General features: G+C 32.6%; 1 protein-coding gene across 1 annotated transcript; it reads left to right on the plus strand.

Moving 5' to 3' along the window:
* The first annotated feature begins 3,165 nt into the window (after positions 1-3,165).
* LOC118074223 (titin-like) lies at positions 3,166-75,051 on the plus strand. The gene is given in 57 exon segments (XM_035095276.1): positions 3,166-3,709; positions 5,430-5,469; positions 5,554-5,828; positions 5,906-6,285; positions 6,359-7,045; positions 7,107-7,345; positions 7,425-7,654; positions 7,737-7,880; positions 7,947-8,204; positions 8,282-8,425; positions 8,516-8,788; positions 8,866-10,470; positions 10,547-11,344; positions 11,421-11,564; positions 11,706-12,107; positions 12,236-12,637; positions 12,715-13,110; positions 13,183-13,322; positions 13,403-18,942; positions 19,025-19,196; positions 19,270-19,456; positions 20,736-21,078; positions 21,166-21,889; positions 21,975-22,319; positions 22,430-22,586; positions 22,670-22,836; positions 22,922-23,051; positions 27,262-32,298; positions 32,571-33,815; positions 33,888-33,985; positions 34,066-34,163; positions 34,234-34,454; positions 34,724-34,798; positions 36,496-36,600; positions 36,672-36,860; positions 36,935-37,136; positions 37,198-38,149; positions 38,220-38,286; positions 38,775-38,828; positions 40,177-50,772; positions 51,087-61,397; positions 61,553-61,578; positions 61,670-64,108; positions 64,111-67,660; positions 67,960-68,010; positions 68,094-68,204; positions 68,298-68,450; positions 68,524-69,495; positions 69,647-70,237; positions 70,339-70,908; positions 70,997-71,266; positions 71,336-72,772; positions 72,858-72,932; positions 73,055-73,159; positions 73,239-73,436; positions 73,515-73,820; positions 73,898-75,051. Coding segments are annotated over 57 exon segments (54,753 nt in total). The 5' UTR covers positions 3,166-3,585; the 3' UTR covers positions 74,101-75,051.
* Positions 75,052-144,179: the final 69,128 nt, after the last annotated feature.

Here is a 144,179-nt window from a genome sequence, read left to right on the forward strand (position 1 = left end):
GCAAAATTCTTTGAAAATTAACAAAACATTGTACGTTCTCGTTTTCCTACATTATTATAATTGCATAAGATAACAAGATTCGTATGTATCTATGAATGAAGTAAAAAATATCACCTAAAAATAATTATAACAATGATTAAATATAAATCGATGAAAAAAAATTACAGCATACTGTTTGTAAGAGCAAAGATTTACCAGGAGAAACAGAAATTGAATAAGTTAAAAGCTTCTGTAAAATATACGTCTGGTTTTCATCTCGTTTAATTTATCTTTTGGAATATTTCATAAAATTAAGTAAAAATCCGTAGAAAGCTCGAATTTCATAATAAAAATGAATTTATATTTTTTCGCATTCCTGTTATTTTTTTTCTGTCTTTGTAAAGTGGGGCAAATAAATAAATTGATATACCTTCGGATCGAGGGTTACGGTGTGGAATGCGTGGAAAAGAAAGAACATGCAATGATTACGAATCACTCTAGGAGGTCGAGACATTGTAGGAGGCGTGAGCGAGACTAAAATAAATGTTTCATCGACAAGATATTCACAGAGCGTGCCAACTGTATAATTACACTCCTATCTATTCTAAATTTTTCACTTTTCTTATTAAATAATAATATACTTTTTTGTAAAATATTATGTATGATAAATTAATCTGACAGAGTGTAGATTTCTAGCATAATATTTTTATTGTTATATTCATATTACAACTCGTTTTGAAAAATTTTTATTATATATATATATACATATATATATATGCCTAAGTCATTCAACTTTATCAATTTACTCATATACAATTAGTTTTATGCTAAAAAAAAATGTAAATGTGCTTATAAGTGAGCCTTTTGAAGTCATAACCTAATTTTTGAAATCTGACTTAATATATTCGAAGGCCCTTCTATTCGTCGAAAAAGACAACAACTCTACCGATAAAGTATGAACTGATAACATTTATTAAAATTTCTGTTTTAAACAATATTTCAGGATTAACTTGTTTAAATGATCAGTGGAATCTAGACTCAACACAGACATCTCCTGACAGTTCTAATTATGTTGCCTTAAGTAATATCCTCATATCAATAGGAAATTCATTAAATATTCCGCAAGAAACTAAATCAAGCATCTGTAACATTGAAGAAAATTTGGATAAAAATATTAACAGGTAAAATAGCTGATTATCATTTTTCTGAGTACATTATTTCTTATTTTTTATACTCATTTTTATAGGTCATTTAGCAGTATAATTAAAAATGATGATAATTTAAATTTTTATAACCAGACACTTGAACATAGTGTACAATTATCTAAAAATTATTACGGAGAGATACCTGATCATTTCGAAACTTTCAGTCAATTGGATTATGGAGTTCCAGAGTTTTATTCAACAAATAAAATTACTTATGAAAGCTTCAGTAGTCCAGAATTCTTTAGAAATTTCAAATCCCCAGGTAATGCTTTTCTTGCTATAATATTTAAATTATAAAATATAATCTAGACGTAGGATTTATGTTTTTATAATTAATAAATCATTATCCACTTAGTTGAAAAAATAGAAAATGAAAAATATAAGAAAAATATTTTGCGTATAAATAAATAGAACTCAGTTGCAGGTGTTTTAACTTATTACAATTAGGTTAGGGGCTAATGGAATTCTCAAGAGATATTTGAAGAAAAAAAACAAGATGGTATAAAGCAAAAAATAAGTACATCCACTTATGTTGACTCATTGGATACTTATGATAAATAAGAAGAGTTGAGAAAATTTTAAAGGAAGACTCTTTCAAAATGAATATCTAAATCTATGAGTAGAGAACCCAAAAATAGTTCGTCAAAAGACAAATTTCACCTTGAGTCGCCGGATTATTTACTTAATACCTCTATAGTAAATTTGGATAAGTTGATTAAATTAAACGATCACGTTGGCTTGCTTTAATTAACCGAGGAAGATTCGCTCTCTAAATTGAAATTATTGTAAAACATTTAACTATTCCTTCTTTATAATTGTTTCATCAAACGATTTACTATGTGGGTATACTGAGATGCATGTAATATTGTGCAAGATGGTATAAGCGTAATGTGAATACTCTATGTAATGAAATGCGAAACTGTGTATTGTGTACGATTGAATTGCTTATATAAGATTACGGGGCTGAGCTTTACTTTGACCTACTGCAGCTGTGAAGATGATACGTACAATAATGTATATATATATATATATATATATATATATATATATATAATCATGATGAGGACAACAGTTTATCTAAAGCATAAAAGAAATTTTTTCTAAAATAATTCTAAAAAAAAGTGATTACGAAAAAATCAAGAATATTATTTCTCAAAAAAAAGATAAATTTAATTTGTACGAAGAATATAAGCAAACGCTTTACGATCCATAGAGTAATTCAGAAATTAATTACTTGTCTTATAGATGGAAAGCCTAACAATTTAATTTTAATATAATAAAATAATAATAATAATAATAATAATGATATGATTATAATTCAAGGGCAAGATAAAACTCTCTAAAACTTTCTCAAGAAAACTTACTGTACGTTTTTGGAGATAAAACTTTTTCTCTTTCTATTTCAGAAATGATACAACGGTATTATACTATTAGAGTGCGTATAAAGGATCGTAGATATATGTGTTTCTCGACATGAAATAAACGAGCGTGCGGTCGTACGCGTTCATGCAAGCACGCACGCTATGAATTTCCTTGTTTCTTCCTTTCCGAAGTAAAGGTAATAAACAAGAGCGTTAATAAAATCTAGAGCGAAAATAAAAAAGGAAGATGATAATACGTCCAAATAAAATAGTCAAGAGATGACAGAACTTTTGCGCGGTAAAGAAAGTCTATTGGATATGTGTACACGCGTGAGTGCTTTTAAATAAAGAGCCTTTAAAATTAAAGATCAACTACTTGGACAATAAGAAATGTTATGATATTTTTTAAAACGAAAGTGTAAATTGTGGAAGTAACAAATGGTATTCAGTGATTTAATTTATTGTTGGAGCAATGTTTTTTACAATTATTCTTTACTGCTACCCTATTACTGATATGAAGTGCGTGCTTCTTCAAGAGTTTGTTGAGGGAGCGGAAGAAATTCTCCCCACTTTAAAGCCGGCTCCTCTACAGTCGATGGGTAGGAGAGATCGTTTCTTCAGAGCTCGAATCTCGCTACCGGCTTACTCGCAATTCGCATTCGATCGACGTCTTGGTTTTAAATGTCTCGGGGAAATTTTCGATTATAATGACTTGACTACTTGCAAATATTAAAAAAAGTAATTTAATAGAATAGATTAAGTATAAGAAAGTAATTAAATAGAAAGAATAGGCGTGGCAGACAAGAAAATAAACGAAAGACGATATTTTTAAGTTAACGAAAAAAATTATTACACGAAACGAAATTAATCAAACGAGGAATAAGGAGAAGGATAACTTCAAAAAATAGTGAAATTGATAACAATTGTGATTTTTATTGTGGGTGCTTTAGATACTTATTATAGAAATAGAGGAATTCAGTGATTTTCTATAGGAAGTTTAACATTTTCATTTTACCTATTGAATCTAAAACGGCCTCAAGATGAAGCGACAGACGTCGCAAGAACAGCAACAACAACAGCAACAAATGTCCACCATGCAACAATACAGTCAACATAGATCAGAACGACAAACTACGAGACAACAAATCACCACACAACAAAGAGGTCTGTTGCTGGAGATAATTTCAAAGAAAAAAATAATCAATGACACTCATGTCATAAAATATGAAGTATTTTGTGTTCAATTTTATATTGATTTGTTTATAATTTATTCACGACAAAAAGATTATTCCTCTGCTCTCATTAACCGAGGTTCTATTTTTGTTCGAGCCCCAATGCATGCCTCTCCTTCTTCAACTAAAGATAGACCGTTCTGCGTCCGTGCCCGGTGCTTGAAAAAATTCTTTCTGGGTCCGCTGATTCTTTTTTTATTAAAGAAATAATTGAGTTTGTTTATTAAAAAATTCCTATAAATGATTTAAGCATTATTTTTATATAAATTATTAATAATAGTCTCAAAAAATCAAAACAATCATCAATTTTATCATTCGCAACTGATACTATTAGGTACCAAGTTAGTTACTGATTCATAAAATGTTAAAAAATAGCAATGCCAAAATCAGTAGATAACGTCATTAAGAATGTATTCCTCTCGTTAACTGTTTAATGCATGAATACCAATATGTATCTGTTTCCTTGCCAAAGATTGTTAATTTCACAACAAATGGAATTTTATGGTCCATTTAAATTTGCTGACGTGTTCTTAATGCATTTGTACACTATTTTATACTAAGTAAAAAAAGTGTTACGAAAAATTGGCATAGTTTTGCTGAAAGAAATTGATGATTGTTTCTTCTATGGAACCTATGTCATCACAAGAAATCGATTTATTTAACAGCATACAAACAATGTTTATTTATAAATATTACAGCTGATAAATTTAGAGTCGATAAATGTTAAAAGTGAGAAAACAAAATTCCATGGAAAAATGAGATAAACAAAATTTTTAGAAACTATATTGAAATAAAGTAATTATTTAATATTTTCTATGTGAATTTATATGTAACATTTTCTATGTAATAATTAGTTGACTTAATAAGAATTGAATACATAAGAAAGAGTTGACGATAAAGTGAAAAGAAGAAGAAACAAGATATAAAGAATCACACTGCGACTCGAGCGCGTAAAGATAGTTGCTCCTAAAATGGGTCCCGGTAATGCGATCTCGTGCCGCACAAAAATAGTTTTCTCGTCATCCCCTCGCTTTACTGCTGACATCCCCGATGTCGGAACGATATAATACACACAAAGTAGACACGATGATCCCCAAGAAAATATGCATTCATGCTTATTCATATTCAATACTTGAGATTACTCAAACTGTCAACGATTTTTTTAGCTTTGATAGTGCTAAGAAGAAACTAGAAAAAATAGTTATCTTTTACCACTAGAATATTATGAAAAATGATATTTATTGATATTTTATGTTTACTTTTGTAGCCATGAAGTTTAAGGTTTGATTTAAGGTCATCTGAATATTTTTTTCTACTCTAATATAAATAGAAATAATTAATTAAATAATTTTAAAGTCATTCCAAATTATTTATAAGAATTAACTAGATATGTAATTCAAGGTGATTCACAGGATATAGCCTCTCCCTTGCAAGTACTTTAGGCACGGCCTAATTTCTTTGTATTTTACTGTTGCGAGTTTGAAGAGTAATTTAATTTAATTACTGCAGTGAGACCAGTATAGTGATAAGTCAAAATGAAAACATGTCGCATTACGTTCATCGTGCGTAACGTGGGCGAATTAAGAAATACATTCAACGTTATTCAGAGTTCTAAATTTATTTCTTCTTTAACACTCTTATTTTTTTTTCAGTGCAAGGAGAAATAATAATGACAGCGTCACCAGCACCAGCGTAAGTATTTTTGTCACAAATTAAAATATTTCACTTCAAAAAAATTTTCAAATCTAAAATTAAATGCTTCATCATCTTCTTTAGATTTACTGGAAGACCCGGTGATCCTTCTCCACCTATTTTTGAACAGATTTTCAAAAATGCTAGGTTTGCGCAAGGTGGAAATGCTATTTTTGAAGGTAGAGTTAAAGGAAATCCTAAACCTACGGTTTCCTGGACACATAAAGGAGTTCCGCTAAGGGAATCCCAAAAAATCTTAATGTCTTATGATGAAAGAACTGGAAATGTTACTCTACAAATTAATCAAATTGGTCCTGGAGATGAAGGAGAATATACTTGCAATGCTAGAAATCAATATGGTATTTATTATTCATTTTTTTCAATTTACATTCGAATTTATTCATGACTTTTTGTATTTTCAATTTTTTTCTTGTAGGTGAAGCCATCTGTTCAGTTTACATTCAACCTGAAGGTTTCGGACCTCCACCTAAACAAGGTTATAAGGATTACCAACAACGTTATTCACAAACCATTGATAAACGCTATACAAATGGATCAACAACGACAACTACAACGACAATTGAAGATTTTAAAGTGGACACATTTGAATATAGATTGTTACGTGAAGCTGAGTTTCGTGAGTCCATTACTCGTCGATATGTTGGTGAATCTGATTCTCAAATATCTACTAATGTAGATCGTAGTCAAGGTCCTGTTGCTCCACCTCAAATTGGTCAAAAACCAAGAAGTTCAAAGCTTGTTGAAGGTTCTGACGCTATCTTCACTGCTAAGATTTCTGGAAATCCTAAACCTAGGGTAAGAATTGGAATCTTTATGTAGTCATACAATTTATTTCGATGGTTAAATTAATTGTTATTATTATTTTTAGACAACATGGTTTAAAGATGGTCAAAGACTCCGTAACTCTCAACGTATTGAAACTGTTTATTCAAATCAACAAGCAACTCTACGCATTAAAGGAGCAGCACCGAATGATAGTGGACATTACACACTCCTTGCAGAAAATCCTCAGGGTTGTACTGCATCATCAGCATACTTGGCAATTGAACAAAGTGATCAAGTTGATTATGCACAACCTCAATTTATACAAAAAGAAACGATAAAAACTGTTGAAATATCTCAAGCCCCCGATCCAGGTAAAGTCCTGCCACCTAATTTTATCCGTACCTGCGCTGATCGCGAGGTAACTGAAGAAAAGATGACGAGGTTTGATTGTCGTGTGACTGGAAGACCTTATCCTGAAGTAACTTGGTATATCAATGGATATCCAGTGGCTGATGATGTAACACATAAAATACTTGTGAATGAAAGTGGTAATAATTCATTAATGATTACAAATGTTACACGAGCTGATGCTGGCATTATTACCTGTGTTGCTAAAAACAAAGCTGGCGAAACTTCATTCCAATGTAATCTTCATGTAATTGAAAAGGAGCAAGTAGTAGCCCCGAAATTTGTAGAAAAATTTACTACAACGCATGTGAAAGAAGGAGAGCCAGTTGTTTTCTCGGCTAGAGCTGTTGGTACACCTATCCCTCGAATTACTTGGCAAAAGGTAAATTAATCGAAGTGGTTAAATAATTATAAATTAATAATTTTATTAAACTAATATTTAGGACGGAGTTCCAATAGTCGCTGGCTCTGATATTAGGATTACAACGGAGGGAAATGGATCCTCAATGTTAGAGATTCCAAATGCTAAATATTCAGATGCAGCCTGGTATCAATGCACTGCTCAAAATATAGCTGGATCTACTGCCAACCGTGCTCGACTTTTCGTCGAAATGCCTAAAGGAACAACTACTGAACCAAGACGCCTGAATTTACCTCGACCGACGAAAGTCATCGAACCAGAGTAAGTATTTAAAAACTTATTCTGAAAATGTACTTTCTAGAAAAGAATCTTTTATGATTAATTTTTTTATTCTTTTTAGACCAATATCTGGCCCTGAAGTAATCTATCTACGACACGTGGAACGTGCTAAACCTTATTTACCACCATCAGAAGAAGATAGAATATATCCACCACCGAGATTTATCGTTCCACTCCGAGATGTTCATCAAAACGAAGGTGGACGCATTCACTTCGAAGCCAGAATCGAACCGGTGGGTGATCCTACCATGAGAGTAGAGTGGTATGTTAATGGTAGAACCCTAGAAGCGAGTAAGTAATATTATATATGCATAAAATTTTTACGCTGTAGAATACTGTTGATTACAAATACACAAATTATTTTTCTCTTCAGGTTCTCGGGCAACGTATCTCTTCCGCTTTGGCTTTATCTCTCTCGACTTAATTAGCGTGGTAGTTCAAGACAGCGGCGAATACGTTTGTCGTGTTGTCAGTTCTACCGGAGTCGCAGAATCTCGTGCAATGCTTAGTGTTACTCGTAAGTAATTTATTGTTAATGAGGGTTCTATGCGATTCTATAATAAACACTCTTTTCATTATTTAGCACGTGCGACTATCGAACAAACCAGTCAACATCCAGACAGTCTTCGATATATTCAGCAGCTTGAGGATTATTCCAAGTATCAAAGACAAGAGAGTATAGAAGATCTTTCCTCCCAACGTCCAGTCTTTATTCGTCCATTACAAGATATTGGTGAGCTTCAAGAAGGCAGGAATGCCCACTTCGAAGCTCAATTAACTCCAGTCAGTGACCCAACTATGAAAGTTGAGTGGTATAAGGATGGACGACCAATCACAGCTAGTAATTATTATTGTCTTTTTTTAAAAATTTCTCTGCATGACAAAAAATTGATAACTATAATTTATATTTATTCTTAGGTTCAAGAATCTCGACTATCTTCAACTTCGGATACGTCTCACTAAATATTATGCACCTACGGGCTGAAGATACGGGTTCTTATACCGTGAGAGCTGTGAATCGTATAGGAGAAGCAATAAGTAGCTCAATTCTCCGTGTCTTAGGTATAAAAAAAAATTCTTCCGTCAATTATGTACTAAAGCTGAACATGATAGAATAATTTTATATTGATACTTTTCATTATGTTATGTTAGCACGCACCAGCGTAACTTCTGACCTTGGAATTCCAGAGCAGCAAAAGTATATTGAAGCTGCAGAAGAACTAGAAGCATATCAACAAGCTATACATCAAAAATATGTGAGAGAACAGCCAGAGCCCACGAGTCCACCGGAATTTAAATCGCCGATCAAAGATCAGATTAATGTTCGTGAAGGAGGATTTGCTCACTTCGAAGCTCGTTTAGAACCAGTGGGTGATCCTGACCTTCGAGTTGAGTGGCTTAAAGATGGTCGTCCACTAGAAGCAAGTAAGTAATAATAGTAAATTTATTAAAATAGATTGTAATCTTTCAAATATATCTATGATTTTTCATTATTTTTTTAGGCTCACGAATTACCACTTTTTTTAATTTCGGATACGTTGCCTTGACTTTAAAATATGTGACAATTTATGATGTAGGAGTTTATACTTGCCGTGCATATAATAGAGTTGGTGAAGCACATACAACCGCTCAAATGAGTGTAATAAGTAAAAATGATATTATTTATGATAGCCAACATCCACAAGGATTACAAAAAATTCAAAGTCTTGAAGATTCAAGCCGTTATCAGCGACAAATGCAAGAAGAAATTCAAGTAATACAAAAACCTCGCTTCCTTGGTCCTTTAAAAGGAACTAATAAGATTGTAGAGGGCCAAAGAGCACATTTCGAAGCTAGAGTAGAACCACAAAATGATTTGACAATGAAAATCGAATGGTATCATAACGGAAAACCCATCACTGCTGCTAATAGAATTCAAACTTATCATGATTTTGGATATGTGGCTATTGATATTCTTCAAGTTAGAGCTGAAGATACTGGAACCTATACTGTTATCGCTCGAAATGCAATAGGAGAAGCTCGTCTTCAAGCTACAATGTCTGTTGAAACTCGTTCTGGCATTGATACAAGTAGCATGCATAGAAAGGCATACGAAAAAACTCAAAAACTTGAAGGATCTCAATTTGTTGAACCTCAATACTATATTGAAGAAATTTCCAAATCCAAACCAATATTTGTGCAGCCTCTTAGTAATCCTAAACCAGTTAGTGAAGGTAAAAATATTCATTTAGAATGCAGATTAGAGCCCATGGGAGATCCAACAATGCGCGTAGAATGGTTCCAAAATGGTCGTCCAGTTACTGTTGGATCGAGGTTCAGGACTTATTATGACTTTGGCTTTATTGCTCTTGACATTGTTCATGCAACAGCTTTGGACTCTGGAGAATATACTGTTCGTGCTACTAATCATCTTGGAAGTGCGCATACTTCAGCATGTGTAAGAGTTATTGGAAGATCAGACGTTATAACTGAAACTCAGAATGAACAATCTTTAGAACTGATTCAGATGTTAGAAGATTCTTCAAAATATAGACGATATATTCAAGAAGATGTAACTGTTGTTCAAGCTCCTCAATTCACTCGTCCACTTCATAACATTGAAACCGTCGAATTAACAAATGTTCATCTTGAATGTCGCCTTCAACCAGTAGGAGATCCCACAATGAGAGTTGAGTGGTTTGTCAATGGAGTTCCTGTAACCACTGGACATCGATTTAGACCTTCATATGAGTTTGATTATGTTGCTTTAGATATTCTTGGAGTTTACCCTGAAGACTCAGGTGTTTATACATGTCAAGCACGTAATCAACTTGGTGAAGCTGTGACTTCTTGCTCTGTTCGTGTTCATGCTAAAAAAGATTTATTATTAGAATCTCAACATCCAGAAGGTCTGGAAAGAATTCAATATTTGGAAGACACTTCAAGATATAAAAGGAAAGAATTGATTGATGAAGTGGTTAATGTCAAACCAAAATTTATTACTGCACCAAAGAATCAAGAAAATCTTCGAGAGGGACAACATGCTCATTTTGAGTGTAAGCTTGAACCAGTTACAGACTCGAATTTGAAGGTGGAATGGTTCAAAAATGGACGTCCGGTTACAATAGGTAATGTATTAATTATAAATTTTTTCAGAATATTTTTTGAATTTTATAAAACTTATCAAATATTTTAAAATTTTAGGACACCGATTTCGTCCCATTCATGACTTTGGCTATGTTGCGCTAGACGTGATCGACCTAATTGCCGAAGACTCTGGCACTTATACATGTCGTGCAGTTAATCTCGTTGGTAGTGATGAAGTTCATTGTATTTTAACTTGTCGTTCAACAGCTCAAGTTCTGACTAATACTCAAAATGAAACTGGATTAGAACAGATTCATTATCTTGAAGATCGATCAAAATACCATCGTCGTGAGGTAGTTGAAGAAACAACAACCCAAGCACCAATCTTTACGACGTCATTGAAAAGTGTTGAAATAAAAGAAGGCCAACGAGCACATTTCGAATGTCGTTTAATTCCAGTTTCCGATGCAACAATGAAAGTTGAATGGTTCCATAATAATACACCAGTAAAAGCCGGTTCCCGCTTTGTTGAAACTAACAGCTTCGGATTCGTTGCTTTAGACATTATGTATGCATATCCTGAAGATTCTGGTACTTATACTTGTCGAGCTAGAAATGCAATCGGCGAAGCAATGACTTCAGCTACTGCAGTTGTTCATTCAAAGAAATCTATTTACATGGAAACACAACGTGCGGAAGTTCTTCAACGACTTCATCAGTTGGAAGACCATTCAAGATATCAACGCAAACAAACACAAGAAGAAACAATCACTCAAGCACCAGTTTTTACAATGCCTATTAAAGACCTTCGTGTTGCTGAAAACCAAGCAGCTCACTTTGAAGCTCGAGTAATCCCAGTTGGAGATTCACGACTTAAAGTTGAATGGCTTCGTAATGGAGTACCGATTGAAGCCTGTAAGTAATACATATATTATTATTTTAAGTAGAAGTGAAATAAAAAAATTTATAATTCTGTGTAATTCTTTTATAGCTAATCGAATAACGACCATGCACGATTTTGGATATGTTGCTCTCAACATGAAATATGTGAACCCTGAAGACTCAGGTACCTATACTTGTCGAGCTGTGAATGATTTAGGCGAAGCAGTAACATCAGCTACACTTTTTGTGCAATGTAAGTGAAATTTTATGGGTCTTAGTATTTCATTGAATTTTTATCTTTACTTTAAAAAAAATATTCTTGAAGCAGAAGTTTTTATTGTTTCTGTGTTTGAAATTGTTACTCTATTTGTTTTTTTTTTAATTCATCAAACAGCTAAAGCAGCTCTTCAACTTGAGTCACAACACGAAACTGCATTGACAAAAATTCAGGTATTAGAAGATACCAATAAATATCAACGTCGTGAAGAAGAAGAAATAAACGTGAAAGAGCAACCACGTTTTACGGTGAAACTTAATGGTCCAACAAAGTTAGTTGAAGGACAAAGTGCACATTATGAGTGCCGTATTGAACCCTATCCTGATGCTACCATGAAAGTAGAATGGTTCCATAACGGTCAGCCACTTTCTACTGGGCACAGATACAGAACAACGTGTGATTTTGGTTTTGCAGCTCTTGACGTATTGACCGTCTATGCCGAAGATTCTGGCACTTACACGTGCAAAGCCACCAATAAACTTGGCTCGGCTCAGAGTTCTATTGAACTTTCGGTTACATGTAAGTAATAAAGCTTTAAATGGTTTTCATATTTTCATTGCATGAAAATATCAGACGTATCTTTATTTAATCTTTTTTGTTTCGTTTATGTATTAATACAAAAACCAAGTAAAATATCTGATTCACAGCTCGAGCTTCGATTATACGTGAAACACAACATGAAAGTGCATTGAAGAAAATCCAATATCTTGAAGATGATTCTCGTTATAAGCGTATCCAACATGATGATTCATTTATCGCTGAAAAACCGAAATTCGGAAGACCTTTGAAGAATATTGAACATTTGCCAGAAGGCAAAAGTGCTCACCTAGAAGCGACTTTAACCCCTGTTAATGATCCTACAATGGTAGTTGAATGGTATCGAGATGGACAACCCATCCCTCAAGGACACAAATTTAAAACTACTTATGATTTCGGTTATGTTGCGTTGGATATTCTTTATGCCTATCCTGAAGATTCCGGAACTTATATGTGCAAAGCTAAAAATGCTGTAGGAGAAGCTGTTACTACTTGTGTTATTAGCGTTGATTGTAAGTATTATTTTTTATGATTAAAAAAGATGATATGTTTTTTCTTTGTATTTAATTTTTTAAATTTTCATTTAAAGCTAAACAAGGTTTATACTTGGATACTTTGGATGTGCAACGTCTTGAGAAAATCCGTGAATTAGAAACGGTTGTAGTTAAAGAAGTTCCAGAAAAGGAAATTACCTACCAGAAACCAGTGTTTTTGACACCTTTGAATAATTTAGATCACCTTAAAGAAGGTGAACATGCACACTTAGAAAGTCGAGTTGAACCGATAAATGATCCAAACCTTAAAATTGAGTGGTTTGTTAATGGTGTTGCTGTTAAAACTGGTCACCGTTTCCGTACAACTCACGACTTTGGTTATGTCGCTTTGGATATACTTTATGCTTATGCTGAAGATTCTGGTACTTATATGTGTAAGGCTACCAATCTTGCTGGTGAAGCAGTTAATACTTGTACTATCAGAGTTGGCTGTAAGTATCTTTTTAATTTAATATAAGTTATAAAAACAGCTTTAAATATTTATTGAACTTTATTTCCTATAGCACGTCGTAGCATTCTTTTTGATACTCAACATCCTGATGGATTAGAGAAAATCCGTGAATTGGAAGCACAAGGCCATCCAACACGCCTTGAAGTTGAAGAACCTCCTCCCACTTTTCCAAGATTCGTGACAGAGCTTAGAGTATAAATCTTTGATTTTGAATTAAATTTTTTTTCTTTTTTAAATAAAATTTTCTAATTAATTTTATGTTTTTTTTAAAGGGAACAACCGAAATATATGAAGGGCAAACAGCTCATTTCGAATGTCAAGTAGAACCTCTTCATGATGCCAATCTTCGAGTTGAATTCTACCATAATGGAAAGCCTTTAGCATCTGCTTCTCGATTCCACGTGACATTTGATTTTGGATATGTAGCTTTAGACATTACCCACGGTGTTCCTGAAGATGCTGGAGAATATTCGGTTAAAGCCATAAATGCTTTAGGCCAATGTACATCCTCTATTAATTTGAATGTAATTCCGCGTGATAACATTATCAAAGACGCTCAACGTCCTGAAGGATTAGAAAAAATTCGTGAGTTAGAATCACAACAACCATGGAAGCGGCCTGAAGTTCCAGAACCAGTAACTCGTCAACGACCAGTCTTTACTCAACCTCTTCAAAACATTGACAGCGTTCCTGAAGGACAAACTGCTCACTTTGAGTGTCGATTAATTCCTGTAGGTGATCCTACATTGAAAGTTGAATGGTTTAGGAATGAAAAGCCTCTCGGTGACAGCTCAAGAATTACCAAAGTTCATGATTTCGGTTATGTTTCTCTTGATATTGGACATGTACGAGATGAAGATCAAGGTGTTTACATGTGCCGTGCATCCAATCCTCTTGGTGAAGCTGTGACAACTGCTTCAATGAAAGTTAGAACTAAAGCAAGCATTCAATTAGAAAGTCAACATCCTGAAGCTCAGAGAAGAATTGCACAACTCGAGGCTGATAAACCCAGTCGTCCAGAAGAGCCAGAAAAAGTATTCGATAAACCAATTTTCACACAACTTCTTACTGGACCTAATGAGCTCTGGGAAGGTCAAATGGCACGTTACGAATGTCGTGTTGTACCTGTCGGAGATTCAAGCTTACGATTCGAGTGGTATGTAAATGGTGTAGAATTAAAAATGGGTTCTCGATTCCATGTAAGTCATGATTTCGGCTACGTTACTTTAGATATACTAAAAGTAATTCCTGAAGATTCTGGAGTTTACTCGTGTAAAGCTATTAACAATGCTGGAGAAGCTATTTCATCAATATCTCTCAAGGTAAAGGCACGATCAGCTATTGAAAAAGATGCATTACAACCAGATGCTTGGCAGAAAATTCAATTAAAAGAAGCAGAAATGAATAAAGTTCCTGAAATGTTTGTTGATACTACTCCTCAACAAGCTCCAGTATTTACTACACATTTAAAGAGTTATGACAAGCTTCAAGAAGGTCAACATGTATATCTGGAAGCTCAAGTAGAACCTAGAGCTGATCCTAATTTACGTACTGAATGGTTTAAGAACGGTATTCCTCTCCAAACTGGTACACGGCTTCGCTGTACATTTGATTTCGGTCTTGTGACTCTTTCTATCAATGGTTTACGAGCTGATGACTCTGCTCTTTATACTTGTAGAGCTACGAATCTTCTAGGAGAAGCTGTATCTACCTGTAGTTTAAAGATTGATGATAAACATTGGTTGTTGGGCGATACCCTTCATCCAGATGCTCTATCAAAGATCGATGCTTTAGAACAACCAGCACCAAGTGCTCCAGAATGTCCAGAGCCTACATATGAGGAACCAGTATTTATTACACATTTGAATAATGTTGAATGCACTGAAGGAGAAAATATTCACTTCGAATGCAATGTTGAACCATCAAAAGATCCGACAATGAAAATCGAGTGGCTCTTGAATGGAAAACCATTACCAACAGGAGCACGGTATAAATCTACATATGATTTTGGATATGTTGCATTAGATATTAATCATGCATATGAAGAAGATTCTGGAATGTTGACTGTGAAAGCAACTAATTCTAAAGGATCTGCTCAAACAACTGGAACATTAAAGTGTACAAGTAAACAAAATATCTATCTTCAAACTCAACATCCTCAAGGTGCTGTTGGTTTAGAAAAAGTTCAAGAAGTTGATGAAGCCTTCCAATCTAGATCTAGACGTCTAAATGAAGGTCCAGAAACTCAATATCCTAAACCAATCTGGACAGTTCCACTTCAACCAGAATTTAGACTCGGAGAAGCCGAACCTCTCCATTTAGAAGGTCAAGTAGAACCAAAGGATGATCCTAACTTGAAGATCGAATGGTATTTTAATGGAAAAGCTCTCGAACATGGATCTCGTTTCAAAATGACAAGTGATTTTGGCTTTGTTACTTTAGATCTTACTGATGTTTATGATAGAGACTCAGGAATATACACATGCAAAGCTTACAATAAAGCTGGAGAAGCCTTTACATCAACAACTGTTTACTGCACAACTAAAGAGAGTATTATTGAACACTCGCAACATCCAAAGGGTAAAGAAGGATTGGAAGCTATTCAAGATCTTGAAGAATCATTGAAGAAACCAGATGGAAAACCAACAGATGTAGAAGAAGGTCATCCTCCAGTATTTACATCACAGTTTGAAAATCTTACTAATTTATCTGAAGGAGATATTGCTCACTTTGAAGCATCATTAACTCCGACTGGTGATCAAACAATGAAGGTTGAATGGTTTTACAATGGAAAAGCTCTAGAAGCTAGTCATAGAATCAGAACAGTTTATGCTTTTGGTATGGTTGTTCTAGAAGTTCTTGGAACCAAGATAGAAGATTCAGGAAGTTATTCTTGTAGAGCAACAAATAAATGGGGCAAAGCTGAAATATCTGTTAAATTAGAATGTGTTGATAAATCTAAAGGACAAAAACCAAAATTCACCACTCATATTCAGTCTCTAGAGGGTCTAAAAGATGGTCAATCAGTTCACTTTGAATGTACTTTAATTCCTGTTGGTGATCCTCATATGAAAGTTGAGTGGTTCCACAATGGAAAACCTTTGAGGCATTCGTCTCGCTTCAAGATGGTATCTGATTTTGGATTTGTTGTTATGGATATTGCTGGAGTAATGTCCCATGATAGTGGAGAATACGTGTGCAAAGCAAGTAATAAATTTGGTGAAGACTATACAAAAGCAACGATTAAATGCTTTGGAAAAAGTGAAGTTTATCTGGATTCACTTCAACCAGATTCTTTGGCAAGAATTCGTGAACTTGAAGCTTATGGCCGAGAACAGCCTACTTCTCCGACAACTCCAGTTGGTGGACCACCGACATTTATTACTCAGATTACTGACATTACTAAATTAGTTGAAGGACAGTCAGCACACTTCGAAGCACGACTCACTCCTGTAACTGATCCAGATCTCAAAGTTGAATGGTATTATAATGGTAAAAAACTTCCTCATGGTCATCGTTACAGAACTTTCCATGATTTTGGCATTGTCATCTTAGATATTTTATATTGCTACGAAGAGAATTCCGGAGTTTATGAGTGTAGAGCTGTTAATAAATATGGAGAAGATTCAACAAAAGCAACTCTTAAATGTATTTCTAAGGCAAATCTTATTTTAGAATCGCAGTTGCCTAAAGGCATGGAGAAAGGTTTAGAAAAGATTCAGACTCTTGAAGATTCAATGATTAAAATCAAAGATGAAAAAGTTACTGAAGAGAAAGGTAAAGCTCCAGTATTTACCGTTCCTTTGAGTAATATTGATGGACTTCGTGAAGGTGAAAGCGCTCACTTTGAAGCTCGATTAACTCCAACTGATGATCCAAAACTCAAAGTTGAATGGTTCTGGAATGGAAAACCTTTGAAGACTGGATCTAGATTCCGTACATTCTGTGACTTTGGTTTTGTAATTCTAGAAATATCTCCAATTTATCCTGAAGACTCTGGAGAATATAGCTGTCGTGCAACGAATGACTATGGTGAGGCAGTGACAAGTTGCACAATGAAGTGTACTGGGAAGAGAAGTATTATTTTAGAATCACAACTACCAAAGGGTATGGAAAGTACAATCGATAAAATTGCGGAATTAGAAGGTCTTGGTGGAGAACCGGGTCAAATAATACCTGATGATGATACTGGAAGACCACCAGAATTTATCACAACACCTTCGGATTTAACGTTAAGTGAAAATTCCTTGGCTCATTTCGAATGCCGACTTGTACCTATCAATGACTCTAGTATGCGAGTCGAGTGGTTCCATAATGGAAAAGCTTTGAATGCAGGATCAAGAATTAAAACCATTCATGATTTTGGTTTCGTTATTCTTGAAGTAGCTAACTGCTATCAACGAGACTCAGGCTTATACACGTGTAAAGCTACAAATCGTCATGGTGAAGCAACTGCTTCTTGTACTCTTCAAGTTCGAGGCCGTCAAGGAATTATTTTAGAACCTCAGCTTCCTATGAATTTCAAAACTGGAACTGAAAGTATACAAAAACTTGAAGAAGCTTTGTATAAGAAAGATGAAATTCTTGCTGAAGAAGAAAAACCAAATCCACCTAGATTTGTTGTTGAACTAAAAGACATCGAAGTTGAAGAATCAGCACCTAGTCACTTTGACTGTAAGGTAGAACCCGTTGGAGATCCAACAATGCGAATTGATTGGTTCCATAATGGCAGACCATTTGCTACTGGTTCTCGAGTCCATCAAATTAATGACTTTGGTTTTATTTCTCTCGATTTATCATATACTTACGCTAGAGATAGTGGAGAATATGTTTGTCGAGCAACCAATAAATGGGGATTTACTACCACTAAAGCCACAATTACATGTAAATCTAAGAAAACCATTGATTTTGATTCTCAACTTCCTTCTGGCATGAGTGGTGAAAAATTGAAAGAACTTGAAAGAGGACCTGTCAGTGAACCACCACCTCCTGAAGATCTTCCTCGAGTGCCTCCGAAGTTTATTACACAAATTCAGTCAGCAACTGTCGAAGAATCAGAACCTTTAAGGTTCGAGTGTCGTGTTGAACCGAAAGAAGATCCAACTTTGCGTATTGAATGGTATAGAAATGGAAAATTGATTCCTGCTGGTCATCGATACAGAGCTGTATATGATATGGGCTTTGTTGCAATGGATATTCTTTATGTTTATCCTGAAGATTCTGGTGAATATGTTTGTAAAGCAATCAATAATTGGGGAGAAGATACAACACGAGCTTCAGTATCTTGCAAGACCATACCAAATATTATCCTTCAGAACCAAGTTCCAAAAGGTATGAAGAAGTCTGAAGCTTTGATGCAGATGGAAGCAACCATTAAAAAATACACATCAGAAGTTCATTTAACTGAGGACGATCTTTATGATGCTGAAAAGAGACAACCTCCACGATTTGTCACGCAAATTCAAAGTCAAACTGAATTAATGGAAATGAACAGTACTAAATTCGAATGTCAGCTTGCTCCTGTTGGTGATCCGAACATGAAAGTTGAATGGTTCTTTAATGGAAAACCATTGCCTCACAAAAACAGATTTTCACCTATTTATGATTTTGGATATGTTGCGATGAACTTTGGTTGGGTTTATCCTGAAGATAGTGGAGAATATCTTTGCAGAGCTACTAATCTTTATGGAATGGATGAAACCAAGGCTATTATTAAAACTTCTGGTAAACCTGGAATTATTTATGAGTCTCAATTACCTAAAGGAATGAAGAGTATTGAAAAGATCAGAGAAATGGAAGCAGCTTGGCAAGTGTAAGTAGTATTTATTTATTTATTTATTTTAATTCATTATTTTCCTTGGCCAAACTATAAACAAATTAATTTCACATTACAGTGTTTCTGAAGAAGAAATTGAAGAAGACAAACCTCGAACAGCTCCAGTATTTGTCAGTAAGCCAGAGCCTGTCGAAGTTGAAGAAAGTGATTGGGCTAGGTTTTGTTGTCGTGTAACTGGTCATCCACGTCCTAGAGTGATGTGGATCATTAATGGCCACACAGTTATTAATGTAAATAAATAGAATCTTCATAGTAAATTTTATGATTCGATTATTAAACTTAAAGACTTTTTTTTAATTTCAGGGTAATCGATATAAACTGACTTATGACGGAATGTACCATTTAGACATACCGAAAACTCGTCAATATGATCATGGAAAAGTTGAGGTAGTAGCGAGAAGTTCATTGGGAGAAGCAAAATGCGAAACAACTTTAACTGTGAAACCCAGAAGTGATGATTATCGTGGAGTTTTGAAGAATTCTCCAAGACGTGAGTATTTAAGCCCTTGGGGCCGCGGTCGATGGAATACAGAGAATTTGACAGATCCTCCGCAATTTTTAAAATTTTCATCACAAAATCAAAAATCAAAAGTACGAATTAAAACACTTGAAACTAAATACCCTATATATGAAAAATATTATAGCTCACTTTATCCAAATGCGGAGAATCTATCAAAGAAAAAATCTCCAATCGAACGTCAAAGTCATTTTACATGGGAACATCTCAATGAATACGCACACAATTCAAAAAACATGATTCAACATGTAACATATAAATCAGTCAAAAAATTAAGAATACAAACATTATCGATACGGCACATGCATAGTATTCGAGAACAAAACGAATCAGAGACAGAAACAACAAATCCTTTTCCTCATTATAACTCTCATCCTGACATCCAAAAACCCGTAGTAGACATCCCTGCAGCTTCTACCCCTAGCGAAGCTTCTTCTCTGATCATCGAGACTTCCGGTTGTAAACAAAAGCTTGAATGTAATGACGAACGTCGTTTCATGCATACCGCGAGGAAAAACTATGCCAGGTATGGAATACAATACAGATAGTCGGGTAGATGCTTCAAAAAAAAATTATTGTATTTTATATATATTACTATATTTAAAAATGTTTTTATTTTTTTTTTCTATCCGACAAAGAATTGACCTGTGTAAATGATAGAATTGTATGAATTAAATTATTTATTATTTTACACTCATTAAAATAATTGTAATTTAGTAACATTAAATATTATAATGACAAAATTTTATTGCAGGATTCAAGATTTGTAGGTATTTAAGTTTACCAGTTTTTAATGAAATTCATACAAAATTATCATTTTATTATTGTTCGTAATAATTTTTTTCCGTTCTTCATGCTATTTATTTGTGAGTCCTTATCCTGTGATCATTAAATCAGGAGAAAACAACAGCTTGCTTTAACTCCAATATTTGATGATTTTGATATTAACGAAAGATAAAAAAATCAATTTCTACTAAATATAAAATCAATGTATTGACTAAACCTCAAAAACCTTCGTAATTTTATCTTTCAACCGATGAAAAAATAATTAAATTTTCGATCAAATTTGTTGAAAAAAAAATAATCTGTGTTACAAATGAAGTATTGTGTCGTATTTATCCTAGTTTTTAAAATTTAGGATCGTTTCTTAGTGTCGGCATTGAGAATGTTGATGGGCATGTTCATTCATGTGATTTTATTGTAAAATTAATTTTGACGAATAGAACATACGTTTCAAGAAATTCTTTTTTAGCTTGGTACGACATTGGGTTAACTCAATATCAGACAGAACGTCAGGATACAGAACTAGAGCGAGTCTTTGATGAAAGACAACACAATGTTTCTCAGGGAGTTGGAATAGCTACAGAACATCTTGGTCATAAAGTTTTTAAAGAGCCTGATACTGAATGGCAAAAATCAGTGAGAACAAAAAAGAACGAAGAAGGATACTACAATAAATTGATGAATCTCGAAGAAGAACAAATTCTTAAAGAAGCGAGATTAAGAGAAGCAACCCACCAGTTTGCTATTCCTGGTGAAAAAGTTGTGAGCAGTTCAATGGCTAAAGGAATGGCTCAAAAATATCAGGAAAATTTGTAAGTTATCAAAATTATTATTTTTTATTGCAAAAGTTTACGTAAAAATTCTATAGTTATAAATACATTTAATAAAATTAATTTCAGGGAACAATCAACACAAGAAACTACTTTGGTAACATCACCTCCAAGAGTACTGAAAAAATTCATTACTGAGGTCGATATTGATACAGAAAGAGTTAAAGGAACCGGTAAATATCCTCTTAGTCCAGCAGAATCAGCAGTTCATGGTAAAGAGATCCATGTAGCAAAATCTAAACAAGTTCAAAAAGAAACTAAAGGTGACACAGAGATCACCAGAAAGATTACAGCAACAGAAACAACAGAAGTTGAACATAAAGCAAAGACTCAAGAACGTGTTGTCCAAGGTCCTGTAAAACCTGCAATTCCTCCAGTTTTCACTAAGAAAATTCAACCTTGTAGAGCTTTCGAACAGGAACAAGCTAGATTTGAAGTTGAATTTGATGGAGATCCATTGCCAACTATTAAATGGTACAGAGAAGACTTCCCAATCCAAAACTCTAAAGATCTCCAAATTTATACATTTAGTACGAAGTCAGTGTTGATTGTTCGTCAAGTTTTCATGGAAGATTCCGGAGTTTTTTCAGTCGTTGCTGAAAATCGTGGAGGTACAGCAAAATGTAGTGCAAATTTAGTTGTCGAAGAAAGACGCAGACAACCTGGAAGAGGAGGAAGTGTACCCCCCAGTTTTCTTACTACAATTCAAAGCACTTCAGTACCAACTGGACAATTAGCTAGATTTGATGCAAAGGTTTCTGGAACCAAACCTTTAGATGTCTATTGGCTTAAGGTTAGTAGAGTTTCATTTCTCTTATTAAAGTAAAATTAGAAATTATTATTAAACATTCATTAATGATTTGTGCTTTACTCTTAAGAATGGTAAAAAAATCACAGCGGATATCCGATACAAAACTCTTGAAGAGGACAACACTTATACTTTATTGATTCTGGAAACTGTACCAGAGGATACAGCTAAATACGAATGTGTTGCAATCAATAGTGCAGGTGAAGCACGATGTGAAGCTGAATGTAACGTTCGTGGACCGCAATCTCCATCTACGGTGAAACCATCAAAGCCATCACCACCAGGAGTAGAAAAAGCTCCTTTGATTGTTGAGCCTTTGAAAGATCAAACAATCAAAGAAGGAGCAGCTGTTGCGTTTGCTTGCAAAATTAGTGGAAAGCCAATTCCTACTGTGTTATGGAAGAAAGGAGATAAGGTAAGAATATCAATTAAATTTTGTCGTTTTTATTAAATATTTTTCGGTATATAATAAATACATAACTAATAGGAATATTCTATTTAAATCTATTAATGAATATTTCATAGGTTATTAAACCATCAAAATACTTCCAAATGCAAAAAGAGGGAGATCGATGTACTTTGAGAATTTCTGAAGCTTTCCCTGAAGATGAAGGAGTATATAAGTGCATTGCTAAAAATTCAGCTGGAGAAGTCACAACATCAGCTAATTTAAGAGTTTTAGGTAAAATAATTGAATACTTGAAATAAGTTAATTGCTCGAATCAATCATTAATATCATTGATTAAAATTATTTCGTATATTTAGCACCCGAAAGTACTGATGTACTTCCAAAACTAACACCCTTAAGGGATCAAGTTGTTCTTGAAGGTCAACCGGCTCAATTTAAAACTCAAATTAGCCCTCCGAAACTGAAACCTACAATTCAATGGTATCGGGAAGGGCTATTAATTCCTCAATCACCAGACTTTCAAGTAAGAATCACTTATAATGATAATGCTATTTAATATTTTTTTATTCTATAATCAATTAAAAATTTTACTATTCTTTTGTTATCAGATGATACATGAGGGTAACAATGCAGTACTCTTAATAGCCACAACTTATGAGGAAGATTCAGGTGTTTTTACCTGTCGTGCAACAACATCTACTGGTACTGTTGAAACATCAGCAAAACTCATCGTAAAAAGTAAGATGTGAATGAAAAATAATCTAAATTAATAGCTAACATAATTTAAAAAGTGTGATAATGATTTTTCTCTCTATTCTTCAAATTCAAAATGAAAACTAACAAAGTAAATTATATACTTGATATTTTAATCATAAATGAAGAAAGAGAAAATTAAAAATTATTCAATATTTAATGTTCTCATTATCGCTGCTTATGAGATCTTTAATGAAATATAATTTTCCCCTTTAGTTATTGTTGAGAGGCGAATTAATTAACTAGTCGTTTAATCATAATTTACATCGCGTCGGGCAGTTAATTTTATGTATTAAATAATTCATTATAGGAACCAACTAACTTTCTTAAAGATGAAAATTAATTTAATAAGAGTAGAGTGATAATAATAGGGTGGTCCAAGGTATAATAATTAAATGATGGTGGTGCTGATATAAATTTTTTATCTGAACAGTCAAGAAGCCAGGAAAAATATAAACATTATTATCATTGTTATTATTAGTAGTGGAACGTAAATACAAATGATCAATAAAATTTTGTTATGTTTGTCTTCTTTTTGACTGGTTGAATAAAAAAAAGCTTACCTAAATATAAAAAAGAACACTTGAAAGTTAAGCTCAAGGTTAATATCGACTTTTAAACATGTGAGTCTGTAGAATTTGAGCAAAAATAAGAGAGATTGTAAAAGAAAAACGTTTTTAAGTCATTAACTCATATATTCTTAACCCCATTCAAAAAAAATAATTTGAAGTATATTAATTATAGAAATATTCATTATTTATTAAATAATGTTATTAGGAAGTTCATTTGAGTAGAAAAATATCAGTCTACATATAGATTTAATGATAATTTACTAATTAAAAATATTAAATATTTATTTCTGTACAATAAAATGATTAAAATAAAAATGTGCTTTGTGTAATAACAAATAAATAAAATTTATATCAAATATTCTGCTCCTCGAAAAAATGAGAGAGAAAGAAAAAGAGAAACGTCATATAATAATATTAATAGTCACAATAAATAGAGATTGAAATTATTTTTAAATTAATATCCGTGCTTTTCTGTTGAAAGGTGTTTAAAAGTGTTAACTTTTAAATTTATTTTAAATTTCATGAGTGCAGTCGAGAATTTTCCACGAAATACCGAGTTTCCAACACATCGTAATGTAAAGATGCGCGCCTTTTTATGTGCCGTGTGCACTCGTAGCTAGACTTCACATGCTATTTCTGCCTTCGTGATGTGTATTACATTACGTATCTATATTTGGCTACACTCAAGACATAGTAAAGTATCTCATGAACTTTCCACAGTTTCACAAAAACCTCCTCAAGCCTTTGCTTCCTGAATAAAAAACTTGTATGTTTTAGCTGAGTAAGCCAGGTGTTTCTGTAACTCTAAGTTAAGAAAATATTCATCTTTGTATAACGGATGTCTTCACGCTTTTGTAGTTACCGTACCTCTTTTAGTTACGTTGTACCTGACCCACCGTTATAAACCACAATCCAAAACTAAATTAAATTCTCTAGGAATTTTTTACAGTGATACTTGTAAAGATAATGGAAATTGCGTGCCGTTTCTATTTATTCTCTTTCTCTCTGATTTTTTTCATTCCTTTATTCTTCACTATAAAAAAATTGATTCTGTAACCCTGGACATTTTTTGGCGACATCGACCTTGAATCGACCACCTGATGAGTTAAAATCATAATGTTGGAATAAGAAACTTTTGCCGATGAGTCGTCAGAATAAAAACAACTAAGTTGAATCATCGAGGACAGTGACACATCATTGCAACCGATTATACCAAGTGTTAACATCATAGTAGATAAAAGAACAAGAGCAGAGGGAGAGAATTTGATGGAGCAGACAGAGAGGAGTAGAGCTCGCGAACCAATTTCGGAAAAGCCCGGCTAAGCTTGGGTGATTCAGCAGTCCAGAAATAAGCCGACATGTCAGTGTACTCTCTGGTTTCTCTGGAGGAAATATATTCTTGGCAATACAGTCAATTTCTTCAGTCTATGGAAATTCTTGTGGTATGAAGGAGACCAAGATAAATGATGGAATGACTTGAAAGCGATAATAAATTTAATTAAATTCTTTTTTTTTAATCTAAAAATAGGTTCTTAGGTGACAAAAAATAAAGAAAAGTTGAAATATGTATACATTTTTTTTCATTTTCAACAACTGCTGTAATAAATTCAACACTTATTTATTATTTACATCAATAACAATAATAAATGTGTATAAATATTTTAATAAAAAAATATTACTTTATAAATTATATCTATTGTAAATATTTTAATCTCTAAGTATCATCTAGAACATACGATAACATTTTCCATGTTCTAATCAATGTAAATAGTTATTATTCTATTTTTGTACGATATTTTTCTTGAAGTTTAACTAAATGAAGCTCTCAGATAGAACCATTAACTGAGTAGTAATAATTGATAATTTATCATGAAGAAATCAAATCTATTTGTAAATTTTTATGACTTAATATCAGAAAATCAGCACTTTGAGTATAAAAACTACTTTGGACCACCTTCATAATTAATTTTTTCAGCTTAATTTAAGAAGTATCCAGTTTAATACTGGCCGCATTTCAATAAAACCCTGACTTAAGTTTCTTTGGGTTTTATCAAAAGCGACCAGTGAATTATATTTTTTTTTATGTACACTTTATTAACCAACTGTCAAACATATGTCACTTAAACTTTTCTCGCACTCTTATATTTATTACACTTGATTTCACTAAGGAATTTTGCCGTGACTAATATTAAAGAACGTTGAAAAATTTAAATGTAAAGGATAATAAGCAAGAATTCAAAGCGCGGCAAAATGAAGAACAAAATTAATGGATTGCTGAACAGCTCGTGAAATTAATTTTGGTGCCTCTGCTGATGACTTTCAGTAGATGACTGCAAGTCTGAGCTTATGCCGTAGCTGCAGAAGTCAGAACTCTTGCCCCTCCATAATATTTTGAGACTGTCAGAGAGTAAGGGAAGAGTATGATGATTCTCTTAAGCATATATATGCAACGGATACTCTCCTACTGAGTTTCATTTCTACTTCTTCAGGGTCTGATGAAGTAAAAAATAGTGATACGGTGGTGTAAACACGACACACACGTTTTCCAGATGTTTATAATAACATAAAAACAATCACCGACCTCTGCAAATCATTTCTTCACTCTTAATTCCTCCCCTTCTCCTGTCGTTTCGTTTTCTAACATTACGTCAATTTTGGACTCGAAAATAAACTACGGTTAAGAAACTCTAATGTAAATACAAAATCAATCAAATGTGATTGATGACCTAGCTAAATCAACTATTCTTTTTTTATTGTCGTTGTTTACCAAAACAATTTTTTATTTTTTTCTGTTAAAATATAAATGATTTCAAAAAACAACGTCATTAATTTAATTTTACTTCCAGTTTATTTTATTTAGTATAAATAATTCATTAACTTTGAAACAGTATTCACTGATTTGATGGATGCTTATTATAATTTAAGATGTATTGACTGGCATCTATGAAAGTAGTAACATTTAGAAATCAAAAGCTATATTAATAATAAATTAGTCTAAAGATAGAGGCGATCAAGTTTTTGTATTAGTAAGCAAGTGTGTCTAACTAATAGATGACAAGGATTACCTTGATAATTTTTCAATTATTCTAGACGACGAGAATGTAATTTTGCCTAAAAAACAAGTAACTATTAACATGCCAGCCAAACGAGCTCTCTTGGCAACTCTCCATACTTTACGAGCCCGTTTTACATGCATAAATTCTAAAATGCAATTATTATAGACGTACTCTGGGAGACGCATAATTTATTTCTAGTGGCTTTCTCGTCTTCTACATCATTTCTTTCATCATTATATTTTATTGAGCCAAAAACCACTTACTGAAAAATATGAAAATTAGGTCGATATTAATTATACATTCATATACAATTCATTTAACTTTTTAATTAATATTAAATTACCGGAAAAAAAATGTGCTCATAAAAGTCGATGAATAAACTTTTTTGTTAATGATGTACTCTTCATATCTTTCAGCAGACTTTACTTAACATTTTAAAATATAATCATTTTTCATTATAAATGATAATATAAAGTTAATTATAGTTTTTCTTTTTTAAATTTTTTTATAAGGTGCGAAAACTACAATACCTCTTTATAATTTTGAACTAATAAATCACTATTCCAGAAAGGACAGGAGTTCAATATGAAATAGTTGCTTCTGATGATGTATCTGGTTCGGGATCAGAAGCTCGAAAAAAGCCTTATTCTGCAACTTCAGTTGGAGGTCTACAAAAATCAGAATTCAAATATGAGCAAGTACAAAAAGGAGAAGTTACAGAATTAAGTGAGAAAGAGATAGTAATTACATCTCTCCAGCCTGGTGATGAGTCTCTACCATGGAGAAAAGGCAGAGTGATTCATAGAGTTCAACCAAGTGGAATAGCACCTTGGAAAAAGGCTCAACCAACAATAAAAGATGTTACAAAGCAGCAAGCAAAATTGGCTGAAGTTCCAGAAGTAAAACCATGGACAGAAGAAAAAATTGCTTTGAAAAGTATTCCTCCAGTAGTTCGAGAAATACCACGTAAAGTATTGGAAGGAGTGGAATTAAAGCCCTCAAAAATTGAAAAGAAAGAAATTCCAAAGTCAAGTCTAGAATCTGTGGAATTAAAGCCTGTAGTAAAAACTACTGATGAGGACAAAATAACTAAAAGACTTCTGCGGGAGACATATGTAGAAGAGGAAGACACAATTATTCAAGATGTGTCACGAAGTGAGCAAGAAGTAGAGAGGAAAGTAAGACCTTGGACTGAAGAAAAGCGTGAATTGAAACCTTCAAAGCCAATTAAAAGAGAAACTATTAAGGAAAGTATTGAAGAAGTTCAATTAAAAAGAACAAAAATAGAAAAAAAAGGAATAGATAAACCTATGCTAGAAAATGTTGAATCAAAACCAGTAACTAAAACAGTGGTCGATGAACAAAGTTTGACTTTAGAATACTATGAAGAAGATGATTCATCTTTGTTGAAAGTATCAGACATATCAAAGGACATTTCAATCAAAAAAATTAGAAGAGCTGAAAAACAAGAAATCATCCAAGAAAGGACTGATAAAACAAAACCTTGGACTGAAGAAAAAGTTGTTTTAAAGAAGTCTAAACCATTTAAGAAAGAAGTCATCAAGGAAAAAATAGAAACAGTAGATTTAAAACCCGCAAAAACAGATAAGAAAGATATACAAAAACCAAGCATTGACAAAGTCGATTTGAAACCGGTAACACAAGAAGTTGATACAACAGTAAGCAGCATTAGTGATTATTATAAAAAAGAAGATGTTGCTACATTAAAAATATCTGAGGAAGTTCTCGCGAAATTAAACAAAAAACCACAGAAACCAGCAGTTACGGTTGCAACTAAAGACGAAGTAAGACCTTGGACAGAAGAAAAAATTTCATTGAAACCTTCGAAACCAGTTGAAAAGGAAGAAGAAAAAGAAACTGTTGAAATAACAAAGGATATTATTGAAGAAGCAGAAAGAATTGAATTAGGTACAGTGGATTACAAAGTAGAAGAAGATACTATTTTTTCAGATATTTCTAAAAAAGAAAAAGTTCAAGTGGCGAAAAAACCTGAAGTGATACCTTGGATTGAACAAAAACGAGAATTAAAACCATCAAAGATTAAAAAGACTGAAATACCTAGACAAAGTATTGAAGAATTTAAATTGATACCAACTTCACGAAAAACGAAACCGGAAGAAGAAAAATCTGATAAAGTTAAATTAAAACCCGCCCAAAGGTTTAAATCCGACGAAAAGAAGCAAGAGGAAGTTAAATTAAAACCAATTCCACGAAAAGAGCAAGCAAAAGGAGACCAAAAAGAAGTTACTGAAGAGCAGGTATTAATTGAGAAATTTGTTAAAGAAGACATTTCAACACATTTAGATGTATCTAAAGCTGAACAAGTTGACATTAGCACCGACAGACTAGCTCAACCAAAACCATGGACTGAAGAAAAACTTCAATTAAAAAAATCTCGCCTGATTCAAAAAGAAATTATTAAAGAAACTTTGGATACAGTTGAGCTAAAACCAGTGAAAAAAGAAATCACTACTAAAGATAAAAAAATAGTCAAAGATACAACGTCTCAATTTATCGAACAAGAAGGTACTAAATTAATTAAAGTTACAAAAGATGAAGTTACTGTACAAGATCAAAAAATTGAACAAACTAAGTTAGATAGGAAAAAGGCAACAGAAATTTCGTATCATGAAGTCGAAGATATACAATTATTAGAGGTTGATAGAAAAGAGAACATTACTGAGAAACGAACAACTGAAGAAGTTCCAGTACCTTGGACACGAGGTAAAAAGCCAAAAGAAATTTTGAAACCTGAACAAGTTAAACCTAAAGAAAAAACAGAAGATAAGCCTGAAGAGATGTCTCAAATACCTTGGATACGAAGTAAAAAACCACAAGAAAAGAAACTTAATGAAGTTTTACCACAAGAAAAGACTGATGAAAAAGAAGAGATTGCAAAGACTAGTATTTCTTGGCGTAAACAACAAAAGAAACCTAAAGAAATAGTGCCAATTGTCGAACAAGAAGATAAGACGTTATTGCAAGTTGATCAGACTGGAGAAGAAATAATTGCTAACAAAGAAGAGGTTGCAGTTCCATGGATAAAAGGAAAAGCAACACCTCAAAAGGTAAAACTTGAGGAATTAAAGCCAGAAGAAATTGAATCTGAAGAAGATAAACCATCTCAGACATCTCAATTACCATGGATGCATAAGAAAGTTAATAAAGTTGTTAAAAAAGAAGAAGAATTAACAGAGGACATTAAATCAGTAACCTTAAAACCTACTAAAAGAGATAAAAAACCAGAGAAACTCGAAGAGAAAGAGAAAATTACTTTAAAACCTGTAAAGAAAATTCCGAAAGGAGAAAAAGACAAAATTGATATAAAATTAAAACCGATACCAGAAAAAGAATTAATACCTCAGCAGGTTCATGAAATATCCGAAGAAGAGAAACCAATAGAAATTTCTGAAGCTCCTTGGCGACATACGCAAAAAAAAAAAATAGACGAAAAAGTTGTAAAAGAAATTGAGGTTGAAGATTGTAAATGTGTAAGTTTGAAACCTACTCAACGTATTGAGAAACTAAAAAAATCTGAGGAAAAAAAGGAAATTACATTAAAATCTACTGAACGTCGGCCAAAAGATGAAACAATAATTAAAAAAGTTCAACTTGAACCGATGTCGAAAGAAACAGCTGTGTTAATGCCTCAGAAAGTTGAAGAACAAATTGATTCTGAAAAACCTGCAGAAAAATCCGAAGTATCATGGCGTCGTAAAACTCAAGTACCAAAAGAAAAAAAGATTACACGGGAAGATGGAGAATTAAAAGCTGTTGATGAAATTAAAGGAATTTCTGGAGTAGAAGTAACTCAGCTAAAACCGGAAAAAGTAGATGGAAAAATCGTCATCAAAGTAGGTGAGGTCGAAGATTGGAAGTCTATCAGTTTAAAACCAACAAAAAAAGATGATAGAGTTGAAAGAATAAATGAAAAAGAAGAGATTACTTTGAATTCTTTTAGACAAGGACAAAAGAAACAAGATATTACAGATGAAATTAAACTCAAGCCGATTTCTCATAAAGAATTGTCTGAAGAAAAAAAAATAGAGAAAGGTCTTGAACCGGTGCAAGAAGAGGTAAAGCCCGAAGAAAAACCGACAGAAAAAACTGAGCTTCCGTGGATAAAAAGTGAAAAGAAAAAAATTGTTCACAAGAAAGAAACTGTTGATAAAACATCAGATGCTCAAAAGATTCCTAAGACAGAAATAATCGAAACCATGGAAGAAACGAAAGTTTCAAAGAGAAGACCCAAAAAAGTGGAAGAAAAGGAGAAACCAGAAGAAATCAAATTGAAACCAGTTCAAAGAATTAAACCCGAAGAGGAGAAACCAGAAGAAATTAAATTGAAACCAGTTCAAAGAATTAAACCCGAAGAGGAGAAACCAGAAGAAATCAAATTGAAACCAGTTCAAAGAATTAAACCCGAAGAGGAGAAACCAGAAGAAATTAAATTGAAACCAGTTCAAAGAATTAAACCCGAAGAGGAGAAACCAGAAGAAATCAAATTGAAACCAATTCCACGAAAATTGAAGTCAGAGAAACAGAAACCTGAAAAAGTCGATTTACAACCTTTATTTGTTGTTGAAAAATTAGACAAACCTGAGCAACAAAAATTTGTGGCTCCGTGGAGACGTGAACAAAAACCAAAGGAAGTCTTAGAAATAAAGCCGGAAGAAATAAGAATAGTTGAATTACCAGAAGAGGTTGTAACAGTTGAAAGTGAAGTGATGTGTATGACAATTGATCAAAAATCAAAGAAATCGAAAAAAGCAGTAGAATTCAAAGAAGAAGTTGAAATTGTTGCTATAGACCAAGAGAAAGTTGTTCATGAAGAGAAAAAGATAGAGGAAATCTCTGAAATCATTAAACCACAAGAAATTACGGATCAAGTTGATGAGATTAAAGAAGTTACTGAAATATCTTGGAGAAAAAAGAAATCTTTACCTCAGAAATCTAAAGAGTTATCGGTAAACGTCGCGAAAATTGAAGAAAAAGAGGAAGAAAATGAGGTTATTACCTTTAATCGTGGAAAGAAAATAATAAAGTTAGACGAAGAAATACCTGAAAAAATAGTACTTAAGCCTGTCAAACATGAGAAAATTCCAGAAGAAAAACCAATTGAAGAATTACACTTGAAAGATATACCACAAAAAGAAATGCCTAAAGAAAAATGTGTACCTGTTGAAGTTAAACCTATATCAGAAAAGCCTGCAGAAATCATTAAAAAGTCTACAGAAGATATTACAATAATTAAGAAAAAGAAAACAATGACAATCGGTGAACCAATAATTAAGGAGAAAGATATAGCACCAAGATTTATTCAAAAACTTCAGCCAGTTATAGTTGAGCCTAAAAAGTCTGCTAAATTTACTTGCACTGTTGTTGGTACTCCTACACCTGCTATTACATGGTACAAAAATGAGCAAGAACTCCATGCAACTGAAAGATATGTTATGACAGTCGTTGAAACAACTGCATCATTAGAAATTGTTCAAGCAACTGAAGAAGATGCTGGAATGTATACATGTCGAGCTTCCAATCGAGCTGGCAATGCTTTCTCTACTGTAAACCTTATTATTTTCGGTAGGCTAGAGTTTGAGCGTGTTAGGAATGATAACAATTCTAATTTCATATTTGCAATAAAAAGTCCTAATAGTAATAGTAAAAGTAAAAGTTCTAATATTTAATACTTATTAAGAACTTATCGGAATAATGATTTGACTTTATCCTTATAACATTTAATAGATGCGTCTTTTTTTTTAGATGAATGTTATATTTCGCATGATTTGTGATATTTTTTATTTTTTCTATTTTTCATCGACAAAAAATAAAATGTTTTCTTTTTTTTTATTTAGAAAAAGAAGAAGAAGGCATTGCTCCGCATTTTATCACACCGATAAAGCCGTTGGTAGTTCAAGAACATCAGCCAGCAAAATTAAAGTGCATTATAACTGGTACACCAGCACCAGAGGTCAAGTGGTACAGAGGAGAGAGAGAAATAAAACCACAAAAAGGAGTAGAATTTACATTCAAACCGGAAACCGGTGAAGCAAAATTAACTATTTTAGAACCTACACCTCAAGATGAAGTAATTTATAGAGTTCAAGCGGTTAATAAATTTGGAAGAGCTGAATGTCGGGCAAATCTAATTATCAGCAATGTTCCTATTATCTCTAAACCCCAAGTTCTTCATGCTCCAAAAATCACTAAACCTGTAGCAGCTATAATAGCTTATAAAGGAAAAGAATTTAGTCTCACTTCTGAATATGAAAGTACACCTAAACCCGAAGTTAAATGGTTTAGAAATGGTGTAGAAATAACTCCAGCTGACAATAAAGTAATAAAAATCTATGAAAATACAGCAGAATTAACAGTTTCTGATATCACAAAAAAAGATTCTGGAAAATATGAAATTAGAGTTAAAAATCCTGCTGGGGAGGTAAGGAGTTCAGGTTCAGTGACTGTAAAGGAACGTGAAGAAGTTGTTGAAGAAACTGAAGAGCAAATAAAAGCCCCAAGATTTATAGAACCAATAAGACCTCAGATTGTAAACATCGGAGAGGTTGTCATTATGGAGGCTACAATAGATTCTTATCCTGCTGCTTCATTCCAGTGGTTTTTTGAAAGCAAACCTTTGGAAATTTCACCTGCATTCAGAATTGTTACAAAAGTAAATCGATCAGTATTACTAATAAAAGAAATGAAACCGGAAAATGCTGGTAGCTATACTTGTAGAGCAGAGAATGTTATGGGTTCTATTACTTGTACTGCTAGTATAAACATTTTGGAAACTACTTGGGAAGAATCTACTGAATTGGTTTCACCGACTTTTGTTAAGAAATTATCTCCATTACGAGTAATGGATGGAGAAAGTGTAGACTTAACTTGTATTTGTAAAGGTAAACCTACACCAAAGATACAGTGGTTCCATGATGAAAAACCAATCAAAGAAGGAAAAGAAATAACAATATTCCAAGACTCCGAAGGTGTTTGTAGTCTTGCTATTAACGAAGTTTTTCCTGAAGACGCTGGTGAATATACTTGTCGGGCTGTTAATCCAGTTGGAGAGGCTGTCTGTACTACATCACTTATTGTTGAAGGTATATTTTATTTTCTGCAAAAAATCTGTATCATTTACTTACTTTTAGTGAAAATAATTCAATTTATTGCAGCTTATGAATATGTTCCGGATTCGGAAATCGCTTCTTCAGCTATTGCTACTTCACTAACTGGACAGAGTGGTTCCGAAGAAGATCTTCTGTCTCCAAAAGTAATTTCATTATAATTATTATTAAAAAAAAAAATTAAATGATTTAATAAATAATTGATTTCATTATTGTGATTAATCAGGAGATACAACTTTCTGATACTGACACTGAAGAGTTCGCTCCAAAGATTGTTAAATCACTTCCTCAACTGATACCTACTAAAGACGGTGAACTAACTCGGTAAGTTTTTTATTTTCTGTGTTATAAGAAATGTAACTTCAAAATTTATTCAATTTTTATTTTATTACAGATTGGAAGTCAAAGTGAAAGGGAAACCTAAGCCACAAGGAAAGTGGTATAAACAAGGAATTGAAATCGTACCTTCACAAGAATTCCAAATAGAAGAGTTTGAAGATGGAACTTCAGTCTTAACTATATCAGAAACTTATCCGGATGATACTGGTGAAATCATTTTTGAAGCACATAATTCTTTAGGTGTTTCTACTACGACTACGTATTTGTCAGTAGAAGGTACTTATTATAATCTAGCAAACAGAAAAAATTTAACCAATATAAATATTTCTTTATTAATTAATGAAAATGTCTGTTTAATATTGAAAAAGTTATTTTCAGATTCATCAGCTTCGCTTTAAATATTTTGTCCGCAACTTAAAACCTTATCAACTTTCCTTTACACTTCAAAACATTTGAACTCATTCTGAATTTACTCATAAAACTTTTTACTCAATTTAACTCACAATACTTATGATATATTACTAATGAAAATTATAAATTAACAGGAATTCTTGGAACAAAAGAGTACAGAAAACCAGAATGGGTTACGCATATGGAAGAAATGCAAGAAGCTTTGCGAGGTAAGAGTGAACTCAATTATTCACAAAGTAGCATGCTGAGTGTGCGTGGCTACGATTTTTCTACTGATAGTTTGGATAATCAAGCTTTACGAGAAGAAGAATCGTCTCATCGAGATAGTTCAACAATTATAAGTGAGTCTTCTTCAACAAAAACCCTAATGAACATTGATGAGGATAATAAGAAAAATTTTGAAGATGTTGGAGACAGCCCTGAAAGTTTTTTCTTGACTAAGACAAGTATAAAGAATTTATCTGAAGAAGAAAGAAAATTGAAGTACGATCATAAAAAGAAATCATATATTAAAACAAAAAGATCAAGCAATTGTAAGAAAAAAGAGTCTATAAGTTATCGAGAAAAAAAACGTTTTTTGTTTTCAAAAGATGAAACAGATAACGAAGAAACTCTTTTGTCACCATCTGTAAGATCATCAAGCTCTCATAAATATCATCAAAGTCGAGCTCTTGATAGAAATTTTTCGTTGACTTCTAAATCAATGAAAAATAAAACAAAAAATGTAAAGAAAGCCTTAGAATTTGAAGTTCGTAAAACTACTTCTCCATCACCATCAAGAGAATCAAGTTCTCCACGGTTTGCTTCATTAAGGATATCACTACCAATGTCCAAAGTTAATACTAAAATTACCGTGAAAAGTAAAAATATAGAAAGAACTTGTGTTAAATCAAAAGCTCGAGCAAGTTCAGTAAAATCACCATCTCCAACACAAGCTAAAAAAGCAAAAACATTAGAATTAAGAGAAAAATCTCAATCACCATCCCCGACACGTAAAAGGCAAACTGTTGATATTGATTCAGAAATACATAAGTTGGAGTTACTGGAAAAATTGAAGTGTCAAAAAAAAATCAAAGTCGATCGGGATATTGATGAAGAGTTTCCTCCATTACAAATAGATTCTGATTTTTCAATACCATCTGAGTTTTATAGAGGAATAAGTGATAAAAAGTTACATACTGGATATGTTCAAGTGTCAGCTCCAAGTTTTTATTTATCTCCTATCGAAGAAAATAGTGAGACTTCTAGCAATAGCAGTCGGAGTAAACGCGAAGACATAAAATATAATCAATACACTACTTTAAAAGAAGAATCTATAGCAAACCGAAAAGAAAGCCAAGATGATTTTGAAGGGCATTTTTATTCTGCATGCAGAAAATATCATACTTATCCAAAATCAAGAATTCCTGTATTGAAAAAATCAAATGAAAAAAAATTTAAAATGATGGATCCACGAATGTATCCACTAGAACCTCGAGAAGTAGATTTGGATGCCTTTCAACAGCTCCATACAGCTAATAGTCAAGAAGAATTACAGGAATTTTTACTTTTAGAAAGTCAATGTAGTGGAACGATGGGATTAGCTAATAATATTTCTTCACATGAAATGTTTTATCATGAAGGGCCAAGTGAAGATGATAGGGGTACAATGTCAGGTAGTTTTATTATCAACTAAATCATTAATATTGCTTATACTTTTATTGATTTTGTTTTTACTAATTATGCATGAATTCGTGTTTGATATTAAATTAATTAATTAGATTTCTGATACCGGAATTGCCACAGTCACACACTCACCAAATATTTAAGGTATTTATTTAGTTAATACATCTTTATTTCAATAGCTATACATTTTGAATTGTAGAAAACATAATTACTAATAGACATTGTGATCACTTATTTTTAGCATCTCAACAAATTCCACGGTTTATTAAAGAACTCACTGATATATATGTTAATGCTGGTCAGAAAGTAGTATTTGAAGCGATATATTCAGGAAATCCTGCACCGAGTAAGACAATATAATTACTATTGAAAAAAAGTTTTAATAGATTGTTATTAACACTTTTTGAATTTTTACAGTTGTCGTTTGGTTTAAAAATGATAAAATGGTGGCAAGTTCCGCTAATGTTAAAATAAGCCTTGATGAAGATAAAAAGAAAACAATTTTAATAATTTTAAGAGCATCACCTCAAGATGAAGGATTTTATGTCTGTAAAGCTACAAGTGATATTGGATTAGCAGTTACAAAAGCAAAATTACGAGTCTCTGGTAAATTATATATTTTATTGTATACTATGTATTTCTACGTATATATAAACCTGTTTTTTAATGTAATTTTTTAGGTATTTTAGAGGAAGCTCTAGATGATTGGCAAGTAGAACAGCCTGAAGAAATACCGGAAGAAAAACCAAAAAAGAAAAAGAAACCAGAAACGAAAAAGGCCAAAGAAACAAAGGAAAAAATAAAAGCTCTGAAAGTGAAAGTTGAAAAGAGAAAAGAAGCTCTTAAAGAAAAGGCTATACCAAGTGAACAGTCTGAAGAAAAGTTAGTATACATATATGTACATAAATATAATTATTTATTTATTATATCTTATCTTTTACAGAAGCATTGTAGATGTTGAAGAAACACAAATATTGGAAACTACTGAAACTATTAAACCTGAACAATATGAAGAAACAAAAGCTCATCGTGTGATTCTAATTAAAGAACCAGTTATAACTGAAGCGACAGCTTTATTGAAGAAAGTAGATCAGAAGACTCAGAAGATTCAACCTAAACCCGATGATCGAGCTCGACCAATTGTTGAGGAAGCAGAGGCATTAGTTGTTTCATCGGAATTGGTTACTGAAGATACTGTTACCGATTTCAAAGTCGAGTCTACCTTTGATCGAGCTCAAGTTACATCTGAAACTTTTGAAACGGTTTCAGTATCTGAAGTACATACAGAATCTAGTATTCAAGAGCTAAAAAAAATTGATACGAAGACTAAAAGAGCTAAAAAGACCGTAGTGACGGCTGAAGAAGGTGTTATTGAAGTTAAACAAGCACAAGTTGAAGAATATCTTGAAGAAAAACCAAAGAAAAAGAAGAAGGAAAGGAGACGTGATATCGTTGAGGTGACAGTTGAAGAGTATAAGGAAACTTTACACCGAGCAGTTGAGGAAGTAATGGAACTTGTTAATGCAAAAGAATTTGGTCCTGGGGAATCCCCATTGCGAGAATTGGCAACTATTGGATTTTTAGTTCGTCAAGGAGTTCCTGTTAGTGAAATTAATGAAAGTTTGTATAGAACTGATCAATTTCCTGCTTTAAGAACTCCAGATGCGCAAAATGCTTTAGTACAATTAGTAGAAAGAAAAGGTCATGGAGCCCTAATTACTCAAGTACTCACTGAGGAAACAACAACTGATGAAGCTTTCGTTGCTGCTACTGTTGGCTTCCGAGCGTTTATGAGGATGATTGAACTTCAACATACTACAGTTGAAGAAGTGATTACACATTTTGCACCAGAAGATTTCCGACCAAGAGCTTGGGAAGTAACAGAAATTACAGAGGTATTGAAAATTTTTTATATTATGTAATATTTATTATCAATTTAACCAATTTATACAACAAATATTTTAGGCTGACGCGGAAGAACACGTTCTAGAAAGAGTATCCGTTGTCCAAACTACTGAGGTCCGCGTAATGGGTGAGTTACGAAAAATCGGTGTGACATTTGAAGTTTAAAGAAATTTGATTAATCTAAATAAAAATAATATTTTTAAAGAATGTATTCTCGATATTGAAGTTTGTGTGTGGCTGAGTATTTTGGAGTATTTTAAATAGTGTAAATAATAAAGCTTTAGTCAGACTTTGATGCATGTGAATTTGTAAATTTTTAAAATAATAAATTAATTTAATTTAATTGTATGTTAAACTGTGTTCAACACAGTCAATAGAGAGTCAAAAGAAAAAATTTATTAACATATTTACAATGTATTAATGTGTTTGAATTTTTTTCTAGCTTAAAAATTGCATATATATTTTTGTTTTTTTTTTTTCAATTTTTAATGTGTGGTATTCTGTGTATTTAATTAAAAAAATTTTAATAAACTGAAAAAACAGACTTTGAAAAATGAGTGTCAATGTAAATTTATATTCTTTAATCCCAAAAAAAAATTTTCCATTTTTTTGCAGAGAGGCGTGAGGAGAAAAAATCGATTCTGAAGCAAGATGTTCGCGAAATTAAAGGTTTGCTGTTACGAGTTACAATGATGCATGAAAGATATATTCTAGTAATGAAATTATATCAGATCAAGAAAGATTATCTCATAGAAAATCAGGGAATTACTTATATTAGAATAAATGAATATTTATTAATTTATATATATTCAGTAATTATAATCTTTCTCGAATCTTTCTTATGAACAGTTAATCGTGTAATAAAAATTTTCTATTATAGCATAGATGATCTTAGAACTTTTGATGCTTCGTGTAATTAAAAACAATTTATGAAAGATGTGTATTCTTTTCATATTCTTTCAGATGCATGAAGCTTTCTTGACAAACAGTATTAAGCCAGTGCAAATACTTACCGCTTATGCCGCTATGCTTTCTACATGCAGTATCTTCATTCAGTTCATTTTGAAATGCAATAAAATTAAAAAAATATATATATTTATAGTATATCCATGTTAGTTTCCTTTAGAAGCATCCAGCTGTATTTTCATCGTTTATATTTAAGCTAAAAATTAGCAGCTTTTACTAATATCATGCCGTAAGTAGAAATTAGATTCCTAAATAGTGATTTTTGACCCATCTTTGTTAAATGATTTTTAAACCAATCAAATATACTGTGACTAAAAGTAAAAAAAAACCCATATACATTAAATGTTTGTTTTCTGATATTGTCTTATAATTTTGAATCTATTGCATATGACGAATATTAGAATTATTTGAATTATAAATTAGTATTTATAAATAAATTTTATCGTAACAAGTGTTTGCAACTTGCTATTATATGTGTCAAGTAGTATTAAACAGAGATACGTTTTATTTTTTAAAGTTAATTTTCCAATTTAAGATGAAATTAATAAAAGTCCAATACGTTTCTCTGTATTTATATTGGTTTGACTTCTGTTAATCGATAAATAGTAAAACAAAAATATATTTAGAATAAATTATAGTAGAATAAGTAAATATATTTATATCAGAAGTGTTGACATAAAATACTTTGTAGAAGAATATTTATCTCAAAATACGGCACCTCTTCAGAAGCATGGCATATCTATTACTCTAATTATCTCTCTACACTATACAATACTATTAATTATTTCTATTTGCTAGCACTTATTTTCTTTACTCATAAATCAAAACAACCGCACTTACGCTGATTAGACATCGTCGCATGAATAGCACGGCTGCAGTTTGTCTCAAGGTATTGTCGATTCGCCAAGCTCTCAAGCAAACATTAAAAACTAAGTTATTAAGTAAAACTCGTAGTTAAATTAATTTATTTAAGGGATTATTTATTTTTTTATTTTCAATTTGACATATACACTACGTATTTACACATACCTTGTTGACATACTTTCCACAGAATACGAGGACACTCGGAAAGAACACGTTACACTGCATAAAGAAATAAAACCAGAAGAATACGGGCCTCGTGTCATTGAGGATGTTGCGGATAGGGAAAAACAGGAAATTGAGGAAGAAATAATTGTTGTTGAAAGGGATGATAAGGGTAAATTAATTCAGAAAAACATTCCGGAAGTAAAGAAAACAGATGAAAAAGTAGCGATAGTTGAAGAAGAAATAATTACAACAAAACGAACCTTTAAACCCAACAAGGAAAAAGAAATTGAGATAGAAATTGAGGAGGAGGAGGAAGAAGAAGAAATAATTAAAGAAGGTGAAGAAAAACGTAACAAGAAAATAATTAAAGCAAGAAGATCAAAGAAAGGTGTTGATGAAATCGAATTTGAAGAAGTGGAAGATTTGGAAACAATTCAAGATAAAGCAGTAATGTCAATACCAGTCAATATTTCTACTCAAAGTCATGAAGTTGTTCCGATAACAAGAACTGTTGATCAAGCACCAGGAAAACCTGAAATAGAGTCTGCTAAGTTGGCTTTGGACACTGTAAATGCGTTAATTGGAGCATATATTCCAGTGCAAGAAAGTGAAAATAACATTGATAAGTTTAAACCTGAAGAAAGAAAAGCTTCTCTGTCTATTTCCCCTGTTGAACCTTATTTAATTACTGAAACAACTGTTCAAGGTTCACACGGAGAATTAAAAGGTACTTTCAAACCTACTACATATGAAGCTAAATCTGGAGTAGTGACAAAACCACAAGAATGTCTTCAAATCACAGAAACTCATCCAAGTGATGCTAAACTTACAGAATTAATATTAAAACATGCATTAGCTACTCAAAAAGCAGAAATGAGTGTAACTGTTCAAGAAGCGCCAACTATCATCGAGACTACAATTAATCAAAGTGAACTTCCAATTGAAAATTTTATTACTCCCGCAACTGTTAAAGCTGAAAATTCTGTTTTGCCAAAAGTTAGTTTATCAATATATGAAGTCAATGAAGGATATACAGAAGATAATTTGATATCGCCAAAAACTATTTCAGCAAAACCCAAAATTAACATTAGCCCTATGGAGCCATTAACTGTTGAACAAGTACAGACAGAAGATAAACCAGGTAAATATTATCCTGAACTAATTGTGCCAACAGAAATAGCAACAACCACTGTGATAGCACAAAAACTTCTTGTTACTGAAGAGGTTTATGCAACAGAAAAAGAAGGAGAATACATTCTTGGTAAACTTCCTATAACACAAAAAGCTCAAGTAGGCGTTTCAGAAGGTGGCGAAGCTCTTATAGTTGGAGAACAACCCATTCAAGAAATGGAAAGTGTCTTTATTCCTGAGAAAAAATTAGATGGATTTGAAGCTGAAACAAATGTGAATGTTTTGGAGAGCATTACTGTTTCTACTATAGATGCTCAACATCAAGAAGTCAGTTTAATTATCGAAGAAGCTAAAAAAGCTCAAGCTGATTTCAATGTTATTGAAAAGACTTCTATATTTACTTTAGAAACAATTACTTCAGAGTCAGAATCTGAATATAAACCTGATGAAAAACCTGTAGGGAAAATTGCTGATAGTTCTATTCTTTCTCTTGAAATTGGAAGTACATCAAATACAATTGTTCAAGAATCTGAAGGTGTTTACAGTGAACAAATAAAACCTAATTCTGCAATTGCTGAAACAACCCTTAGATCTGAAGAACACGTAATGGTTTCTCAAATAGAGACAGCAGATGTACCTTCGAAATTTACTGATGACTTAAAATATGTTACAGAAAGGGGAACCGTTTCAGTTCAATTAATAGAAGCTAAAATGGTACATGAAACATTCACTCATGATCGAGAAGATAAATTCAATGAATTAACAAAACCTGAAGAAAAAATGGTTGATTTTACTTTTGATGCTATAAAAGGTATTCAAGTTTATCAAACTACCTCGATAGATAAAGAAGGTAGTTTTCAAATCTATGAAATGCCAGAAAGCCATCGAGGAAAAATTGTACCAACTCATTCAATAACTTCTGCTCAAGTCGAAGAAACCCAATCTGAAGATACTCTTGGACGTGTTAAAGATTTAATCCTGCAAACTGAAAAAGCCAGAATCGAGCATGAGAACTTAACTGAAACTATCGTGGATGTAACAGTTCTCGCAGAAGGCCTTAAGCCTGTAGAAAAAGATAACATACCAAAATCTAAGTTTGCTCAAATTGGATTAAATGAAATAGAAAGTGTAAAAACGACTGAAATTATTGCGAATGAAGCAGAAGAAGAATTTAAAGAAGTACCTAAATTTGAAACGTTTACAGCAACAACAGGACTTACAACACAATCAGCTATCGAATTTCAAGAAATCAGAACTGAATCACCGACAGGAGAATTCACTGAACAAACTCGAACTAGTGAAAGAGCTCAACCATCAACTATTCCTTTAGAATCTATTGCCATTAATGTTCAAGAATTTGTAGAAAAAGAAGGATCTTATCAGAAAGATATTAAACCTGATAGTAAAATAGCAAATATTGATTTAACTGAAACAAGACCTGGTGCAACTGTTCTTGAAATTATTATTCACGATACTGAAAATGTATATCATCCGGAACAAAAACCACAAGATTTTGTGGCAACGAGTTCAGTTGATAGTCGAACAATTGCTACAAAATCAGAAGTTTTAATTGAACAAAGTGCTGGTAAAATACTTGAAGATAAGCCAACGACTGTAAAAGCATTTGGAACTCAAGAAGCATTTAACGAATTAATTATTGTTGAAACAAACATTGATGAGACCGAAAAACCCAGACCTAAAGAAATTACACCATTGCAACAAAAAGCTCAAGTTGACGTGACAACAACAGAAAATATTTCTGTTATAGAAGTTATAGTAGTTGATAAAGAAGAAATTCTAAAAGCTCAAGAAGAAACAGAGAAAAAGAAAATTATGATGAATTTAACATCAACTCATACAGTTGCCCAAACTGAAGAAACAATTATAGCTAATAATATTGATTTATTTTCTCAAAAAAAACCTAAATCTGAAAGTGCAGTTTTACATCAAAGTGGATTAGAAATTGCACAACAAACTGAATTAACAGTCTCAGAAAAAGAAGCCATACTTTCACAAGATGTTACACCAGAATTTAAAAAAATTGATGTTAGTTTTACAGAAGGTGAAGGTGTTCAAATATATCTTATTCATCCTGAAGATAAAGAGGGTGATTTAAAAGATAAAATGAAGCCTAAATCTGTTGAAGCATCAGTAGATTTTGAAGTTCAAAGTGTAGCATCTAAATATGAAATTTTAAGTGATACAGGCATAGGAGAATTTACTCCTCAAGTTGTAGAAGATGTAAAACCACGAACAATTTTGATGCCATTTGAAACTGCAGTTGCAGAAGAAGTTCAAACACGAGAAACTGAAGTACCATTTACTGATATAAAACCAGGCAATAGAATAGCAGATATGATATTTGAAATCGGAGAAGGTGTAGTTGTATCTTCAGTAGAAACTGGAGACAAAGAAAAACCCCTTGCAGAGAATGAAAAACCAGAAAGTAAATTGGCAATTTGTTATTTTACATCTCATCCAGTTGCGGAAGCAACTGAAATGATTCTTCAAGATGGCATTGGTAATTTGAAGTCTGAAGTAGTACAACCAGCAACTGCATCAATCGATCATATTGTTCACAAAAGTATAACAACAACAGAAACTTCTACAGGTGATCGAGTAGGATTCATAGACTCATTTATAAAACCCGAAGAGAAAAAAGTTGATATAGCATTTGAAGATACTCAAGTTGGTTTGAGTATTACTGAAACTGTTACTTCGGATCGAGAGAAAGAGTACGTCACAGAAGAATATATTGAAAAACAAAAAGCTACTTTCAATTTAGATGCTCATAAAGTAGCTGAACGTACTGAAATTACAACTGCTTCAGGAATCGATGAATTTAAGAAAGTTTGTCCAACATCAGTAATAGCTAAAGAAAAACAACTTTCATTTGAAGGAGTTATCCAAACAGAAATATTAGTATCAGAGAAAGAAAATGAATTAATTGAAAAGCCAACAATTGCAGTAAATAAAGCAGAAATAACTATAGGTGACCAAGGACACGTAACGAGTATTTCTGAAGTAATGGTAGCAGATAGTGAAGATTCACTAAATTTATCTGAAAAATCAACAGAAAGAAAGGCTTTAGTAAATATTACTAGTCACACAGTTGCAGAGAAAATAGAAACTATAACAGATACAAGTACTGGAATACTAGAAGAACTAAAACCAGTTTATGCAACTGCTATGCTTTCTCAGCTTCCTTTAGAACCTATCATAAACACTGAAACTCAATTATCTGAGTTGGAAGGAATACTCAGCAAAGATAAAAAACCCACAACAGCTTTAGCTGATTTATCTGTGGTTGAAGGTTCAGGATTAGAAGTTACAATAACCACAACCGAGAATAAAGAAGGAATATTCAAACCTAAAGAACTTCCTGATACTCAAATTGCGGACCGAGCATTAACTGAAAGTCATTTAGTAGCGCAAACTACTGAACATATTGTTGATTTTAGTACTAATGATTTGATTCGAGAAAAGATAGAAACGTCTACAGCTATTATTGATCAAATGCTTGTAAATTCACTAATTAGTTCTCAAATTATTCCAGGCGAGACAGAAAATCAAATTATTTCTGATATTAAACCTGACGATCATACAGCTACAATTGATGTGGAAGTTGGAAAAAGTATTGCTACGATCTCTCAAGTAATATCTGGAGATAAAGAAATGATTCGTCTACCTGAAATTTCACCTTCTAAAAAATTAGCATCTATAGGTATAGATGCAGTCCATGAAATTGCTGAAGTTTCTATGACTAATGTTGATTTTGCTCTTGGAGATATTAAGAAAGTACAAATGAATGAAGTAAAAGCTACTCCAAGCCAAGAAATGTTTAGAAGTCTTTTGATATCTGAAGAAATTGCTCATGATAAAGAAAAAGATTTTGATAAAAACTTTCTAGCTGATATTAAGAAATTTGATATTACTATTGAAGAAGAAAAACAAGTGACTACTATAACAGAAGTTACAACTGGTGCAAAAGAAGATGTTCTTGAGCAATCTATTAAACCGGAAATGAAATCAGCAATTTCAACATTAACATCCGGTCACGAAGTTGCAGAGCAATGTGAAATCATACCCGAGTTATTTGCCGGCGAAGTAGAGGTTTTATCAACAACAACAGCTATTGCAAAAATTAGTCAAAGACCTTACGAAACAGTAGGGTTAACAGCAGAGTTTTTGGCTGAACGAGAAGCTGAAATAAATGATACAAAAATGACAAAATCCATCGCTAAAGTATCTCTTAACGAACAAAGTTCTGTTATTATTGAGACCACAATAACTCAAGATCTAGAGAGTGAATTTTCTACTCCTAAAAAACCTAAAGAAGTTATGGCGTCCTCAGCGATTGAAACTAAAGAAGTAGTAGAACAAAGCGAAATTACTCCTAGAGAAAATATTGAAGAGCTTAAAGTATTAAAACCAACATCAGCAGAAGCTAAAAAATTACAAAATATTTTGGAAAGTGTAAATGTCACTCAGGCAATACCTGAAGAACTCGGTTTTGAATTTAGTGATAAGTTTAAACCCGATCAAAAAAATGCTGCTATTTCATTTGTTGAAGGAAAGAGTTTGACTATTGATGAAGTTATAATCCAAGACAAAGAAGAAGATATTACAGTAAGTAAATATATTGAAGAAATTGCCGGGGTAAAACTAACACAAATAAGTCAAGATGTTGCACAAACAACAGAAATCATCGCTAATCAAAGTACAGGTGTAATTTTGCCATTTGAAATTGATCAGAAAACAGCCCATACTAAGCAAGACACTTTAGAACCGATGATTGTCGAGGAAACTTCAACTAGAGAAACTGAAGGTACTTTTGTGAATTACCTCAAATCTATTTTCAGTAAAGTTTTACCAACATTTGAAGAAGACCATAGTGTTTCTGTAACTGAAGTAACATCTGGGGAAAAAGAAGATATTTTAGAAGAACAAAAAGTTATTGAGTCTAGAACAGCGGAGAAAACAATCATTCCCCAGCACGGAAGCATTTTAACAACGGTTACAGACTCACGAGTTGATATTAAAACTGAAGTGGAAACAGAAAAAAAAATTCTGCAAAGTGCTGTACCAATACAAGATACATTCGAAAGTATAATAGTCGCAGAAAATATAATAGAAGAAAGTGAAAATATATTTGATAGAAAGTTTAAACCAATAATGAAAAAAGCCCAAGTAGAAATTCAAGAAATAAAACCTTTGCATATATCCGAAACGATGACTGAATGTAGAGAGGAAACGTTTATCGAAGTTCCTAAAATTCAAGGAGTTCAAGCCAGCCCTGGATTTAATGTTTATGAAGCAGCAGAAAAATCCGAAATTGAGACTATTCATAATATAAATGAGTTAAAAAATGAACGGACAGTGGAGTCGCAAGCAATTCTAACTCAAATGACAGTAGAATCATTAATAGAAACGGAGATAACGGTTGATGAAAAAGAAGATACTTTTCGAGATCGGTTGAAACCTGAAAAACAAAAAGGAAAAACAAAAATTGAAGGTCTAAGTACGGTTACAGTAACTGAAATAATTTCTGATGAAATTGAAGACAAGTTGGTTATTGCAGATAGACCAAATGATCACAAAGCATTAACAAATATTTCTGAAAGAGAGGCTGCCGAAGTAACCGAAGTTGAAACTATTCTAGGAGCTGAAGAATTCAAAGAATTTAAAAGACCGCGAGAAGTAAGAGGTAAACCACAGGTAGACACTTTGATTTCAGTTATTGTTAGTCAAACGGAATCAAATGAAACTGAAGAAATTCTCCCGAAGCTTGAAGTACCGGTACAAAAAGGAGCTGTACCTGATCTAGATGCACGAGAAATAGCTGAAATATCGGAAATTGAAATGATTTTATCAGTTGGAGATTTCGTTAAGATGAAAACACCAGAAATACAAAAAGGTAGACCTGATGTAGAGGAATTCGTGCCATTGATGATTTCTCAGATTCTGACACACGAAACAGAAGAAGAAATAACATTTGCCGTGAAACCAGGAATAAAAACAGCGCAAACAAGCCTTCAGAGTCATGAAGTTGCAGAAACATCAGAAATAGAAACGTTGTATAATGCAGAAAAATTACTTAAAGATACAATTCCTGAAGAAAAAAAGGGTACAATAAACATTAATGAGATGACTTCTGTCATTGTATCTCAAACAGTTTCTAGTGAAACTGAAAACACACTTCCAAGTCAAGAACAACCTAAAACAAAGACAGTTCAAATGGATATAACAGGACATGATATTGCAGAAACCTCACAGGTACTAGCATTATCGAGTTTTAATGAATTTTCAGCGGAAAAACCTGATAAACAAAAAGGAAAACCAGCTGTCGAAGAACAAACATCTCTCTTTGTATCACAAACTTTGTCTAATGAATCTGAAACAGAATTGCAAAAACTAGATACACCCAAACTCATGAGAGCAGAAAAAAGCTTATTAGGACGAGAAATAGCAGAGTTATCAGAAGTAGAAACTCTGCACAGTATTCAAGCATTAGTTGGTGAACAGATTCCTGACGAAAAAAAGGGTGTAATTACTATAGACGAAATGGCACCTGTGATTGTATCTTATACGGTGTCTGGAGAAAGTGAACAAACACTTCCAGATTCAGAAAAACCAAGTATAAAAAAGGCTCAGTCAGAAATCACTAGTAGAAATATTGCTGAGACAACTCAAGTACTGCCTTTAATAAGCTTCAATGAATTTATTGATTCTAAACCAGAAAGTTTTCAGGGAAAATCTTTAGTTGAAGAATTCACATCGGTTATAGTATCACAAATTGTATCTAACGAAATTGAAGAAGAATTACTAAGTTCAGAGGTACCGTGGCTGAGGAAAGCAGACCAAAGCTTATTAGGAAGAGAAATAGCTGAAAAATCAGAGACAGAAACATTATGTACCACTCTAAACTTAGATGAGCAACAATTACCTGACACAAAAAAAGGAACGATTATTTTAGATGAAAATAAATCTATTATAGTATCTCAGACAATTTCCGATGAACATGAAGAAATTTTTAAAGGTCAAGAAAAGCTGAACACAAAATTAGCCCACTCAGATATTCTTGGAAGAGACGTTGCCGAGGTTACCGAAACACTTACCTTAACAAATTTTGATGAATTTATTGATAAGAAACTTGAAAAACATACGGGGAAATATGGTGTCGAAGCCTGCACTTCAGTAGAAATATCGCAAGTCTTTTCTAATGAAATTGAAAAAGATTTACCGAGTTCTGAAGCACCTAAGAAAACGACAGCTGAACTAAGCTTGTTCGGCAGAGAAATAGCACAAAAAACGGAAATTGAAACATTTTTGTGTACTCAAACATTAGATACAGATGTTATACCAGAAGAAAAGAAGGGAATCATTACGATTGATGAAGTATCATCAGTTGCCGTATTTCAAACTATATCAGGTGAAGTCGAGGAGCGCCTATCACGTACGCAACAACCCAGCACTAGAACTCTTGAAGCCAAAATATCTGGACATAAAGTTGCTGAAACCTCGCAAATTTTAACGATGGCAAGCTATAATGAACTATTGAAAGAAACACCGATTCAACAAAAAGGACAACCCGCTATTGAAGAATTAACATCAATAGCAGTATCACAAATTATTTCTAATGAAGTTGAAGAAAAATTAGCTACTATTGAAATGCCAGAACGAAAAGTAGCTGGAACAAGCCTTCAGAGTCATGAAGTTGCAGAAACATCAGAAATAGAAACGTTGTATAATGCAGAAAAATTACTTAAAGATACAATTCCTGAAGAAAAAAAAGGTACAATAAACATTAATGAGATGACTTCTGTCATTGTATCTCAAACAGTTTCTAGTGAAACTGAAAACACACTTCCAAGTCAAGAACAACCTAAAACAAAGACAGTTCAAATGGATATAACAGGACATGATATTGCAGAAACCTCACAGGTACTAGCATTATCGAGTTTTAATGAATTTTCAGCGGAAAAACCTGATAAACAAAAAGGAAAACCAGCTGTCGAAGAACAAACATCTCTCTTTGTATCACAAACTTTGTCTAATGAATCTGAAACAGAATTGCAAAAACTAGATACACCCAAACTCATGAGAGCAGAAAAAAGCTTATTAGGACGAGAAATAGCAGAGTTATCAGAAGTAGAAACTCTGCACAGTATTCAAGCATTAGTTGGTGAACAGATTCCTGACGAAAAAAAGGGTGTAATTACTATAGACGAAATGGCACCTGTGATTGTATCTTATACGGTGTCTGGAGAAAGTGAACAAACACTTCCAGATTCAGAAAAACCAAGTATAAAAAAGGCTCAGTCAGAAATCACTAGTAGAAATATTGCTGAGACAACTCAAGTACTGCCTTTAATAAGCTTCAATGAATTTATTGATTCTAAACCGATAGAACAAACAGGAACTTTTAAAATCGATGAATTAACTTCTACAACAGTCACTCAAGTTCTTGTGAGTGAAAAAGAAATAGAAATACCACTTTTAGAAAATCCATCGACGAAAACCGCACTATTTGATATCACTAGTCATGGAATTATAGAGACAACGCAAACTATGACACTATCAACCACTGGTGAATTTATCGCGGACACATTGCCCGAAGTAAAAAAAGGAATAGAAAAACTTGACGAAATGAGTTCACTAATAGTATCACAAACAATTTCTAATGAAGATACACATCAACTTCCGTCTGCAACAGCACCAATAAGTGGAACAGCAGAAAGTGAAATTTTGGGTCACGATGTTGCAGAAACAATGCAAGTAACAGCACTCAATAATATTAAAACATTCGAGAAAGAAATCATGGAGACACAGAAAAGTACAACTACGTTTGAAGTATTGAAACCATTGGTAATATCGCATGTTCTTTCGAATGAAATGGAAAACGAAATATGGAACATTGATAGACCAGAAGAAAAAACAGCGAGACAAAAGATCACAAGTCATGAAATTGCGGAAAAATCACAAGTAATAACATTGTCCAGTACTGAAGACTTAATGGAAATTCAAGCGCCAGAAACAAGAAAAGGCAAGCGGGTAATCCAAGAAATAACACCATTAATGATTTCGCAAACTATCTCAACAGAACGCGAGACATTTCTGCCAGAGATGGAGAAACGATCTCCTAGAACTGCAAAGCCGAGTGTTCTAGGACAAGACGTCGCGGAAAAAACACAAATAATAACATTATCAGAATCACAAGAATTACAATTACCAACATATGAAGAAAAAAGAGGAAAACTTGGAATAGAAGAATTGTCGTCAGTTATTGTATGTCAGGTAACATCGAACGAAACTGAAGACAAATTACATACCCTTCAGCAACCTGAAAACAAAAGAGTGAAATCCAAAGTGATAGAGCTTGATACAGGCAGATCCGTAAACGTTACAACAGAACACAGTATTAAACACAGCACCGCTAAGGAAGACAGAACTCAACAGAAGGAACAACAACCAGCGGAACATAGTGGTAAGTATGACTGGCATGATGTTAGGATAAAAATGTATTCCTATTGATCTCTAATTATAGGACGAATACTAACTTAGAATAAAAAGCATATATCTAATATGCACAAAAAAACCCAGGTAAAAAAATGTACTACTAATAAAAAAAATGCGTTCATGATGTTAATCGAAAATATTACATTAAAAATTCCCCGAAAGAGATCCAATAAAAAAAAAATTAAAATATCCGAGAAGTCAAACCAAAATATAGCAAGCAGCAAACAATACACTTCATAGACATGAATAATCACAAATCAACTTATTCTCTAATCGTTCCAGAAACACCAAAAAAGATCACCAACGACAGTAAAATACCAATTACACATGCGACAACAAACAACAATGACATAATCACACAACAACACACAAATTCAATTAAGGAAACATCCAAACCAAGATTAGTCAAACACAAAGGAGAAGAGATAAGAGAACTTCAAGACGCTGAAGAGCAAACAGTTGAAGAAGATGGCAAAGAACCGGTCGCTACAACTGTTGAAAGACCTGAAGAAATAACAATAACTGATGAAACTACTGATGACCTTCCAGCTGTTGAAATGGTCACTCCTACCGAAAATGTCGAGGTACGAGAACTCGTATCAGTTACTCACGAAACAACTAAAACAGGCAAGCCTAGGAAAGTCACCAAGAAAAAGATTGTACGTAAGAAGGGTGACCAAGTGCAAGTAACTGAAGAGCAGACAGTTGAGGAAGATGGCAAAGAACCGGTTACCACAACTGTTGAGAGACCTGAAGAAGTGACCATAACTGATGAAACTACTGATGGCCTTCCAGCTGTTGAAATGGTCACTCTTGCCGAAAATGTCGAGGTCCAAGAACTAGTAACAGTTACTCACGAAACAACAACAACTGGCAAGCCTAGAAAAGTCACCAAGAAAAAGATTGTACGTAAGAAGGGTGACAAAGTGCAGGTAACTGAAGAGCAGACAGTTGAGGAAGATGGCAAAGAGCCGGTTACCACGACTGTTGAGAGACCTGAAGAAGTGACCATAACTGATGAAACTACTGATGACCTTCCAGCTGTTAAAATGGTCACTCCTACCGAAAATGTCGAGGTCCAAGAACTAGTAACAGTTACTCACGAAACAACTAAAACAGGCAAGCCTAGAAAAGTCACCAAGAAAAAGATTGTACGTAAGAAGGGTGACCAAGTGCAAGTAACTGAAGAGCAAACAGTTGAGGAAGATGGCAAAGAGCCAGTCACTACAACTGTTGATAGACCTGAAGAAGTGACCATAACTGATGAAACTACTGATGACCTTCCAGCTGTTAAAATGGTCACTCCTACCGAAAATGTCGAGGTCCAAGAACTAGTAACAGTTACTCACGAAACAACTAAAACAGGCAAGCCTAGGAAAGTCACCAAGAAAAAGATTGTACGTAAGAAGGGTGACCAACTGCAAGTAACTGAAGAGCAAACAGTTGAGGAAGATGGCAAAGAGCCAGTCACTACAACTGTTGAGAGACCTGAAGAAGTGACCATAACTGATGAAACTACTGATGACCTTCCAGCTGTTAAAATGGTCACTCCTACCGAGAATGTCGAGGTCCAAGAACTAGTAACAGTTACTCACGAAACAACTAAAACAGGCAAGCCTAGGAAAGTCACCAAGAAAAAGATTGTACGTAAGAAGGGTGACCAACTGCAAGTAACTGAAGAGCAAACAGTTGAGGAAGATGGCAAAGAGCCAGTCACTACAACTGTTGATAGACCTGAAGAAGTGACCATAACTGATGAAACTACTGATGACCTTCCAGCTGTTGAAATGGTCACTCCTACCGAGAATGTCGAGGTCCAAGAACTAGTAACAGTTACTCACGAAACAACTAAAACAGGCAAGCCTAGGAAAGTCACCAAGAAAAAGATTGTACGTAAGAAGGGTGACCAAGTGCAAGTAACTGAAGAGCAAACAGTTGAGGAAGATGGCAAAGAGCCAGTCACTACAACTGTTGATAGACCTGAAGAAGTGACCATAACTGATGAAACTACTGATGACCTTCCAGCTGTTAAAATGGTCACTCCTACCGAAAATGTCGAGGTTCAAGAACTAGTAACAGTTACGCACGAAACAACAAAAACAGGCAAGCCTAAAAGAGTCACTAAGAAAAAGATTGTACGCAAAAAAGGTGACAAAGTGCAGGTAACTGAAGAGCAGACAGTTGAGGAAGATGGCAAAGAACCGGTTACCACAACTGTTGTTATACCTGAAGAAGTAACAATAACTGATGAAACTACTGATGACCTTCCAGCTGTTAAAATGGTCACTCCTACCGAAAATGTCGAGGTCCAAGAACTAGTATCAGTTACTCACGAAACAACAAAAACAGGCAAGCCTAGGAAAGTCACCAAGAAAAAGATTGTACGCAAAAAAGGTGACAAAGTGCAAGTAACTGAAGAGCAAACAGTTGAGGAAGATGGCAAAGAGCCAGTCACTACAACTGTTGATAGACCTGAAGAAGTGACCATAACTGATGAAACTACTGATGACCTTCCAGCTGTTAAAATGGTCACTCCTACCGAAAATGTCGAGGTCCAAGAACTAGTAACAGTTACTCACGAAACAACTAGAACAGGCAAGCCTAGAAAAGTCACCAAGAAAAAGATTGTACGTAAGAAGGGTGACCAACTGCAAGTAACTGAAGAGCAAACAGTTGAGGAAGATAGCAAAGAGCCGGTTACCACAACTGTTGAGAGACCTGAAGAACTGACAATAACTGATGAAACTACTGATGACCTTCCAGCTGTTAAGATGGTCACTCCTACCGAAAATGTCGAGGTCCAAGAACTAGTAACAGTTACGCACGAAACAACAAAAACAGGCAAGCCTAAAAGAGTCACTAAGAAAAAGATTGTACGCAAAAAAGGTGACAAAGTGCAGGTAACTGAAGAGCAGACAGTTGAGGAAGATGGCAAAGAGCCGGTTACCACGACTGTTGATAGACCTGAAGAAGTGACCATAACTGATGAAACTACTGATGACCTTCCAGCTGTTAAAATGGTCACTCCTACCGAAAATGTCGAGGTCCAAGAACTAGTAACAGTTACTCACGAAACAACTAAAACAGGCAAGCCTAGAAAAGTCACCAAGAAAAAGATTGTACGCAAAAAAGGTGACAAAGTGCAGGTAACTGAAGAGCAGACAGTTGAGGAAGATGGCAAAGAACCGGTTACCACAACTGTTGTTATACCTGAAGAAGTAACAATAACTGATGAAACTACTGATGACCTTCCAGCTGTTAAAATGGTCACTCCTACCGAAAATGTCGAGGTCCAAGAACTAGTATCAGTTACTCACGAAACAACAAAAACAGGCAAGCCTAGGAAAGTCACCAAGAAAAAGATTGTACGCAAAAAAGGTGACAAAGTGCAAGTAACTGAAGAGCAAACAGTTGAGGAAGATGGCAAAGAGCCAGTCACTACAACTGTTGATAGACCTGAAGAAGTGACCATAACTGATGAAACTACTGATGACCTTCCAGCTGTTAAAATGGTCACTCCTACCGAAAATGTCGAGGTCCAAGAACTAGTAACAGTTACTCACGAAACAACTAGAACAGGCAAGCCTAGGAAAGTCACCAAGAAAAAGATTGTACGTAAGAAGGGTGACCAACTGCAAGTAACTGAAGAGCAAACAGTTGAGGAAGATAGCAAAGAGCCGGTTACCACAACTGTTGAGAGACCTGAAGAACTGACAATAACTGATGAAACTACTGATGACCTTCCAGCTGTTAAGATGGTCACTCCTACCGAAAATGTCGAGGTCCAAGAACTAGTAACAGTTACGCACGAAACAACAAAAACAGGCAAGCCTAAAAGAGTCACTAAGAAAAAGATTGTACGCAAAAAAGGTGACAAAGTGCAGGTAACTGAAGAGCAGACAGTTGAGGAAGATGGCAAAGAGCCGGTTACCACGACTGTTGATAGACCTGAAGAAGTGACCATAACTGATGAAACTACTGATGACCTTCCAGCTGTTAAGATGGTCACTCCTACCGAAAATGTCGAGGTCCAAGAACTAGTAACAGTTACGCACGAAACACCAAAAACAGGCAAGCCTAAAAGAGTCACTAAGAAAAAGATTGTACGCAAAAAAGGTGACAAAGTGCAGGTAACTGAAGAGCAGACAGTTGAGGAAGATGGCAAAGAGCCGGTTACCACGACTGTTGAGAGACCTGAAGAAGTGACCATAACTGATGAAACTACTGATGACCTTCCAGCTGTTGAAATGGTCACTCCTACCGAGAATGTCGAGGTCCAAGAACTAGTAACAGTTACTCACGAAACAACTAAAACAGGCAAGCCTAGGAAAGTCACCAAGAAAAAGATTGTACGTAAGAAGGGTGACCAAGTGCAAGTAACTAAAGAGCAAACAGTTGAGGAAGATAGCAAAGAGCCAGTTACTACAACTGTTGAGAGACCTGAAGAAGTAACAATAACTGATGAAACTACTGATGGCCTTCCAGCTGTTGAAATGGTCACTCCTACCGAAAATGTCGAGGTACGAGAACTCGTATCAGTTACTCACGAAACAACAAAAACAGGCAAGCCTAGAAAAGTCACCAAGAAAAAGATTGTACGTAAGAAGGGTGACCAAGTGCAAGTAACTGAAGAGCAAACAGTTGAGGAAGATAGCAAAGAGCCGGTTACCACAACTGTTGAGAGACCTGAAGAACTGACAATAACTGATGAAACTACTGATGACCTTCCAGCTGTTAAAATGGTCACTCCTACCGAGAATGTCGAGGTCCAAGAACTAGTAACAGTTACGCACGAAACAACAAAAACAGGCAAGCCTAGAAAAGTCACTAAGAAAAAGATTGTACGCAAAAAAGGTGACAAAGTGCAGGTAACTGAAGAGCAGACAGTTGAGGAAGATGGCAAAGAGCCGGTTACCACGACTGTTGAGAGACCTGAAGAAGTGACCATAACTGATGAAACTACTGATGACCTTCCAGCTGTTGAAATGGTCACTCCTACCGAGAATGTCGAGGTCCAAGAACTAGTAACAGTTACTCACGAAACAACTAAAACAGGCAAGCCTAGGAAAGTCACCAAGAAAAAGATTGTACGTAAGAAGGGTGACCAAGTGCAAGTAACTGAAGAGCAAACAGTTGAGGAAGATAGCAAAGAGCCAGTCACTACAACCGTTGAGAGACCTGAAGAAGTGACAATAACTGATGAAACTACTGATGGCCTTCCAGCTGTTGAAATGGTCACTCCTACCGAAAATGTCGAGGTACGAGAACTCGTATCAGTTACTCACGAAACAACAAAAACAGGCAAGCCTAGAAAAGTCACCAAGAAAAAGATTGTACGTAAGAAGGGTGACCAAGTGCAAGTAACTGAAGAGCAGACAGTTGAGGAAGATGGCAAAGAACCGGTTACCACAACTGTTGATATACCTGAAGAAGTAACAATAACTGATGAAACTACTGATGACCTTCCAGCTGTTGAAATGGTCACTCCTACCGAGAATGTCGAGGTCCAAGAACTAGTAACAGTTACGCACGAAACAACAAAAACAGGCAAGCCTAGAAAAGTCACTAAGAAAAAGATTGTACGCAAAAAAGGTGACAAAGTGCAGGTAACTGAAGAGCAGACAGTTGAGGAAGATGGCAAAGAGCCGGTTACCACGACTGTTGAGAGACCTGAAGAAGTGACCATAACTGATGAAACTACTGATGACCTTCCAGCTGTTGAAATGGTCACTCCTACCGAGAATGTCGAGGTCCAAGAACTAGTAACAGTTACTCACGAAACAACTGAAACAGGCAAGCCTAGGAAAGTCACCAAGAAAAAGATTGTACGTAAGAAGGGTGACCAAGTGCAAGTAACTAAAGAGCAAACAGTTGAGGAAGATAGCAAAGAGCCAGTTACTACAACTGTTGAGAGACCTGAAGAAGTAACAATAACTGATGAAACTACTGATGGCCTTCCAGCTGTTGAAATGGTCACTCCTACCGAAAATGTCGAGGTACGAGAACTCGTATCAGTTACTCACGAAACAACAAAAACAGGCAAGCCTAGAAAAGTCACCAAGAAAAAGATTGTACGTAAGAAGGGTGACCAAGTGCAAGTAACTGAAGAGCAGACAGTTGAGGAAGATGGCAAAGAACCGGTTACCACAACTGTTGATATACCTGAAGAAGTAACAATAACTGATGAAACTACTGATGACCTTCCAGCTGTTGAAATGGTCACTCCTACCGAGAATGTCGAGGTTCAAGAACTAGTAACAGTTACGCACGAAACAACAAAAACAGGCAAGCCTAAAAGAGTCACTAAGAAAAAGATTGTACGCAAAAAAGGTGACAAAGTGCAGGTAACTGAAGAGCAGACAGTTGAGGAAGATGGCAAAGAGCCGGTTACCACGACTGTTGATAGACCTGAAGAAGTGACCATAACTGATGAAACTACTGATGACCTTCCAGCTGTTGAAATGGTCACTCCTACCGAAAATGTCGAGGTCCAAGAACTAGTAACAGTTACTCACGAAACAACTAAAACAGGCAAGCCTAGGAAAGTCACCAAGAAAAAGATTGTACGTAAGAAGGGTGACCAAGTGCAAGTAACTGAAGAGCAAACAGTTGAGGAAGATAGCAAAGAGCCAGTCACTACAACTGTTGAGAGACCTGAAGAAGTGACCATAAATGATGAAACTACTGATGGCCTTCCAGCTGTTGAAATGGTCACTCCTACCGAAAATGTCGAGGTACGAGAACTCGTATCAGTTACTCACGAAACAACAAAAACAGGCAAGCCTAGAAAAGTCACCAAGAAAAAGATTGTACGTAAGAAGGGTGACCAAGTGCAAGTAACTGAAGAGCAGACAGTTGAGGAAGATGGCAAAGAACCGGTTACCACAACTGTTGATATACCTGAAGAAGTAACAATAACTGATGAAACTACTGATGACCTTCCAGCTGTTGAAATGGTCACTCCTACCGAGAATGTCGAGGTTCAAGAACTAGTAACAGTTACGCACGAAACAACAAAAACAGGCAAGCCTAAAAGAGTCACTAAGAAAAAGATTGTACGCAAAAAAGGTGACAAAGTGCAGGTAACTGAAGAGCAGACAGTTGAGGAAGATGGCAAAGAGCCGGTTACCACGACTGTTGATAGACCTGAAGAAGTGACCATAACTGATGAAACTACTGATGACCTTCCAGCTGTTGAAATGGTCACTCCTACCGAGAATGTCGAGGTCCAAGAACTAGTAACAGTTACTCACGAAACAACTAAAACAAACAAGCCTAGGAAAGTCACCAAGAAAAAGATTGTACGTAAGAAGGGTGACCAAGTGCAAGTAACTGAAGAGCAAACAGTTGAGGAAGATAGCAAAGAGCCAGTCACTACAACTGTTGAGAGACCTGAAGAAGTGACCATAACTGATGAAACTACTGATGGCCTTCCAGCTGTTGAAATGGTCACTCCTACCGAAAATGTCGAGGTACGAGAACTCGTATCAGTTACTCACGAAACAACAAAAACAGGCAAGCCTAGAAAAGTCACCAAGAAAAAGATTGTACGTAAGAAGGGTGACCAAGTGCAAGTAACTGAAGAGCAGACAGTTGAGGAAGATGGCAAAGAACCGGTTACCACAACTGTTGAGAGACCTGAAGAAGTGACCATAACTGATGAAACTACTGATGACCTTCCAGCTGTTAAAATGGTCACTCCTACCGAAAATGTCGAGGTCCAAGAACTAGTAACAGTTACTCACGAAACAACAACAACTGGCAAGCCTAGAAAAGTCACTAAGAAAAAGATTGTACGCAAAAAAGGTGACAAAGTGCAGGTAACTGAAGAGCAAACAGTTGAGGAAGATGGCAAAGAGCCGGTTACCACGACTGTTGTTATACCTGAAGAAGTAACAATAACTGATGAAACTACTGATGACCTTCCAGCTGTTAAAATGGTCACTCCTACCAAAGATGTCGAGGTCCAAGAACTAGTATCAGTTACTCACGAAACAACAAAAACAGGCAAGCCTAAAAGAGTCACTAAGAAAAAGATTGTACGCAAAAAAGGTGACAAAGTGCAGGTAACTGAAGAGCAGACAGTTGAGGAAGATGGCAAAGAGCCGGTTACCACGACTGTTGATAGACCTGAAGAAGTGACCATAACTGATGAAACTACTGATGACCTTCCAGCTGTTGAAATGGTCACTCCTACCGAGAATGTCGAGGTCCAAGAACTAGTAACAGTTACTCACGAAACAACTAAAACAGGCAAGCCTAGGAAAGTCACCAAGAAAAAGATTGTACGTAAGAAGGGTGACCAAGTGCAAGTAACTGAAGAGCAAACAGTTGAGGAAGATAGCAAAGAGCCAGTCACTACAACTGTTGAGAGACCTGAAGAAGTGACCATAAATGATGAAACTACTGATGACCTTCCAGCTGTTGAAATGGTCACTCCTACCGAAAATGTCGAGGTACGAGAACTCGTATCAGTTACTCACGAAACAACAAAAACAGGCAAGCCTAGAAAAGTCACCAAGAAAAAGATTGTACGTAAGAAGGGTGACCAAGTGCAAGTAACTGAAGAGCAGACAGTTGAGGAAGATGGCAAAGAACCGGTTACCACAACTGTTGATATACCTGAAGAAGTAACAATAACTGATGAAACTACTGATGACCTTCCAGCTGTTGAAATGGTCACTCCTACCGAGAATGTCGAGGTTCAAGAACTAGTAACAGTTACGCACGAAACAACAAAAACAGGCAAGCCTAAAAGAGTCACTAAGAAAAAGATTGTACGCAAAAAAGGTGACAAAGTGCAGGTAACTGAAGAGCAGACAGTTGAGGAAGATGGCAAAGAGCCGGTTACCACGACTGTTGATAGACCTGAAGAAGTGACCATAACTGATGAAACTACTGATGACCTTCCAGCTGTTGAAATGGTCACTCCTACCGAGAATGTCGAGGTCCAAGAACTAGTAACAGTTACTCACGAAACAACTAAAACAGGCAAGCCTAGGAAAGTCACCAAGAAAAAGATTGTACGTAAGAAGGGTGACCAAGTGCAAGTAACTGAAGAGCAAACAGTTGAGGAAGATAGCAAAGAGCCAGTCACTACAACTGTTGAGAGACCTGAAGAAGTGACCATAACTGATGAAACTACTGATGGCCTTCCAGCTGTTGAAATGGTCACTCCTACCGAAAATGTCGAGGTACGAGAACTCGTATCAGTTACTCACGAAACAACAAAAACAGGCAAGCCTAGAAAAGTCACCAAGAAAAAGATTGTACGTAAGAAGGGTGACCAAGTGCAAGTAACTGAAGAGCAGACAGTTGAGGAAGATGGCAAAGAACCGGTTACCACAACTGTTGATAGACCTGAAGAAGTGACCATAACTGATGAAACTACTGATGACCTTCCAGCTGTTAAAATGGTCACTCCTACCGAAAATGTCGAGGTCCAAGAACTAGTAACAGTTACTCACGAAACAACAACAACTGGCAAGCCTAGTAAAGTCACTAAGGAAAAGATTGTACGCAAAAAAGATGACAAAGTGCAGGTAACTGAAGAGCAAACAGTTGAGGAAGATGGCAAAGAACCGGTTACCACAACTGTTGTTATACCTGAAGAAGTAACAATAACTGATGAAACTACTGATGACCTTCCAGCTGTTAAAATGGTCACTCCTACCAAAGATGTCGAGGTCCAAGAACTAGTATCAGTTACTCACGAAACAACAAAAACAGGCAAGCCTAGGAAAGTCACCAAGAAAAAGATTGTACGTAAGAAGGGTGACCAAGTGCAAGTAACTGAAGAGCAAACAGTTGAGGAAGATGGCAAAGAACCGGTTACCACAACTGTTGATATACCTGAAGAAGTAACAATAACTGATGAAACTACTGATGACCTTCCAGCTGTTGAAATGGTCACTCCTACCGAGAATGTCGAGGTTCAAGAACTAGTATCAGTTATTCGGGAAACAACTAAAACAGGCAAGCCTAGAAAAGTCACCAAGAAAAAGATTGTACGCAAAAAAGGTGACAAAGTGCAGGTAACTGAAGAGCAAACAGTTGAAGATGATAGCAAAGAACCGGTTACCACAACTGTTGAGAGACCTGAAGAAGTGACCATAACTGATGAAACTACTGATGGCCTTCCAGCTGTTGAAATGGTCACTCTTTCCGAAAATGTCGAGGTCCAAGAACTAGTAACAGTTACTCACGAAACAACAACAACTGGCAAGCCTAGAAAAGTCACCAAGAAAAAGATTGTACGTAAGAAGGGTGACAAAGTGCAGGTAACTGAAGAGCAAACAGTTGAAGAAGATGGCAAAGAACCGGTCACTACAACTGTTGAAAGACCTGAAGAAGTGACAATAACTGATGAAACCACTGATGATCTTCCGTCCGTTGAAATGGTCACTCCTACCGAGAATGTCGAGGTCCGTAAGAAGGGCGTTCTACAGCGGGTTACCGAGATCTTGCAAGCTCATGATAAGATCGATGCTTATGCTTCTGGAGAATCTGTCTTCTTATCACACCCAATACATATTAGCACACTTACACATACACAACCAACACTTCTTATTGATGACATTGTTTTTGTCGAAGGTGAGTTGTCTTCTTTGCGAACCTTCGGTTTTATTATATTCTCTGAAACTTTATCGGTCATATTCCATTCTGGCGTATGATCATTATACTTTTTATTTCACATTGTTTTTCTTTGTTTGTTGTTTGCGACTTTAATTCTGTTTTTTTTGGTGCAGGTATCGCTGAGGTTACCGAACAAGAGGTAAGTATTTTTCTCTACGTTCGTTTTTTGTTTCTATTATTATCTTAGATGATATTATTATCTTATCATCTCATTTTCGATTTTTTTTTAGGATCTTATCAAAATTGTGGAAGACAAGAAGGACGGAATTAAATCTCGTGATCAACAAGCAGTCGCTATTCATATTTTAAATAAAGATCTTGTCCAATTCGAACATAATAACAATGTTTTCCAAGATTTCCCTGAAGAAATTGGTTTGTCAATGCCTACTATTGAAGTGGCTAATATAACAATCGAAGAACTCCTCTTTGCTGAAGTGCGTGAAGTCGAAGTTTTGAAAGTGACCGAAACCCCAAAATTAAGGGTTACAAAAAAACGGAAACCAGCAACTAAAAACCAACCTGAAGAAATCGTTGAAGAAATAGTTCATAAATCACCAGAAGAAAGTGCTCTTCTGGAAGGTCAAAAAATTGTAGAAGTTAGTGAAACCCCAACTGAAATTGTAATCCGACGTAAGTCAAATGCTTCTCAAAGTGGCGTTCCTGAAGAAATGATCGATGAAGTTATAATACCGAAGTTTCATACAGAAAAAGCGACGTCTATTATAGATTACCTTCAAACAGTGAAAATTACTGAAGTCGATGTTCTTCAAGGACCAGTTGAGGAAACTATAATTGAATCGATAGAAACTCCTTCGGCGGTTGTTTTAAAGAAGAAACGAAAGTTGACAAATAAAAACGAGCCAGAGGAAATTGTTGAAGAAGTAAGACTTAAATCGAAAGAGGAGAGAGAAATTATGGAAAATAAGAAAATTCTTGCAATTATTGATACACCAGAAAAGAAATTGATTAAGATAAAAAAAGCTCTGATCGATAATGAGGGCATTGATGACGAATGTACTGAAGAAATAGTAATTTATAAACCAAAAGAAGAATCAGCTACAAGTATTGTTGACGATCTGAAAACTGCAAAAATGATTGAAACAGAAATTTTACAAGCTCCAGCTGGAGAAAAAGTTGTTGTTATAGTTGAAACACCCACCAAGAAAATAGTTAAAACCCGGAAGCCAATTCAGGAAGACAAACCTGTGGAAATTATCGAAGAAATTATTCTTAAGCCAGTTGAAGAATCCATTGCTATGGAAGAGCAACAGATTATTGAAATCACTGAAACGCCAACTAAAAAAATCATCAAACGAAAATTACCAATCCTTCAAGAGAGGTTTGTAACGGAAGAAGGTCTTGAAGAAATCGTTTTAACAAAACCGAACCAAATGAGTGCTACTGAAACTATTGATAATTTCGATATCGCTACTATGACTGAAACAGAAGTAATTGAAGTAATCGAAACGCCGGAAAAAAGGATTGTTAAAAAGAAAAAACCATCTACGAAAAAAAAAGGTGAAGAAGTTGTTGAAGAGGTGATAGGTAAGCCTCACGATGAAACTATATCAATGGAAGAACAACAGATTGTTAAAATCGTTGAAACACCTGAAAAAACGGTTATCAAAAAGAGAATTGCTATTTGCAAAGACGACCAAGTACCTGGAGAAACTGTTGAAGAAATCGTTTTATTAAAACCAAAACCACAACAGGTTTCTCCAATTGTTGAAGAATTAGAGACAGTAAACAATTCACAAGTAGAAATTATTGAAGTTATCGAAACCCCAAAAACACGGATTACTAGGAAGAAACAAGTAGAGAAGCCTCAAGTAATTTCTGAAGAAATTACACAAAAAACTGATGAAGAAGCTGCTTTAATGGAAAATCAAAATATTATTGAAATTAAAGACACTCCTGCTGAAACAATTATTAGACGTCAGTCTATAACTATCCAAAAAGAGAAACAGCCTCAAGATACAATCGAAGAGATTATTATACAGAAGCCTCGACAAGTATATGCTCAGTCTATCGTTGATGAATTCAATATTGAGACAATTAGAGAAATTGATATTCAAGATGGTCCAGTGAATGAACAAGTGTTTGAAAAAATTGAAACGCCTGAGAAATTAATCATCAAAAAGAAAAGAAAGTCGCTCAAAGATAAAATACCCGAACAAATTATAGAAGAAGTTATTTTAAAACCTAAGGATCAGCAAAAGACCATGGAAGAACAGAAAATAGTGGAAATTATTGAAACTCCGACTGAAAAAATTATCAAAAAGACGAAAGCTGTAATAACAGATAAAAAAATTCCAGAAGATATAATTGAAGAAATTGTCATTCATAAACCACAAGATAGAATCGCTAAGACGGACATTGTTCCTATAGAAAGTGTAGAAATGAATCAAATCGTTATACAGGAATTTTCCGAGTTAAAAGAAGAAGAAAAATCTAATGAACCAACAATACTAAAGCTACCAGTAACATTGAACGTTCCGAAAGAAGTTGAAGATAAAACGATTATTAAAGAGGTCGAGGAAGTACTTCCAGGAAAACCAAAGGAAAACATGCTACCGAAAGTTAACGGCCATGCAGTTGAAAAAACAGTTCCTGATGAGAATATTAAAGAGATAAAACCTACAGATGAGAAGAAGGAGAAAAAATTAAAAAATTAAAAAAAAAGAAAAAAATTGTCAAAAAGGCAGATTGGGAAGAATGGGTTGAACCAGAATACGAAAAAGCAGTTTTAGAACCTATGCCAGAAAAAATACAATGGGAACCCTCCAAAAAGAAAAAACAAAAATTGTCAGAACCTCAACAAGCGCAGCAATTCGTTCCTCAGAAAGTTGAAAGAGTTTCTGTGAAACCTACTAAATTAAGATATATGGAGCCGAAAGATGAACCTCAATTCGGTACAATTAAGTTAAAAAAAGCTCCAATCGCGAAAAAGAAAGATATATCGACACTTAAATTACCGAAATTTATGTTAAAAAGTCGCATTACATTTTACGGTGATTATCCACCTGCATTACAATATCCAACAATAACAGAACTGGAACCTAATCCCATTCAATCTGGAACTTTATCTCGTAACATTGAAGAAGGATTAAAACTGATAAAAAAGAAAAGAAAAAAAATTAAACTCTCAGAGAAAGATACGGTGGAGTTAGAAAAATTAGATAAAGAATTTGAAGAATTGAAAAAAGTACCCCTTGAGAAGATAGAAGACAAAACTATTTATGAAAGACAACCTAAGAAACTAAAAGAAGATGAAAAAGAATCGAAATCTTTAGTAATTGGCAAAGGCATAGTTCCCGAAAAACTCAAAGAAGTTCCTGAAAATATAAAATTGAGGACAATTTCTGGAGAACAACCAGAAAAGATTGAAGAAAAACCGAGTAAACCCAAAGAAGAGAAAACTGATAAATTACCTAAAGACGAAAAAGAAGAAGAGCCAAAAATAACACTAGAACGTAAGAAATTCAAACCAACTGATTTTGACCAACCTGAATTAGAAAAATATGTGCCAAAAGAAATTGAAAAAATAGAAGAGCCTATTCCAGAAAACGTATCAGTACCATACACAAAAATGCCAAAAAAAATACCTGAACAAGAAACTGAACAAATCCCGATTATTCCGGGCAGAGCAAAACCATCAAAGCCTGAAGAAGAGTCTGAAGTTAAATTCAGAATTCCGGAAAAACCTAAACCAGAAGATCAACCTGATAGAATTGGTCTTAAACCGTGGGAAGAAGATACTGCAATTACAGGAGCAAAAATTACCCAAGAACTAAAAATCAAACCTTCTTTGGAAATTCCAAAGATAAGAGAGGAAGAGCAAAAATCTAAGAAAAAAAGTACTTCTAAGAAACCAAAGACAAAACCTGATAAAAAAGACAGAGAACCATGGGAGGAATGGGTTGAACCAGAATATGAGCGACCAGTTTTAGAGCCAATGCCAGAGAAAATAGACTGGGCCCATACGCCAAAAAAAAGAGAAGGAAAAGTCTTGGAAGTAGTTGAAAAGTCCATTATCGAAAAAATAGAAGATTCACCGGAATACACACAACAAACAGTAGGAGAAAGACCAGAGCAAACGACAGCTAGATCACTGAAAGAACCGGTTGACTTGGAAAGTAAAGCAAAGAAAATCAGTAAAATAGTTCATATTGAAAAAGTGCCTTCGGAATCAACAGAATCAGAGAAACCAAAAATGAAACCAGTTACTGAAGAAGCTGCTGATGAGGTAACTATCAAGAAGCCTGTTATCGAAAAGCCAGACGAGGTTTCTGAAGAAGTAACAGAAGAGGTTAAGATAGTGAAGAAACCCAAAAAGAAACCAGTTACTGAAGAAGCTGCTGATGAGGTAACTATCAAGAAGCCCGTTATCGAAAAGCCAGACGAGGTTTCGGAAGAAGTAACAGAAGAGGTTAAGATAGTAAAGAAACCCAAAAAGAAACCAGTTACTGAAGAAGCTGCTGATGAGGTAACTATCAAGAAGCCCGTTATCGAAAAGCCAGACGAGGTTTCTGAAGAAATAACAGAAGAGGTTAAGATAGTAAAGAAACCCAAAAAGAAGCCAGTCACGGAAGAAGCTGCTGAAGAGGTAACTATCAAAAAGCCCGTTATCGAAAAGCCAGACGAGGTTTCGGAAGAAGTAACAGAAGAGGTTAAGAAAGTAAAGAAACCCAAAAAGAAACCAGTTACTGAAGAAGCTGCTGATGAGGTAACTATCAAGAAGCCCGTTATCGAAAAGCCAGACGAGGTTTCTGAAGAAGTAACAGAAGAGGTTAAGATAGTAAAGAAACCCAAAAAGAAGCCAGTCACGGAAGAAGCTGCTGATGAGGTAACTATCAAGAAGCCCGTTATCGAAAAGCCAGACGAGGTTTCGGAAGAAGTAACAGAAGAGGTTAAGATAGTAAAGAAACCCAAAAAGAAGCCAGTTACTGAAGAAGCTGCTGATGAGGTAACTATCAAGAAGCCCGTTATCGAAAAGCCAGACGAGGTTTCTGAAGAAATAACAGAAGAGGTTAAGATAGTGAAGAAACCCAAAAAGAAACCAGTTACTGAAGAAGCTGCTGATGAGGTAACTATCAAGAAGCCCGTTATCGAAAAGCCAGACGAGGTTTCTGAAGAAATAACAGAAGAGGTTAAGATAGTAAAGAAACCCAAAAAGAAGCCAGTCACGGAAGAAGCTGCTGATGAGGTAACTATCAAGAAGCCCGTTATCGAAAAGCCAGACGAGGTTTCGGAAGAAGTAACAGAAGAGGTTAAGATAGTAAAGAAACCCAAAAAGAAGCCAGTTACGGAAGAAGCTGCTGATGAGGTAACTATCAAGAAGCCCGTTATCGAAAAGCCAGACGAGGTTTCTGAAGAAATAACAGAAGAGGTTAAGATAGTAAAGAAACCCAAAAAGAAGCCAGTTACTGAAGAAGCTGCTGATGAGGTAACTATCAAGAAGCCCGTTATCGAAAAGCCAGACGAGGTTTCTGAAGAAGTAACAGAAGAGGTTAAGATAGTGAAGAAACCCAAAAAGAAACCAGTTACTGAAGAAGCTGCTGATGAATTAGTGATTGAACAAACACTAGTAATTGAAGAACCTGATGAAGTGGTCCAAGAAATTATTGAAGAATTTACCGTTCATCGTAAGCCTCCAAAATCTACTCCTAAATTAATTGAAGAAATTTGTGAAGATGTTACTTTGCGTAAACTACGACCTCGGAAAAAGCGCCTGGATATTAAGGAAATTACAGAAACTGAAAATGTTACTTTCCGTCCTCGCAGAACAAAAACAAAGGAAGATGTAGAACAAGAGTTCAAAATTTCTTTAAATACGTATGAAGAAGAAGATATTTCAATGACAGGCAAAGTTCGATTAAGGCCTAAAAAAAAAGCTCTTACTTACCATGAAGAAGAGGGTGAAGAAACAATTAGAATTATTCAGGGTCCTAACGACGATGGTCAACCAGTGATTGAAGAAATTATTTATGATTCTGAAGAGGAGACAAAGGAGGAATACAGTATTGATGAATTAGAGCCTGATGCATTTAATCTTGTTCTACAGAAAAAGAAAAAGCCCCGTCCTTATTCAATAGAACAAATAGAAGAAGATGATGTTAGAATAAAGTTGAAGAAAGAAAGAAAATATTCTATGGAAGAAACTGATGAATTTTTAGCACTGAAATTAATGTCTAAACGTCGTCCATCCACCTATGAAGAAGGTTCGAGTTACATTCTTTTAATCTTTTTTTTTTAATTTTTTTTCTTAGAAAATAATTTAGTTCCAGCTTCTAGAAAAGTTTAGAGATTATTTGCAGTAGATAAATAACAGATAGCAGCTAATGTAATTAACTTATGTGAGATAAGAGATGTGAGTATGACTCACCCTCATCCTTACTTCTAATCTATCCTAAAATAGAAAGACATCGGCATAAGCGATTGACACTGAGGCTTTTTTTTGGTTTCAAAGTGATAAAATTCCTTTCTTCGACATTTAATATTACTTTTTTTTCATTTACAGAAGAAGCAAGTTTAAGTATTACAAGAGAAGGAGATATTTATGAAGAAGAAGGTACAATTTTTACTTTTTCATTTAAAAAAAAACGAAGATTTTAATGATGTACTAATCAATCAATATTACTCTTGTTGAAATAGAAGGTGAATATAGTGTTCATGAAGGATCTGTAATGTTCTCAATATGTTCGTACGTAGCAGAGACAGATGAAGCAATTAATCTTGTTGAAGGAGAAAAAGTCTATATTATAGGTAAAACAAATTATTTTTTAAATATAAATTTGAGTCTTAAATAAAAATTCGATAAAATAATTGAGTGATTGGATATTTTCTTATATTTTTCAGAACATATCAATTCCGATTGGTGGTTTGTGAAGAAACATTTGACACAAGAAAAGGGATGGGTTCCAGCACAGTATTTACTTGACGAAGAACACTATACTATCTATTTACAAAGAAAATTAAACGAAAAAATCGATAAACTTCCTGTTTTTGAAAGTAAGTTTAAATAAAATTTCAATGATAACAATATGAAAAAGTTTCTTATCTAATTTACTTCTGTCAAATATAGAACTAGGGCCCGGAGAACAATCATCAGCACCTCGGTTTATTCAAAAACTTCAACCAATTCATACTCCCGATGGATATACAGTCCAATTCGAATGTCAAGTTGAAGGTTTACCTAGACCACAAATCACATGGTTTCGACAGACTGCAATAATTAAGCCATCGCAAGATTTCCATATTTATTACGATGAAGACAACGTTGCAACTCTCATCATTAGAGAAGTTTTTCCTGAAGACGCTGGAACATTTACTTGCGTAGCTAAAAATGCTGCCGGTTTTGCATCGAGTACCACAGAACTCACTGTTGAAGCTCCTCTTTCAGATCATGGTTCTGACATGACTGGGCATTCAAGAAAAAGTTTATCAAGAGAATCTTCCCTTGCGGATATTCTAGAAGGAATTCCTCCCACTTTCTCTCGCAAACCAAAAGCTAAGTGCGTTGATGAAAATAGTGATGTTATCTTAGAGTGTCGATTAGTTGCTGTACCAGAACCGGAGATCACATGGTATTATGAAAACAAAAAGATAACAACTAAAGAAAATGTAGTTGTTGCAACAGAAAGTGATATGCACATGTACTGCAGTGTCATGAAAATAAAAAAAGTAACGAAAAATCAAGAAGGGAAATATAAAATTATAGCAAGTAACAGAGAAGGTGAAGCTTCAATTGAAATACCTTTGAAAGTCAAAACTGGTGCTAAAGAACCTCCTGAAATTCTGGAACCTCTAAAACCATTCATTGTTCGGGAAGGAGAAACTGTCGTATTGAATACTCAAATTATTGGTACGCCAATTCCTAAAGTCATTTGGTTGAAGGATAGTAAACCCTTAAGGAAAGATTTAATTCCAACAAAAGACGGTGATACTCACACATTAACGATGATTCAGCCAAAGCCTTTAGATGCTGGAGAATATTCGTGTATCGCAACCAACGATTTAGGAACTGCAGAAACCAAAGCAATGCTTATTGTTGAAGGTAAAATTTGTTTTGAATTCTTTATTATCGCATTTTTTTATCTACATAATTTTTTTTTATCAAATTTTCTATCGATATTTACTAATTATCAATTATTATTACATAAAATTTTCTGATAGCTCATGCTTTTTGCTTACTAATATAATTACAGCTACTTATAAAATTTGTGATGGCTCTAACTGTGGAACAATCTCTGAAATAACAATCAATAACAGCTGTTCTGGCTCAGGTTGTGGAACAATAAATAACTCCATTAGTAAATCGAATTCTAAATGCAGTGATGGATTTCATTGTGGAACAGTCACAGAGTCTGTTTGCAAAAATGATTGCTGTTCAGGATCAGGCTGTGGTACACTCAATAATTCTACTAATGAATTCCATTCAGATGTTTATTGTTCTGGATCTCATTGTAGCACAATAATTGATTTTATTGATGGTCCGAACAACAAATCTTGTGATGGTTCGAAGTGTAGTACAAACACAGATATTTTTTATAAGAATGACTGCTCTTCAGAATCCGAAACTCTTTGTAATTCAATCGATGAGTCAATTGAGTATCCCTATTATGATGGATCAACTTGTCAAACGTTATTTGAAGTTTTAAATCCTGCTTATAAATTAAATAATGAACTAGTGTGCAAATTTTGCTGCCAATTAATTTGTAAAAAAACTTGTAAATCTAATAACTATCTTTTAATTGAACAAGTAGCTACTGAAGTTTCAAAAGTTATTGAATTTGAAGGTGATTCAAAGTTTATGCTTATCCATTGCATGGTTGAAATCATTCACGATTAACTAAATACATAAAACTAATATTAATATTTATTTAAATTGTTTTTTTAGAAACACCTAGTGGTGCTCCAGAACCCCCTCTCTTTACTAAACGATTCCAAGAATTGACAGTCCCAGATAAAAGTACATTTAAGCTCGTAGCTGAAGTTATTGGTTATCCAGTTCCAGAAGTAACATGGTTAAGAAATAACAAACCCTTGGAAAAGTCACCAAACATCAAAGAAACATACGATGGGAAAAATATTATCTTGGAAATTAAAAATGTAAACTCGGAAGTTGACTCAGGAGATTATAAATGTGTTGCAAGCAATCCTGTTGGAAAAGCTTCACATGGTGCTCGGGTAACTGTGGATGTTTCTGGAGTTACATTTACGAAGAAATTAGAGACAGAAAAAATTGTAGAAGAGTACAAAACGCTTGAACTCATTTGTGAAACATCTCACACGGTATCAACAACTTGGTTCCACAATAATGAAGAAATTAGTGGTATGGATCATCGTGAGGTAATTCATGAAGGTCGTGTGCACAAATTAGTGATCAAAAAGACTGGTGCTATTGACGAAGGAATTTATAAATGCACAGTTAAAAATCAAAGTACTTCATGCAATGTAAAAGTCAAACGTAAGTTGATTACAATTTATCTATAATATTATTAAATAAAATGTAGGATATAATTGATAATAATAAAAACGATAATATAATTTTACAGCAACCAAACCTGAGTTTGTGAAAAAATTAGAAGATTTCGAAATTAAAGAGAAGGAAGTGGCAATCTTAGAAGTTGAAATAACATCTCAGACTGCTGATGTTCAATGGAAGAAAGATGGGCAAGTAATTGAACCTCGTAATAAAAAGATTGAGTTTGTAAAGGAAGGACCTCTTCGAAGATTATATATTCGAAATACTTCAGTTCATGATGAAGGAGAATACACTTGCTCACTTTTAGATGAAGAATGCTCAGCGGAAGTGACTGTAATCGGTATGTTCAAAATGAAATTTTTGAATAACCATCATGTTGATCATTACATGAACTATTTTTTTTTTTTAGAATTACCACCAGAAATTATAACAAAAATGAAAGACGTCAAAATCGCACAAGGGGATAAAGCTAAGTTTGAAATTGAATTGACCAAAGGAGATGCATTAGTTCGTTGGTTCAAAGATGGTGAAGAACTTCAATTTTCTGAACATATAAGTTTATCAATTGATGGAAAACGTCAAAAATTGAAAATTTATGACACGAGACCCGAAGATGCTGGTCTTTATTCATGTAAAGTTGGAGATCAAACTTCAGAAGCAACTTTAATTGTAGAAGAACCCGAAGTTAGTTTTATTAAAAGACTGCCACCTGTTACTGTAGTTCCTCTCGATGAAGATGCATTATTTACGATCGAATTGTCACGTTCAGATGTCTTTGTTCAGTGGTGTAGAAGAGGTATGCCAATTAATAAATCCAAGAAATACACAATAATTGATGAAGGTAAAGTTAAAAAATTAATCATTAATGAATGTAATATCGATGATGCTGTGGAATATAGTGCAGTTGTATTAAATGCTAAAACATCATCTAAACTGAAAGTAGAAGTAATTGAGGCATCTCCAAAGATCTCAGCAGAATCACCGACAGAGTACAAAGTAAAAAAAGGTGATGATGTGAACATGACTGTAAAGTTTTCTGCTTCTCCAAAACCAACTGATGAATGGGCTATCAACAAAAAGGTAATCGTTAGATCAAAACGAATAACATCATCAGTTGATGAAGAGTTCGCTACACTAACCATTAGGAAAGTTGAAGAGGAAGATGTAGGAAACTATACTTTGAAATTGATCAATATTTATGGAGAATCAACAACAGAAATCAAATTAATTGTTGGAAAAGAACCTGGCAAACCACAGGGACCTCTTGAGATTAAGAATATCAAACCAAACTCACTTACGATTCAATGGAAGCCACCGAAAGATGATGGAGGCTATGAAATCACAGATTATGTTATTGAAATGTGTGAGACATCATTAAAGACTTGGAAACGTGTGACTAAAGTTGATAAAGATACTCTTAGCTATAATATCGGAGATTTAAAACAAGATATTGAATATATTTTTAGAGTAATAGCTAAAAATGAAATAGCATCATCGAAACCACTAGATTCGAAACCAGTAACACTCAAATCTTCAGTTGATAAGCCCGAATCACCCCGAGGACCGCTCGAAGTTTCAGGAATGACCAAGACTTCATTCACAATTAAATGGATGGAACCCGAAAATGATGGTGGATCTCCTATTATCGAATATACTGTTGAAATTAAAGAAGAAACAAAGAAAACGTGGACCAAAGTCGGTACAACAAAAGCCAAAATTACATGGATCAATGTTTCTGATTTGAAAACCGATGTCGCATATGAATTCAGAATTTCAGCAACAAATATAGTTGGCACTAGCCCTCCATATTTGTCAGAAGAATCGATTATTGCAGGAAAACAAATTAGTAAGTATTCATTAGTTATATATTGTGTTTATTGTTATTCATTAATTTTTTATTTGCTATAAATCCTTTAAATGCTTACGCTTAGTGCTAACTGTAACTGAAGAATCGCTTTATGCTCTGTTTGGAATTTTTCCCGTTACCAAAGCAGTAAAGAGTAAAGGTAAATGCTTTCACATGATGATAATTATTTTGCAATAGTCTTTTGGATTGCTTTTATTATGTTTGTTATTGTTTATAAATAAGTAACATCAATAAATTGATAAATATTTTTAATCGTATTAGCTCCACCATCTTGTCCACTCAATTTCCATGTTACAAATATTACAAGCAAGAGTGTAACTCTCAAGTGGTCACCACCTGCGAGTACAGGAGGCTCAGAACTCACGGGTAAACTTTTTTCTAAAACATTAAAATGATTAAAACGGTAAATAATAAATTATTAATGAAATAATAATAATTCTTGTAGGATATATAATCGAAAAAAGACCTTTAATAGGCAGAGGATCTAAATGGATTAAAATAGTTACCTTAGATGCAACAACTCATCAATATTGCGTTGAAAATCTTAAAGAAAGTGAATTCCTCTTTAGAATATTTGCTGAGAACAGTATAGGACTGAGCACACCAGCAATTTCTGAATCTATTACTCTTCAAACTCATGCCAGTAAGATTTTTATTAATTGTATTTGATAAAGTTTTCATTATTACAATAATATGTAACTAAAAATTTTTTTATCAACAGATGTGCCATCTCCACCAACTGCTCCATTAGAAATCAGACAAATTGCTGGAAATACAGTAGTTATTGAATGGGGTAGACCAGAATTCGATGGTGGAGCACCGTTAGAAGGCTATAAAATTGCTATAAGAGATTCTAAAAAGACAATGTGGATAGAAGTCGGTCGAGTTAATGCAGACATTCAAAAATTAAATGTTAGAGATTTACAAGAAGACCATGAATACTATATTAGGATATACGCAAGGAATGAGGTAGGATTCAGTGAACCTCTTGAATCCGTTGAACCAGTTAAAATTGTTCCTGCATCAGGTAAATTTAAATTTATAAGTTTATCAATTAATTACAAGGATAAAATCACGATCAATTAGTAACTGAATTTTTTATAGCTTTAGATGTCATCGAACCTGTAGCAGAAGTTTCTGAGCATGGTGAAACAGCATCTGTTAGTTATAGTACAGAAAATACTAGTTCATGGTTACGAGATCATAACATGGATGCTGATATTAGTTCTTATGCACGCACTCAACTTCTCAGAAAGGATGAATACTTTTTCCGAATTTGGCATTATGCTAAAAAGCTTTTCAAATAAGCATTTTCACAAATATTTTTTTCAGTAATGGTCAATCATTTTCATTGGTTACCTAAACAAAAATAGAAAGTTATATAAAGATTAAAATTATATAAAAATATCATCATACACATACTATTGACTAGATTATTCATTTAAAATGTATATAAAGAATGGAAAAAATTTATTTAATAAACTGGACGAGTCTAAAATCTAGTCATACAGTAGAAAAGATTATTGACATGTCAGACAGAGACATTAAACTTCTATGGACGATACATCAAAATAAGATCCTCTGTTATTTAATAATAATAATCAATTATCAAAATATTAATTATGATTTATTTAGTTGAAATCTTCATTTATACCATTTTTGATAATTGTCTATTGTCAAAATGAGATGACCAAGATTGTGTGGCAATGTCGAAAAATGTGATACAAGTAATCATTCTTGAAAAGTCTATAGACATAAATTATTGCAAGTACTTTTCAAGAAGTTAGAGATTTATTATATTTTAAAAAAATATTCCTTGTATTTATATGAAAATATTGTTTGAGATAGCAAATTATGTGCAATGCAAGCAATGCTTCCATCATTTTCCTATGTTTGTCAAAATTATTTATAATAGAGTCAAATATTTATTGCTATTTTAATTAAATGTTATTAATTCATTAATTATTATTATTATTATTATTAATATAATTCCGTTCATAATTATATCAATAATGTTAATTATAAACATTATTATGCAATTATTATAAGACAGATATTATGTATTTATTTATAATTTGAAGTTTGAGAGACTTATACGATGAAAATAAAATCGGTAATTGATGATTATGCCACACAATGCTGATATCCTGAGACGTAAATATAGGTGCAATAATCCATCTTTGTACTTATCAATATTGTGTTGCATTCATCATGAGCCTTTATATAATGTTTTAAACAATAAATGACTATAAATAATATTCAATGAATTATTTTATTTATATTAAATTCTTTAAAATTGCGTGTTGCAGTCTATCTGCTGAATACAATACACAAATCTCCCACATTACATGTGTCATTTTTTATTTCTACATTATGTTATATCTTTTATTCTTCTGCAGTGCTTGACTAGTTATTAAAACAATTCACGAGTAAATTCTAGGTAAAAATAATGGAAATCAATTCAAATAATAATAAGATAATATATTGTAACTACTAAAATGAAAAATTAAATTAATTTAATAGTATAAAAAGAATGCTGTAGGTTACAAATGACTTTTTGTATTTTTTATAAAGCATAAAATTTTTTTGCATTGTAAAAAGGCCGTCTGAAGGAGACTGACAAGAAAGAAAAGAAAGAGCAAGAAAGCCTGAAGCACAAAAATTTTTACGAACCATTACCCGACCCCATTTGAAAGGCTCGTCGCCCTCGCCATTAGAATTACAAATACCCAGCTATTCGCGACAACGATGAAGCCGCACCCGCAAGAGAACACCAGCACGCGCCCTGGGCACAAAACACCGTAATACCAGACATTTTGTGAGAAATTTACAGCTTCAGGCTATGATTTTTCAACCGTCTGTATACTCCTTGCTCTCCTTTCTTTTCATATTTTACGTCTATTATTTTATTTCCACTTTCGCAGCAGCCCCAGGAGATTTGAAAAATACTTAAGTTTTGAAACATTCGACAGATGGCTTTTAACAGCTAACAATTTGTACAAACTTGAAGTCCAGACAAACTGGAAAATTTTTATTTTCGTCTAATTTTTTACTCACTTTTTCTTTATGGATGTACTAAAAAAATTTTTACAAGAACTTATTGAAATTAAATAATAAATACTGATGCATAGTCAAAGAATGAATTTAATAATCCATGTAATAACACCCTTACAATTTATTGAAAAAAAAAATTTTTTTACTCATGCTTATGATAAATTTAAATAAATGTGTGATTTTAATTGATCATCTAACTATATGAAAAGATTAAATTTTAAAATCAGTGTCCACCTTGTTCTCACAATATTCCATTATTGGAAAATCTAGATGGCGAAAAAAACATCGATAAGTATTATATTAATAAAATGAAGCAAATATAACTTAAAATTTTGATGTTGATAAGAGTTCAATTTAATTAACTTAACGACGAAATCTCTGTCTCTGTCTTGTAGGACTAAAATGTATGTTCAATCAATCCTGACACGAGTATTTAATTATCACGGATTGCCTCCTCTATAGTGATGCAGTTCTTTTGTAATTCTACTAGTGAACACTTGCAAGATAACTACTTGCACTATCCTTTGTATTATTTTATTTTTTCTTGTATTTGCGATCCACGCTTGAATTTATACCTTTGTATGACTTTTTTCTGTTAATAAATAATGATAATAATAATAATAAAATGCTAGTTGAATTTGTTAATCGATCAGCGGTGCAAGAATGATTAAATAATTTGAATTCTTTATAGATCTCTAGATTCAAATGTATAGTATTGCATTAACAACAATCCTGTCATGAAAAGTTTGCTTACGAAAATTTTTGATCACAAGTAAAACCATCATGTCAAACAGAAGCTGTCCATAACATTTGTTGTAATCCCCAATATACACCTAGTTCATTGTCCCATCATTTGTAGAGTTTGATTACACGAACAGAACTAGTTTATACGAGACTTACTCTTCCTCTTTATCTATCCATCTACTTGCTGCAGTATCTCGACGTGTACTGAACGTACAAGTATCTGGATTGTTCGCAAAACTAATTTACTACGTATCCAAATGTCGGCAAATGCCGTGGTTACACCGCGTCCTATCCAGAAGCAACACAGGAAATGAGATTTGTTAGAATGTTACAAGTGTCTTCACTCTTGGGAGTGACCATCAATTTCACTTCTTTAATCACTGCAGTAGTTTTCATTTTTATTCACCATCTCTCTCGCTCATCTCGTTAAAACTTTTTAATAAAATTTAAAATTTTCAGTTTCTCATTGTGGTAAAAGAGTTGGAAGAAAAAAGAGACTATGAAATTTTATTACGGTTATGTAAAAAATTAAAGCAAATAAAAAAAGTAAACAAACAATAAATGATTATATTGAAATAAAGTAAAATGATAGGAAAGAATTTATAACTGTTTAGATAAATACTTAATGAAAAAACATCGATTGAAAATTTACAATTGCTACATTTACATTGTCTTAATGTTAAATTGCTGACACAGTCATTTGGATCTTTAACGTTGCGTTTGCAAATTGGAACATAAAATCACGATAGTAACGGGCGCCGTTGATTGTTTGTTACCGCTTCAGCCTACACGCTATAAAGTCCATAAAACATTTGTCGTAGTGTAATTGAGTACACTTAACCATACATAACCACATATACATATGCTTCATATAATATCACATAAAACTAATGTACGAGAATATAACTTTTTTCTCTTCCGCTTCAATTTTGCGTCCAACGATTGCAGCAAGAGGTAGTTTAAATATTTTAACTGTCGACTATTGAAATAAATGATCGAATTATTGCGGCCTCAAAATAATACCGTAAATTTATGATTTAAATCTTATAGGAAAAATATAAAAAAAATTAATGAGCCTTAAATTAAATGGTTACAAAAAATTAAAAAAAAAAAATTAAATGAATGGATTTTAAGGAAATGACAAGATGTTTTGAAGGATAATTACGTGAAATAGATTTGATATCTTGATGACTAAAGAGTTGCTGGAGGTTCGTAAGTAGTGGAAGTTTCTGCTCTTAACAAACGTCCATTAGATCTGTCGTCGGTTCGCGTTGTACTACGCAGTGGCTGACGTGTTATCGGGGGTGGCATGAGGGCGAAGAATTCTTGTTTTTCACTTTCTCTCTCTTTTTTTCTTTATCGGTCTCTTTTAAATGTTCTGTTGTTGATCGTACTCGAGAAGACGAAGGGTCTTTTCCTTGAGGCACACAGAGACGCCCGCCTGTTTGCTAATTGCAATCACAGTTGTCCGATCTAACTGAAGAAAAAAGATCAATGGATTGTATCAATTCTTTCGTTTTTCTTTTCTCTTGCCTTCTTGACTTGTATTCTCGATTGTCCCTTCAATTATTTCATAGTCAAATAATTAATTTTTTCACTGCATTTATCATTTGAAATAACTTTTTAATTAATTAGACATTTTTTTGTGTCTTCACTTTATCATTCTGTTATACTTGAAATCTCAACAACTCGAACTGAATTGACTAAGGAGCTTCAATGACAAACATACGGATGACAGAATCGATAGGTCTGGAGACGTGATGTCTCCAGTTGGCCTAATGGGAATTCACCGTCCCTATACTAATTGGATATTTTCACATGTATGCGATATCGTTTGATATAGTATGTGTGCAAGTTATATATGTTAAAAATTTTAGATATTTTAGATATCATCTTCACAAGAAGTAATATTATATCGTTAAAACAAAGTAAACATTTGTTAACTTTCCAGTGGGAAAGTGGGTTATTCTTAATCAACACCATATTTATTATTCTATTTCAGTGCTTATTCTTGAAAGTGTATTTTTATAAGAGAACTCTCGTCGTTCAGACTTACAGAGACCAAAAGGAACCTTACCCAAGATTTAGTTGCAAGTGTGTTTTGCCATAATTTACTGGTAGAAAAAAGACAACGTCAGATTATTCTGGAGAATATGAAAAGGGGGTGTTGTGTTGAAACTGTCCTTCCTTAATACGTGTTAGGCCACAAGGTAATATTAAAGAAGATAAAGCAAGAGAAAAAGAGTAAATATGGTCTGAAGGTGATACGAATCTAGCATGAAGTATGGCGCCTGTCATAAAAATTATGTTGACTTTACGTATTTATTGTTAACCCTGGCAATAGTCAACTGTGAAAGAGATCACGTATGAATGTATCTAGATGCCAACGTATTTATTCTTATTTTATTACAAATTTATTATAAATATTTATACTCTATTATGTATCTTTTTACTTCTCGTTAGTGTTAACATTTACAAGCAAACATTTGTTTATGAACGAAACAAATTGGATATCTGACTAATGATCATAGAAGATATTTGAAGAATTTGTGATCGTCCTTGCTAGTAAGCAAATGACCTCGCAAGATCTTGCCTCCTTTCTCTCTTGTACTTCTTCTCCCTTCCTGGTTCTCTGAGTCGTACGTTACAATATGTGCCAGACACTCTTGCACGCCTAAGAATTCCTGACCCTGCCCAGTGGTAACTACAACCTACAACTCTTAGGAGTATGGCCTTTGAGTGAGTATTCATGCTTAGAAATGCCTACAACGTATACCCATCGTAGTATCTCTCCCTCGTGGGCACGGCTTTATGCTTCCCTGATATCCTTTTGTTTAGGCTCTTGTGCAATCTTCAGCATGCTTGGTGGAGGGTATTTTTATTTTTACAACTTTAAAATAATCTAATTGCAATTTTTTTATTTCAAGATTATGAGGTGAATAATGATTCATGGCTAGAATAAAATTTTTTTTTCTCCTATAAGTTAATTTCCTTTTAGCCCTTCAAGTATTTTTACATTGATGTAAATATTACAAGAGTTAATAGTATTTCAATTACCGTAAAATTATCAACGTATATTAATTTTTGTTTATGTACATCATTAAGTCTCATAAATTAAAGAGTAGTTAAAATGGATGGAAAAAAAAAAATAAGATACACATGAGAAACATCGGAAGTAAGGTCATCTTGAAAGTATTTCCGGTGTAAAATAAATCAATGCTAGTGTAATATATAACAGAAAATCAATTATCTCTTGGTTCTTATGAAGGAATTGAATTTCCTAGTGAATATAAGGTAGCCCAAGTAGTTTTTCATTTTCAAGGATAAGGTTCGCAGGTACAGTGTTTATAAATGAAAGAGAAAAAGTACGCATAAGGTAGTGTGTAAAACTTGAGTAGGAAATTTACGAGTTTTCCAACGTAGACAGAACCCGCATTTAGCGATATTCATTACTCAGTTCATTACTATCAGTGACTCCCAGTAAGTTGGATACTTTCCTACACTATCGTCATGTATATAATACTATTCCTTCCTTCTTTCTATCTCTCTACAGCTATTTAGTGCATATCGTACAAAGTATATGCGAGCACATAAGTGCAAACCAACTTACAGAATTATTTATGCGGGAGTTGTTACGGAATGGGTATAGTAGATATCTACGTAAGGACGAGGAATCAAGTTATTTTATTAATTGCCCATTTATTTTGCACATGTTACCTGTGGTAATTTGAAAGAAATTTTACTTTTTCTCCATTAGAAAAAAAATAACAAAATAATTGTAATTTATAGTATATATTGAAACATATATATTTAACGGTTTTTAAGCAGCTTCTTAAACAGTAAAAAGGATAAAGGAATAAAATGATTATAATTTAAGATAGAATAAAGACTACTGTTGGTACCAAGAGTCGTTTAAAATGAATTGTTTATTTTTTATTAAAGATTTATTGGTAGAGTAAAGAAGACTTGAAAGATATGACACCAAAGGAAGCAGTAAATTTATTGTTAGTGAAAAAAAATAATAATAATGATAAAAGAATAATCAAAAAAGCATTTAAAGAAATCATACTATGATGGTGTACAACAGTCAGACGCACCTTTCGCGCCTTGCAATTAGCGAGTTACGACGTACGAAGGTCGTTAATTAAATTAAAACCGATAGACCGGTACGGATTATTACATGGTTGCTTCCATACAACGCCCAAGCAACAAAAATATAATCTTTTACCACCTTCACTTCCTTCTCTTTTGCCAGCTTTATAAGTATTTACACGACGGAATGATATTTACGATTGCTAAAATTAAATCAAATATGAAGTAGATTTAAAAACAAAATAACAAAGCTACAGCCGATTAAACGGTCAGTTAAGGAAGAACATGGATTTTCATGCATTAGAGTTAAAGATGAAAATTTTTTGCTGTAGTTCATATTTATAGGGTGCTGGATTGTAACGCGCTATAAGGCGCACCTGCCGTGCATATGAGGATCGATCTCGCGAGATACCGATCTCAAGCCATGAGAATTGTACGGAACTTGCATCGAGTCGAGTTATTACAAGTATTCTCGTGTTCCTAAAACTTTATGATCCTATATTTTCAATATAAGTACAATATGTGTTTCGTTCTCCACCTCAAGGTCACGTGATTCTCTTCAGCATCTTTCAAGGATCGTGAAGGTGAAATAGTGAAACTCTTGACTACTTGCAAAAAAAAAAACAAAAATTCTTTTTCTACAATTATTCAATCTTATTAATGGGCTTCATACGAATATTAAATAAAAATTTAATTAAAGAAAAATTTTTAATTTATGATATCTAAAAAATCGATTATGATCAAATCAGTTATACAGGCAATAAAGTTGTGTGACAATCAATATTATGATCCATTTTTGACAACACTTCTTCTAATTTTTAAAAAGAATGATGAAGCAAACCCTTAAATTTGAATGTACAAAATTTAATCATTGTGATATCAACATCAACATTATTTATGAGATACCGTAATAAAAATAGAAACATAATGAATTCATTTTTTATTTTTAAGTTGTTGATTATGCAATATTTTTTATTAGTCAGATAATAAAATAATTGAAATGTCATGTATTTAAATAAAAGTGGAAATACGTTGTTGTATTTATTTTTTGTTGTGATTCGAGAGTAGGTTGACAATTTACACAATTTTTTCGCCAGTATAAAGATCTCCAGTATGTCATCGAATAATTTCAATTTTAAAGCAATGGTTATATTGGATGTTATTCCCAAGACTCATCCATATTTACCCAATGAGATCGAGTATCTCTTCCGTATTGGCGATCGCTTAAATCGTTGTCCGAACCGTTGCAGAATACAGCGACCTTGTTCTGGACCACCTCGCTAGCTATAGTATACGATTTAATTGCCCTCGTATCTCTTCAGCATCCAAATCGAATTTTAATATTCGAGATTAATTTATAAAAATAAAACATTATCTTGAACAATTTAAAACTAACGAACCCCATAACTCAATTGTTGTTAAATTATTCGTATTACTCTCTTTTAAGCTCACTGATCTCATAAAAATTCATTTCAAAAAATACAACTCAATAAAAAAAATCTTTTTCATTTAAATCATTATACTGATGAAATTTCTTATTGATAATTCTAAAAAACCTTTGCATCAAACAGAGTCACCAACTTCATTACTGATCATTATAACAGCCTTCATGCGCCACACCCATAGCTAACACACCTAGGTTTGTTTGGAATTTACCCAGCTAAACTGACCTAGCTCTATAACTAGAAAAATACATATGAAATGACATTTATATTAGTAATATCACCTGATTTTATTTAAAATTATCAAATCTAGAGCTACGAATACCATCTTTTTACAAATTCAGTTTCTAGTTATTGCTGCTCCAAGAATCATAATCAATTTTACCAAATTTTGAACTCAAAGTTAATGATTTTCTTAATTATAAATAACAGCTTTTGTAAAGAAAGCTTTTATTAGCAGGTTAGAGTACCAAACCATTTTATTAAACCTATTAAAGATGTGATAAAATATTATTATTGTTGTAAAAAATGCTAGAAGTAGGCAAATGAAGTATGATTTTAGCAGACAATTAGTAGTAAAAGGTGATGGGTTTACTAAAATAAGCATTGAATGGTTGTAAATACTATAAAAGTTGGCTTACACAAGAAAATTGGCAACATACACTGGTGGAAAGAGAGAGTACATGTGACTTTGTGGTATAAATGGAGAAATAGCCCGTTGAAGAATATAATAATGCTGAAAATTCTTGAGTCTGGACGACGATCATCGACACCGCAAAACCCACATCGTCTTCAGTATATTCGTATTCCTCATCCTCTTCATTCTCTTCTTCGTTAAGCAAAACCAAGGACATGGAAATGTCTAATGTTGTTTCTGGGATAATAAATAACTGAATTGAATAAAATACACAATGTAAGAGATACTGTAAAATAAAATCAAATGAAATATTTACTTTATTCACAGCTTGGATAGATTTATCAACTGCAATGAGTGCAGCAAGCAATGTTGATGCTAATTAACCCCTATTTGTTGACTCTAATTTGAATAAATAAGACCGGAACATTGTCCGGTGTATACTGAATCTCTGATGCACTATAAAGATTATAATTTGAAATTTCATGATTAAAATACATTAAGATAAATATTTTTGCTTTCTCCTTTCGCACAATCATATTGAAATCTTTCACAAATATTCTAATGATTATTTTAAGAGTAGAAAATAGTCGAAACATTCCAATTGTCAGTTATTTTGAATAATAACGACTTCTTTCAGTTTAGATTTCGTAGAATCGCACTGCAGGGAACCTCTTGAGATCTCTCCCACGCATTCTCTTTCAATAAGAATTATAGAATATCTAATTCCATGGAAAAACATGTTACACATTACATTTGTTGAAAAATAAAAATATTTGTAATGATGAAAAATAAAATAAATCATTTTTTGTTGCATTCTTACACGTCTTGCACCATTGATTACGGTCGTATAATGTATACATCTGACATGCTGGATGAGTTTAACGAACCTTAACGTCGTTACATCGTCCAAGTTGCCTCCTGGCGTTCAAATCCAGAGGCAGTTCTTTTATATCGTCTAAAATGTGTCTTATCTCGTAGTTATGTGGCAATTTTATCTTTTGATAACATTTTAGAGTACAAATTGTAAGGATTAAGTAAAGTATGTACTAATAAATTCCTTTCTTGGTACAAAGTAGAGACGTATTCGGAGCTTATTGCGCACAGTAGTGTCACGTGTGACTCGGAATACACAAATGAACGGCAGAAAGGATCCATAAATCGTTTGAGCACACAGCAGCCACACAGGTTGGCTCTAACTTGATCGTCGACATAATTGGCTGAACTCGCGGTCAGCTCCTAATTATCCGTAATTATAGAAGCTTTAAATTCATGAAAAAAATTGTCTATACAGTATTCAACATTTTCATGATATTTTATTTACCTTTGGCAAATAATGCATACTTGTCAGAAATTTATGTCAGTTTTATTTTTAAAAAAAATATTACATTGATAAAAGACTAACTGACCAATCATAACTTACATGTAATTGAAGAGATAAAATTTTTTTTATAGTTTAAAATATTTTTTTCCCTTTTTTAAGTTATAAATATTAATTAGTCAATTACATAACTCTGTATTGAATTGAACTAAACTTTCGGTTATATTAACCAAGATGATTTTAAATAAATAATTGATTTGATTCATATAAAGGTATTAATTTGCGTTAAAAACTAATTTATTAACCATTCAAAAATATGAATTTGCTCAAAAAGTACATTTAGTTACTATTAATAATTTTTATCACACGATTTAATAATTATTTTCTCACGTAGAAACCAATCATTCATTCATCTACAATTGATAAAATTTATAAAATAAATTAAAATAAAAATTAATTTTTACACTTACTTCATAAATATTGTTATATAATGAAATAAAAAAAAAATCAAACAAGAAACTCAATTTAATTATCTCTTCAATACCAGTATTCATTTCAGTTGTCTCAAATGTTTTCATACAACTTCAGTATGTTTTCGTATTTAACTTAACAAACACCCGATGTACCTTCCGTAATATACAGCTGTGAAATAAAGTAAGAAGTGAGATAGATACGCATCGACTTTCCGTCCAATCGACAGGAAATCGCGATGTCTTCTACTGGTTGTCCCAAGGCGACCGGATGAAATAAATCAGAAGAATGTTAAGTGCTTCGAGTATTAATTAAGATAGCTTGTGCGACAGTCCTCGCCCAATACGCCGCTGGATCTTTGTCCTTTTATTTCCTCTCCTCGTAAGGGTGACAGAATGAGAAGAAGAGAAAGGAAGGCTACAGAGAAAGACTAACTCACCTTCGTACCTCAGTATATAATGGCGTAATTATCCAAGAACGAGACAAATTGCATACACGCCCAAGTGCGACACGTCACACAGTTCAAGAGGAACTTAGTCTTGTGTTATGCGTGGGTGAAGCACACAGAGTCTTATTAGCTTCCTAAAAACATCAAGACTTCTCTTTGATCGAACAACCATTTTTTTTGCACTTTAATTCAATTAGCAGTGGATCAGAAATGCTTTCTTTTCTTTGCAATATTCTGATTCATATCAAAAGTTTTCAACATGTTTTGAAATTTGATCAATTAAAAAAGATTTTTACTACATACGTTAGCTATTCTATACGTCTTGCAATAGAAAAAATCTAAGTTTTCTTGACATGTATGACTGAGTGTATAATAATCAGCCACTAATTACAAGATCGTGCATAGACTATTTAATGAATCTTCCATCAGTAATCTTTGAAAAATAAATCGAAAGAAATGCAAAAATAACTAATCTTGGTAAATTTGATAAATAGTGATATTTTTGCAAAACTTATGAAACCACACTGTAAATTTAATACTAATGTATTCTTGTTACACAAAGTGACTACAATGTTAATCAAATGGGTGACATTATATTTAATAAGTTTAGATGCATAACAAGAATGCACTTGGATTTGACGTAAAACTACGAAGATGAAATATTCAGTAGTACTTGAATTTTTCTTTCAAAATATACCAAATATATTTTAACCATAAATAATTATCCCACAAAAAGCAAAATATACATAAAAATAATTTACAAACACTTTTGGTGAAACAACGCAAAGAGTTATATTCGACAGGGAAAGAATGATTTGTCAATTTCCTGATGCAGTGTACATCTAAGTGACGACACTCTAAAGTGAGTTTTGTCAGGAAGAGGGAAAAAATGTCAAAAACGTTTGTACATTTCCCATCAAGTGGTGAACCGCAAAGCAGCAGCAAAATCTTCCCGTCTAGTCTTACCAAGAGATATAGAGATAGAAAGAGAGGAACGTGGTGTTGTAAATTGTATTATATACCGTATGCAGATACCTTCTCGTCCCGCAAATGCAATTGTCCTCAGTAAGGCTCACATAAAGCTCTGTTCCATTGAATCTTCTTCGTTGTCGTCATCGTCGTCGAGTGTACATGTGGCGGTATAAACTAGTAACTGATTCTCCACAAGTATTTGCTTGAAAATTTTTTCGGTTCTTATGACTGCAAGAAGCAATTTACGAGACTATTTTTATTTTACTTTAAGTGTTACGACCTCATGTCGATCCATAGAGAAGCTCCAACACCTCCAACATCACACATGTTTTATATATTGCGGACAAAGTCATGACATCAATCCATCTTCGCTGATTCTTCCGGGTAAGGTACATTCAATAATATTTTTCAAATATTTATTAATACTTTTTCTTCTCGATAACATCTAGCTAATGTCATCTTTAAGTACACAAATTATTGTTACTATTATGAACTTATGATAACATCTGATCGGTCAAAACTTGTAAAGAAACTTAATGAATAATCTAAAAATAAAATTAATCAATAGATTAAACTAATAAATCATTCTTGTCAATTGAAATAATTTTGTTTTTTTCCGTTACAATAAATAATAAAAATATTCTTCCTTCCGGGTTGATATTCAATCTGTAAATTATTTACTTTACCTTTATTTTTTCCATGAAAAAGTCAGAGTTGTCGTGCAATCGTGCAATCATTTCACATGAATTACTGACAACGGCAACCGCCCACTGAGAGGACCAAGAGCGAGAGAAGCCGATGAAAACCAGCCAAGACTCTTGAGTCGAACGATGAATTATGACAGAATATTTTCTCTCTTCATGTTTTTCAGCCAAACAACCTTGAACACAACTGCGAAAAACAATAAGAAAATATCAATGATACAACTTAAAATCACTTGATAATGTTTCTCATATTCATCAATGTTTAAAAACAACTACTACCAAAGAGTGTATTCTTAATAAATGCCATTTGTATACACATAATCCTGTGGACAATAGTGCGATAATTCATAATAGCATTTATTGTTATACAATATCGATTGTACGTAGGGGGGTTTTATTTAGTATGAATGCCAATAAGAGATTTTGGATAATATATTCGCGTCGGTATTTCATCATTTTACGATTAACCAAAATTTTTAATTTTATCTACTGAAATTGACATTTTTTTTTCTAATTCTGCCAAGTACTCAAGTCAGAAGAGTTATTTACAAGTGAATGTAAAACGCACCTGTGGTCTCCCACGCAATGCACAAAAAAATTATTACGACGATAATGGTAAAAAGTAAACAGCACTTAATGTAGTATGTTCTGTTAAATCTATGACTTTGACTTACACTCGACACTCGGTAGAAATACAAGTACACGACTACTTCGACCAACTCAGTTATGAGTCTTTTTATTGCAAAAATATATTTTTCTGCGTGGGTTTCTAGTTTTATATCTGAATAAGAATATTTTCATAAATGTGATTCATGGAAGTAATTTCTAAGTTAATTTGATAAACGAATTCGAAGAGTATGATTTAATAAGGAAAGAAGATAGATACAATTTGTTTTAAAATTAAAAAAATAATCTAATACCAAAACACGTTTATTTTTATCTTTTTCTTTTTATTGGCTTTTAAAATGCATTGTTATTATTCTTCTGTCTACTCGAATGTTAACCACTGGTTAAACATTTCACGTTCCACGTGCGAATGTCGCTCACTCAAACGTATGAAAAAAAGATGCATACAAAATGACAAGCGAAAAAGAAAATGAGATAGAGAAATCGCATCGAAGTCTGATTCAGGAATGTTAGAGGGATGCAATACATCACTGTCTCCTCTACTTAGCCGCTGTTTGTTCTTCTGGCTCGGGTCAGAGTTTACAGAAACTGGAAGAAGAAGAGTCAATTCGTTTTTTCTTATCCAAAAAATTTTTCTTTCTTCCCTCGATCTTGAATTCTTTCTTACTTCTAAAAATAAAGTATTATCAATGATGATGCATCTAAAAATAACTTGGTGAATTCTTCAAATTCTTCCAGTAATGAAATTAGTTAGGGTAAATAATTTATTTTAAGTTGTGATCAAAAGTTATTTATTAAATATAAAAAAAGGAAATCACTTGGAAGTTATGAAAAAATTTTTTAAGAACATTTCAAGCATATACCTTAATATACAATTATCTGTGATTCCAACAAAGTTGTTTCACAACTAGAGCGATCTAGAACTGACATAAAATGCAGATTATTTTCTACAATTATGCTCAAGTAACCATTCAGAATTCTAATTCTGATTCAAACGACTGATACAACTTTTCTATACGGGTGCACTTACAAATTATTTGCTTATTAATCTAATTTATAATCATTCACAAGTATATTTTAACTATTTTATTATTCAAAAAGAACACCCTCACTCTTTTGACCATTTTCCAACAGAATTTCCACTTTATTACTTCAGATCTTATTTTATTATCTCTCGTTATGTTCTAGTTAAAATTGAAATATCAAAGAACTCAATCAAAACCTTCCTTTTTCCCGATAACAGCCAGTTTTCATTAATGGTAAATTATTTATTCCACATTGAGATAATCAGTAACATAATGAAACTTCTTGACGTTAAATTTGAAATGTTCCATTGATAATACTTGGAATTAATTGCGATATAAATGATAAAAAATGATACATAAACTTCTTAAACATTTAAACATTTATATTATCTATTCTACATGAATATATACTGACCAAGTGATTGATGCTGTGATCTACAATCGATCCGAAACGCGTTCCAAACAACTCGAGGTCTGATTTTACGATTCGCTTGTTGGGCATTGTCATCGATCATCATGCACACGAACCCTCTCTTTTTTTTCCTCTTCATTGAGATTTAAATCATAAATTTCAATTATAATTTATTTCAGTGGTATATTAAAAAAATTATTCGATCAAACTATTATTAAACGTTGATCATTCAAAAGAAATCAACTTTAGACAAATAAATTGAAAAATAAATAAATAAAATGAAAAACATTTAAATGTTATAAAAGTTTAAGTGGTTCGGATCATCAGATATTATTTCGACAGGTGTAAATTCTCAAGCATGAATCTAAACTGTGGCTTATTATTTATTCAATGGGCCAGAATCCATTAGGACCATTCCAATCGATTATTTTTTACATGAATGGATGTCAAAGAATGAAAAAAAAAAGATTAGTATCAATAACTGGCAACTGTTAGTGACGTGACGATTTTCTCCAGATATAATAGACCTACAAAGAAGACGATAAAGAAATGAGTTATCTTTTTCACTAAATCAAGAAGTGAGTTGTCTTGTACAAATGTCTTGACACCTTAATAAAAATTTGACAGCTTTCATTTTTTTTCTATTATTTATAATTTGAATTTTAACTGATATCTTCATATATATTGACTTCAAAAGCAAATTCATTATTTAGAAAAAAACACGATACTCTTTTCTTTCGTTCCAATCGATTGAACGTAACTCGTACCGTTACGGATATCTCAGCAAGTTCGCATAGTCAAAGAGTACAGGAAGAGGAAAGGAGAATCTGCTCATGAATCTGAAGTCTTAGTACTCATCTTTCTTTAAATCACGCACCCGTGCATTCTTTGTGCTCGTACGTATATAGCTTTGTTGGTTGTACGTGTTTATTCTAAGAGGTGAATTACAATTTGCGATAACTCTGGATTAAGCAGGGTTAAGAACTTGTTGCATCCACTTTACCTGGGGTTGAAAGTAGGCTGAAAATTGTATGAAGAAAGATGATAATCAGTCCATAGAATGTAACTTATCTATAACCTGATATCAAAGAACTTTAGGCTCATTATTTGATCTTTAGAATTACTCAAGAATTAATTCTGTAATACATAACTCTAATATATTATTATCAATAATAAGTAACTTTAATACGGAAATCATGAAGGGAATGCTCAAAAATCATCATTTAAATACTACATTATTATTTTTTTTTCAACATTATTATCAGAGCTGTGGATCTATAAAATGATCGTATGAAATTTTAGATAATAATAAAGAAAAGTTTCTGCGTCTTAATATTATCATTTACTACTTAGTTACGTAGTAATTTAATAAAGAAATTTATTTAATATCCTAGATAACAAAAAGAGGTATCATTTTTATGATTTTGTTGAAAGTAGGTAAGATTTTTAAAATCAAATTTATATGTGTGCTCATTCACTAGATTCATTTAAAATTATTTATTTGAAATAACAAGAACAACTCTATGTGAATTATTTTCTATATTTGTTTAATTTAAATTTTCAATTTTTTATATGAAAAATAGCAGGAAGTTGAAAGACATGATACTTTATGTGGAGATGATTTATCATAATTTATCTCACGAATTTCGTGTTAAATTTGATAGAGAAATTTCTCTGAGATGGTCGAATAATATAAATTTTTTTTTTTTATTTATTTTGAAATTGACCAGTTGATCTCAATAATATAAAATCGATTCGATAGAAAGTAAGAACTTACGTGATGATATTAAAGAACAATTTTGTTCATGTTAGCACGTAAATAATACTCGTAGATTCCCTGTGAGAAGCATCAAATATAACCAATAATCGATACTAAAGTCGATCGATACTTCTGACGGTGTTTTCATCTTTCATTTTCACTTATCTTTCTTTATCTTTTAGCTAAAATATCCTACACTATCTATTCTTCTTTCTTATTTTATTATAGTTTATGACTAAGCGTGCAGTGCAATGGTGGGCTACAGAGGGGAATGCTGAAAGGTATCGTGTACATACATGGTACAATAATCATAACTCCCGTGCTACTCGATGAGGTGGAGACATATCTTACTCGTTATCTGTAATCTTAAAAACAATATGATGGTCGAAACTAACTAATCATCCTTTAGCATTGGTTGAAACGTCTCATGGTACATCAACCATTTAGTTGTCCCATTCATGGGTATTGAATACCGAACAAGACTTTCGTTGTAATAAAATAGTTATAAATATTAAATCAGGTGTATCTACATGGTTACTTTTGTATTGTCGAAGGCCAACTCATCAGAGTAACATCTATCATTTAGCAATCGAGCACAATGAAACCTCTGGTATGATTTTATACCAGGTGACGTACCATCAGAACACTCGTCTAGTGTCAGTCTCAAACATCTTGCCGAGTCTCATCATCAGTCGAGTCTATTAACTCCTATACTACTCTCTTCTTACCAGTTTCTATACGCTCGTTCATCATCCACCTGTCTAGGAAGTTCTTTCTACTCTACCGTATACTTTTCCTACTCACATCCAAACGTTGCTTTTTATTATTATGTCTTTACAAAGTAGTTTATGGTTAAGATGTATGATAATTTTCCGATTATTTCACTGGATCCAGTGGCAGAGTAATCTCTCTGATGATCAGCATGAAGTTCTAGAGTATCAGTAGCACACAACATCCACATTAGTATAAGAGTTACAGAGCACCATCGATAACGGTCTCTAACTTATTTCAACTCAGTCAATTAATCGTCTAAACAATAGTTAACTCTGATACTTAAAAGCAAAAAAAGCTTCTTAGAGCTATTCTATTCCACTTCAAAGTCACGGATTTTACTACGGGTCATGAATTCACTTGTCCTTATTCAAAGGTGAAAGTAGATGGTCATGATTTTCTGAAAGTGAAAAACCGCTTGACAGAGTTGCTGGTAGAGTTGACTTTTAAACCTGTAGGATATTTTAAATGGTGGTAAGCAAGAAAGTTAAGTAGTAACAAGAAATAACGGGATCGTGTGCTTGCCGCTTGCAAACTGGCATTGCACATATATATTGTAAACAGTAAGACGTAATAGCCAAGACATAAGGAAGCGTTGTTGGAGTGTGCGCAGATCATTCGTCAGCAAATCTACCCATAAGTTACTCATCCCTCGAGGCTCGCGAATGAGCTTGAGCAAGTGTACAGCACCAGACTACATAACGCGTTGAATTTATCGCCTCTTAGTGGCATACAGACTCGGATTACTACAATAAGTAATGTCTTCAGTAGAATGGTGAGCCTCAAGCGTAGACTTTGAGCTGAGTACTAGTAGTCTTATTGAAGAGTATTTGTTTGAGATTTAGAAAATATATACACTAAACTAATACATCACATTATGTCTTGCTTAAGTCCAGTAATCAGTTATTTAGCCTTCAGAGTCATCTCTAGATGATTTTAAAAAATCATCATGATCGGTTTTAACACATCATCCCTCAGGCGTGACTGTTGACATCAAAATAATATTCTTGTTTTCAATGATTCCAAGAAGACCTTCTGCATTTTCAGCTCTTATATTACGACTACGTCAAAGCGATCCTGAAAATTGAGATCGTGTGCGCACCTATTATAAAGAGGGAGCTCTCTCGCTACCTCGTCGTTAACGATATTACCGCAAATTGCCACCCTCAAAAGAGAAACTGAGGCGATTGTTCGTTGCGTTGCGCACCAACATGGTTTTACAACTGGGCCCAGGGTGTAATACTGTAATCGAACAATTTCGGGGGCTCGATGTTCGAATAAATTCGTGGTTAATGCTAAAGCGAGACCAAATGGACGAAAGAGAAGTCAAAGAAAGTGAACACTACTCTTAGAACTGTGCCCTAAGGCTTGAGACTCAACCAAGAGGTGGCTCGCGTGCGGCTAAGTGGTGGCCCCGAAAGACTCACAAGATACAAGATGAGGAAAGAAAGAGAGAATACTGTAAGAGTAAGAGAGAATCAAGTGTTCAAGCACTGAAGACGGTGGAGGTGGTGTTGGAAATCTTTCTGATTCTTTTTCTTCTTCTTCTTCTTCTTCTTCTTCATCTTCTTTTTCATCTTCTTTTTCCTTCCTTTCTTTGTCTTATTCCTTTTCTAGATATTTAACGCTTTCTCTCTCTTTCCTTTCTACTACCTCTACTATTCCTCGAGCTTCACCCACCTGTCTGCCGGCAATCTTCTAGTAGCCTTAGGCTACTACTTCACTGCTACCAGGGGCTACTCTTTCGCTACCAACGTCCGGTACTTTTGCTACGTCTTTCGTACAATTTTTTTTTCATCACTTTTCAATGTAACCAACGGTCTTTGATATTTCTTGGAAACTTTAACTGATGTTTTCTGCAGCATCAAAAGGTAATTTTCAGTACCATTTAAACGTATTTCAATGTGTTTCTTGGATTTTTCAAGCAGTCGCTTTATTATCTTTTTCATTTTTTCCCTTTACAAAGTTTATTTCTTATAAAACTAATTATGCAACTCTAAGTAAGTGAGTACAAGAAAAAATGAAATACTTCAGACTGTGTTTATGGTAAATATATTTTACTACATTTTATGATAAAAGTTTTTCCACCTGACGAAAAAATTAGGAGGAATTTATGTTTCAAGATTAATGAATGGGTTTTACTGTAATTAGCATAATCAATAGTTTTATTAGCATTTTCTAGAATGCATTTATATTTTTTTAAATGTCTTACGCCACCCTCGTCGAAAAAACATGCAATGTTCTAGTAAAAACAAGAAGACTAAGTAACCTTAGCTTTATCTTTATTTCTCTTACTAACTCTTTCTCATCGACTGATTTCTTATCTTTGAGATTCATCTGCGTATCGGTGCCTTTTGTAGTCTATGCAAATTATCGCTTGTACCCACCCATAAATAACGATATTGACCATTCTAAAGCCATACACAAACAAACGTTCAGTAGTACAGCATTGACGTTCAACCTGTTGTACTATCTTTTGTTGTGGGCGATGAAATTTTGCATTATTTTTATCCACTCACGCACTACCCCTTAGAAGATTCCACGAGTTCCAGTTTCATCTTTGAAAAGAGCCTCAAGCCATTTACACGTCTTCATGACACTAGTCCATTGTGGCTTCTGTGTGGACCAATCGGACCCAGCAACACACTCCATTTGACAATAATTTACGACTTGGTCTTGCTACTAAATCAATTTGGATTAGCATACACCGCATTAACCATAACTTAGGTCCTCGAATGTTCCTGCTGGCTTACGTATTACTTCTCTGATTTTAAATGTTCAACTCTCCAGTCTGAAAACTTTTAATAAAAAAATTACATTATTTTTCGATATTTTATTCCCTCGAGAATATTCATAATATCTAGTGAAATAAAAATTCTTTAATAACTAGAAACAAAATTTTTAATTAATATTAAAATTCATTATATTTGATGTTTTTAGCTGGCCAAAAATTCCTTGTCTTAATTAATGATGATAAAGCTTTGCTTTAATGAAAAAATATCACGTGATAAACTGTTGAAATGGAAGGAAAAAATATTTATACATCACTTTTTATGCACAGCAGGAGTCGGATAAAAAATGCTACTGACGACTAATGGAAAAAAATTTTAATAATATTTTATCATTTTAAAGAATTTTTCGTTCAATCAAAATGATGATTAGAATCAGTTTAAGGTTGAATACAAAATGAAATGTAGATAAATATAGGCAATAAAGAAGAGATAAAAAAATATTTATATCTAGAATACAAGGTTGCCTCCCACACGTAGCAGGGGGAACGCAACAAATACCACCAACGCCTAATTGGACAGCGAGTAGCGCGTTCTAATTAACTGAGCGGACTAATTATTGATCCGATCAATGAGAAGACGAGTGTAGATTAATCGCCGAGATGTCCACGGGGTGTCGTTTGAGTTACATCCATATGCTAATTGTAAGTGAGTCGTAAGTATCATTTATGAGGTCTCTGGTTTTATTTAACTATCACAAACGCATACAAAGTCATAATTTATGACTCAATCTCCATTCAAAGTGCTTTTGAAAGAACACAATAAAAATTAATGAAATATTTATAATGAAAATAAATGATTAGTGAAAGAAAAGCGTGAGGGTGAAAGATTTTATTAAGTAAAGACAAGGAAAAAAGATTAAAACAAGACTGAAGGATGTAAGATGTAAAGAATATGCGTGCATGCTACTCACGTAGCGTGCTAGCATCTTGGCATCTTGCTTTTTCTTCTCTTTATTTTTCTCCTCTTCCAATCCTTCGAATCTTCTGAGTGAGGTTGAGAAGAAAAAGGTATCTTTCTCTTTATCAAACTCTACTGCATTTCATTCTAAAGCAGTGTAACCACCCACTGAACTACCACCTGTAAAACGACGCAACAGGTGAACACACCTTAAGGAAGGGGTAAAGAGAAGCATGGATTCGTCGTTGCGTGAGCAAGTGCGTGCTTGCGTGCACGCGTGCGTGAGTGAAATATCAAAAAATTTTCCTCCTCCACATCTTCGTTCTCTGGTACTCTACTTCGTCATCTTTCTTCCTCTTTATCATATTTTTTTTCTTTAACTTCCTCTTCTTCAGCTTCTTTTGCTTCAGAATACAGATACTTCTTTTTCCGTTGTACGCCGAAAGCATAAGAAATAGCAGAGTAAGAAAGAAAACTTCACCGATTAAACTTATTCTACTTGTTGAATATGTTGAATTATGTTATACTTTTTCATTGTTCGATTATTTATGCTAAATCACTATTGTATTACGCACAAAATATCATTGTTTGCTATACAGTGTCACAACTTTAATTTTATTCACTGACTATATATTTAATGTAATTATTGGTAAATAATATTATTGAAAAATATTTTTCTCAAAGGAAAAATGTATAAATAATTGATGAAATGATTTTATTGAGTTTTTATTTAAGAGAATCAAATTGAATTCAGTTTTTGTGGAAGCATTTTTTATAACTAAAAAATACAATTAAAGGAAAAAATTGAAAGAAAAAAAAATAGCCTGAAGTGTTATATAAATAAATCGTAAAGAGACCATTCACTTTGAAATGCTAAAAATATTTATCTTGTACAATCATCAGATACTATAGATTTATGGGTAACGAGTATATCGACAATAAAAATTTATCGAATTTTTAATTTTTTTATAAAAACGTTTTTATTTCTATTTCATTTGAAGCTATTGATTAAATTGGTGTAATAAGAGTTAATGAGAATAAAATAATGAGACGAGATATAAAGGAAGAATAAGAAAGAACAGATTTGACATGTATACTTTGATACACACAAGATGTATCTTTGTCGCGCTGTAAACTCTTCTTAAGGAAACTCGATCTTTTCAATTAATGTTATAGTCTCTCTTGCCAATTAATCGATACTGTTCGTATCAATTATTAGCTCGTTCTTACCTTGCATCATTTGGACGCGGGAAAATAACAAATAGTCTTGCCTCTTCCCTTTTTTAAGTGACGAACAGAAAAATGAACACAACCAAAGTATTACAGGAACAAAAAGACTTTGAAAAATGTAAAAATAATGTAATAAGATTTATTGAGATATAAAAACTACTGTTATTCCATCAGTATGAATGAAATGTTGAAACTGCACTACAGTCAATTATTTAACAATTATTTTTACTCCATCACTACTTACGTAGCTGATTAGATTCACAAGTGACTTTACCTATGTTTAAAGCACTACGATATTTATACCAACCTCAAGTTTGTTCACGTTACACGCGAGTATATAACGGTTATCCACAAATTACTTGATCATTTTCTACAATCATATATTCCTGAATCATTATTATACCTATTATGTTACAAATTATAATTTTAACTGTCAGTGTTATTCACTCAACCAACCAGTCTTAGAAAAATTATTGGTATTTACAGGATTGTCACAAAATTTTCCAATGATAATTATTTAAAGAAACTGCTGAGAGATATTTAATTCTAGATTGTCAATCGATAATATGTCTCAATATTGATGAAATAATATTGAAATTTAAATTTATCATAGTTTTTAAAATGAGCTTACAGAAATTAATCTTTATATAATTAATCCATTTCTAAACAATTAATAGCAGCTTAATATAAAAATTCGATAAATTATTATTATAATTTAAATCATAAAAATTTGCTAATTTAGACATTGTAATTGAGTAGTGATCAATTACTCATTATTGATGTGTTTTATTTCTTTACCGTGGGTTATAATTCTCAATTTGACATTTATTATCATAGATAGTATATCATCAAGAGGGGTAATTAAATAACTATTACTCATTCATTTTAGTCCTCGTCAATATGATCATCGTAAAACTATTTTAATTACTTTAGTGGGCACGAGCATGAATATTACTATCAATAAATTTCTCTTTAATTTAGATTTGTATTTAAAATTGATTCTACATTTTTGGCAGTGTTCATCTTGATTTTTTTCAATCATAAGACATCATAATTTTTATGAAAAAATATTTGAAGTAGATAGGTATATTATGTGGGTGAAAATGAGGCCAGAAAGAGATACATCCTACTTGAAATATTTCGATTTCATATCGATCGTGCGTAATTCGATCAGCCTTGATCTAAAATGAGGTCGGAAGGGTGGAGAATACGTGAGATGGTTCCCGCCTCCGCAAAGATATCAAATTCTCGATCCAAGTCAGTACATCTTTCCATCGAGGTTCAAATTACCTTAGTAATTTCAATATATAATATTAAATACTCCCGAATATTCAATGGCTTTTGCTGAAGGAAAAGACAAGATTCAAGATACCAGTTCTTATACATGTTCCCTCGAACGCTTTAATTTTTTTATAATCAATCGATTGTAAAGTGTTGCCTTACTGAGTTCTTTAATTCCTTGAAATCAAGTCTTGTTTTGGTTTTCTGTCTATCTATCGCTTTTCATCTCATTGACTTTGCTTCTTGACTTCATTCCTACCTTTTCTAAATTGAAAAAAATGTCTAGGCACAATGTGACTACTTCCCGGAAGTTTCAAGTCAAGCTAATGTCCTTAAAAGTCATGGAGCATTAGAAAAATTGTCGTACATTATTGTTAACACCAGTTCTAAATGCTACTCCATGGAATGTGTGTCTTGCAAATTGTCTTTATGTACAACATTAATGGCAATGTTTAAAATATACATGTGCATATTTATATCAACACATATTTAATGAGCAACTTTTTCGTATGCCACTAACTATTTTATCTAAAGTCAATCATGTAGCTAATTTATTGATTCATTAGTTTAAAATATTTCCATCACTTGTTGAGAAATATAATTTACTATTTGTTTTCCGAGTTTATATTTTAATATTTCATTAGATTACATTTCAATTTATCCATTATTGTAATAGAGATAATAAGGTGTATTGTCCCAGTCTCCAAGACACTGCTTTCACTAACAATCTTTAGATAAATATTGTAGTTGGTCCAAAATACGACCTTCTCTTTGAGAATTCCTTCACGCTGTGGATGTGTAGTTGCATTCAAAACACCTGAATGTAGCAAGTGTCTCCAGACTCTCGACTCATGTCGAATACGAGATAATTACTTGGCCGGGAGTCACACGATGGAGATCGGGACAACGGTATTCAAGATAGTCAATCGTATGATCTCGAGAGAGTCCTCGAGCACAAAAAGGAAGGTGAAGGAGGGCAAGAGTACACTTTTTACGATGATGAATCGGCGCCCAAAGCGAACTTGACATTCCCTTTTTTCCTCATCTTTCTCCTTTCTTCCTTGATACGTCATTTTCCTCCTTCTTCTCTTCTCCGTCGTCATCATCATCATCATCATCATCATCATCATCATCTTGTTCTTCTGTTTCTTCTTCTTCTTCGACTGCTTCATGTCCCTTTCTCTCTAGTTTGTGCACGCGTCTTCTGGGTACACATAAATTAACAGGAACCTCCATAAATCTAGGTGGGAGTTAAGAGAACGACAGCAGAGAGACACCAAGGGATATCCGTTTCAACGCTTCTCCACAATCCTGAGTCTCGACTCGTCAGTCGTCTTTTGCCTCCGGATACCTTGTACTTTGTCAGTCGCGTACACAGAATAACCTTGAAAGCATTTTCGATCTAATTACTCACGAATAGAGGTAGTTGATCAGTGCCAATCAAGATGGAGACAAATTTGTTACAGGTTAGAGACCTGGGCAGGTGGTCGTTCGACGAATGGATCGAGAACGATCAGAATAATACGACAGAAAAAAAAATTAATGAAATAATATTAATGCGAAACGCGTTCAACCTGCTTACCAAGAAAAATTCTACATCCGTCAGCCCATTACTCTTTTTAATTTTGATTCCCCAATTAGTTTTTAAATATTTTTAATTATCACAAATATGAAAAATCCTATAAAATTCTCGTTTTTGTCATTGCTTCAATTAAGCTGTTAATTTTATTAGTTTTTAAGTATCTGCTTACGAATTTGGTTGTTTTATCAATTTTTCGTTCTACCGAAAATAATAAGGTATCAAAAAAAAAAAAAATTATTTATAGAAGATAATCAGAAAAAAATAGTATTATTTTAATCTTAAATATTATTTTTAAGCATTTAAGTAATTTCGAAATAAATGACTAATTAAACAAGAATGACAAAAAAATGAATGTGTCATTTAGATATATGATAGGGTGATCTTGATAATTTGAGATAATTTTTTGGCACTTGAACTATTTGATTTATTGTAAAGAGTTGAATACTTGTGAAGAGTGTGAAAACATGATAAGAATAAAAATGCAAATGTACTTGTGAACTTAAATCACCATTGCAATATCTCATTGCATTAAACATAAACCTGAAGTCACTTAGGGGTAAAAACCAGTCGCATTTTCCACTTGGAATTGGATGTACCGTCCGTTTACGGCATCAACTCTCCCCTTTCCACTTCTTGACTTCGTCTCGATCTTGTTCTTCTTTTCTTTCTCTTCATTGGCATCGTACCTTGCGGCATGCGACGCTCGCTTTTATATCACCCGCATTATAAACAGGATGGACGTAATAAATTGAACCTCAGCTAATTCGTGAGCCGCGCCTCATCTCTTCTCTCTCTTCTGTGTAACGGTCGCCTCAAGTCGATATGTATCGTGATCCCTATGCTCGATCTCAGCCAAAAGATCACGCGATACTCGAATTGAGGACGAAGCGAATTGATGGACCATTTTTGGATGCAAGCTTCTGCGAAATTCAATGTATGTCAAAATAATGCAAACAATCATATTTTCGTTTTCGACAATGCCTCCTATTTTAATGCACTCGGGTATTATTACCTTTTTTTTTTTCTATTCTTCTTCACCAAAAGAAGATTCTTACTGTCGATAAGTTATTATACTGATCGTAATTCGTTGTCAAAATGATATTCCACAAGTCGTTAAAAGCTTCATCTTCCTTAATTTATTTGTTGCAAAGTCTAATAAAATTACGATTTTGCTTCAAGCCAAATGACTTGTTTGAATTACGCAAGTGATTATTAAAAGAATGTCTACTTGATGATATTGTCGATGCTGATTAATGTTCTTTGTCTCAAGAAATCATCATATTCTTGTTAATTAAATTAATTATTGCTTCACATTTACTTCAATGTTGTTCTAATAATAACGACATTTTAAAAATTTTTTTCTGCTCGTTTGTAATTAGAATATAATTGGCTACAGAAATTATTATTTTTACGTAATAGAAATTTATTACGATAATACCATCAGGAAAGTATCATGTTAAAATATTCAAAGATGAAATATTCTGAGACAAAATATCACAGTGCTAGATTGTATCACTAAAGAGTCATGATTTTTATTTAATCATCATGAAAAAAGTCAGTGAATTAATATGATAAAATTTTTAATAATTTAAATAATGCCATATATTTTAAAACAATTAGTTTAACGTTTGGATTAAATTGGGAATAAAATGTATAAATTCTGTCAGTGGAAAAATTCTCGATGAGTAAGATAAATGGAGTGCAATAAAGAACAGGTAAAGAATTATCGAGTAATAATCGAAGCAAAGCAAGAAATGAAGCAAATGTAAAAAGAAAAAGCACAAAAAGTATATAATCAAATGGAATATTAAGTGTACGTAAATGTAATAAAAATATGTCTTGACGCTCGAGTGCACTCGAGGCACTGAACACGCAGTAGCACCTTCTACATGGCTTCTGGCTTCGAATAATAATATGAACATTGATTAATTAACTATTTCTTACATCGGGATGACAAGTCGTGAATTAATGAAACGTAACTACTTGTATATAGTAAAGAATTGGCGTGTGTTCGCCTTCTAGTCATGTAAATTATTGAATACAATTCTGCAAATATGCAAATGTGAAAGTATAATCATAAATGTTGATAAAAAATATTGTATGCAAGCTGTTGACTTTTTTTATTATTTATTTTATTTTTCCCAATTACTATCTGTATATTTTCATTCCATAAAATTAATAAAATGATTGTTGAAAGTATAATTAATAGCTAAATGAAATGATTTCTTCTTAAAAAGCCATATTAAAAATAAGTGAATGTAAAAAGTGTGGAAGAGAGAAATGTATTTTATGATTTCAAATATTACCATGTTGGGTTATAAATTGTAGTAAAACGCGGGTGTTCAGTTAAATGTAACTATGCAAGCTCTATTATTATGTGTAATACAGGTGTAATAATCAAAGGTGCGTCAAGTGCAGACACATAAAAGGCATAATGTACGCTAAAGACTTTAGTGAGAGCTTCAGAATCATGTGATATACGGTTGGAAAATTTTTATAACTCATAGTATACTAGTTAAGAAATGTTTTTTCATGTCTATTGCAGTGGACTATAATAAGTATTATTATATTCGGAGGAATCTGTGGGAAAGTAAAATGAAATATTTCTAGAATATTTTAAAAATGTAAGAACTTAATCATTTAATATTATCAATAAAACACACTTTTTTTCTTTGAAAAATAATTAGAAAGAATTAATTGTTTGCATACCTATAGGGATTTCTTGTGCTCTTAAGGTTCATCTGTTCGTATTATCTTGTGACTGATGTAGAACCTTGCACATTGTGAGAACAACCATTACGCACATTGGCTCTTGGCGAACTTATAATGCTGCTGTTGATGCGTGCACACACATTATCTTCCGGCTAAGAGGCTGGTGATGCTCACGATAAATTTACGACTTTCTTTCAGGTATGCATTAGATTCTCAAGTACTTAAACTCTTTTTCAAGTCTATTTGTTATTAAAAATTTCTTTGGTCAATATATGAGAATTTTTTATTCGTATTTTGCATTATTATTCAACTAAAATATTGAAGATTTATTTTTATTCAATACCTTCAACATAATCGCAGTTAAAAAACTTATTTGGTATTATTTATTGGTATTAACATATGCATCAATGATAAAGAAACAAAATTTTTATTCGATTTAAACAACCGCATTACTGCCAGCATTAATTTTTATTGTAGTTGAACTTTAGAGAAATTGACACTTTAGAAATCTTGGTGTCATTAACTCGACTATAAAGTGAATGACCTGTTCCATTGTCTTCATATGCTAAATTTGCTTTATCTTTGTGTCTTAATATCTGCCATTAAAGAATTCAAGTGACACAACGACCTCTCAAACCACAAATACATATTTTCCTCGCCTTTCTCGTAATAACCCCCAGAGTATTAGATTGCGACGTGATAATCGAATGAATAATGCGGGTCGACTCATTACGCTGATAATAATTATTTGATTGCACTTGCAACAATTGGTTCACACCTACGCGTTTTTTTTTCTTCACTTCATTTATTTTAATATTTTTTCACAGCTTTATTCTTTAATCTAATACTTTCAACACTCGTCTCCATCACTGTATTTCTTTCACGACTTTCAATCAATCTAATCTCCCGGTAAAAATTACCACCGAGAAGCTAATCTAATCGCAGAATCCAATTAGTCTTAAGTGTAATTATAGTACGTAATAAAAAGACCTCAATCGAATCAAATTGCAAAAACACTGCAATTGTATTTGATTTGATGATTGATCTACTCTCTATAATTTTCATGACAAAACTTTCTGCTTTAATAACCAAATTTTTTTCATAATCTCTCAATAACTGTTTAAATATATGAATTTTTTATTTTAATAATTATAACGCGCTTATTACTGTTATAATTAATTCAATAATTATGATTTTCTTAATAATTAAAAAAATGATTAATAAAATATTTTAATAATTAACCATGTAATAAAAAATGATAAATATCTATTATCATTTCCTCAAACTTGATGTAAAATAAACAAAGTTTGTAGCAATTTCACATTTATTTGTATAATTTTCTGAAGTGTAAGATAGCATATTGTGTGACCTACCGAAAATAAAAACGATCCGACATATAAATACGGTAGTAGCGGGTAGGAACCACCCATTTCCCGTAACCCTGAAGCTATCAGCAACGGTTGCAGAAATTCTAGAGTGCGTTGAAACTGACATCAAGTCTGCGTGACTATGTTTATTATATTTAAAAAAAAATTTTGTTTTTTCACATTAACATATTTTATAAACTTTATTTTTATTTATCGTTGTGAAAATGAACAATATTTTTTTGTCAAGTTATGAACCACATATTTTAAAATTTTCAAATGTTATCACGTAGAATAAGACATTAAAGGGGTGTGGATTTTTTTAAACTCATATTTTAATTTACCCTAAAGCAAGTAAAGGATATAAATATCAAAAAAGACTAGAGAATATCAAGAAGAAAATCTGAAAGATCCACAAGCGATAAAACATCGTTAATAATCGTGCGATGGAATACATTATCGCTTTAACAACTTGGAATTTAGTACGCCGGAGGTAATAAAAGTAGAAATCTACAACGGATATTTTTTTCTATTGACTCAATGATTTTATACTTTAAATAGAAATTTTTTTATATCAAAAATAAATTATTACACTAAAAATGATGGGCTAAGTATCATATTAATATCACCGATAATGAGAAAACAACAAAATTTTTATTTTGTTTTAACTCATTTTAAATTTATAACTCAAAATACGGAGTTAAAAAAAAATCTTTATATTTAAAAAATAATGATTAGTTATTTTTAGTGTACATAAATACAATACAAGAAGTATCCCACAGTTCTTAAAACAAAAATTATTCTCCTAAACTCAAATGTATTACTTGGTGCAATAAGAAAATTTAAAGTTACAGAATTCATAAAAACCATGCAATTGATGCGGATGAATTGCAGTGAAGCATACGAATAACTCATATTTTCAAGTACGTAAATAACTCTTTTTTAGCTACTCGATAAAGAACAAGTATTTTCGTGGTTCAGAAATTCAGTACCCACCTGGGCAAAGAGTTACGCAACTGATAATTATGATCCGTATTCGGAAAGCTTATGAATACACCAGCTGTAATCAGTCGATAGGCTTTCGTGTGATGCCGATGATGAGAGTTTTTCATTGGGGGCGTTAAGTGCACGAAAGAATACTGAATAAGAAACGAAGCACCTGTTAATATGAACCATCTCACGATTGAATTCTCTCAATGCAACATTAAACAAATATAATACTTTCCCCCCTACGAAAATAAGTTTTTTCATGTCTTCTACAATACAGTGACATTTCAAATAAAGTAAGTACATAATTAAAAAATACTCTCCTCGATACATCGGCTTTCATTTATAAATATTAGACTCGTGTATCATTAACTGAATTGGTAGAAATTCCGAGTAGTCGAGATCCCTCTTACGTAAACTCTTGGCAGGAAAGAAGGATAGATTGATACAAAGATACACACCACACGTCATTAAATGCAGGAAGACTTAAAAAGAAAGATGATAAAAATAAAGAATAAGAATTAAGAAGACAGGCTAGTGACTTGCCTCCAAGGCTTACTGATCCTCTTGGCCCCCAAGCAATCATATTCCCACGCCTGCTCATATTAGATTTTTCATATTTATTTTAACCCTTTTTTAAACATAATTTTTTAATACTCAACTTTAAATATATTCAAATACTCATGAACATTATTAACAATATTTGTTTTTAATAAAATTATTAATCTATCACCAAAACCTTTTGCATTTTAGCTAACTACTTTTTACTTTAGATAAAAAAGACTGTATAATTAGTTACTAAAGAGGATAATACTTATAAAAACTGATTAACGATTTTGTAACAATATGATGGAAGTTCAATAATATAAATTAATGCACATTATACATAATATTTGGATTGTTGAGGAAGATGTTTCGCCTTTTTATCTCCATATGAGAATACGCTTGTTTACAAATAATACAGTATTCTATGATTCCTTCATCAAGTTTTTTAAGATATAAAAAATTGTTTTTTTTTTTTATTTTACAATGATTGCTAAAATTTAATTTCGAAATTACTATTGAATTAATTACTAGAATACATTTTGAGATAACTAGATTTTTTGTTTCGATTATTAATTTCATTGACATTAATTAAGAAAATCTGATGGTTTTCGATTTAGAAAAATAAGTTTTTTTTTCAATTAACTTGAAAATGACTCAACAGATCTAATAGATTTGATTAAACAAATGTAACGGATTCTATTTAAAATTCAATTTGTTCAAACTATTCAAGAAGGAGCTAACATAATATTAAAAATATTCTCTATTCATTTATAATTTTTAAAAAACAAAGCATTCTAAGATTATATGATGAATAGGTTTGTTCATTGACAAAATTTTATCATAAAAATACTTTTAAAGAGAAGTGAAGAAATATTTAAGATTGGAATAAACAGAGATGCAATCTTCCACGAATAGTTTGGACGAAGCGTGATATCATAAATGAATAAAGATAAAGAATAAGTGAAAAAGTACGTACGTGCGTATTCCTGTTGCAATTCAGTGCATGTCGCGGATGCCGAACACGCCCTAGCCATGAAGGAAAAAAATAAATGAAAGATAAAAAAAATCGAAAGAAGAGAAGAGAGAAATGATGCTGTGTAGCCTTTCCCACACTTACTCTCTCTCAAACTTCTTCAGTGAGAGCTCGTTTTAAATGCATTCATATCTCTTTCTCTTTCTTTCATTTTTCTTTCCCTCATTCCCTCCATGTGAAACCGAAATCACCGCAGGTGGCAACGTTTAGCCTTTAATTGCCCCCGAACGGATATTAAGATTCGAATCGTGCAGTCTCTTCTCTTGTGCGTGACTCACCCTCTCAATTCTCTTTAGCCACACTCAAGTAGAAAATAATCACATATTTATTTATGTAACGGATAATAGCAAAAATGAGATCTCTAGTAAGAAATCTCCATAATTACTTTTGTAAACTTCAAGCTTCAGATATTTTCAAAGGAAGTTCCAAGTTAAAAAAAAAATCACGTAATGTCATAGTCCAACGAATGATACAAATTATAAATTTTATATTTTTAAATAAAAACTTGAATAGACTGATTGAAGAAATCTTTCATTTTCCTCTTAAATTCGTTCTTTTGTTTTAATCAAAAGCAGTGAATATTTTTTTTTATAATGGGAATAAAAAATTTACCAAGCCGAAAGAAAAAGCATCAGAAGTAAAAGAAGGAGGAGGCTTGGTATATGTGCGTGCTTGGTATTTGAGTGTTCCTGTGAATCATGTGTGCACGCGCACCTGCGTTCGTGTCGTTGGTGGATTGATGATCCTGTCTCGGACCACTTCGTGTCCTGGAGTCAATGCCGGCGGCAAACGCGGACGGAAAGCCGCCGAGAAGACGAGGGATGGTGGAAGGAGAGGAGAAACTACCAAGAGAAATGGCTTGTGAAGAGAGGGAAAAACATCTACAGCTTCTGCACCTCCTCCCTCAATTTGAGATCTTGCCCAGGATGCGACAACGGTACTGACATCCTTCGCTTTTAATTTGCGCCGACGTATGTTCGTACACGGGAAATGCATGACCTACTTCTTCTCATCTTCTTTCTCTGATAACTTTGAAATACAATTAAGAGTAACTTTTTTTTAATCATTCAATATTTCACGACACATATTTACCCTTATTTCTCAACATTTATTTCTTAATATTAAATAGCAAAAATCAAATAGATTACACTGCAAAAGACTGATATAAAATTGAAAGTCGCGTGGGCGTGGGTAATACATTCACGTGTGTAATAAATTAGTGATTAAATGTATGAGAGACATATAATACCATCATGCCTAGAATGGTACAGAAAAATAAAAATAGAGAAATATAGCCATATTTATACACAAGTAGATTAAATGAAAACTTGCAAAACAGCTTCTGTGCTATTGAATCTACGAATAATTGCAAGTACTCTAGGGCATATTTATCTGATTGCCTGCCGGAGGATCTAATTATACACACTTATTGATAATATAATGTATAACAATTAAATTATTTTATCTCTTGTATAAATGACAACAACAAATTCAAGCATATTATACGTTTAATTGAAAATTATTCAATAACAAACTTAATTATTAAAATCCCACATAATTATTATAAATAATTAGCTTTTGACTGATTGAAGTAATTACATCCTAAATCAATCTTTATAATATTGAATTTAGAATAAAATTAAGATTAGATAACAGATAGTAGCCAATGCATTCAAAAGATATCCCATCCTGGCTATATTGGATTGATGATATATCTGAAATTTGTACTACAGCAAATATTGAGATTCAATAAAGAGTATCCAACTTTTGGCAGGATTATTTATACAAAGATTCTACTACATTGAGAAATTCAAGTAAATCAACTCATAATATTTTTTTCTATTTTTAAGTATTTATTGGAACAAAAAAACTTGCTAAAATAAACTAAATAATTTTAATTATATTAATTGAAAGTATGCATTTAAATATCGCAATGATAATTTTCAAAAAATAAATGTTAAAATTTACCTTTTACCACAGTGAGATTTTGCCGCCCACTAGAATGGCTTTTTTTTACTTTTCTTATTCTTTTTACACTCATTTGTATTCGCACGTAAATGTAGAGAGAATCATGTTATTACTCTTGTATATAGATATACTTGCTCCATGGATACTTGGAACTCATGCAAACATTCCAGAATTGAGGATTCCTATATCGGAAGAATATCATTGCAATAATTATTCAGACTATCTAGAATTCATGGGAATTTTACTTGCAAATTTATTGCACAACTATCAAAGTATCGAATGTCTTAATATATAAATGCTATTTTCAATACTCAAGTAAGAACTAACTGTTTAAAGGATATCATCTGATTTCTGATACCATTCCATGCCACATAAAATAAGGAAATAAATGTTTATTTAATTATCTTCATATGGGGAGTTTGACTTGATATTTTTTTGCGTTTTAATGTTTTATTAATGTTTTTTAATCAGCTTTTCAATCTCTATAATGATTCGGAAAAAAGAGAGGAGAATGTCCATCGATAACCCCGAACAAAACATTGTCTTAATCTTTTGAGTAGTGTCTCTGTCGATTGCATTTTAAAGGTATAGAATGTATGTACATGCAGAGACGATAACAAGAGAAATTATTAAATAGTTCATGTATGAGAATCATTTTTAAAGTCTCTCAGAAACGAATAATACTATAATTGATTGAGTTGTTTCAGCTTTTCATCGTGATTTAGCAACTCATTACTTTTTTAATTTTTTATCAAACAAAATTTGATTTCAAGGCATCTATATAATAGAAATTTAATTCTAAAAATATTGAATGTACATTCCATGTATAGTCTAGTGGTGATAATTACAATTGTATCAATAAAATAAATTAAAATATACTCTAGTAAATCTTGATGTTACTTTCCGTCTTTATTTTTTTTATGTTTTTCAATAAAGAAAATCAAATATATAAATTAATACTCTGCAGCCTGTTAGTAATTGTAACGCGTGAGCAAGGGGGTAACGACTCTTAATATAATGCTGCCAAGAGCGTTAAATGATTTCCATCCATGAATCACTATGATGCAAGCATACAGCCATGACTTTTCGCCAATCTCCAACACTGTATGTGTGAAATAAAAAAGTAAGGATCAAAAATTATTGTCACTAACAGTTAATAAACATTTTTTATACCTAAATTAATTTTGGTACGAAGGGAATGTTGAAGTCAAACTTATCTTTATTAACTGTTTGAAAAAATATTTAAGTACTTAATAGGCGAACTAAAATTTTTTTAATGCTCGAATGATTTTACCGCAGACCTTAAAGAATGCAATTGGTGTATATGTATAACCAAGTCATCGTCTAGAACACAGCTGATTTACGGCTCATAGTCAGGCGTCTCGTTCGTCATATTTATTTGCTTGCTGCTACATTGCAACGCTTAAGGCGTTCGTAAGACTCGTGCAGTCGTTCGATAACTTGTTCAAAGTGATGCTTATCCTTCACGACATGACTTCCGGTAATCTACAGTACACTCCAATGATGATTTAATAAAAAATTATTTCCTGATTCTGAATTATTTTTCCAACTGCATCTTCATTTTTAATTCACATTAAATTAATTTCTAACATCATAATATTTTTTTTGTTTTTATTTTAAAAATACAAAAAGAATTATTCCAATTAGACTAATATTTTCGTATAATTGTTGAAGAAAGTTATTAGTTAGAATTGACATGTAAACTTGTTTCACCCCTTCTGCGAATACACAAGTCTTGCGATCGTGTCGAAGATGGTGAGCAAACGGATCTCCAACAACTAGCCGGTTGGCTTGTGGCCATTCATGTATCGTTTAATTACCGCTACCGCTAATTATCGTTTTTGTGACAACTTACCATTCGCGATGGTGAACACAGGTCTTCTCTCATCTTTGTTCTTTCCTTATTTCTTTGAGGAAGTTGACGTTGAGAGTCTAAGAGTATAGTGGACAGTGTGTTTCGCTCGTCATCTGGTGGCGCAAAAAATCCAAGCTGCGGTGAGCCCACTCATCACGAATCCATCAGAGTAATTAACCTATGAAAAAAATAAATAAATAAAATAGAATTGAAAACTTGTTATCAAAGCAATGGTAATTAACTGAAACTAAACGAGCTCAAGGAAGGTTCGTCTTCATAGCAAAGACATTAAGCTTCTATAAGATATTATCTCTAGGCACTTTATCGAATTTTATGGTAGAATATTAGGAGTTATTCATTATTTTTTGTCGTGTTATGACAGTATTTAGAATGGTATATTTAGCGACATCTTAAGTGTTTAATTACTATATATTTAATTGCATCTGAAACACGAATAAAAATCATAACACTTTTTTTCAATAAAATAGAATAAAGGATGAAGAAGAAGATGATTGAGAACAGAGTGTACAGCATCTTTGAAAGAGTGTCAGACACCATCTGGTCTGGTGCATATCTACAACACAACAACGATTATCTTAATAGCGCGAGCGACTCTAATGAATAGCGGGCTTTTTGTTGAGGGTGCGAGTCGAAGATAGAATATCGTGAATCTTCGCTATGTTCAAGAAAGACAGAAGGTGGAAGATATGAACAAAAAGACTAGAGAAAACGGTAGATTGTAACCCAGCTGACTTGTTTATTTTTTTCACTTCTTCGTGATGTGTTTTATACCTTACTCTTCAGTCTGAAATATTTTTTTAGCGGATTCAATTAGATATATATATAGAGCAGTAGACTTTATTGAAAATAATAATAAATATCTGTCTCAGAAAGTGAAATTTAGATAATCGAGTAATGACTAAAGTGGTAAGAAATAGAGTTTAATTGCCCCGATGAAACTTCTTTATGTAGTTATTATAAGATCATGTTTTCAATTAAATGAATAAAAATATTATCAGTAATATATTTTCTCAATGCTTGATGCTATCGTACAATCATTTTCAAGGTAAATGTCAAGATATCTTGGTAATTGGAGTCTGTTTAATGGAATAAGTTGATGGGATTTCGAAATATCAAAATTATTGATGATTACAACATAACAAATATTACGCGATGACTCTTTTTTTGAGAATAAAAATTATTTTCATGTCTTTTATTTGATACTTAAGATATAAAAAGAAATTATTTTAAAGTTATTAGTACTAGGGAAAACACTTTTCACTTTTTATTTGAGGTCTTTAGAAGCTTAACATCTTTTTTAATTTTATTTTATCATTCAACCGTTACAAAAAGTCATGTATCATTAAAACATGAAAGAGAAAAGATAATTAAGAGCCTGTTTAAATGACAAAAGAATCATCAAGATTCAAATCATAATAGTACAAGAAATGTGTCAACATGATGTGTCTCAATTTCACTTTACAAACATTCACCATAATCAAATCAATCTACAACCTATCTAATTTTAAATTTTTATTTTATTATAGAAATATGGGAGAATCATGTCCGGCAAATCAATATGTCACTATTAAGTGTGTACATGAATTGGACAAGAGATAACGGATAATTGAATTTCTGAATTACTATTCCTGAAGTATTATAGGACAATAACTCGATTGATTGAAATAAATGATATTGAAGTGAAAAAAAAAATTTTTTTATAACGCATGCAAAAAATTTGTGATGTTACTATAATTTATCCATTACTCAAACTACGGTAAGATTCAAAGTTTGTAGCCCATGAGTATGGAATTGATAGATTGATTGGTAAATCGATTGATCGATCAATTTAACGATCATCCAGTAATAGTAGACTTAAGACGGATGATTATAGATGAAGTAACATAAGTTTCAAAATTATTACACACATGCATTGATAATAAACTCATGTTAAAAATTAAAAAAAAAAAACCAAGTTCTTTAGTAAGTTAAAAGGTTGAATCAAAAAATTTAAATGAAAGTATAATTATTTTTTAAATAAATTTTTGACATTTTTTTGGATATGGAAAATGAAAATAGAACTATAGTATAAAATAATAAGAACTTGAAAAGAATCTCGAAGTATTTTTTTGAAAAATAATTGACAATTGTGATAAATTGGAGTAGGTAATTATGAGAATCTGATTGCGAAATGATCAGAATTTAGTTTTTAAAAATGGTAAACAATTAAGAAGAATTTAGTTAGATTGTGGTGAACAATTTTAAATAAGTTTATACTTTAAGTAAATATAGTCAATAGATTAAACAGGAAATGATCGATGTTACTACTGATAATTCATCTCCTAGGATCTTTTAATGTTCATAAACTAATCTAAGATGAGTTGTAGGGTGTGATTAGGACATAAGAATACGTTAAAGAGAAGAAGAATAATAACGAAGGGGTTGGAACAAAGCTTAACAAAAGGTGTGCCGGAATTCTTATAGCTACCTGCTCGCAAATTCTTACACATCTTTAAAAATGTCCGCGTATATATACCGACACATCCGCCTACGCTTTAATTTCAAATTAAAATTCACACAGGGTTACGCCCACACTAAATTCCAATCCTTTCCCAAGAGATAAGTGAAACTAAGAGATAAAAGAAATTAAGTAAAAAAAGGTTTTTTTGAAATTCACAAAATATCCTAACAAATTATTTAAAGTATTATGTATCAACTTTTATATTTTATTGCGGTAATCGGTAAACCGGATAGTGATTGTAATATCACACGGATTTTATTATTATAAATATCGTTAAGTAATGGTAAAGTGCAAGTTATGTTGACCTAAAATTTGTTGAAATTAAAAGGTAAAGAGGATAAAAAAATCGATAAAAAGAAAAAAAAATAAAATAAAAGTTGGAGCGTGTGAATCGTGCCTGATATAAATCGAGATACGTCGATCGTTCGTTATACGTCGTATAGCATCCACGTTCTTCTCGATCCCGCGTCTTGGACGCACGTCGTTAATTAGAGACGCGCGCTTCTCATGCGAGAAAGCCAAGAGAGAAAAGACTCAACATATAAAAGGATTCATTTGGTTCTGGATAATGAAACTCGAACGACACGCAAACTCTTCTTAGCATGTGGTATGTCCTCTTTTACTTTTCAACAAATTGAAATTTTTTCAATGCCCAAAATACGTGATCTCTTATGTTAATGTATTAAATCTATATATAAAGTACAGTAAGATTCTAGGGTAAGTATGAAATAACCACGTAATTCGATCTTAAGGGGCACGGTAGTGTTTCGAGATAATAAGCTACTCAGTTGCCTCAGGTTGAGTAGGTGGAGTCGATAGATGATCTACAGCTTCCACTCGCTTGTCCGACACCGGTTCTACTACCTTCTATGTTTTACTATTTTTAAATCCTCATAGAGCCAACGTATTAAAAATCTATAAAATGTATCCCGTCTACACTCTGTGAGAAACTCATTAAAATAATAAATTATTTTTAATCATTTTATTTTTTTTCCTTTTTGATTTTACATCGACATTTTTAAAAATTCATTTTTGCACTTCTTCAAAAGCTAAAGATAAATGTTTTGGAAATGAAATTCATTGAAAAATATGTATTTATGTCAACTTACTCTCTCAGTCTGTTTTAAATAAAAACATATTATTGTGTAATTTTGTACACAGTTCAATTGTTAATTAAAAATAAAAAATCTTTTATTCGTTTTGAATGGCGATTAATTAAAAAAATTCATCAATTTTAATTAAATAAAAAAGAAGGAACCGAAAAAAAAATAATAACAACCCTGATTTGATATCTTATATATAATTCACTATCGTATTCTAGTCTTAATTTATTCACTTGTATCTTGTGTTTCGATCAAATCGATACAAGTCCCAAGGGCTGATGATCAAGAAACTTACAATGAGAATAACATTACAGAAAGAGAGGAGCTGCTTGTTGAAACTTTAGTTAATCACGGGCCAGACATTGGTCACAGATTGTTGTTTCTTAATTTCCATGTGACGTCAGCTAAGCTTTCGCTTTCTTTCTAACCCCTTGAAAAAATCTCTATGCTTATCTTCTTCCACTTACTTTGAATCATCTTGTAGACTCTCTACATCCATGGTATTGATCTCACGCGTGTGTATCTCATTGCCTGTATCGGTGGAGCTGAAAACTCAATTACAGCTTAATGAATTGGCCAATGCAAGAGACTTGGATGTTCGACCTCTGAAGTAACGAGCCAGACACTCTACTGTTATATACCTCTGACTTTACTATGAGTAAGATAAAAGATATCATTATTAATATCAAAAAATATTTTATTCGATTACATTCATGGAAAATGCAAGACACTTGCAGAAAATTTATCTTTTTTTTATTCTATTTTACTTCTTTTATTAATATTATTTTTTTGTTTCTTAACATCATATACTGTAAAATATTTATTAATGAACCATTTGATCATTAAGATAAACTCATGTTTTCAAAATACTTCTTAATTGATTGGAAAAAGACATAGTGATTGTTAAGAAAAAATTTTTATTTATAAAGAAAATTATTTTTTTTGATTAAGTTTTAATTTAAATTATAAGTTAATTTCTACAAAAATATATTTATAAAAAAGTGGCCATAAAATTGCAATTATTAAATTATCTCGTAATTTTTCTTCAAAATCTTACCAAAGGTATCATAATTTTATTATGAGTTCATGCGATTTAATTTTTGTGTACTCACAATACTTAAAGAAAATTAAATAATGGTAATTATTACTTTGAGAGGATTACATTATTTGATTATTTATCAAGGCATAATAACTGAAAATTTTTTTAATGCGAAGGAATATGAGAATGTGAACGAAGAATGAATGAAGAAGAGAAGTGAGTTCAGAGGTGATTCTGCGGGATTTAAGAGCAAAAATTGAAGGATACTTTTGACCATTTTAACAATTTGGTAAAGGGATTTAACTGCGGGCAAAGACGAGATGCAGCGTATCAAAGAACATCAACGAGTGGTCGAGAAAGATCTCTCTTGAGACGAATTAAATTCAAAAACGTGAGAAAAAAAATTAAAGGAAGCAGCATTTGTACATTCGGGAATTAACTTGAGTCCAAAATTGAAAAAGTAGAAAACAAAACGAAAGGATAAAATTAAATTTTATGAGCTCTTGTAACGATCATTTGAAAGGCGTATAATTCCAAAAACAAGTGGTGTTCTGGGAGAATAAAAAGTAAACACACCGATAAGTAACTCAAACTATAACTGCAGAATTGCAAGAAAAAGAGAATTAAATAGATATTATACGAATCGTTGACGCTTTTATACACTGATTTTTGTCCATTTGCAGTGAGTTTTTATGATTCTCTTCTCACGATGGTGAACGAAAAGAAATCTCAAATATTTTATTTAATTGGCAATTTCTCATGGCTGAATTTAATTTTATTGCTCATTTTATTGTATCATTATTTAAAAAAGTACTTATCATTAGTAAAATACTGCAGTAATAGTCTCTGAATCATTTCCGAAAGTAAAAAAATAATTACTAATAAAACACTTATTATTTCTCACCATACACTGAATGAATTGTTTTCAATTAAAAAATCTGAGAGTGAACGAAGATTATTATAATTGTTTAGAAAATACTTATCAACGAAATTTTTTTTTTTTTCATCGAACTTTAAATTAAAAAAATAGCAAAGATGCGTATCTGATGTGTGACACGATGCAACAGGGAATGACTATTGTTCGCCTCTCCCTTCCGTTGGTGTGGGCGATTCGATAGAGTCTAACATGTTCTTCGGCATGCGTGAACGTAGACTTGGACACTCGACTGCTCGAGTTCTCAAAAACGTCATGAACTTGCCGCCATACGTAGGAGGCGTGGGAGGATAACGATCGATCGTCTCTTGACGTGTCGAGTCGAGGTTACCCGTCGCGATGCTCTGAGAAATCTCTTCATGTTCATTTCTCTTCTTTCTTACCATTGATTCACAGTTTGATTCATACTTCATGCTGTTCCCATTTCTCTCTAATACTCTTTTAATCTAATTTAATCATCAAACAAAGAAATGATGAATTTCATTTTACACCTTGACACTTGATGCTACAAAAAATGATACACCAATGCTTGGTGTCTTTAACGTGATGTAGAAAGGTCAAAGCACCTTGGAAATTATGCATGCTTGTCCTCCTACAACAAAACAAACAAGGCAAATGGAGCATCGTTGTGTTTATGAATATGCAGCATTGCAGAATAGAAACTGGAAGAGGAAAATGCATTCCAGATGAAATATAATCCAACAAGAAATCTCACTATCTACGAATGTCGGATTGTTAAAGTATTTTTATGGAGAATCTAAAACTCTCAAGTAGTACATGTAGACATACATAATAAGGTACATAAAAGATTATTTTCGAACGAGAAAATAAAATGAATCATCTAGTTTTTTTTGGAGTAAATATTTTTTTATCCTCAAGTATTGCTTTGAAAAATTAAGAATGAATAAAAAAAAAAAAATTTCTAAATACTTGTCGAGACAATTTGATATATACTTACTATAAACGAGGATATAACTTTGTTCAACAAGCCATTAGAACTAATGTAACTTTTATTTATTTGACTAAATCAATAATCATACATTATCAACAATGTATAGTACGAGTTTAGATTAGTATATAATACTTAATTAGATGAACGTGATAAGCATTTAGTTTTGCTTGACAATATGTGAAATTAAAATTTTTTGCCAAGTCAAATTTATCAACTATAAATAAATTAATATTTCAATATTAAATAAATGGTTTGGAATAATTTAAATATTAATCAAACTATTTAATCTCTGTAAAAACAAATTTTCTGCTTCAACTAATTCCAACATCATAATTGAAGATATCCATTACTTCATACTAATGATAAATTTCAATGTAAAATTGTCCACTGGGAATTAAATGCAATTCCAATGTACATGGAATTTAATAAAGTATGATTTTTCATTGAAAATTATTTATTGAATGCTACGTAGCTGGTCACATATTATTTATTACTTATACGAGATGAAAATCTGAGCCTTTAAATTGACATAAAAATATAAAACATGAAATCTCACTATATTATCAATATAATAAAGCAAGACACAATTTAAAAAAAATAGCAAAGTTGCATAGAAAGTAGACAAAATTCCATGTTAACGAATAAGTAGGAATGTATTTTCAACTCTCGCAGGAAGGGTAAACCCACGAGAATTTATGCGTGCTCGCATATCTACATAAATGTTATGTATAAAGTAGTTGTGCTTCACACGTGCGCCTATAACGGGTGGGGCACGTGGGTGAAACTCCGGGTTACACCTACTTTACATTGTTAGACGTCCTCCCCAATGATTTTGACAACAAAAAACCGTGTTTTTGAGACTAATTCGAAAATAATATTCAACATGGCAAATTGTGCTTCAATAAAAAAAAAATAATTCCAACATAAGTGTTGCGGTAGATATCAAATATACGACAAGAATGCCCGTGATCTTTTTCGCGCGTTGGCGTCTCTCTGATCTCATAAAGTATTGCACAGATATAAGCCTCGATGCTCGACTTTCTGAATTAAAATTATCGATTAGACATACTCTTACAATTTTATCTGTCTTTTTTATTGCGTAGGTGAAAAAAAAAATTGCTTCGATCAAATAAATCTTTGATAAACAATCATTTACAAGTTAAATATTACTGAAAAAGTTTATAGTATACTTTTTTTATTTATTTCTGTTTGCTTGAAAAATTTTAAAGAATTAGAAAATAAATCTATCTAAAAATAAATAACCGCATTCATTAATGTTGAGTATATTTTAAAACGTTGATGATTTAATCAATTGAATTTTTTTTTACCTTATTTATGAAACTGAAATTTTTTTATTGTCATTATTTGTTTATAATTTTAATAAGTAGACCATCATTGCATTGTAATAAATGTTTTTAATACTATCAAGCAATTAATTATAGACAAATACAGTTTTTCTTAAACCTATGGGGGATGTGAAAATTGACGTGATGAAGTGAAAGGTTGTTAAAAGGAACTCTGTGAAACAATAGCATCATCCTACACACATCCAAAGTCATCGTACGTCTTTTGTCAAACATTTCATCATCTTATTAGCACACATATTCCAATTTGAGAATAAACATATTTGTTTAGAAAGTTTTACCAACATTCATTCTCATGAAGTAAATAAGATTTAAAAACATTTGATTATTGATTTTTAATGTATTATATGTATAAAAATATTAAATTAACTGAGAAATAAAGTCTCTCCAGTAAAATAATGGTTCATTGAGGTCACTAGGTGGTCTTTTGAATTAGAAAGAGTCCCCTCAAGCAAAAATATTTTCAGGCCCACCTGGACTTACTTTTTCTATTCAAAAATTATTCAACTATAAAGTTTATTTAATTATATTCTTAGATAAATTGTATTCAATTTTTTTTTAGTAAATTTCATTCACGACACTTTAAAGTCGCTTAAAAATACCGTTAGCGATACACAAAGAAACACCAATGTCTAAAAGAAAACTCAGTGAAATCTAAAAAATAACACAAATTTTTTTAATAAAAAACTTTTTTTATTCAATATAATTATTATATTATAATTTATTAGAGTAAATATAATGATTTTCTTACATTATTAACATCAGCTCTTTAATCAATTAAAAAATTCTTAAATTAGATTTCTAAATCCAATGTAATAAATTTCATTTATATTTGACTAACTTGTTTTTATCAATACTCATAAATTGAAATTTTTCTTTAGATAAATAATAAATGTACAATAATTAAAATTAATTAAGCTCAAAATTACTAAATAATTTCTAATATACTATACATTGCGTAATAATTTTTTATCACAAGTATATTAATCTTGTCGTCAGTTCTAGTTGTAGTGCTGCAATGAATGTAATTAAGGATTAAAAGAAAATGACGTTAAAAAAAAATTTAAAAAAAAAAAAAAGGAAAAATTGCAAGATGTGTGAGAGACGAAGAGGAACGAATGATCACTAGCACAAGGATGATCATTTTGATCTCATGATCCGGTTGAGAAATAGGCGTGTCAAGTGTTTCAAGTTAGTTATATAGAATATATATATTGGTATATGTTGCTATATATTCATGCTCAGCAACATCAAAAGTACATACCGTCGGCTGTCATACGTCTGTCTGGTATGTCTGTATCTAGACACTACAGCATCATAAATCAAACATATAATTCGTTGTTTTGCTTGTTAGATTGTTATTATGAGCTTCTAGATCTATATTCCGACCTTATAGAAATTAATACCGCTACTGGAGATTGATAAATCTCAATACTTAATAAATAAAAAAAGTTTTTTAATTATATTTTTGTTTATTTTCATCAATTAAGAAGGTAACATTCGTCACAAATACATGCTGAACTTGACATAAATTTTTTTTTGTATAGCAGAATTACTGATTGTCAATTATAGTTAAAGTGAATTTCTAACAAGGGAGTTTTCTTCACCCTAATATGAAATTCTTTTGCCCTTCGGTATGCATTTTATCACCAACTCAGCTGTCCTAAATTCCCACAGTTGCTTCCGTTAGTAAGTAGTTCCGGAGTAAGGAAAGCTTCGATTTCTCTTTTTCACCCTCTTTAAACTAAAACTCATCTTTCCCACATATTGTTCAATCTCGATTTATCGTCGATCACCTCTTGCGAAACTTTAAGTTGTCATGTGACCAATAGTTTATTCACGACTGTTCGTCACAGATTCAACAGCTGAATGAGGATCATCAGCTTTTTTCGATTAAATACGTCTAATCTATTGACATTTAATGTATAATAAAATTCAATCAAGGTTTTTTTGAAAAAAAAATTTGTGTTTTATTTTCAAATGATTTCATGAACATTTTAATTTAGCCAGATGGATGTAAAATATGCTACAGAAATAAGGTATATTACTTTTGAAATATTAAAACACTCTATATAGTGAACCTGAAGAGATTTTTTCATGACGTAACCTGACGCAAGTTTAACGGGGTTTGGATGCACTGACGTCATAGAAGAGGCCAGGTGGACTTTTAGCTTGTCTTTTTTTATTTTCTCTCGTTCTTTCATTCTCGGGCATTCCTTTTATAACTGTTTTTGCGATTTTGGTTAGCCTTTCAACTTGAATTATATTTATAAACAAACCCTCCAGGACATCCAACCCCATTTGGATCTTATTACTTTTCTTCTGTGTGCTTTAATTCTTTCTTTTAAATACTAACAATCACTCACGGAATAAAAATTAGTTGCAAAAAATTTATCAAGATCAGTTGGCGACAATTAAGAGTCTAATTAGAAGGGCCAATGAGTAGAAGCTAGTATAAAACAATACTGATATCTCAGAAATGAATCAAGTGATTGGGAGAAATGGAGAAATTATTCGATACTGTCTAGAGTAAAGTAGAGACTAATTAGATTCTAAACAATCTATTGAGATGTTTTTGAAGGATTAAAAAAACTAAGATTTTATTTAGATAAAATATTTACAATGTTTAAAAACATTTAAATTGAATACGTAATCATTAAATGAATAAAAATAAATGTTGACAAGAATGACTTTGTCTTAACTAGAAAATGATTTCAAATTAATTGGATGGTATTTAAGATTCAGTAAACGTTTTCCAAAAGAGACTTTATGTAAGATAAAATGATATACTCTCGAAATATTCTCATCCTGATCTGTTATTTGTTTAAGGTCGAGATAAATTTTTATTCTAATTAGAAATATTTTATTTCAAGTGTGGCAGAATGTAATTTAAATTCACATGATGCCTTCACAGATACATTTTGCGTGGGATAAATTTTTATTTTGATTTTTATATATTTTTCCTTTATTTCTAACTCTTCTTCCCTCTCGTCATTCTTTCTTCTCGGGCACGTCTCCTCCAGTGATTTTATTGCTTCCGCGGGGGGTAGCCGCGGGGCATTGAAAACGTGCCGGTCGTCGCCGCCTCGTTAAGTTTCTTCGCGCTGCGGAAGAACGAAAGAAAGTTTCCCGTGCCGACACGTACGCATGCCAAGACGATAAAGAGACCGCATTTAAACTCGCGTCCAATCTTGATGGTAAGGAAAAGAATTTAAAGACTAAAAACAAGAAACAATATCGATTTATAAAGATATATATGATTATCATAATACTTACGCGTAAATCATTTTTTTTTTTTTTTTATGAAAAAAATTATTTCATCCTAGTATATCATGCATGATATTTTGCTACGATGATCAGTATTTTAATTTATCAATAATTAAAGAGCATACCGGACTCTTAACTTCCTCCCCATGCAACAACTTACTCAGATACAACCTAAATGCATTGGATGTGACCATAGTTGTTGAATTTTTTTTTCTAATTTTTATAGTATTAGCAAAAAAAAATGGTGAAATGAATAAAAAGACGATACGGTGGGCGGATGTATGAGAAAAGACGATTGTACTTTCGGTACATTTAAACCCAGAGGCTCGTTAATGTGCGCAAGCATGAGTAACATAATGTCCCATCAGGGGGTCTACTAATAGTTGTTTCATACTGACGACAACTTCACCATGTTAAAGATTATTAAAGAAATATCTCTCTGTACCCATACCACCCACATGATCCTTCAGATGATTCATTCTTACCATAATGTTATTGAGGATTAATACATCTTTTTTATTTTCATTTTACGTATTAGTTTTCAAAATTATCGTAATATTTTTATTAAAATTTTCAAAATAGTTTTCCATTGATTAAGTTATTATATTGAATATGTACGCATAGAATAAATTTATTGTAATTTTATTCGATTCACAGCACAATCTTTCGAAAGATTAATTCACTATATACTTTCTTTTTCATTTCTAACTGTGTTATATTGTAAGAAATATTTCAACTGTTTGATATTTCACACCATTCTCAAAATAAATTTGAGGAATATTTTAATTTATGACGATCCTACTTTTTAAAATCTTAATTTAAAATTTTTTGTGTGCTTAAATACAGATTTAATAATTATGTTCCTTTGAATTCAAATAAAATACAAATTATTGTAGGAAATAATTTTTTTTCGTAAAATTGAAATATATTTGTAATTGAATAAAGTTGTAATATTTGATTCTGACGACAAGAAGTTAATGAATTACTCAAGTGTTGACTAGAAATATGCACTTCATAAATCATCAGTTTACGCCACACTCAAGTAATGAATTACTTAAGCTGATTTGAACAATCATATTGTCCCATAATTCTCTACATAACAAGACACGCATTATTATCTTATAATCGCGATAATAACAAGTTATTACTTAAAACAATAGTATGGATATTAATATATGAGACTGTAAGTATAGATACAAGCGTACAAATTCTTCCAGGATGTCTTTCATATTCCGTCCTTTTTCTCGTCACGTGGGTTCAATATTTTTCCTACAGATATTTATCGTGGGAGTTCAACTATTGTGTCTGGTCTTTAACCACCCACATTATCTATATACACTTCACTCATCCTGGAGGGATATTATCCATTCGTCCCGTAAATTTTCTGATGATTTCTATTACGTCAATCAGACTAATGAAGGCTAATGAAATCACTGTTGAGCACATTCTTAAAAATTTTAATTTATCAGCTTTGTTATTCAATTTTTCAAATATTTTATTCATCAGAATATTTTCTCACAGTGGGAAATGTGTTTTATTGTTAAAATATTAAATGAAAAATTACAACATAAAAATAGCATAAAAGACAGTCAGTCATAGACGATTTATGACAACATACACATCAATTTTTCAAACTGATGCAGATGTTTATTTAGATATTGACTAAAAACAATTTTTCCCCATCGATATTATTCTCACCTAATTCCACCTGAAGGAAAATAGTATCATCTCCATTCCCCTCTCGCAAGAATAACAATAGACTCATTCTAGATAGAAAATCATGATTTTAAGCATCGAACAATTGTTTACGATTCACATATCACCCTACCGGTTTAGATGGCGGGAAAATATTTCCACATGAGCACTGAAGACTTGTCGACATTCCCACAGACTCCAGTACACCCTATTGACATATCCCCGACTAGCAAAGTGGGGAATTGACATAAACTCCAATGAGGGAGGTTTCATCTTTTTTTTTCTTTTGGCGGGAATGCCTTCGAGGCGCTTGCGTAGCAAAACAGCTTGCGCAAATTCCCACACGAGTCTTTACAAAGTGAGCATATTACCTCCTTCTAATTTCATCCCTTGGTCTTTCATTTTCTCCTCATTCTTTTTTGTATTTTACGTCCCTTTATCTTAATAGTTCTTTCTTTTTCTCTTTTTGTCGCTCATAAGCAACAGGCTATTTTACGTTTAGAGTTTAAACAGCTAGGGTTGATATTTGAAGCAGGAGAAATTGCATATATACTGGGAAGCAAATCTTTAGAAAATTGTGAGAGGTTGGAAAAAAACTACGACAGGTTTATCAACAAAAAAATTAAAATATAAATTATTATGTTATCGATAGGTCAGCTGATTTAAATATTATAATAATGCTCGAAAATGTATTCGTCTGATCATTTTGGAAGGAAAAAGTGCACTTTCTCGAGAGGTCACTGATTCTTTTGAATTAAAGTCGGAGCAGAAGCTAAAATGGTGTATGTTACAGCAAAAATCTTCACATATGTTTCAAGTCTAAGTAAGTTTCAGTACTCTTGTTATCGAACCAAGACGATCAGCCGATTATCTACAATTCAAACAGCTTGGCAAAGTCTCACACCTCTTTTTATTGAATAAAAGTCTGAATCACAATGAATTCTCTTGAGACTTTCATAGTTGAATAAAAAATTATATTAAATTATTATAATAAATTTTTTTGCTCAACTCCGTTGATTGATGGATTAATCAATAAAATTTAAATAAATATTTTTCAGAATGATAAATGCCGTGAGAATGAGAAATAATTTTAAAATAATTTAAATTGTATTCAACCCTTCTTGATGTAATTAAAACACACACCATGAATATTAGCATGCCCTTCTTACTCTCTTGACCATGTAGATGTTTTCTCTAAAGACGCGTGTATATTTCTTCCGAAATAAAGTACGTTTAGGTGCGCACGTATGGGTAAATCTATGACGTCAGAGGGGTAACTAAAAAGGAAGGCAGTGATGTGGTAATATAACAGCTGCGCTTGCAGATTCTCACGGGTCCAAAAGCTAGTCTGAGACAATCAAACGTGATTCTTGGGGTAGTTTAAAGGAGAGGGAATCGAAAGAAGTGGGAATAAAAATTTTATCCCCTCAATCATTGAGATTTTAACTTGAGATGTTTGTGATAAAATAAATAATAATCATACTTTGTTTAGTTTTACTATGGAACATATTTAATTTATCGTAAAATAATTTCTCCCAGTTGTAAATCTATCGACGTGACATGTATAATAAATGCACTTGAATGTTGATCGATTGATTTAAAGGACATGACGGAATCTTGATCGAAAATTTGACCAACTCTCTACTACCTATCAGCGCGTGACGATCTGGAGACGGCCAAAGGTAACGGTGAGATCCTTGTTTAATCCTTAGATCAACACAATAATCCGCAAGTTGGAGAAACAGCGAACTAGATACATCCTTTGGTTGAAATATGCATTCCATGGAAAAAGATATGAATTATGCAGACTTGACAGTGATCGTTCTTTATGCAACTAGGAGCCTCTTACGGGATATTTTTTTCCTGCTGACCCAAAACTTTAAAAAAGTTTTCTATAGATAAAATGGTTTTTAAATCACTTTGTTTACAGTTAGAATATATTTTGTCGCTGAGACATTTTACTACTTTTGTATCAACTCAATTTACTAGTTAACTAGATTATACGAATAATAAAGTCAATAAAATATAATCAACAGTTTCACTCTCATTTACGTAATATTTAATATTTTACAATTTGTATAAGGTTTTATGAATAATCATTTAATATTTTTTCTTAGATAAAAGTTTTACTTTGAAAAAATATAATTTTATTCAGAGAAAAAAATGATTACCTCTCTTTTGGTTTCAACGAAAGAAGGGTTAAATATTGATTCTAAAATTCTAGTACATTAGTAAAGAATGTTCTAACAAGTGAATGAATTAACATTGCGTGATTTTTGTCAAGGTGAATATTTTTTTCGGGATATTAGTAATAATGCCAAATAGAGAAAAATGTAAAATTGTCGCTGATCTTTTGGTAAAAGAGATTATTTTGTTTCGTGGATAATTATCGGTTGACCACAAAACCAAGTCACTGATGGGTCAAAAAATTCTATAGTATTTCCGTTGATTATATACATTTATATTTCTTCAAGTTAAATGTTTCAAGAAATATTCCTTAAAATTTACCACATATTTCACGAATTATTGAGTGCCACTTTCAATTGTCAGCTAAAGAGGTATTTTTACTCCTATAATTTTCAATTATTTCGATTTAATTCAATAAATGATTTTTAATAATATATGGAAATAAATGAATATTTGATTATTGTGTATCACGCCCACGCTTGATAAGCTAGAATATTACATATCTCTTGACCCTGTGCTCATTTTTTATCCATTTATAGTTTGTAAGAAATCCATCGTTGATTCCCCGAAAACGTCAATCTTATAAAAAAGAGTACTGAGGTCTTGGCATCGGGCCAATGAAACTTTAATCCAAATACTTCATCACTATCAACTATAGTATATTTACTCCACATTCATTATACCACATATTTTTATTTAATTTTTGTTTCAAGATTGACTTGAAATAATTATGTTTTACGAAAATTATTTTTATTTTATTTTTCTATCTTTGATGAACAAAATGTTTTTTTTTTTTGTTTTTTTCAGTAATGTACAATGTTGTGATTTACTCTCCGATTATATAAATATTTTGATAGACTTGTATGTCGGTCATGACGATCAATTGCGATCAATTTGGTGAATGTTTCAATTTATATTATTGTTGATATTAAAAAAAAATGTGTAGGCGGGTATAAAAACTATTGTATTATCAACAAAAATAACATTATTAAAAATTACGTTTTATAAACTTTGCATTTTACAGATTAATCAATTTTTTTTGTTACTTATTTGATTGTTGATTGAAAGAATGTTTATTTAACAAAATGAATTTAGTTATATTCAATGTTGACAAAAGAGTGTTGATTTTTTGAGGGATATCTTATTTAAATAAAAAGCATAATAGTTGTACTACGTGATTGCTTACAATAGCATAGAGACTCATCAGTACTCTCCCTAGAGAGAAGTGCTAACGTGTTGATACGAATCGGCTGCATGCAAGTGACACTCAAGAAATCTGAACTGCTGTGTGGTGTTACGTAATATGACATTACCATAACGTTACATGACATATACGCATGTACGAGTTCATATATTCTCAGTTGTATATACAACTCATGCGTTCCTATAGATATCTGTATGCAAAGTACGTGCTGCAATTGGTAATACACATGTTTAAATCGTAATATCAAACCACTGGCATATTTTATGGGGCTCAATTTGACGAATAAAAATTTCATCACTAGTAGAAGTGGAGGAATTTGATCTCCATAAGGGAATGTGCAGGTTTTAATCGAGGGGGTTGTAATAAAGAAAAGAAGAGGGTGTGTTCTATACTCCCTATGGTGGCGTGGGAATATACTGGAGGGAGGTTTACACCCTTCGAAATAATATCTTTGTTTGAGATTCATTCCTATGGAAGTTACGCAATTGGCAATTACATTCTCGCATTCTATTCAATATTAACAAAGGAAAATTTCTCATAAACTATTTATTATTCTTTTTATTTTTTTGTTATTAAATTATACAATAATTTATACAACAACCTTTTATTGATTTAAATATTCAATTTTATTTCAACCAGAAAGTATCATTTTTTAAGGTAAAATCAATACACGAATTTTACGCTGTATTTTCTTCAGAACAAAATATGTCAAACAAATTTCGTAGAAGGTTTTAAAACGTGGGAGAAATTTTTCAAAAAGTCAAAGATGACTCAATGTTGGATGAAAAGTAGAAAAAATGGCACGAGACATGAAGAATAAAAATAAAATAGTTAAGTAAAAATAAATAGAAAAAAGGACAAAAGTTTATACGAGAGGGCGGTCACGAAGCTAAGGAACAAGGGGAAACAACCCCACTACGTATCTGAGAATATCCCCACTATATATAAATGTCGCGTGTCTCACATCCCACTCCACCTACTTTTGCACCACAAGCACATATGAATCCCGTGCATCTGACCCTACAAACTCCCCACACTCGCGAAAGGGAGACGAGTCTTCAGTCTCCTCCCTGTTGTCGAGGGGGTGAGATTTCTGAGGTGGGGAAGCAGGAGGTTGGGGAGTAAGTGCGTTTCGTGTAGGTGTACGTACCACCAGTTGCGCACACTTGAAGACAGTGTGCGATAGTAAGCACGAGTTGTGAAGTCTTCCTAGGCCACGGTTGTGTGGACAAGAGAGGAGACAGAGGAGAGAGTCAACTCTCCCGGCTTAGTCGACAACTGTCCGTTACTACGCACGGGTTCATGCAACTTGTATTTTATATCAGAAAACATCTGAAGGAGTTAGTCATAACATTGACTTATATTTTATTGCATTATTACACAAATTTGTTTGCTAATTTTTTTTTTATTTTTCTTCAAGTCGATTATTCCTTTTATACCTTTTCGTGATCCTTTATTCATGTTATGGAAGAAATTTGTGTTGAGTGGTTGATAATGGTGAATTTCTGAGTGCTAAAAGTGGACCATAATAATATAATACTCGCTTCAAGTTTTGTGAAGTGCTAAAGGAAGAGAAGAAAAGGAGCTGGCTAATACTACAATTCAACAGCCGTCGTCAACCAGAATCACGCTGCCTTCAATACCTAAGGTATAAATTATCTTCTTTTAAAATATCCCTAAATTTCGTATTATTTTTTTCTTAATTTTCCATACCAAAATAGAGACTTCCCAACCAATCTATAACTCTTTCTTCAATTTTCTACAAATAAAATATTTATTTCAAACATTTTTCTTAAATCTATAAATTGCTGAAAAATTATTGAATAAAAATTTTCAACATCATTTGGAATTTAATGAATTCATTATAAACGTTTTTGTAGCAACGATATAAATGTGTGAATATAAGCCAGATAAAAGTTTGAATGGCAAGAACTTTAGTAAATGAGAGGCCTATAAAGGAAAAATAATCGGAAAAAAATAAAAATAAAGTGCGAAACGTTGCGTGCCAAAACTCGTTCGTTGAGAACGCACGAATGAGACATATGTATAATCGTGCGTGAGCAAGGATATATGCAGGCCCAAAGTCATGCATCCCAAACACGCGTGTTGCACTTGAACTCGCGCATTGAAACCGCAAGCATACTCGGTTCCTTTTTTTCCTCCCTTTCTTCCGTACATTGCAGATGCTTTACCATAATTTGAAAGTGAACTCTTTTTATCGAGGTCGTTCACCTATAAATAAATAGTCACTAAATTCTCCCATCTTTATTTTCATCATTAAATCACCAAATCACTTTACGTAAAATTTTTCAATCATTTTCATACTCCATTTTTCATTTATTTTTAGAGTTTAACAATCAGTAGAAAAGATGAGTTGAATGTTTATAAATATTTATTCGATTAAGTTGAGAATCATATTATCTTGATACAGACATGAGTTATTTAATCAAAATATTATGAGATGATTAAAACTATTTTAGCTAAACTCTGCTAATCTCGTAATATATCCAATAAATCAATCAGTAATTATTATTATTATTATTATTATTATCAGATGTTATTACACATGAATGTGCAATTATATTTCATCAATTTTTAATTTTCAAAATTACTGATACTCCTGGAAGAAAGAAAAAGATAATAATTTTTTTTTTCTAAATGAAATATTCAATAAGTATAAAAGCTCTTTTTAATTATTTAATAATAATAATAGTCAATGTTAGATAAAAAAAAAAAATTATTCCATAATAAATTAATCATAACTACACTATTGAATGAGATTTGTGTCAGGCTGAAAAGATGACTTGCAAATAATTCAGTGTAAGCAGCTGTGCGGGGGCTCATGTCACGAATTTGACGTTGCATTTGCCGTTGTGAGGCTATAGAATCAATGATCTATCCGTCGGCTAGTGTACTAAAGTAGATCACTGTGATGCTTTTTATATGACAACATCTTACATACTCAAGTAAAGGAATAAAAATTAAATAGGCTTGAGAGTGACGGAGAAAGAAAAGACGGAAGTAAGAGCCTGACAAGAAGAAGCACCGGGTGCCCTAAAAGATTACAGCAGAAGCAGCAGCACGTGCTCCATTGAAAAAGAAAAGAGCTATGAGTCCTCTGGGTACATCGCACCCTTGTAACCTAAACCTGGTCTATCTAAATTTCTAGCCGAGATCCGTGACTGAATGCTCGGGTCTTTTGTATAAGATTGCTAGATCTTCAACCGGCTGGCCGGATTTTTTCTTTTTTATTCGTCATTCACTCTTCTTCTCACTCTTGCACTCTTTATCGTGTCTTATTATATTGTACGTGGAGACTGTGCTACTATTATATAGTGTCTATAATGTACCTTTTTATCAAAGAAACGTACTTCAGTTAAAAGTCGAGAATATCAATGATTCGCACGTGCAAAATTTCAAAATCCTTTTAAACATATTAATAAATGTTCTTTTCTTTATGAATGTATTTTCTATCATGCTGATATATTTTAATAAATATCATTTTATAAATTCTTAAAAACTTAACAAGTTTATCAATCACTAATTGTTCACAAATGCTGAGAAAAAAAAATTAATTCAAATGAAATAAAAATGATTCAAATTAATGATGAAAAATACCATGAAAATATTTTTCGAAGAATAATTAATCTTCTGTACATCTTTCAAAGTTTGTTTTGTATTGAATACAGTTTATTCTCTTTTTATCAATAAAATATGAGATTCTGATTTCGTCAAGCCTTGTAGTCTCCAGGTTCCCTTGTCGAACAAGCTAATAACATTTAATTTGTCAGCTGAACAATTGTAGAACATAAATCTAGAACTGCGAGGGCGAGAACCCCAACGTAACACGCCTTTTCCGATGTATACAAAAGCTCTTAAAAGTATACAAGATGTAGCGGGTGGTGTTTCGACTTTTTCTTTACGTTAGTTCCTTTTACTACTAGAATCGTTACATGCTTTTCTCATAACAACTGAATGATCACCCGCCACTGATGTTTGGTCTATTTAGCAATAGATCAAAGACGCGGCCTTTTACTTTTCATCATCAGATAATAAATATTGGCTGCGAGATCTATTTACATTTTTTTTAAGTATTTAATCATTCAATACTATGAATTTTCTATCTATAAGCCTTTAAAAATATTGCGTATAAGAAAAACGACTTGTATTAAATGAACTAAAATATTGTCAATTGAAAAGAAAGTTGTTAAAAAATATTTTATGCTACTAAAATTAATTAGATGCTTTATAAAGCTGCAGGAGGTATGGATCTATATGTGAACATAATTTTTACAATGATTCCGGTTACTTCAATGACTCTAGCTCCCTATGATATCTCTGCGTGACTTTAATTCATTCGGAACTCTCATTCGCGTATACAAGATTAAGATGTTTGTGATTAAAAATCATAAAATAGTTTTGATCAGTAAAAAAAAAAAGTAACGTTCATCGTTAATATAAGGGAGGGGGGGGGGATAGAACTTTTTCCTTTTCTCTCTTACGTTACTTTTTGAATTTATTCTCTTTTCTATCATAACGGTCGTAGTGTCATCCATGACACAGAGGGCGAAGGTATACGGCCGTTATATGTAATATTGAACATTGTACAAGGGACGAGAATCTTTATGTAAGATCTACCTGGACTTTTCTCTCTTTTTAATCTTGTTCATTTTTTTCCTTTGAATACACCTTTTAACACACGCCTCTAACACAGAGGGTGGCTGTGGTTTTCGCACAATGTTTCCCTCTTTTTTTGGCTCGATACCCATAAAGTCTATGAGGTGTCGAAGAATTTAGAGGGAGGTTTTATCCACGTTTTAGATAATTATTCTGTGATAACTAATTTAGAAAGAAGTAGAAAGTAGGGTTCGGTGGTGTTATTTAAATTAATTTTCAAAATAAAGAGATTTTATTTGAATAAAAAATCAGTTATTTGAGGTCAACAGAGAATTTTTTCTATGATTTTTTGCTAAAATTTCTGCGAATGTTTAAACCTAACTACATACACATAACGGTCTTGTATATCCTCTTCTTCTCCATCGCTCTCTCTCTCTCTCTCTCTTAAACTTGAGAGTGTCTCGAACGGTTTAAAAGCAGTTTTGTGCACGTGATTCCTCTGGAGACAGAGAGCTAATGGCTGACACAGAGAGGTAAAACGTTCTTTCTTCATTCAACATTGACTTGAATGTAGTTTTTCCAGCAAAAGGTGGAGTAGTAGAGCCTTTTTCTCTCCCAACATTGCGATCTGCAGATCAATTGGTCTCGAATGTAACCAATGATTCGCTGTAGTCTGCTCGACTTGACTATTCGAGCGATAAGTAGCATTACTGGTCTTATTACAGGCTCCTACAAAGTTCACGTGGGTGTTGATGGAGATAAGAAACAGTAAGATACATTTCACGTTTCATCATTAGAGTGCAGCTGAGTATATAAGTTTTATTTTATTTTTCAATCAATTTTTTTCGGATCACGAGGAGCTGATCAGTGTGTGAAGTAGACAGAGAGCCGGCGCCGGCGTCTCGAGGTCATAGAGACGTTTTTGAAGCGGTAGGGGAAAATCTTAATGAGCTCGCTCTCCCTTCCATCAGTATAGGAATATTATACACGTCGAGTAAACGAGCAGGTGCCTCTGGTATGCGCCCCGCCTACGCTTTCCACTTGCTTATAGCTTATATACTTGCTGCTGCTGCTGCTGCTGCTGTTGCTTCTTCTTCCCGACAACCGTAAATTTACTGGAGACCTCCATTCGATGCGCCGGCACAATCAAACGAACACCTTATCACCGGATTTTAATCTCAAAAAGATATTTTTTCCAAAAAAACAACAACAAAAAATTCTTGCTTTAAAAAAAAATTGCATTTAATTAATTTATACCAGTATACTAACAGTAGTTTAATCCTAAGAATTTAGAGAGAACATCACCTTGTATTCTTAGAATATGGTATAATTTTCTTTGAGAAAGATAAACACAACATTAATCCTTTAATTTAATTACTCGAATATTCTTTTTTTCACTTATTTCCGTTTCTTTTTTTATGTAATTGGCTATGGAAAGGTCGGTTGGTGGATCACGTGGCGTAAATAAATAAGAAAAGAATGAAAGACTCACTGAGAGAAAAAAAAATTGGCACACGCGCTCTTACGGTGAGATTTTGAATAAACACGGCAGCACGTAGGCGGTTTTCTATATACGCGTGTCTAGTATATAGCTAAGTCGTAAATTGAAATGCTCACGTGCATTTGCTTTGGCTCAATAACCTCTTCTATCATGACTCTTTACATGAATTTAAGGACTTTAAGAAGCTAAACTGTTCGAAGAAAAAGATAAATATAAGTTAACTCTAGACGAGAACAGAGACATGGATATCCTTGCGAAGGTCTTAGAAGGTCGTTGCACATATCAAGGTCAGTGTACTAAGAACTTTTACATTAAATTATGTTGCATAAGAAGTTTGATTGATTGATGAAACTAAACAAATAGTGTGGCAGATGCCGTTAAAGTCCCCCAAGATGCATGAAAGAGAGCACGTGGGCAAGATCAAACAGCTGGATCATCTCGGGCGTGCGCGCCTTCAGGCGCATAAGGATCTCTTTCTTGCAACCAAAGGTGCTCCTACCCAGGTGCTCAGCTCCTTCGGGTGACGATATGTGCTATTGTAGAAGGACGCAACTCGACCGAATATGTGCAGGATGTCCGGCCCGCATATGTCGTTTTATATTATATTGATTCATGTCGATTGAAACAGCGGAAAATGCAATTGCTGTTGGCCACCAATGCCAATTGGTGATGCAGGTGTTAATGAAATTTCACTAATGATAAGTAAAAGTTTTAAAATAAATTTTTAAAAATATTTTTTTATATAAAAAAAAAAAGAATTGTGGAATACTAATTTTTTTCCTTTAATTATTATTTAATATTAAGGAGTTGAAATGCTCATTAATAAATTCCAAAATTAAGTATTGTATAAATGTACAGTTTTTTATAGATTTCGATTGTCAGGCCTACGTATCAATTTATAATAATTATACGATAGAAGCTCTATTGTCCCAGCTAAATTATAAGTTACATGATAGTCTTCTCTAACACATTGTCCTCACTCGTATAATCTTTGTAGCCATTAAACTCGTAGGATTGATAGAGAATAATCGATGATAATTATGAAAAGTCAAACTACATTTTAATGAATAAATAAATTATTTTATAATGAACTATTAATAAAATATATAAACTCTATTAAATAATTTTTTTAAAATTAATTTCTCAGAAAATTTATACTATAAAAGTAAAATTATTTTGCATATATAATGTTTAGTAACTTAATCTACAGTATTTATGTAAGAAATAAAGATTGGTCCATCTGTAAAGGAGTAAATAAATTAGATGAAAACTCATCAAGATAAAGCTTTTTTCATTGGAGTAGTAGAACCTTGATTGGACCGGTGAACAAATCTTCATTAGATTTCCGATTCAGTTAAGATAAACTTAAAAATTATATAAATCCAAAGCTATTTCATGGTTTATAACGACAAAATGTTTCCTTGTGTCATAAAAATCCAGTTCCAATTAAAGTCCTTATATCAAATAATAATAATCATAAACATGGTAATTGCAAACTTTTCTTAACTCATTACACTTGAGAAAATTTAGTTGAACTATTCATCAAGACAATCAGTACCATGTTAGTTACTATCGATTAGACTTGTTCATTAAAAGTTTCATGGAAATGATTGTGAATAGATAACAGTAAGATTTTAATTTTTTTTTCAAACAGCTAATTTGAGTTCAATTGAGGAAAAATAAAAAAGTTTTTTTTATGCGCTTGACAGTTTAATATTTTAAATGTTCCTCTATCAATAATAATTACTAATGCAAATTTAAAATATCATAAAAGTGCTTGAGTATGAACAAATTTATTCCACAGGTATATAAATTTAACCATCGTGTAATCTTGTATTCATAACTAACTTTCAATATGTTTATGTAGTGTTATATTGAAAAAAGTTAGTCCTAAAGATTATTTGCATTGCTAGAATTTAAATAGCGTAAATGCTCATGTATATAGCCTGAAATATACACGTGTTACTCGAGTGCCTCTCATCAAAGTTTTGAGATAACAAACTTCAGGGTGAGAATTTAATGCAAATTGAGATTATACACGTCCACATCCGGATAAAATAATATTGCAATTCTTATCTTAAAAAATTTTCTTACTTTTCTATCACGTAATAATCAATTAATAATAGTAATTGGCATGAAAATATTTATCTAACATTTCGTTGAATATCGAAGAAAAAAAAATAATTACTGTCTTTATATATGAACGATTGATTATAAATTATCAAAAAAATGCATTGGAATTTAACTTCAATTAGGATAAAACTTTTTTGGAGCTTAATATAATGGATATATTGATAAAGATAAGTATAAATATATTTAAGTAAATTAATTCATGTCTATTAATGATGACAGATGAACGATGACAGTTATATCACCCACAGATAATGTATATTTTGGAATGCTAAGTCTAAAATTAAATAATTAACATCTCTACATTCACAAAACTATTTATGAAGAGTTCTTATCAATACATTATTAACGAAAATGACTCTCCATGAGAAAATATAACTTGTTTCCACTCAACTTTGTTATATTTGAAGAATATGAGATTTTATAGACTTCAAGTAGTTTAAGTGGTCGACTTTGGAGCAGTCACTCTACTACTACAGCATATTTACATTGGAGTGAGTGTGTATTAGAGTTTAGTTTAGTACTAATTATCAGATTAATGATGAGTAAGGTAGAAGGATGTAAATGGATGATGAATGGTAGGAGAGCTTTTTGTTGATAAGCAGATATTTGAAATGAAAAATTCCAATGCAAGATTTATGAAAGACTTTTTTTTAGTAAATATAAGAGTAAAGAAAGCGGGAAAGTGTATATTCGCGAATGCAAATTGAATGAGAAACGGGAAAAATGAATGAGGGTGGGAGAGACGTAGAGGCGTGGCCGTGAATACGTCGGTAGAACGAACCGGGTCAGTGTTCGTTCGCCCACCTCGTGCTTACTGATCTCCGTAAGGCTACTCAACTTCCCCTTTAACGTCTCGTGCATCACAGCAAGGGGGTGGAGGTGGCGGCGATGGTTGAGAAGTGGGGAAAGGACGTGTAACAATCACGCAAACACGGCACAGATCCCTCGTGTCTTCCCCTCCGTATCTTTTGTGAATTGTAAAAGTGGGGGGTTCCGGCCTTGTGTGGGATGCCGCCGCTGTGTTCCTACACTGTAGACTTGGCGCTTGGACACGTGGTGGGGTCGAAGAAGGGAGCATTGAGGTAGAGGGACGTCGACGGCGCCCGAAGGTGAAACTCGCGAACCACCCGCCGACTATTCCGAGCCATACCAAGCAGTCAGCGCGAAGCTGCGCTACTGGAAAGACTGAATTGTAACGTGTTTTAAGAAACTCTCTTCTCTTACTACTCCAAAACGTGTGCTTAGAAACTCAATTTTTAGATAAGCAGTTTCTTATTTTATTCACTTATTAACACAGTGAATTCATTTAATATAAATTTTCTAAATCATTTAAATAATTATTAAATGGTGGAGGAGTGAGTAAGAAATATATGTCAAGTAAAATACGCAAATAATAAGTATTTGCCAAATTTGCTCAATCAATTTGTAAGTTTGGAGTTAATGAAAGTACGGGTTGATGTTGGAATTTATTTATCAACATGTCATTCATTTGGAGATTCAATTCATCAGCATTTTTATGACTATTTTATTGGATCAAATTTGAATGAATTTTTAATCAGTATATCTGGTACTGAATTATTAGTCAATTGAGTTTGAAAAGTGCAAGGAGTGCAATTTAACTACAAGTGACAGGGAGAATCATTTTTAAGGATACCGGCGTCTTCAAACAACTTTAAATACATATGTGAAATTAAACATAAGTGGAGAACATTGTAACTATTAATTCTTATCATTTTGTCTTCATCATCAATCTCATCGAAGCTTTTTTCTTGCTGTGATAATCGAGGGATATTTTTTAAAAGTGTCGTGATAACGTGACTTTTCAATTGACAAATTTTTATTAAATATAATAAAAAACCATTAAAATAGTCAGGTATATAAAGTTGATTTCAATATAAATTGAAAGAAAAAAAAAGTGAAGGGAACAGTTGTAATATTAGGAGTGTAAGGATCAATTAATCACGCGAGTTGGATGCTACACACGAGCACGAGTCACTAACAAATTCCACCGGGTAAGGAATTTATGAAAATTCAATATATATGTATATACATATACATTAATATCTAATAAATGTACGACAGTCTATTACCACAAATATTTAGGTCGAAACGATAACAAATTTCTGTTTCCACTTGAATATTTATTTGTCCTTAAAGCAGAAATGTTCAAAATTTATTGAGATTAAAGTAGCAAAAAATTATATCTCTTCTTTAATGAATATAAGATGCACGAATGCTTTTTGCAAATATAAATAATTTGAGAAGCTTTGAATTTTTTATTCGAAGCCGAGGTAATTTTTATTCTGGTCACCGATAGTCGTTCGATAATTGCTGGGGATTACGGGCATGATCACGTGTGTGAGGGCGTCATGATTCCGACCATCCCCTCTTATAACTTTTATGAAAGAAAATGAAGCGAAGCGTCGCGATGTTCAGCGACGGAAATGGAGCGCATAAAATCTTTATGTTGAATTAGACAAGTGGACGACGGAGCGTGACAGTGATTAGATAGTTAAGAGAATAGAAAATAAGATCTAAAAATTTTCTGTTGCACATTATTTGCTTTACATACACAAATTTAAAGATACCTTTTACGCTTTACAAGCACGACGCGTGCTGAGCGTGACGATCGAGTTCGCCTTTTAACCCTTTGACACTAGTATATATCTCTCTTTCTCTTTTAACACGTCACGCAACTAAGTTATTTTTCAAATTAATCATTCGATGAAGAAACAACTAAAATGGTGATAAAAAATTTAACTGCAATTGTTTTGCAATTAATTTATTAAATTGCCAAAAGAAATTTCAACAAATATATTGATTAATGTAAATGACAGTGTATATAATGAGAATATGAATGACAAAAAAGCATTAATTTTTTCATCAAGAGAATTACGACGTTTGACAATGCAACTTTTCTCGCGTGTGTATTATATACAACACACATGTGTGTTTCGGCATATTCCGCTACGTAGACTAAAGTTTATTGACGTTGTCCGGCGGATTGAAGACATCGTCAGAGTCGTGTGAATTTATACTACATTCTCTATTGTCTCAATCGTCTTTATAAAGCGTATAGTACACATGACGCGCGCGCATTATCGTATTGTGATTATATTATGTATACACACATCATTGCTTGTGTAGTGTCAGGTGTCATGGCTGTCTGGTTTTGTTTGCTTACACCGCCTGATGACCTCAAAGAGTAAATAAGAATATACAGAGAGAGAGAGAGAGAGAGAGAGAGAGACAAGAGAAGTAAAGTCAGAAGAACATTAACAAAAAAGTTTTCTCTAATTGTAAGAAGCAGGAAATTAAGACAATTTATTTTATAAATACTCATCAAAATAAAATTCTTGAAATTGTATTATTTTTGTCAAGAATTTTATTTGAAGCTTACTCCAAAATGTTTAGATAAATTTAATAATTTTCGAAATGCACCTTATAATTATCTAACATAATAAATTACCTAAACAATCTAGATCAATTACATTTTTTAACATAACCTGTTTTTCAATTTTTTCAATCATTCATGTAGCTATATAATAACAAAATGCTAAATAACATTGCTTGAAATGAAAAATTTTCTAAATAAAATCAATAATTACATTCTCATCCGATTTCAAGTATAATTGTGTTGAGTTTTTTTTTTATTATTTAATAGACTTTTTGAGATGGATTTTTTTTTTATTAATCATGCGTTCCCATGATCCAGGGAGGTATTACCTTAATTTAGCCGCAAGCTCCCGCAGGTGGATAATAGTAGGTGGAGACCGCGCCTCCTTTGAATCCTTGGAGGAGCTCGATTTTTATCGATACTACTACCATGTACTATACTGCCGGCGGGCAGAAAAAAGAGATAAAGTAAAATGCACAACAGCAGTAACTCTCGGTAAGGCTGCGTCGTCGTCATCGTCGTCAGGAGCAGCGGCGGCTCGATGATCGAACGTGAGCAATCACGATCCACGACGCGGCAATTAGGAAATCCATTCGGTGTAATTGCGCGAATGAGAAGGTCCAAGCAATAAGTAGCTACCGCGCTTAATCAAACCAAGATATATACACTCTCCATTTTTCAATCAACTTTGTATTTACATTTTTCTCCGATTCTCGAATAAGTATTAATAAAAGAGTAAAGGTAAAATATATTTATCAAGAAGCTATATATCATAATGATTGTCGTAATGATTAATTAATAATATTCAGAACTAGTGATACAACTTGTGAGAATAGGAAAAGAATCGAAAAAATGATTATAAAAAAAAATGAAATCAGGGTCATACTTAATGGGCAATAATTTCAAGCTATGAGCGTGTGAATCTAGTATGTCTAATAGTGCCAACGAATTCTTTCAAGTCGACCGTAGTAATAATGAGCTGTGCTTTTATAAACTCGCGTAGGTGGCCGAGGGCGAGTATTTCCACACGAGCGACAGGTACGCAATATATACGAATACGAATAAAGTACTTACGAGACGTATGGACGTCGCAACGGCCACAAGTGTTCCACGTAATAATATAATGGACATCGATAGAACCCAGCGATGTTTTATTCGTTCCCCTTACTGATTCTTTTAAACCAACAGAACCGCATAGAAAGTCCGTACGTGCTTGCGTAAAACCTTATCCACTACTCTCGCTTTCTCTCTCTCTCTATTTCTTTTTTTCTTGAATATTATCAAATGGTCTCGCTTCAGTCTATATGTTTGTTACTAAATGTTTTTCTTTCCATCAACCATGTTTTAAATATTTTTAAATCATCTCTTCATAAATTATTGCTTTATAATTGTGCGTAAACAGTATATCAAGTTTTACAAAAATATAAATATTGTCAAAAAATTATGTATTTTGTCATTAATTTTAATTTTTCTTTATGCTAACATTATTTGATTTTATGTTACAAACTGATTGAATTTTTAAAATAATTGTGTAAGAAAAAAAAAAGTATGATAGTAATACGTAGATAATAAAATTTTTAAAGCATTATTATTATCAACCTTGAACGTGAATCTACCCTCTGATCAGTTATGATGATATTGCGCAGATTATTTAACCCCATCACAGAATATAGACCTTTTCTATACCCCTTCTATCGTCTTAGATTGTCATTGACACGAAAGAAAATCAATAATAAAATATCAATAGTTGTCGTCTCATAATCATTTTTCCGCTTCGGTGATTTAAAAAGATTCTGCAAAAAAAAATAATCATAAAAATAATGAAAGATAATAAAAAAAAATAATTATAATATGCTGTGGTTATGATCATTATATTTTGAAATCATCCAGGGATGATAAATGTGAATGTTTGAAAGAGAATTTTGTTTTGATGTAAATACCCGGGAGAAATTCTTATACAAAATCCTTAGAATGCTTATGGATGAACTACTCGTTTATTCCCCAGTATTTTACAGTAAATAGGTCATGGGACGCGCGTGGCAGATTATCGATTTCTCACCCTCGCGTTCAAGTTCGAGGTCGAGTGTTAGCGTTTCTCTTTCGCTGGGGTCTGACGTAACTCGGCAAAAGCAGTGCTTTAAAGCTGAGCGTTTTATTTGATTGTGCGAATAGTAAAACATCATTTGAAAGAAAAAAAAATTTTTTAACTTTTTTATATGTCATTACAATTGATTAAACTTAACTTTATTAACCAATTCGAAGATATAAAAAAAAAGAATGTATGCTAAATAATTTTTTAACATAAATTAAAGTCAATCAATGCAATAAATCTTTTTTACAATAAAATTGGTTGAAGACTTAATTCTATAATTTTTGCGGTAGATATATGTATAGTGAAAATGGAAAGTAGATAATTCTTTTTGATGCCTTGACAAATTTTAGTTGACAGGTGTGAGATTTAAGTATAGATTATAACGGTATAAAGTCTAATAAAATTCTAGCATAATACACTCATACGTTTTATGTTGTATATTTTTTTCCTGGAACAATCTCTGCATGATGTCAGGTTTAACAGAGTTTGCACGATTATATCTACACAGATCACCAATTTCATGCTCCAAAAAATAGAATAAATAGTAGCATAATCATGTTGATCTTTTATTAATCTGTACTAAAAGTCAGGAGAAAAATTTATTTAAAAAATAATAAATACTATTATGCGTGTTAAAATTATATTTAAATGCTATTAAATGTCTAATAAATATATTTGTACATCAAAAGATAATTCTTTATTTTCTGAGTTGTTACAAATATCGTAAGAGTCATGCAAAAAATAGGTAAAGTCAATAACAAACAAAAAATAGACTACGATTATGAACAATTTGAACTTATAAAAAAATCTAACATGAAATAAACAATTGTCAGTTGTTTGAAAGATGTCTCAAGGTCTTATAACACACCTGTTACTTGAAAGAGAAAAATAAAAAACTTGAAGAGACAAGACGAGAAAGATCAAGAGACTCTGGTCCACCCACGGTTTTTTATTTCATTTCATTTTTTTTTTGTGGCTTCTCTTCTCAAGTCGTTTGTATTACAAACTTTGTTGGCACTTGAAGCTTCTCTTTCTCTTCTCTTTCAACAATATACATGGCAATAAATTTTTTTTTTCTTTAATTTTACTTATCTGTGATTTTATGTGTGTTTGGTTTATGGTAGATTATAATACTATCCTAGATTTCTGTCTCCAGAAGTCGCTTCATCGATTATCTCTGTACAGAATAAAATATATATGAGATAGGAATATCATATGGCAGTCAGCGTGGCGACATCTTCTCTATTCTTCCTTCTTTACTTGTAAATATCTCACTCACTCCTTCATCCTCACGACTTTCCATAACTAAACGTTGTTCTCATCTCGCCTTTGACATTTACGAGTTGGTACCATCTTTTCCATTACATTCAACCGATCGGACAATCATTGACGCATTGAATCTTTTATATTCGGAATCAATTAATCCACGTGTAAATTGTTATGATGAAAAAGTAGAAAAATGTTTTTTTAGCAATAAATCATTAAAACTTTCAATAAATCATAAAATTTATTACTCGACAAATGAATATTCTTTTTTTATTCATGAAAAATGTATGATTTATGAATATGTTAAACTCAACATTAATTAAATGATCATTATTTTAGTTTTTAATTATTAAAAATTTTTTCTCACGGTTATTCAAACCTTTCAACAATTTCATCATCTCCATTTTAAAGAGAAATTTTTTTTAACTTGAATGAAATATTCTATCTTTATAAATTGATTTAAAATTAACTGAAACATGTTTCACAGAGTATTTAACCCTTATTCCGTTTCTATCTCTCCATTACGTCACATCTTAAGCATGATAAATATTCCAACCAATTCTGTCGTCACTTTAAAACATGGAAATAGACGGCGAATTAAATAAAAAAACCAAAAATCAATGAAAAAAGGAATGATAAAAAATAAAATACATAATACGATTTACAAAACAAAACAAAAAGGACATGACAGAAGCGAGGCGAAAGACATCAAGGAAGAAACGAATCTTTTTTTCGAATCCTTACTGCCCACTCATGTGCTCCTATCGTAACAAGTGGTTCTCAATAATGTTATCTTCTATTTCACTAATTTTTCAAAGAAATTCTCAGTTGTTATTTTACAAATATTTTTTATTATAATTTATATATTTATAATAATTTTTAAGGACGTTGTGTCACGTCCTCTCATGATAAATGATAAAATAACGAGTTTCATTTATGGGAAAGCCACAAAGGAAGTGGCAGACCTCTACGATTCCGGAAGTTTGTTGAATCTAAATCAAAATAATTCATTTTTTCGAGTTTTGAATAATTATTATTTTATTAATGATCATTTAATGATCTTTTAATGGTTGCATTTATTTAAAAAAAAATTTGAAAATATTTTAACTTTCATTAGTAAAAAAAATAAAGTTGAGAATCCCGGAGGATTCACCTGCCTGTTTGAAACAGTGGCCTGTTAATTACGATCGTCAGTAACTCGTACAACGTCTTAGGCTCGCACTCGAGTGTTGGTTCGTCCCACCAATCCCTATTATCATCATCCAGTGGTTTAGAATATATATATTTTTCACTTCATATTTTTTTTACTTTTATGAATTCTTATTTTGATAAATTTACCAACTTTTTTTTTAGTCACCGATCTTGTATAATTATCAATAAAAAGAAATCAAATAGAGAAACATCTCATAATTTAGTAGAGAATAAATAGTCGTGTCGACTGACACAAATGGTTATCAATGTGATTATGAGATGAAGAGTCTTATGCGGTTCCTTGTGATGTTGGAGTTTAAAAAGGAGCCGAGGCGGACATTGTCCCTTACAACAAGTCTTGGAAATTTTCTCGACTTTTTAAAACCATGTTCACACTTAATACTTCCAACTTATTGAATACAAAATCTGAAAGATTTTTTCTTTTTATAAAAACAAAAATCCAAAAGTACTTTTCCATTTGAAGGTATTTAAAAATACAAAAAGAAAAAAAAAAGAAAAACAAATGTAAGGAGTTAGTAGAAAATTAGAATTGATGCTGAAATAATCGGTAGTAAATTGGGAAACGTAACGAGAAAAATGGTTAAATGTTATGAAAAATTCATGAGAATCTTTGGCCAGTAATTAAATTGTAATTTGCAGCACTTAAACGGTCCCTAAGGCTCTATATCCTTTCTTAATTCGATGTTTTCATGGGCAGTGTTAGTGAATATATCTTATACGTTTAGTTTAACTTCGCGTGAGGCCGCTATAATACTTACATATACCGACGAAACGTCGTAATTTTCCCGAGTATGCTGAGGAAAGTCATAACGCAATAATGTACTGACTTTATGCGACATTTATCGCAAAAGGGCCGGTGAAAAGATGCCGATGTTCTATCCCATTTGAACAAGCACGGTGGGCGCGCAGCGTGTGGCACCTGTCTGCAGGTTGCTCCGTTTATTTATCAATTTCTTTATCCTTTTAATTATTTTTTAATTTTAATGAAACGAATTCCTTTTATTTTTCATCTCTTTTTTTCTTCTTGTCGGATTATTTCATCCATTAATTTAAATAAGAAAACAATTAATGCAATGTTAATAAAAAATAAAATTCAAGACAATTAAGGAGAATTACAATATCATCAAGCCTTAAAGTTGATAGTATTTGAACACGCCCACACTTGATTATTTTTTGCTTAGTCATTCTTTGAAATCGAGTCCACAGATTTCATTTATAAACAAATATGATTTTTTTCCATTAAGAATGAGTTAAAATTAACTATTAATTAATATGAAATTTCATTTGAATAAAGAAAGGATAAGGTATTAGATAAATTTTTAAATAAAAATCCAGTAAAATAATAATTAAAATTTTTTTTTGAATAAAGTTATTTTTAGAGTTTGAAGAATCACAAATGTGAAGAAGAGTATTTTTGGATGTGTCAAAAAAAAGTAAAATTAAACAAAAAAAAAAATTTTCGAACGTCTTAGAAAGTTTCAAGAGGTATAGGAGAATTACTCACTGCGTAATGATAATCGGTCGGCAGATGGCGGTCACGATATAAAAACTTGCCTCACCGCATCTCCAGAGACTCGCCATATAACATCTTCTCCTTCTTTTATATACTTTACTTCTCTTCTCGTCATCCACAATTCTCCACACGCAAGAGAATCACAAGAGACTCAATAGATTGACAACAAATCCAATAAACTTGAATATAAAATAATTGATTCCCATATAAACGTTTATAATCTCTATTACTAACACATTATTTTTGTTTGCTTTTATTTGTGTTTTTTTGTTCACTATTTTTAATGTATTTTATTTTTTTTTTTCATTTTAAATTCTCGAGATAAAAGTTGCCGCAAAATTTTTCTAAAATTTGCCAAAGAATTAAATAGGAATTTTATAGCGAATCTTTGACCATCTTCGTTACCAACATCAATACATATTACGGGCAGCTTAAAGGCGAACGTACAGAAGAAAATCTTCTAAGTATTCATTTTATTTAAACATAAATTCTGGACATAATAACGACGACAACAACAATAATCATCATACTTTTTCTACAAAAATTTATTATTATACAACATGCATATAAAGTTCAGGTGTCAGCAATATTTTATTTTTTGTTATAGCTGTATAATTGTGACATCTAATGAGCTGAAGGTTAAAA

This window comes from Chelonus insularis, unplaced genomic scaffold (assembly GCF_013357705.1).
Source record: "Chelonus insularis isolate UGA/USDA-ARS -01 unplaced genomic scaffold, ASM1335770v1 contig_133_pilon, whole genome shotgun sequence".
In the NCBI taxonomy this organism is placed as follows: Eukaryota; Metazoa; Arthropoda; class Insecta; order Hymenoptera; family Braconidae; genus Chelonus; species Chelonus insularis.